At 40.2% G+C, this 144,179-nt stretch overlaps 2 protein-coding genes and 1 long non-coding RNA gene across 6 annotated transcripts; 1 reads left to right on the forward strand and 2 right to left on the reverse strand.

Annotated features, from left to right (window-relative positions):
• Positions 1–403: 403 nt before the first annotated feature.
• On the reverse strand, positions 404–70,270 carry ATAD2 (ATPase family AAA domain containing 2). 2 transcript variants are annotated; one of them, XM_030875730.2, is made up of 27 exons: positions 70,016–70,270; positions 57,751–57,899; positions 51,516–51,565; positions 49,364–49,529; positions 48,638–48,740; positions 48,296–48,383; positions 47,353–47,571; positions 39,653–39,770; positions 31,928–32,036; positions 31,575–31,690; positions 27,558–27,732; positions 26,590–26,678; positions 21,991–22,150; positions 21,031–21,121; positions 19,698–20,012; positions 19,222–19,354; positions 18,687–18,873; positions 17,430–17,615; positions 10,956–11,091; positions 9,619–9,815; positions 8,922–9,081; positions 6,825–6,947; positions 6,559–6,702; positions 4,988–5,380; positions 3,188–3,321; positions 2,224–2,352; positions 404–1,453 (listed from the first exon to the last, which is right to left on the reverse strand). In XM_030875730.2, the coding sequence occupies exons 1-27, from the start codon at positions 70,181–70,183 to the stop codon at positions 1,409–1,411; spliced, it is 4,083 nt and encodes a 1,360-aa protein (XP_030731590.1). In that variant the 5' UTR covers positions 70,184–70,270; the 3' UTR covers positions 404–1,408. The 2 variants fall into 2 exon arrangements, with proteins under 2 accessions (XP_030731590.1, XP_060143079.1); XM_060287096.1 differs by lacking the exons at positions 48,638–48,740; positions 51,516–51,565; positions 57,751–57,899; positions 70,016–70,270 and having other exon boundaries at positions 49,364–49,478.
• An 8,365-nt stretch (positions 70,271–78,635) lies between these two features.
• Positions 78,636–80,923, reverse strand: LOC115863210 (uncharacterized). The gene is made up of 2 exons (XR_004043445.2): positions 80,705–80,923; positions 78,636–80,501 (listed from the first exon to the last, which is right to left on the reverse strand). It is a non-coding gene; the product is annotated as an uncharacterized lncRNA (long non-coding RNA).
• Positions 80,924–81,271: 348 nt separating this feature from the next.
• On the forward strand, positions 81,272–109,711 carry NTAQ1 (N-terminal glutamine amidase 1). Of its 3 annotated transcripts, none has more exons than XM_030875737.3 (6): positions 81,272–81,609; positions 83,123–83,222; positions 84,013–84,063; positions 88,459–88,607; positions 89,230–89,354; positions 109,546–109,711. In XM_030875737.3, exons 1-6 carry the CDS (start codon positions 81,521–81,523, stop codon positions 109,578–109,580), a joined length of 549 nt encoding a protein of 182 aa, XP_030731597.1. In that variant the 5' UTR covers positions 81,272–81,520; the 3' UTR covers positions 109,581–109,711. The 3 variants fall into 3 exon arrangements, with proteins under 3 accessions (XP_030731597.1, XP_030731598.1, XP_030731595.1); XM_030875738.3 differs by lacking the exon at positions 109,546–109,711 and adding an exon at positions 101,143–101,527; XM_030875735.2 differs by lacking the exon at positions 109,546–109,711 and adding an exon at positions 94,402–95,104 and having other exon boundaries at positions 81,274–81,609.
• Positions 109,712–144,179: the final 34,468 nt, after the last annotated feature.

Genomic DNA, 144,179 nt, shown 5'->3' on the forward strand with positions numbered 1-144,179 from the left:
CCAGATAAAATGACAACAAAAGGCAGTTTAACTCAGAAACTGTATTAGAATCCAGAATCTCTCATATGAGATCATTATCCCCTATTCCCCTCAAAAGAAGTTTCTAACAGAAGCTATTTCACAAACTAATAGTAGAATGTCTCCTAAAAAGGAAAAACACGGGCAGAGGGGGAAGGGAGTGAATATGCATGGCAGTGAATGTTTTTATTTCTTTAAGAAAGAAATGTATTTTTGGTATCATTAATACAAAATTTATAATATTTACATAATTGTATATAAAAGGTATCTATAGAATACAACCTAAACACATTTAGGATATAAATAGTTTTCAAATATAAAAATTTCGTGCTATTAAAAAGATGTTTAACAAAGTAGTCATTAATACATTTGTTGTATATATCATAAAAGTAAACCGAAAAATATTTAAAATTTTTATTAATCCAAATGAGAATTATAAAAAATGTTTATCTAAAAAGCATTAATTTTGACCTTCAAGTACAGAATTGTGCAGCTAGAAGTTGTTCAAGGGCCCTCCTGCAAATCACTACTTGAACACTAGCTTTTAAGTGAACAGGCGAGGACGCTAAAGGCAGATGGGAGATGGGCATTGAAGAAAACAAAGATGACAAAGGATGGCAAAGAGACAATGGTTAAATAAGTTTCTAGTCTGACACAATAAACTATTTTTAGGAAGGATAAAATTAAAAGTGCTTAAAACAAAAGAATGTCAATGTCACTAATTACTCTTTTTTTTTTTTAAAGGAACAGACTGCCCTTAAATATAATAGTGTTTATTTATTTTTACTTGTTGACAGTTTGCTTTATTTATTTATTTATGGCTGTGTTGGGTCTTCGTTCCTGTGTGAGGGCTTTCTCTAGTTGTGGCAAACGGGGGCCACTCTTCATCACGGTGCGCGGGCCTCTCACTATCACCGCCTCTCTTATTGCGGAGCACAGGCTCCAGACGCACAGGCTCAGTAATTGTGGCTCACGGGCCCAGTTGCTCCGCGGCATATGGGATCTTCCCAGACCAGGGCTCGAACCCGTGTCCCCTGCATTGGCAGGCAGATTCTCAACCACTGCGCCACCAGGGAAGCCCACTAATTACTCTTAAGTGCCATAAACATTAGTTATCAAAATAACTTTATTAAGAGTTGGCCACACTTTAACTACTGATAAGCACAGGAATACTATACTACAGTGACTCAATGAAAATTCCAATATTTATCAGTTATCTCTGTAATTTATCTTACACATGTACATAAATACCAGAAAAGTTTAAATATTTTTATTTACTATTTTAATCTTTTCCTTAAAGATACAGGATTTCATCTTGCATCAGTTATGTCAGCATGACAAAGGTGAATTAAATAGGAACGGAATATAAAGAATATTTGGTACCATAACCTCATGATCTGGAACAACTGTAGTTTTCTATTTCTTGCTCCATTTTCTAGATAAAGGGTAGGAAGGAAAAATAGTAAGTTTCAATATGGAAAAAATCAAAGAAACATGACTCCATTGCTGGGGTTTTTTTTTCGCAGTAAACAACCTTAAGGATATTATTATCCATGTATATATCTGATAGTGAAACAGAAACTTTGTCCAGTGTTTATGACTATCACATAGACTGGTATCACTGATGGGACTTCATTATTTAAACCTCTTTGAAGTAAGTCTGAGATGCTTTCATCTTACATTAAATTCATACAGTTATTAATCAAGGCACTGGTGTACATATAGATATTAATACTTTATATTTTGTAGGTATTACTGTTACATATATATTATTCTGTGTAGGTACCATAGGATACTTTATTAGATATAATAAATACTATATATATTACATGCTAATAGGTATATAGTAGATACCAGTTATATATAATATAAAATACTATATAGGTATCAGCCAAACTCTATTTTTAAACATTAGTACTTGAATGCCCACTGTAAAGCAGGATTAAGTAAAGACAAATAGGTCTATGTTAAGTCTGCCTTAAAAAGGAACTATATATCTTCATCAATATACACACAAAATAGATTTTTCATAGTTTACAGATACTACAGTGTTCCATTGCTTATTAAAGAAACACAAACTAATTTAAGTGCTAGATTTAAAAAAGCACAGAACACAGTTATACCTAGAAATAATCCATAATCCACACATTAAAAAATGGTATTTAAAAATTTTTATAATGTGTTAACTTATATATATTAGTTTACCTGAATAAGTGTTGTTTTGTCATAATCCCTGCGATGCTGATAAATACACTGGCTGATTACAGCATACAAATTTTCCAACTGAGAAATATTGTATTCTTGACTTTTTCTAACAACAGTCTTCAAAAGATTCTAAAAGAAAACGTAAGTGTTACATATGTGAGAGAAATTCCCTGAGATATTTTAATTTTGAAGATGTGGGGGCATTTTTAGAATATAAGCCAGAGAGAAGGCAGGCCAAGTCATCTAATGAGACACTGCAGCCTCTGATAATGACTCTGACATTCAGCTGTAAGTTAATGTTATCAACATTCTATGACTCTGGCCTCTCATCCTAAAAACTACAGCTGAGGAGGTTGCCAATTTCAATTCTAGCCATACATCACTAGAGACAAATTTAAAAATAATCTCAAATTAGACTAACAGGAAAAAAGGCAACATTTTTGCAGAATATTTTATGGCACTATGAGTACATTATAATCAATTCTGTTATGTGAAATAAAAAGAGACAGTACATAAATGACCTCACCACGTCAGGGTTCTTTTCTTACAAAAAGGAATTTCCATCCACTCAGTGTTTTTTTGTCATGACTGAAATGGACTTACTATTGATAAATTTCTGTGATTCTTCAAGTCTGGTCTTACCTTGATATTCCATTACCTCATAGTTAACCACGGTTGCATGTTTTTGTTAAGTAAAAACCAACTAAAATGGCCATATGTAATGGTCATAAAAACAATGTATGGGATCAGTGACATAGATAAGTATGTTAAAAACAATAATATCAACATACTAGCCATCTCCAACCACTGCCTTTATGAAAGTTATTCTATACCAAGTTTATCCTTTCATAAGATCATTATTTATTACATGCCAAATTTATGCAATGTACTATTACAACCCCTCTTTTGGTGGGTTATGTTTCTAACCTGCACAATGAAAGCATTATGATTTCAATTTACATACTTTTAATTGCTTATGGTCCACAACAAGTGAGGGTGTAGGCTGAGAAAGAATTGCCAAAGCCTTTTCAACACTGATGAGCTGCTGTTGCTCTACTTGGGAACGTCTAGCTCGAGTCATTCGCAGAACACACATTTCTAGAATGAAAAAATAAATAACTATTATTTGTTTCATAGACATTTTATAATACCTAAAATAAATATTAGGCAGATTAAATAGCAGGACATATTTACTTAGACACAAACCCCTGTTCTGGTTTATTGACTCTGCTGTAAGATTAAGATGCTGCCATTTACACACTCAGAAATTAAGGACAGGGAATTCCCTGGTGGTCCAAGTGGTTAGGAGTCTGAGCTTCCACTGCAGGGGGCACAGGTTCAATCCCTGGTCGGGGAACTAAGAACCTGCATGCCGCACAGCGCGGCCAAAAAAAAAAAAAAAAAAAAAATTAAGGACATTTCAGAAATATTTTCTCAAATAAGAGTATTTCAAGGGATCCTCAACAGATTAGACTGTCTCCTACTTAGGCATAAAACTCAGAATTTAAGAGCTGGAAGGGGCTTCAGTAATCTCGAATAGGAGTTGCAAACTACTATGCATAGGCTAAATATGGATTTAATTAATCCATAATTAAAGTCTTCTTAGAACACAACCATGCCCATTTTACATATGTGTGTCAATGTGGCTTTTCTAGCAGGGTTGAATAGTTGTGACTATCTGGTCCTTTACAGATAAAGTTTGCCTATCCCTGATCTAGAACAATCTATTCACTGAGAGATGAGAAAAATGAGGCCAAAGAAAGGTGAAGACTTTTCTATGGTCAACATACCTAACTGTTCTAAGAGCCAGGACAAGAACCCAAATCTCCTGACATGGAAACAGGTACCTGTCTCACTAAATAGTGTCCTTTTAAAAAAGATAATGATAAAAGAAAAAATAAACTTCGAACCTAAACAAAACATACTAAATTATACAGCCAGAGGATTAACATTTAAAATAGACCATTCTAAGATTACTCAAACACACGAGAACTCATTTTAAGGGAGTCCTTGGAAAAGATTTATCTACAGCATATAAGCCACTGAAGAAAACCAGTCTCATTAACTTAGTCAATACTTGTTTTTGACCAAAATAAATTTTTGACCCTGTTACCCTTTTTTTGCTTTGTAAGACTAAATAATGTTTGGCTTTTCCAAAAACCAAACAAATCTAATGCCAAAGGTCCAAAAAGGTGCAGACAGGAAACAATTCTACATGAAAGACTTTGGGAGCAGGATCATTAGAATAAATATAAATAACCTTGGGCTAAACCTACAGTAGGAATAGAGGAATGATGGGGGTGGGTAACAGTTGTTCTACATCACTCAGCAAGAAATCGCAGGATAAGAAACTGCTTATCTTGCTTAAAAATGAGAGGGTATCCTGCCAGCTTTTAAAAATTGTATAGCCAAGCACTTTGCTACATGATTTAGATGAATTACTTTATTCAATCCTCAGAATATCTTATTACCCAGCAACTATCTACCCCAATTTTGCAAATGAGAAAACTGACGCTGATGGGTCAAGAATCTTGACCGAGGTCACAAGCTACTAAGCAGTAAACTACTGTTTGATGCTGTAGTGTGCTTTTAACAACAGTGATTTACTAGCTCAATAGTTATTAAAGATAATGCTATTTTCCCTAATTAACTCCTGTACTCTGAAAGACAAGGAAAAAGGAGTAAACTGAGATGGTAATTAACTATTTAAGAACTTTGAATGAAACATCTTTTAAACTTAGTAAGTTGCTTGACTGAGACTTACCTTTTGCTTCATTTTCATCAGAAGTATCTGCTATCTCAGAGCCAGAAGCATCTCCATTGCAAGTGATCTTATCTTTCCTCAATTCTGTACATGCTATAGTCTTTCCAGATTCTTCAACTTGATTTTCAAAACAAGTACTTGAATAATTATTTCCCAATTCCATTTCGCTTTCAGAGGCATTTTGCTGCTTTTCGTTTTCCTCTATTGAAGACTCCCCTATGTCTCCAGCCGCATTGTGGTCTACGCTTGTGTCTTGATTTTCCTCTGTATCATTCTCAATTTTGTCATCTACGACATTTTGGCCATCATCTTTTGCCCGTGATATCCTCCTTCGTTTTGTTATGGTGCCTAAGTACCACTTCGACTTTCTGCGGATTTTTCTCTTCAACGGAGCTTCAAATAATTTAAAGAAAAAGGGTAAGAGAACATTCAACAATTTTTTAAAGTCTAAGTGAGTGGGAGAAAAAAATACCTCCTGCGATATTAAGGGGAGAATCTGAGATATCACCATAGTACTGTATGGTTGGAATACACAAACAAAAGTAGAGAGTTCTGTGAGAAGGTAGAAAGTGGTCAATGACCTGTCATTCTAAGGAATTTGGATTTTATCTTGAATAATTTTTAAAAAAATCAAATAACTTTGAGGAGGGCAATGACATGAATTGTCTGATGCATATTTTACAAAGGTCGCTTTGGCAGTAGTATAAGGAATGAACTGAAGGAAGGGTGAGACTAAAAATAGCTTACACTTCCTGAGTGCTTACCGTATAGTAGGAACTCTTCTAAGGCCTTTATATGTACTAACTCACTGACATTCCACTTGAACCTGATCAGGTTTGCTACCATTATCGACATCATTTTACAGATGAAGAAACTACAGTATACAGAGATTCAACATTCTGCCTAGACTAGATGTAGTGTAACCACACTGCAACCTTATGTTTGGGAGACTCATCCATACTGTTGTATGTACTTGAAGTTTAATAATTTTCACTTTTGTACAATAATCTGTGTTTTTCCATATTCTGCTGTTGATCTGCATTGGGTTGCTCCCATTGAATACTGCCTCTATGAACATTCTGTTTAAAAGCATTGAGGAATTATGGCACCAAAATCTGGGAAAACAAATGAATAGCTGAGAGGCTAAGAAGCTGAGGACAGTCTGAAATTCACGGAGCTTAAAGGGCAAAAACTGGAATTAAGAGCTTGCCAAAGAAGAGAGGCCTCAGGAACCCCACAGGATTTGGGTTGGTACTCCATGGAATTATACTCTAAGAAGAAAGAGGAACAGGAAACAGACTAGGATTTATAGGAAATAAAAGTCAGTTTCAAATCAAGTCATACCACAATTAGATTGTGACCTGAGAGGTGACAGGTAAACTGGGATTGCAAGTGGTACTTTATTGCAAGCCTGGATTTATTTCAAGAATGAAAAGTTGTCTTACTGTTAATGAAATCAACATAATTCGCTGCATCAATATAGACAAAGGAAACTGATGGAAAAAGTAAACAGCATTAGAGGAGAATAAAGGCTATAGTTTCGTAAGTGAAAATTACGTAAGTGCACTTACCAGGAGTGCTGCAAGCCACAGGAGTACTGGGGGTCTTCAGCTTTTCATTTTTCTCTGGATCTGGTCTTCTTTCACCAGCAGGAGTGGAATTTTGCTTTGGCATTACATGGTAGTAAGATGGAGCATATTTGGAAGAGCTACAACCTTATAAACAGACATGTGGAATATCAAATCAAATTTCCAGATTTGAAAATTACATGAACAATTAATTAAAAGGACTCAATACATCTAAAGCATCTTTTTCTGATATCCAATCATTTTCCTACCTCTCTTCTTCCTAGATTCCTGAATTTCTTCACAAAGCCGCTCAAAGTCTTCATCAAGTTCTTCTTTAATTATTGCATAGGCAGTATCTCTTAAAGCACAGGCTCTATGTCTAATAAGACGATCTATGGAATGAATAAAGAATTTTAAAATGTTTTCCTTTTGCTAATGTAACAAAAATTAACACCATATATTGGGCTAAGATTATAGCTGTTACAATTCCTTTTTTACTTCTACCATGAATAGTAAAAGTTACTGGAATTGTGTTATTTCTGTTTTTGATGTTAATCTAATGTTCTGGACATCTGATTCAACATGGCAGACTCAACCTAATTTCATGGCCCTGTCCTATCCAGATCCCTTTGAAATACCAGAGAAATTATAAGAATCAGTAGCAAAACTAAACAACATAATGACACAAAAACAGCAAGGAAGGCTATCAGTGTCATGAGTGAACCAGGGATGTAAAACAATTTTGGAAGAGATATAGAGGATGTTATTACATTGACAGAGAAACTAAACAAAGACAATGAAACAGCAACTCTACATAGGAAACACTAGAAAAAAATCCAAAACTGAGCCTAAGCACTGTTAACTGGAAAATGCCTTGAGGCAACAGGCAGATAATAAGTGAATGTAAATTTGCTTGAACTGCTGGATCAGTCCCCCTCACAGGGCAGTAGGCTGCAAAATTCACACAATATTCAGTTTATAGGTGACAGGAACAGCTATAATAACAGAAGGGATGTTGCTGGGGGCTTTTAACATGGCCTGAAGAAAGGCCAGGCGACGTTCATTGGTTCCTGGAGTGTGGCAGCATCGGCAAAACCTTGGAATCTGTCAGAATGCACATCACTCTCAGGCCCTGCATCTACAGAATCAGAAATTGTGGAGGTGAGGCCCAGCAAGCTGCATCTTAACATGTCCTGTAGGAGATGCTGATGGTAGCTAAAGTGTGAACACCACTGCTCTAAAGTAATTTTAGGTTGTCACAGTGGACGAAAAGGGAAGCAGCGGCAGTATGACTGCAATGAAACAGAAAAAGCCCTCTTCCTCCAGGATAAATGCTTCCTTCTTTCTACAGTTAAGGGGTATTCCCAACATGGTAGGCTGTTTCCCACTGCTTACCTCCAGAACTCTGAACTACAGGATAAAGTCTAGGGAAGGTGTGGGCAGAAGACTGGCAAGGGAAGAACAGTGAGCTTTTAAATTGTTGAGGAAACGCTTAGTGGTGGAAATCAATCTAATTCATAAGGACTACAAATTTAAAAACAGAATGCCAATGTACTGGAGGAGAGAGCCAATGCAGGAAATAGAACTATTAAAAAAAATTATCCACTAAGACAGTTAAGGGCATAGCATCCATAAAGCAAGAATAGGAAGCTAGGAAAAAGCACCTGAGAAAATATTTTTTGGAAATGAACACGTTTATAACAAACATATAGATATTTGAATATATCATTATAAATATGAACAAATATATCACTTAAAAATCCCTTACTTTATACATTTTATTTAACGGACTGGGTATGTGAGGTAGAACGTGAATGCATTCTACGCATAGAAAAGATCTGGAAAGATATCCCCAAACTTAACAGTGTCCACCCTCGGAGAAAGGAAATGGGTGACTTAGTTTTTTAAGTATTACTGTTAGCAAGAATTATGCTGTATTACTTTTGTAATAAAATTTATAATGGTCTTAACTAAGAAAATCCTTTCAAACTTATTTTATTACAGAGAGCTTTAATTTTTCTACTTTGAGAAAGAACATTGATAAACAAAGGAAACAAGCTAAGTTGTTATGCAATTTTGTATTTCATTAGAGGCTATATCATATAATTGTATTGGAGTGAAAGAAACCTGCATTTGAATTCTGCCTCTGCCACTTCCTGATAGTATGACCTTGAGTAAGTTTTTTAACCTCTCTAAACTTCCATTTTTCTCATCTGTAAAATGAGGATATCGTTGTTGAGGACTGAATGGCACTGTGAATATGAAATGTTTATAATATAGCACCTAGTATGAAATCACCCACCACTAAGCATTAGCAGCCCCCATTCCACCCTCTGAGGAAGAAAAACAAAACCAGTAATGCTCACCTCCAGGATCTCTATCTGGATTGTATTCTAAAGCATTACTACAGATTAGATCGATATCACTCAAATAGTCTTTCACAGTCAGATACTTGTGGAGATCAATTTTACTGATTACAGATGAAAGGTCCATTGGTTGCTTTATTACAGTGACATAATCAGGAACCTAAAATTCAAGCAAATGACCAAATCACTAAATTAACTCTGAACGTAAAAAATTTGAGTCAAGTTTTTCTACCAGGCAAAATAAAGGAGAGAGAATAAATACATAAGATATAATGAAAATATATTAATACAAAACTGTGACTCTATTTAAGGCGAGTTTTGTTTTGTATTCATTCTTATTCTTGGTCACCTATATCTCCAGTAACATTCTAAACCTCTTTCCTCATCCAAATGCCACCCACCCTTCAATGTCAACTTAGGACCTCATTCTTAACTGTGTAGGTCACAGTAATATCATGTAGTGTTAAGACATTCTCAAATTACTTCTACAACATTTGAGTTGGGCAAAGTTAATTGTCTATGCTCTGCAGGAAAGGAAAATGCTTTACATAGCTCTTGAAGCCTCTGTGTGCTTAGGATACTACTTGGTATGTTTCCAAATACAGAAAACAAGATCACAGTATACAGAGGGAACCACATAAACTAGTCAAATAGTCTCTAATTCTGAAGCATTTTGATCCAAAGATTAAATTAATACCTCATCAGGGTCAACAGGTTTAGTAAATATTCTGAATCGCTTGTCAATAGCAAGCCTATGTGTAACATTTCTTAAAAAAATCCTTAGTTCTCTAAATGTATCTTCTTCTTGTTCTTCTAGTCGTTTCACTTCTTCTGCTGTCAATGGTCTTGGTTCAGGTGGTGGTGCTACAGGGAGTACCTCCAAGGCCTGCAAAACTTTACATGAATGGAAGATTTTAGTTACCACTCTCCCACCGTATCAAGGGTAATAAACAATTCAGTACACAAAGTAGACAAGCTCTCAGGGATTATCCTCCTTGTATTTGCCAGGAATCAGAGGATTTGGAATACTAAACAGCTATCATAATCTCGACCTCTACAACACCCCCAGCAATAATCGCTAACTTGTAATTTGGAGTGCTAATTCCTAAATCATTACCATTTTAAGATCATTTAAGAGGCTATTAAAATTTTGAAAATGCATATTTCCAAGACAAGAATATTCTAATTTTTTAAAAAGTCATTTTTACTAGTTAACTTTTAAACTAACAAAAAATTGTGGTACGTTTCAAATATAAGAAAAATTTAATTTTGTTTAAACAGATATGCACTAATAAGTAATAAGGATAAAAAAGGGAATATGAGAGTGCTGCCCCAATAAGTTGGCAATCAATTAAGGGAGTAAGAGACATAATTATAACATCACTGTAATATCATATTAGTATGAAAAAAGTACAGTGCATCATAAAGGTAATAAATTAATTTTGTCTAGATGTTAGGGAAGAAATAATAAGATATACTGGAAAGAAGTATGAACGAAATTATGAAAAGACACAATATGCTGTATATGGTTTAAAGATAGAGTGCTTTGGAAGGAAAAAGGTGGGGGAGAGAAAAGTGCCAAAGGTGCGCTTGGAAAGACAGATTGGGGCTATGCTATGAATTCTAGCCCCAATTCCACATAGATTAGGGCTACACTATGAAAGGCCTTGTATGCTTCAAGAACTTGAGTCTAGGGACTTCCCTGGTGGCCCACTGGGTAAGACTCTGAGCTCCCAATGCAGGGGGCTGGGGTTCAATCTCTGGGAACTAGATCCCGCATGCATACAGCAACTAAGAGTCTGCATGCTGCAACTAAGACCTGACGTAGCCTAAATAAACAAACAAACAAATAAATAAGTAAGAACTTTAGTCTATTTTAATGGGAAACATAGGGATTTTAAGAGGTAAGTAAGAGGTATCAACCTCAACTGAGGTTTTGAGCTTCTGATATTAGAAGATGGCAATGCCATTAACTGATATTTCATTTCCACTTTCTCAAAATTATTACATATTAACTTCGATACAAGAACTAACCTGCTTTCTTTTTTGATATAGGAGGCTTAGCAGCTTGCTTTAGAATTAAATCTTCAAAAAATTGTGTCCGTTCTTCTTTATTAGGCAACTGGACATTAAAAATTTCTCCATAATCATGGACAAATAATTCTTGTACCTTAAAAAAGAAAACAGATGCATTTTATATACATATATATGTATACACACACATTACTATGTATCAATCATTCAATGCCACAGTAGGTTACTGTACACGTTTTTAATGACAATCTAAATTGTGTAATAAAGAAATAATTTCTTAAATCTTTTACTTATATTGAACTTATTATATAAACCATGTATGCAATAGATAAGGAACTAAAAACATGGGATCTTCTTTAGAACTCAAGGCTCCAAACTATAATTCATACAATAACTGATATGGTGATATTTTACTTAATGGGTTTTGTTGAGATCAAGTAATTCACCTTCACAACCCAAAGTGAGATATGAGAATGAGTGGTTCTTCAGTAAGAATAAAGGCTGGAAAATAATAAGTATTGGTAAGGATGTGGAGAAGTTAGACCCCTTGTGCTGGTAGGAATGTAAAAGGGTGCAGCCACTGTAGAAAACAGTATGATGGTTCCTCAAAAAGTTAAACCCAAAATTATCATGTAACCCAGTATATGCAAAAAAACTGCAAGAAAAAAAAAAATAAAAGACTCAACAGATACTTGTATACCAATAATCATAGCAGAATTATTTACAGTAGGCAGGAGGTAGAGACAATCCAAATGTTCATCACCAGATGAAGAGATAAAGAAAATGTGGTATGTACTTACAATGGAATATTATTCAGCCTAAAAAGGAATGAAATTTGAACACCTGCTACAACATGGATGAACAATGAAAACATTATGCTAAGTGAAATAAGCCAGTCACAAAAGGACAGATACTTTATGTTCCACTTATATGAGGATACCTAGAATAGGTAAATTCAAAGAGACCGGAAGTTACTAGAGGTGTCCAAGGGCTGGGAGAGGAAGGAATGGGGAATAATTGTTTAATGGATACAGAGTTTCTGTTTGAGATGATGAAAAAGTTCTGGAAATGGATAGTGGTGATGGCTGCACAACATCATGAATGAACTTAAAGCAATGTACTTGATGTCACTGAACTTTACACTTAAAAATGGTTAAAATGGTAAATTAGGTATATTTTACCACCAAAAAAAGAATAAAGGCAAAACAGGTCTCAAAAGGATGTTTCTAAACAAACCTCTAGATCTTTCCAAGAATTATTAGAGGATGATAATGTTTATTCCTTGTATGATGTTTGTGTACTTTGTTCAGCCTACCTCTGATACAGAGAAATTTACATTCACAGCTTTTGCATTTTCTGCTTTGTAGGTTCTTCCATGCTCCAAACTTATGAAGACTACATACACAACATCATTTATGAAATAAGTCTCTCCTTTTGCTAATCCATTTACTAAACTACTATGTATACAAGAGTCTACTAATGAACTGTATTACATTAATTTGTCATTTCTGGCCCAAATGCACAGTTTTAATCACTAACATTGTGGTATGCTTTACCATATTTGGAGGGCTTTTTCAAAATTTTCTTGGAAATTCAAGAACTTTTTTTTAGCCATGCCACGTGGCATGCAGGATCTTAGTTCCCCAACCAGGGATTGAACCTGTGCCCTGTACAGTAGAAGCATGGAGTCTTAACCACTGGACCAGCAGCGAAGTCCCTCAAGCAGTTTCTTCTTCTACATTAAATTTTAGAATCTATTTTTTTGATATTTCTATTGCAGTTTGTACCTTTTCCCCCTTTCTGGTGGCCTGGAAGTTGTATGTTGTATTTCTATTCTTTTATTGTTACAAGTTTTAACAGACATATCTCTAAGCTTCTTTTCCTACCAAACTGTGAAGTTAATAATATCTACATATCAGATACAAATCTGAATGTGCTTTTACTTCCTCATTCTCCTTCACTATGTCCTTCCTGCCGTTTTGAGTTCAGAACCAAGATCAACTTAGATTTACAGTCCTTAAAAAAATGTTACTAGCACAGTTTTGTGACAAGTTTTACTGTTTTCTTTGCTCATTGCTTCTTATATGCAACTTCTACAAAATAAAAAAAATCCAAGAGGAGAAATAATCCCTTAATAATTATTTCAGTCACGGGTTTATGGGTAATAGTTTCTTAGCCACTGCATGTTCAAAAATATCTTTATTTTGTTCTTTCACTCAAATGCTAACTTTGCTGGGAAGAAAATTACAGGTGCAAAATTATTTTCCTTCTAACTTTGAAAATATTGCTCAGTTGCCTCCTTAGTAGCTGGTATTATACCAGTGAGAATGTAGAAGCAATTTGATTTTCAGTCCTTTCTAGTAATGTTTTATTCTCTTGGAAGATTTTTAGATTTTTCTCTATACTTTTGGAGTTCTGAAATTTTATCTAGATGTGGGCCTTTTTATACCCATCAGTTAGAACAGGGGACCTTTTAAATCTGAACATTATGGTATTCTTTAATTCTATGAAATGTTCTATTATGTGACTATTTTTCTCTTGTACATTTTTCTCCTCCCATAAATCCCATTAAACAGATGTTAGACCTGAATCTATGTCCTCTGTTTCCTTTAACTTCTTCCTCACTTTTCAAATCTTTGTCTTGTTTTTATTATTTACTATAAGAATTTCTGATCTCATGATCTTCCATCTTGCTAATTCACTCTTATCTGTGTTTGCTTCTTTTTAGCCCTGTGGGGTTTTTTATTTGGGGGGAGTTATTTCATGTATAATGTCTTCAGTGGTTATTTTCCACAACAATCTGTTGCTGATGCATGGATATGATTTTCCATGGAGCTGTCCTTCCTCAAAAGCTTACTTATAAATTTATCTTTGCCTTTGAAATCTTCAACTGTCCACAGATGCCTTTTCTGTTTATTCTAGCTTCTACTTCCAGTGATTATGAAAGAAGCTTGCCTATGTTAGACACAGAATGTGCCTGTAATTTGTCTTCTGGGCACAGGGTCTCCCTACTTCTCCCATTCAGTACCTATACATAAGTCACTGCTCTGCCACACTAGTCCTTGGGCCCACCTTTACTGCTCTAGCTGAGGACAAACAACTCAGCTGACTGCTGTCTGGCAATGGCCAGAAGTGAAGAAAGCCAAAAAATCCAGTTGTCCAAAGGCTCTTTCAATTCCCTCCTAGCACCAAACCAGAGCTAGAAACCACTCCCATCTTTCAAAGCAGTCCTTTCATGCACATGCTTTAAAATGTGGTTACCTGTATCAATCTAATCCCCACTGCTTGTCTTTCACGATTCATCAAAGTTTCTAATCCACTGATGACTTTCTTTCTCATTTTTCCATACTGCTGTGTTGTTAGGGTCCACTAGTACTCATACATATAGATACTCTGACTGCAGTTTTGAGATGGACAAACTTTAATGTAGCTAATAATGGTATACACAGTACTTCTCACATATTATAGTCCAATGCTATATAGACAATATCACTGGATCACTAAGGACTACATAGACTATATAAGGCTCAAAGCGGACTTGCTTATTTGTATCCACATAGACTATTCATTTTATAAAATGAGCAATTCCTGGTCCAGTGCCCATTCCACCCTACAGTACAGTGTGATACTGGGATACTTTACTCAGTTTACAGTGATATGCTTAGGAAATATTACCATAAGAAAACAAAAAAGCTATCTTTAAAAAAATTTTTTTTAAGTACAAAATTCCCACATTCTTTTTTTTTTTTTTTTTTTTTTTTTTGCTGTACGCGGGCCTCTCACTGTTGTGGTCTCTCCTGTTGCGGAGCACAGGCTCCGGACATGCAGGCTCAGCGGCCGTGGCTCACGGGCCCAGCTGCTCCACGGCATGTGGGATCTTCCCGGACCGGGGCACGAACCCGTGTCCCCTGCATCGGCAGGCGGACTCTCAACCACTGTGCCACCAGGGAAGCCCCAAAATTTCCACATTCTTGATAAAGTTATCCAAGATTAAACTGATGACAGCTTTTCAACCTCCCTACATCTTTATAAAGTTCAGCTAGTTTGCCTTACTTATTACCAAGAGTATAAACTTATCTTTGTTTTAAACTTTGAAATAATTAACAAAGTTTTAATTGACAGTGAGTACAATAAATCAATGGTTAATGGGGCTACTAAATAGCAATTCTTTACTCTGTTAATCAGAACATTGCTAGAGTACTTAATTCATTCTGAGTACAGCCTTTCAAAAGGAATATAAAGAGAAAGACATTCAAGAGAGTGACTAGAATTTTGAAGAAACTAAAAATATGTGTGACGTGTAGCAGAGCCTGCTATTATCACACCCCATGTTCTCTTCCTTTTGGGCACACTGCTATATCATATTTCCTGGTCTCCCTTGCAGTTAGGTACGGCTATGTGAGTTTTAGCCAATGGAATGTGAAAGGAAATGATATGTATCACTTTCAGACCAGGCACAAGAAGGCCAATCCTTTCAGCTGGGTGGAATGAAAGTAACCTGGAAAGTCACATGATGAAAATGAGAAAGCTCTCTCAGCCTGAGTGTCTGGTATGACTACATGGTGGAGGGTGGACCCGCCAACCTACTCATCTGCCTGGTATTGTTAAGTGAGCAAGAAATAAACTTTTATTGTATTTAATAGTCCTAAGGAATATATCTTATCATAGAAGAAGGAATTTTTAGTGTGAAGAAGACTGGGTCAGAGTAAGGAGATAGAAATGAACACAAAACCATATTCAAACATACAAAGAGCTTGTCATGATGAAGACAGAATAGACGGGCTCTCTATTTTATGTGGGAAACAAATGGAGATTAAGAAATGGAAGCCTCTCAAAATAAGTTGATTTTTCTAAGGAGTGAGAACTAACAAAATGAATTGTGAAGGTGTTCTATACAAAAGAAAGACTTAAGAGTCCAGAACTAGATGACTAAAGTAGAAAACTTTAAGGACTCTTCCCACCCTAAGAATCTGTAATTAATATATACTTAATGTTCATTTCCCAGTTTACTTAAGTTTTAGTTGAAGAATTAACAACTACAAAACTGCCATCAGGGACACAATCTGGTCCTTTGATAACTCCCTGACATCATTTCCTTCTACTCCGTCCTTTATTCACTCTGTTCTAGCCACTCTAGACTTTCTGCGATTTTTTCAACACACCACACTCTTCCTTCAGCGCTTTCGCACTTGCTTTTCCTCTGCCAGGAGCCTCTGTCCCTCAGATACTCAAATGGGTCACTACCTTACCTACTCCAGGTATTTGCTCAAATGTCATCTTCTTGGTGAGGCTAACCTAGTGGATTTAACACTGTGGCCCTACCACACTCTTTTGGCATTGCTTAGCTAAATTTTTCTCCATACTGGTAGCTTGGTATTATATTTTATTTTTGTTTGTCTCTCCCTCAACTAAAATGTAAGCCCTAGGAGGATACAGATTTTTCTCTATATTGTTCAATGCTATATTCCCAATGCCTATAACCATGTCTGTCACAGAATAAGTGCTCAGTAAATATATTTAAAATAAAATATTTGAATTATCTTCCTACTAATGTTCTAAAAACACACACACAAGACTACAACATGCTTATTATGTATTCTGGGGACGGAGAGGTGGAAAAATGTCCCTGATTTCACGTATTTTACATTCTGCTAGTAGAGATAGAGTCAAACAAATTAATACTTAATGTCAAGTAGTGATAAAAACAAAGCAGAGTAAGGGAGAAGACAGTGATAGGCAGAGGTGGTACTGCTGTAATTGAGAAACTGATCAGGAAGACCTCTGAGGTGATATCTAGGCAGACATCTGAGAAAAATAAAGGATCACACCTTTATTTTCTATGTATCTAGGAGAAGAGTATTACAGGCAGAAGCAGAATGAACTTTGTCACTGGTAGTTGTCTAAATTGGCACAAATTTGAAGGACAGTAATTTGGTACTATCAAAAATGTCAAATGTGCATACTCTTTGGCTAAGCTATAGTTATTCCACTTTTAGGAATACATGTTAAAAAAAATCCACATAGTAATGCTCATGTAATTTAAAACCCAAGAATGCTCACTGTAGCAGTTCAACAGGAAAAAAACTGGAAAATAACTAAAATCCTATTAATAAGGATTTGGATAAATAAATTATGGTATATCAAGAAAACAGAAAAAGCTATGCTGCTCTTAAAAGAAATAAGACTTATGTATTAAAAAACACATAAGATATATAAAGTAAGTTACAGAATAGTATGCATCATATTCCATTTAGAGAAAAAAAATTTACAATATGGTCTTACAATATACATACACATATACATATACCATCCTGCCCAACAAGCACATGTATCAAATAGCTAACAATGGTATCTTTAATAGGAAAACTTTTCCTTATAATTTTATTCACCTCTGTAGCACTTGGAATTTTTTCCATAAATTCTTATTACTTAAGTATATCTCTTTTTAAAATATAATAATTTCTCCCAAATTACCTCTTCTGGTAGAGTGGAATGGGGTTTGTCAGAAGTTGCAAGTAGTAAAACTGGAGCAAAAGAAGGAATATTCTGTAATAATGTGGTAAATGTGGCTTTAAGTGTTGGTCCAACTATTTCCCACCACAAGTGAATATGAGGAATATACACTATACTTGGTGCTGTTTTCTTAGCTTCATGAATCATCTAGTAGAGAGAGAAAAAAATTACATTCAATTAGAGAGTCAGCACATTAGTTATATGCTTTATTAATCTGGAACAATGTTTAATTTCCCGGAATTGTCATATAAAACCCTGAAGTTTTAAAAATGCTTCCCCAATCCCACAATCTTGTTTTTAAATGTTTTATAAAAGTCTCATTTTTAGGGCTTGGCTTCCCTGGTGGCGCAGTGGTTGAGAGTCTGCCTGCTGAGGCAGGGGACACGGGTTCGTGTCCCGGACCGGGAAGATCTGGCCACAACAGTGAGAGGCCCGCGTACCACACACACAAAAAAAGTCTCGTTTTTAGAAAAACATAATTGCTTCAAGCAATTAGAAAACAGCTCAAGAAATCTAGAAGACTTTTCTGTTATGGCAACCAAGGTTAAATATAAAAATACAAATATAAAACACTTTTACATTTAAAAAATTTTAATATAGCAAAAACAGAAGCAGCAAGGTTCATATGGTTTTTGGAAAGAATCAACCCCTACAGATTTTTAGGAATATTTCATACAGTATAGTTTCTACCATCATGACAACTGTAACAACAACAAATTTTCTAATATTTTAACTTTAAAAAAAAATCAATTAGCTGGCATCTTTTATCTTTTCAAACATCATTTCATTTAGTTTTAGGGAATTTACACACACACACAAAATATATATATACTAATTTTCAAGGGAAATGTACCTATTCAAATGAAGAAAATTAAAATTTTATTTTGCATAGCCGTCACTGTTTTAAGTATTTTACTCATTTCTCACAACAGCCATACAAGGTAAGGACTATTATTATCTCCATTTTGCAAATGGGGAAAATGGGGCAGAGAGATCTAATAACTTTTCTAAGTCACATAGCAAGTAAGTGGTGGAAAAGGGATTTAAACTCACGCTCTTCAATAACTAAGCACTTACGCATAGTTCTCTTTTGAAAACCTGAAGTTAGAAATCAGAAAGACAAAAAACACAGTACAAAAAGAACGAGGCAATTCTAGATTTTGTCTTTGGAAGACTACTTTGACTTACAACTTATGTGTCTGGGCAACAATGAATTACCTGGGCACATGTTTCTTCAGGAGATGTAGCACTGACTCCAAAAAGAACAGGAATGTCTAATGTGTACACTGCAAATTTTTCCAAAGCATGGATGACAGCTGGTGCTAAATGAGAACCTTGCCCAAATCCTGGTTCTCCTACTATCAATATTCTTGGTCGAAAAGACATAGGTTGATAACAAGTATTTCTGAAAGAAATGAGTAATAACCTATGATTTAGGGAAAAAAAGTTTAAATTTCCCTCCCAATTACCAACTATGAACTTTAGAAGTCAAATGTTTTGACAATATGGCCAGTCATAACATCATGGTTCATATGGTTTTTGGAAAGAATCAACCCCTACAGATTTTTAGGAATACTTCATACAGTATAGTTTCTACCATCATGACAACTGTAACAACAAAAAATTTTCTAATATTTTAACTTTTTAAAAAAGTCAATTGGCTGGCATCTTTTATCTTTTCAAACGTCATTTCATTTAGTTTTAGGGAATTTACACAAGAAAAAAAATATATTAATTTTCAAGGGAAGTGTACCTATTCAAATGAAGAAAATTAACATTTTCTTTTCCCTTATTAAAGGATTTTTGAGAAAGTCCATTTTCATATACTGAAGGAACATCGTCATCACTGTATGCCAAGTCACTTTCTAAAAGAGGACAAGAAATATCTATAAAGTAAACAAAAAAAGTGTGCATTAGTAACTTTTCTGAATTACAAAGTAAATCTTCATGTAATGCCTCAGTTAGCAAACCAAGGAACTTCAATGACATTTTTTTAAGAATCAAAAATGTTTGTGTAGATATAAATAACAAGTAAATTAAAATAATGCATTCCAAACTTAGATTAAGTCTAGGGCAATCTGTGAAGTAAATTTCTTTCAAATATCTAGGCAAAGCATGGCCAAATTCCTTTCAAGAAGCTCTTTTATAAAGAAACATTACTGTACAGGGATGTACAAAACATTTAGTTTTACAGATTATGAAAATTAAATGGTCAATCAAGTTTCATACCTGAGTCTAATGCCTTTTTAGTTCCGATTTCCACATGTGGAAATACTCTCTGCAGAGCTTCTAAGATCTTGTCAACTGTGCTTTGCAGAAGTGGTTTCACAATGGCGGACAGTGCCTGCCCAGGTGATGTCACAGCTCTTCGGGAGGCTGGTATCATCTTTTGCATAGCTACTTCGAAGTCTTTAGCTGAGATATTAATTGAAGAGAGATCCAACTGTAGTTTCTCACTGGTGGTATAGATCTGTGGGTAGCGTCGACGCAGAGCACACAGAGCAGCCTCAGAACATATTGACTTAATATCTGCACCACAGTATCCTATCCAAGGCAACCAAAAAAAATTTTTTTAAGTAAACCACCGCCCTATTAGCTTGACCATGGTTAAAAGAAAATTAAAAATCAGCCTAGCAATATAGTAGTAAAATATTTAGGAGTAATAAGGCTAAAATGTCTCTCATTCCCCCAGTGAACTTACATGGTTGATAATAACCCTTAACAAATCAATCAACTTTTGAGAGTGAAATATGCAGGCATGAAGTAGAGCACAAGGGTCAAGAGCGCGACTTTTGAAATCAATCAGGTTCAAATTCCAGTTTGTCATTTACTAGACGTGTGATCTTTAGAGATTTATGCTCTCTTTATTCATTTATGCTCTCTCAGCCATTTCTACATCTGTAAAATGGGGATAAAGCTACCTACTTCACAGGACCGATGTAAGAATTACCTGAAATAATACATGTAGAATGCTTAATAGGATAATTAGAAAAATGTGAACAGTTAGTAAAAGATCTAACTTCATTCTGATATTCCCTGACAGTCAAAATATCAATTACCTCTATATAATATCTAGGACTTTATACGAAGAAAACAGGACTTCCCTGGTGGCACAGTGGTTAAGAATCCGCCTGCCAATGCAGGGGACACGGGCTCGAGCCCCAGTCCAGGAAGATCCCACATGCCGCGGAGCAACTACGCCTGTGCGCCACAACTACTGAGCCCATGCACCACAACTACTGAAAGCCTGCACACTCGCACGCCGCAACTATTGAGCCCGCACGCCTAGAGCCCGTGCTCCGCAACAAGAGAAGCCACCGCAATGAGAAGTCCGTGCACCGCAACAAAGAGTAGCCCCAGCTCATTGCACCTAGAGAAAGACCCCGCACAGCAATGAAGACCCAACGCGGCCAAAAGAAAAAAAAAAGAAAACATGCCAGCAACTATAAATAAGAAACAAATATAATTTGCATTTCTTTAAACATAACCTTGGCAAAACTACAACTTATTCCATCTTTGAAATGCATGTAATATTTCTTTTAATGCTTAAAGCAATGTTTACCAGCACAGTTTTCCGCTAGTTCTTCTAGAAATATGTCCAGTGGTTTAGGATTCCAATCCCTTGTGTGAATCTTTAGAATTTCTTTTCGAGCCTACAAATAAAAACAGTTAAATTTTTATTATTCAGATTAATTTCAATTTAGAATAATTTATCTAAAATTTTAAAGATTTTAATACCTAATATAAACAGAAATATGAAACAGTAAAAACGAAAAAAAAAGATGTATTTGTAAGAGCTTGAGGATTTTATGTTAAACAGATCTACATTTATAGCTCAAGTTCTAGTCATCATAAATGTGAATGAGAGATATTAAGAAACTACTGGACTATTGTTTATTCTGGTACACATTAAGAACTGTTTTTAAGAGTACTGACAGCTCTACCCATATTTTCTTACTTGGTTCTCAAAATATTAGGCAGCTTTAAAATAACTGCATAGGATTATATGGTTGTATCTGTGAAAAAAGCCAAGGCTAATGAATTGGCTAAGGATTGACTGTTAGGCCACGTGTTCTGAATCAAAATAAAGCTGTATAATTAACATGCAAATGTTGTGCTCAAATTGAAAGAATTTTAAGAGTATTTCTAGGGAGGCACTATTTTATTACCAAAAAAAAAAAAGAGGGGGGTGGGGTGGGGAGTTCCCTGGCTGTCCAGTGGTTAGGACTTGGCACTCTCACTGCTGTGGCCTGGGTTCATTCCTGGTCGGGGAACTAGGATCCCACAAGCCGCGGGAACCGAAAAAAAAAAAAAAAAAAAAAAGAATAAAAATTTATCCAAGTTATTTTCTTTAAATAAAATAATGCCTCCCTAAAAATACATACATACATGTTTGAATGTTAATCATACAACTTTGCTTCAGAACATACAAAACTCAATCTTCAGTTTTTCGCTATACCAAGACTTGTTCATGATAAAGGCAATCAACTTTGTCAAAATTTGAGTGATGTTAAATTCTTACATCTTTATCAGGTAGGCTAAAAAGGAATTCTCTGTCAAAACGACCAGGCCTTCGTAAAGCAGGATCGATAGAATCCAGTCTGTTCGTAGCACCAATGATGACAATTTCTCCTCTGCTGTCCAATCCATCCATAAGAGCTAGCAGGGTGGAAACAATTGAACTAAATTTAAAAATAAGAGAGAAGAGATTAATTGTATGGAAGCTGAACACATCCTTTCTTTTTTTTGCTAAGATTTAATACATTAAATGTGTGACTGAATTTTCTCAGAGCATTCCACTACTTTCAATAAGCTTTTTAAAAAGAAAATCTGTAAAATAACATACTACATGGCACACAGACATTTAAAGTCAATGGAAAACACAGTTTTTAGAATGCTGCAAATGGATCCTGGAAGCCATTTCATAAAGCATAATTTCACATAGGAACTTTAGAGTTCTCAAACAGGGATACAACATCAAAAAAATACAAGTACTAGGCAGACAAACAGAAAGTAAAAATAATAAAATGGTTCATTGTGTACACATTATCAAAGGACCCCAAAATAAAACAGAATATACATAAAGCATAAAAACATAGGATTTGGACTTCCCTGCTGGCACAGTGGTTAAGAACCCCCCTGCCAATGCAGGGGACACAGGTTCAATCCCTGGTCCGGGAAGATCCCACATGCTGCGGAGCAACTAAGCCCGTGCGCCACAGCTACTGAGTCTGAGCTCTACAGCCCGTGAGCCACAACTACTGAGCCCACGTGCCACAGCTACTGAAGCCTGTGTGCCTAGAGCCCGTGCTCCACAAGAGAAGCCACTGCAATGAGAAGCCCGCACACCGCAACAGAGTAGCCCCCACTCGCCGCAACTAGAGAAAGCCCATGCGCAGCAATGAAGACCCAACACAGCCAAAAATAAATAAATAAATAAAATAAATAAATAAATAAATTTTTTTTAAAAAGAGTTTTAATTACATTTTAAACTTTTCATTATGGAGAGAGAATAGTAAAACAGTCTCCACATCTTCATCACTCAGTTTCAACAATTATCAGTATTCCTTTTTTGTCTTCACCCAATAGCTTTTAAAAAAACCAACCAAACAAAAAAATCTCAGGTCATTTAACCCATAAATATTTCATGTTAAGTGCTTCACATATGTATTTCTGAGGATAAGGACTTTTAAAAACTCCCACAATACTATGACACCAATGTAAATGACACTAATTCCAATTTCCCTGATCGTCTCAAAATATCTTTTTACATTTGGTTTGTTCAAGCCAAGATCTACACACATTGCACTTGGTCAAACAACCCTCAAATCCATAACAGTTCCCCATCACCCTTCCCTCACTTTTTTTTTCTTCCTCCATGCCATTTATTTTTTGAAGAAACTGGTTCATTTGTTTTGTAGAATTTCCCTCCCACATCTGGATTGAGCTGATTGCTTCCTGATAGGCTCATTTAACTTGTCCTTTAGCTTTCATATTTCCTGTAAACTGGTAGTTACATCTACAAGCTTAATAAATATACATTAAACTATTTGGGATGGCATATTTCACAGGAAGATACCATGTATTTCCTACTGTATACAGCAGGAGGCAGGCGATACCATATTTTCATTTTTAAGATCAGTAGGTTGGGTTTAGTTGAGGTGTTATCAGCTTACTCCACTCATCATAAACTTTACTCTTAACCTTTTCAACTTATCTGCTTTCATAGCAGCCACCGATAACTATTGCTTAGATTAAGGTTTCTCAGTCTTGGCACCATTGACATTTTGGGCCAGATAATTCTTTGTTGTGGAGAGCTGTCCTGTCCACTGTAGGATTTTTAACAGCATCCATGGTTTTCACCCACTTGAAGCCAGTACAGCACTCCCCCCTCCCAGTTGTGACAATCAAAAATATATCCAGACGTGTCCCCTGGGGGGCAAAATCACTCCCAGTTGAAAACCATAGTTCTTGATCCACTATTTCATAAGGGGTTGCAAAATGGTTATTTTTCTAATTCAATAATTTCCTTTGCGTTTATTAAATGTGATTTTTCTATAGAGAACAAAGTTCTCTTTATCATTATTATTAAATTACTCTGAATCATGGTTACAGGACAGGAAAAAGAAATGCTTGATTCATTCTCTTCATCAATTTTCAGAGTAATGAGTCACTGTCTTAGCAACCTTTGGAGTGACCAGTTAAGTTCTTTTTTTAAAGAGATCATTAAAAACTGATGATTTCTGTGTACTTGATACACTTCAATATACCGAGTCTCTTAAATATGTGTATACATATTTAAGAGACTCAGTATACTGGGTCTCAAACTGTCCCGTCTTTGGCCAATGGAAATCCCTTCAAACTGGCTATGTCACTCTGATGTGATCCCAGTAGTCTTTGATTGCTTCTTCACTTCCAGGAATTACAATATGTTCCAGGCTTGTCTTGCTATTTCCCATCTCAGTTCTGCCTAACACCTCCTCTACTAAAGAATCCTAGTATTTAGAGATCACACTCTGATTACTAAGGGTATGAATTGTCACTGGACTGTGATTGTTTCTAGGCCTTTTTAGTGTCCAGAGATAGGAATCATTTTTTTCTTTAAAAATAAAATTCATCATAAGTTCATACTGGTATTTCTAATTCAAGTAAAGATTTGAGGGTTTTTTTTTTTTTTTTTTTTTGCAGTACATGGGCCTCTCACTGCTGTGGCCTCTCCCGTTGCGGAGCACAGGCTCCGGACCCGCAGGCCCAGAGGCCATGGCTCACGGGCCCAGCCGCTCCGCACCATGCGGGGTCCTCCCGGACCAGGGCACGAACCCGTGTCCCCTGCATCGGCAGGCGGACTCTCAACCACTGTGCCACCAGGGAAGCCCGATTTGAGGGTTTTAATTTAATTTACTTTATATTTGTATCCTCTTTTCTTAGGCTAAAAATCTTATTTTCTAATGCATTCACATACTTACTTATTTGCATTATCCTACAATTATTACCAACAATAAGATAAAGAGGATAGTTTAATCATGTTCAATGTGCTAACTTCTAAAAAAGCTGAATTTGGACTTCCCTAGTGGTGCAGTGGTCCACCTGCCAGTGCAGGGGACATAGGTTCGAGCCCTGGTCCAGGAAGATCCCACATGCCGCGGAGCAACTAAGCCTGTGAGACACAACTACTGAAGCCCGCGCACCTAGAGCCTGTGCTCCTCAACAAGAGAAGCCGCCGCAATGAGAAGCCCACGCAACACAATGAAAAGCAGCCCCTGAGCGCCGCAACTAGAGAAAGCCCGCGCGCAGCAACGAATACCCACACAGCCAAAAATAAAAAATATAAATAAATAAATAAATTTGTAAAAAAAAAGAAAAAGATTTACTCCCTTAAAGTAAATAAATAAATAAGCTTAATTTAACAAAAATGTTTTTCTCTCAGATTTTTTAAGTCTTTGGAAAAAACAAAAAACTAAAGTTCTCTTAAAAATATATATTTGAAATGATAAGTGCTTGCTAAAATTATTCTATATTTCTTGTTAAAATTTCTCTAATCCCTTTTAGAACTGTTCCAAAATACAGTAAGTACTCAATTACTTGATTGCAAAGTGATGGTCGTATTGTTAAATATATTTTTCCCTATCAACACAATGAATACAGTATGGCTGATAATGAAATGTGTCATATATATAAAAAGCGTGTATGATTATTGGTAGGGTATGTGCACACACAACTATTTTTACCATATAGGAGTAAACATTTTAATTTACTCAGAACAAATAAAATTTTATAGTATCAAGTCAAAGAAGGGGACCAGAATATAGTAAATGTTGTTAGGTGTTAGAAAAGCCAAAACCTACCTATCACTCATAATTTTATGTCTCGTTTCTCTTTTATATTATCTACAATGAAAAACAATACTGGCATAATGAAAGCATGCAAACATTTGCTTTTGGGTACCCAAATTAATTAAATAATTACATTTAAAAAGAAGCTGTGAAAAACTGAAGATGAACTAGGACTAAAATGAATTTAGATTCAGGTTGAGTCAGTGGTACTAGTGAAAACTGCTCCCTTGGGTAAGCAATTATCACAGGGGAGATGCAACTTTGCCATTCTGAAAATCAGGAAGTTGGGCTAGTACTAGGGTAAAAAAAAAAAAAGCATCTGAATTAGTTGGCAACACCTAAAAGATATTTAACGCAAAAATCTGAATATAAAATTGAGGAAATAAAATTTATTTTTCAAGTCTGAGTCAGCTTTTGCACTTCAGTAATAGGCTGGAGCTAAAAACAATTGGCCACACTCTTCATGATTGGACACTCAGCCACATTTCCCAGACCCACCCTTATCACTGGCCTGCCTCACTCATTTTATTTGCCTTACCTCACTGGCCAATGGGCATTTAAGTCTGTATCACAAGTTAAATCTATAACCAATACTGTGCTTGAGAACACCCTACCCTTTAGAACAGGTTCACTTTTTCTTTTTCTTCTGTACTACACATTGGTTTCTACTACCAAACAACACTGGTTTATAAACTTTCTTTCATCATCTAACATTCTATCCCTCATGCAACATCAATACTGCTCAGAATATAGGAAGAAAGGCAGAAGTACCATCAAGCAAGTTTTACCTGTGAATTTGATCTTGCCTGCTTGATCGTACTGGAGCCAGACCATCGATTTCATCAAAGAAAATAATTGATGGGCGCATCTGATAGGCCTAGGAAGCAAGTCCAGTGATTGCATGTTATCATGAAAAACTTCAAATACATAGACTTAGTATAAAGCATTTTAATCCATTTTCATTCCTATTTGCTTATAAGAAGTTTTTAAAAATATAAACTCAAGAACTATGTTTTAAGGATTCAGACATAATAAATTATAAGAGCATACAACTTAAGTTTATTTGCATTTTCAGCTGGAAACATTCAATATACTCCACTGGTTATATCCCTCAGATTTCATACAGCTACAATTATTGGGACACAAAAAATATCTACTGAAGACCAACTGTCGAAACAAGACAAAGAATAGAAGACAGTGACATAGCTTTCCTCCATGTCAGGAGGAAAAAAACATTTATTTAATAAGATGCCATAGTTTAAAATCTATTTCAGTAAAGTTAAAACAAAAAAACCTCAGTGAATTCTACAAAGAGATATAAAAGCATTTGCAACAATATGCCTCAGTAGCTAAGAATGCTATTATCTCACAACTTACTGTCAATACAATTGGGATATGAAACTGAAAGCCACTCTAGGGCAGAGCTAATCTTCAGCTCGTATACTGAAACATAACTCACTACTGTCGTCTCTTTTAAGAGTGAGACTACCACTCTGTCTCTAGTCTTTAGATATGAGATCTAAGACTACAGAGAACTTAGACCCAATTATTCCTTCCTCTTTTTACTATAAAACTGTTCATCATACGTTGGTGTAATCATGACACGACAAAGGAAAATAATCTAGGAAGAGTATATATTTGGTATAATTATTATGAGTTTATTTCTATGAAAAGTGATCAAATGCAAGGTTTATCCAATCCTTATACTTAATCTACACTGATTACAGATCTATACAGGTAAATTTTAATATCATACCTGATCAAATAGCAATCGCAGCTGTCTTTCAGATTCTCCTACCCACTTACTCAGACCATCAGCACCTTTCCTCATGAAAAATGCTACTCTTTTATCCCCTTGACTGCATTCATTGGCAAGTGCTCTAGCAACCAGAGTTTTTCCAGTTCCAGGTGGACCATAAAACAAGCAACCCCTGTAAAAGAATAAGTATTATTTTAGTACTATACTGAAAAACAGACCAAACAAAAACTCAGAAACCAATTTCATGGATACATTTAATGAATAAGAATGTAATTAAGACAAGTGAAATATCATTTCAATCCACAAAGCACAACTTAAAACCTAGGAATTAATATTCATACTATAAAATTAATATTGAAACTAAATAAAACCCTTTATGTGAAACATATTTTCTTTCATTCATTCATCATGCTCATCATATTATCTTATCTTGCATAAAAGTTATGATTGAAAAGACCTGACTGTTTAATTTTATAACATATCAGGGGAAAGAACAGCAGATTTCACGTATAATCTTTGGTCTGAGCACCAGTAACATAACAGCAAAAGTTTTGCAAGAAAACAGTGGGAATGGACACAAGAGAAAATAAGATAAAAGAAGAGAGAACTTGAAGTAGTGGCTGGGTGACAGGGACTAGGACAACACAAAGAATTCAAGATAATTTTTGGTGACATCACTGCACTGTCATAGGGTAATAATGTACAGCTTTTTCACATATTTCCAAAGTTATTCATTGTTCTCAGGACAGAATTCTGAGAAAATGGGTTATATTCATAATCTTACTAGAAATGATCATCAAATAACTGCTCTTGAAAAGAAAAGTTAAGGAAGATCCCAGAAAAACAGAAATGACAAAATAAGAATGGCAAAAAAAAAAAAAAATCACAAGTGATGGATAAAATCTATTCAAAGTCAAGAAAAAAATAAAAGAAAAATAAGGGAATTCCCTGGCAGTCCAGTGTTTAGGACTTGGTGCTTGCACTGCCAGGGCGCGGGTTCAATCCCTGGTCAGGGAACTAGTATCCCACAAGCCGCGCATTGCAGCCAAAAGAAATAAAAAATAATAAGAAATGAACATAATCAAATGCAAATGGTAAAAAAACAAAGCAATTGTTAAGAAAACAATCAGACAAGTGAAATAAACCAGTGATTTCAATGTACAAAAGTCAAGACAGAAACAGATTTTTAAAAATATATCTATTTTTGGGCTTCCCTGGTGGCGCAGTGGTTGAGAGTCCGCCTGCCGATGCAGGGGACGTGGGTTCGTGCCCCGGTCCGGGAGGATCCCACATGCTGCAAGGCAGCTGGGCCCGTAAGCCATGGCCACTGAGCCTGCACGTCCGGAGCCTCTGCTCTGCAGCGGGAGAGGCCACAGTGGTGAGAGGCCCGCATACCGTAAAAAAAAAAAAAATATATATATATATATATATTTTTTTTAAATATATCTCACAGTAATCTTATTTGTAAGGTGGTATCTTAAAGAAAAAACTTAATGATTCCCATAAAGAGGAAGCAATGAGATGTTCATGATATTGACATCTGTGATAATGAAAACAGGAGAAAACAAAATAGCCAGAAATAGCAGAATCAATTAAATAAAATGTGATACATCCACAAAATGGAATATTATTCAGCCATTAAAATGGAAAGAGAACATACCATATGAAAATAGTTTAACATAGTCATATATTGATTTTTTATGAGCAGAAATGTAAGAAAGGGGAAATGTAAGGAAGGGGAAATGAAGAGAAAAAATTGAAGGAATCTGTTGTTGAATTTTCTTACTTTAATTTTTAAAATTCAAGTATAGTGGATATAAAATATTAACTAAGTTACAGGCATACAATATAGTAATTCACAATTTTTAAAGGTTATATTCCATTTATAGTAATTAGAAAATATGTGCTCTATTCCCTATATTGTACAATATATCCTTGTAGCTTATTTTATACCTAATAGTTTGTACCTCTTAATCCCCTACCCCTATATTGCCCCTCCCCAGTTCCCTCTCCCCACTGGTAAGCATTAGTTTGTCCTCCATATCTGTGAGTCTGCTTCTTTTTTCTTATATTCACTAGTGTATTGTGCTTTCGTATTCCACATATGAGTGATATCATACAGTATCTGCCTTCCTCTGTCTGACTTATTTCACTCAGCATAATGCCCTCCAAGTCCATCAGTGTTGCTGCAAATGGCAAAATTTCATTCTTTTTCTATGGCTGAGTAGTATTCCACTGAGTATATACATACCACATCTTCTTTATCCATTCATCTGCTGATGGACACTTAGGTTGCTTCCATAACTTGGCAACTGTAAATAATGCTGCTATGAACATTGGGTTGCATGTGTCTTTTTGAATTAGTGTTTTTGTTTTTTTCGGATATATACCCAGGAGTGGAATTACTGGGGCATACGGTGGTAGTTCTATCTTTAGTTTTTTGAGAAACCTCCATACTGTTTTCCACAGTAGTGCACCAATTTACACTCCCACCAACAATGTATGAGGGTTCCCTTTTCTACACATTTTCCCCACATTTGTTATTTGTGTTCTTTTTAAAATAAATTTATTTATTTATTTATTTATGGCTGTGTTGGGTCTTTGTTGCTGCATGCAGGCTTTCTCTAGTTGCGGCAAGCGGGGGCTACTCTTCGTTGTGCTGAGTGGGCTTCTCATTGCGGTGGCTTCTCTTGTTGCGGAGCACAGGCTCTAGGCGCATGGGCTTTGGTAGCTGTGGCTTGTGGGCTCTAGAGCGCAGGGTCAGTAGTTGTGGTGCACGGGCTTAGTTGCTCCATGGCGTGTGGAATCTTCCCGGACCAGGGCTCGAACCCATGTCTCTTGCATTGGCAGGTGGATTCTTAACCACTGTGCCACCAGGGAAGCTGTACTTGTGTTCTTTTTGATAACAGCCATTCTGACAGGTGTGAGGTGATATCTCATTGTGGTTTTGATTTGCATTTCCCTGATGATTAATGATGCTGAGCATCTTTTCAACTGCCTGTTGGCCATCTGCATGTCCCCTTTGGAAAAATATCTATTCAGTTCTTTTGCCCATTTTTTAATCATGTTTTTTGTTTTTTAATGTTGAGTTATATGAGCTGTTTATATATGTTGGATATTTACCCCTTATCAGTCAGTCATATCATTTGCAAATATCTTCTCCCATATGTTGTCTTTGTGTTTTGTCAATGGTTTCCTTTGCTGTGCAAAAGCTTTTAATATAACTATGTCTCATTTGTTTATTTTGCTTTTATTTCCTTTGTTTTAGGAAACAGATCCAAAAAAATTTTGCTATGATTTATGTTAAAGAGTGTTCTGCCTATGTTCTCCTCTAGGAGTTTTATGGTGGGGAGAGGAGAGATATAAAAGAGGAAATGAAGTTATATAATACATGGCTAAACTGCAAGAAATATTTACATAGTCATAAAGCAAACAGTGAAAATCAAGTTTATCTATATATAAATAAACTACTGGAAATATGGAAGGGGGAAAATGTGTATATGTGGAGGGTGGGGAAAGTAAGAGTCAAATAGTCATTGTTCACAGGAAGTCTATATATTATGTCTAAAATAGAAAAAACAGAAGGGACTACTACCATTTTTTCTTTGTAAAACTTATAGTACTATTTAACTTTTAAAATTATGTACATATAATCAACTATACTTCATTATAAAATAAAGAATATATTAAAAATTACATACATGTATTACTTTGACATAAATTCAAAACTAAATTACAAAACTGAAAGAAAAAAAGTAAAGAGTATGTATGAGAGGAATTCTACTAAATTATGAAAAGCCATGGAAAACGATTTTTTTTTTTAATGGAGAATCAATTTTGAAACCATTTTTCATGTTAAACATTAAGAAAGTAAAATATTCGAAACACCCAGGATGTTGCAGGGCAAATATAACAAATTACTGTAGACCTGAAAATTTTCAACAGAGAAGCATTATCTTTCTGGACATAGCATAGCTCATATTTTGGCTAAAATAAAATGTATAATTAAATTACCTTGGAGGTTGAATTTTGAATTTTTCAAAGACTTCTGGATAAAGTAGTGGAAACACCACCATCTCTTTTAGAGCTGCAATATGATTAGACAAGCCACCAACACTATCAAATCGCACCTGGTAATGGAAGGGAAACATTGACATTCTTAAATTTGGAATCAAAATTAAAATCTTACTCCATTCCCAAACTACCCAAGCCACACACAGTCAACTGAGTAACAGGATCTTAGTTGTGGCCTAAAGATTAAAAGAAGAAAGAAAAGAATCTATAAAGATTAAAATTTCTGATAAAACAATTGATTTCTTTTTTAACTTTGAACTGAAGCAAAAAATAACATTTCAGACTGTACTTACTGAAGAATCTACTTGCATTAGATCAACATCAGCAAGGCTTCCTCCAATTTTCATTCCATCTTTATAAATTCCTTTTAATTCATCTTTCCGAAAATTTAGTGGGAGGCACCTATTTTAAAAAGATTAAAAAAAAAACCCATTCATCAACCCCCTTTCCTTCCCCAAATTCCATGTTAGAATATATACATTTTTCTTAAGAATTAAAAAAATTTCAAATGGGGAAATCATGAGATTATGTGTTTCAAGTTCCTCATTTTCTTTAGAGGTTGAGAACTTAAGTGTTAGAAATATTTATATCTGAACCTTTATTATTAAAGATATACAATCAAATGAAAATACCAGTTTTCAAGATACCACAGCAACATAAAGTAATTCATGGTTGAGAATTCAGAAAGTATCAATATACATTATAATAATCTTGTCTGACCTACAGAGAGTTTACCATTTGTCAAACACTGTTTTAGTTTAGGTGATTTACATGTAAAATTCATTAAATCCTCACAATATTCTTATGAAGTAGGTATTATTATTTCCCCAATTTTAAAAGAAAACCGAGGCACAAAAAGGTTAACTGTAATGCCCAAGATCACGCAACTAGGAAATGGCAAATCTAGGAATCACATACAAGCAGCATGTCTCCAGATCTGCAACAACTCTGCTACTATACCTCTCAGCAAAATGCTCAGTCTACCAGCACCTGGATCCATATCAACCCTTTCAAGCAAGAATGAATCACTACTTTCCTAATTACTTTCAAAAACAGTTATGGTAGGTTACAAAAAATATACCTAGAAAAACCTGCTTGTTTTATAGCTGGAAGAATGAACACACTTATGTTAAAAGTTAAGATGCTTGTAGCAGAATGCCTAAGCAAAAAATGCCTGCTCCAACTGAACACAAGTAAAAGCACACCATGCTCACCCCAAGTGACAATTCTTGCTAGTCTCAAACTCCACGAGGAATTTATACTGTAAAGTCTAAGATGGAAAAGTTTTCAGCTGTGGCTTTTAAAAAGATATTTCTTAAACAATTCTTAATAGAACTGCATAATAATAAAAACCATAGGATTGGGACTGCCCTGGTGGTGCAGTGGATGGGACTCCGTGCTCCCAATGCAGGGGACCTGGGTCCGATCCCACACCCACATGCATGCCGCAACTAAGAGTTCGCATGTCACAACTAAGGAGCCCGTGAGCCACAACTAAGGAGCCCTGGAGCCGCAACTACGGGGCCAACGTGCTGCAACTAAGGAGCCGGGGAGCTGCAACTAAGCAGCCCACCTGCCACAGCTAAGACCCAGGGCAGCCAAAAAAAAAAAAAAAAAAGCCATAAGCTTAGATGCACATTTTTATGAAATGAAGGCAAAGTACATAACTTTTGAATGATCTCATTGCTGTCCAATAGATATGAAATGCAAGCCAAAAATGTAATTTAAAATTTTCTATTAACCACACTAAACAGAGTAAAATTAATTTTAATAATGTATTTTATATATCCCAATATATCCAAAATATTATCATTTAATCATACAAAATCAATATTTAAAAAATTAAGGTATTGGACTTCCCTGGTGGTGCAGTGGTTAAGAATCCGCCTGCCAATGCAGAGGACATGGGTTTGAGCCCTGTTCCGGAAAGATGCCACATGCCGCGGAGCAACTAAGCCCGTGCGCCACAACTACTGAGCCTGCGCTCTAGAGTCCGCGAGCCACAACCCCTGAAGCCCACGCGCCTAGAGCCTGTGATCCGCAACAAGAGAAGCCACCGCAATGAGAAGCCCACGCACCACAACGAGGAGTAGCCCCCACTCACCACAACTAGAGCAAGCCCGTGTGCAGCAACGAATACCCTACACAGCCAAAAATAAATAAATTAATTTTAAAAAAAAAAGACAAAAATAGGGCTTCCCTGGTGGCGCAGTGGTTGAGAGTCCGCCTGCGCATCCGGAGCCTGTGCTCCACAACGGGAGAGGCCGCAATAGTGAGAGGCCCGCGTACCGAAAAAAAAAAAAAAAAGATAAAAATAATCAAAATCGTAGGCTGGTTGGTAGTATCCAATACGATGCTGATATATGTGGAATCTAGAAAAATGGTACAGATGAACCTGTTTGCAAGTCAGAAATAGAGACACAGGTGTAGGGAACAAACTTATGGACACCAAGGGGGACAATGGTGGGTGGGGTGGTGGTGGTAGGATGAATTGGGAGATTGGGATTGACATATATACACTAGTATGTATAAAATAGAAACTAATAAGAACCTGCTGTATAAAAAAATAAATAAAATTCAAAACAAAAATACAATGCTGAGTGCTGCAAATACTCAAAAAGTTTTAAAATCACTTCTGCCTTTGGACAGTTGCAAAGACTCACAGAATAAAAACAGAATCTGGCTGGGAAAACCAGATTTAATCATTCTATTGGCTCAGGGTCTAGAGCATTTCCTGAGTCAGAGTACAATCATGGTTAAGTAGGTATGTCCAAAAATATAAAAGGTTCACAATCTATTATCTGAAAAATTGAGGTCCAGAATCTTATACCTAAAAAAAACCTCTGAAAACAACTTTTTCCATTATTCACTTAGCAGCAAAACATGACCTGAAATGTCATAAAGGCAATTCAAAATCTCTATTTGTCCTGCTTACTATGGTTATTCATACATTTTACTATAAAATTAATATATCTGACTATACAGTGCTGGCCCAGACACACCTACAAATGTTAATATTGCACATTATATATGTTGTATGTTTTCTTTGTAAATCCCTCCCCCAAATCTGAATTCTGAAATATAAAGCAGCCCCAGGGTTTTGATAAGGGGCTGTGGAAACAGATATAAGTAAGAAAATAATCCTTCACCATCTACCCATTCAAACACGTCCAAAGACCATATTTGTGATCTGCCTGTAAAACCACCGAGTACAAGTCTCCAGTTTTATATGCAAGACTAACTTATTTAATACTATCATTAATATTATAATAGAATCTTACTTATAATTATGTAATATACATAATTGTGTGTGAATTCAGTGGGTATTCACATAATTAAGACTAACAATTAATAAAAAGGACTAACATTTACTAAGTGTTTCTTGTACCAGGTGGTTGACGTATTATCAAACTTAATTAAAATTGGACAAGTACATATTAGTAGGCTCATTATACAGTTGGGGCCAACGTGGCTCATAGTTTAAAGAACTTGCTTAAAATATCAGAATTAGTCAATGATGGTATAATTCAAAACCTTTGTCTATTTAAAAAAAAATCCACCTTCTGTACACTACCACATTGATGATCTCCAGTTGTTTATTTCATAAACCAATAAAGTTATAAGCAAACAACAAAATCTTGTGGACTGAGAAAGTTTCCAACGTCTGATGTGCAAAGTAGGGATTATTTTTGAACATTATAGTTACAAACGCATATAGAACTTAACATATGCCAGATACTATTTTAAACATTTTATAGGTATTAACTCACCTAATTTGCACAATTCTATGAGATAGGTGCTACTGTCTCCATTCTACAGATCAAAAAACTAAAGCATGGAGAGGATAAATAACTTGGAAAAGGTCATTAATAAGTGGTAGAGCTGAACTCACAACCTAGGCAGTCCTAGTTCTTCAAAATTACACTGTAGAAAGGCCATTATTTCAGTTTTTTAAAAAAATTCTAAATACATATACCCACATTCACTTTTTCGTTTTTCCATTTTACTAATAACTTTTGAAAAATTTGGCACAGACAGCACTGAACCAGCACTTTGAACCTAACCAGAGCGTCTAGAGTTGCCAGTTCTAGTTCCTTGACAACCAGTAACGTGTACTTTGTAATACCGGTGAAGCAATTGTGCTATTTATGTTACCTTCTTGTTTAAAGGGGCTAGGCTTGTTCCAGAAACTCCAAACTGAAGCTAAAGAGTAAACTTTAGATGACTAGAGGTTAGCAATCACAAGGAAGAAAGAAAATCCTACTTAAAGGCAGCATTTCTGAAGTTCTGCTATGTAAGTACGCCAAAGACCCTTCAAAAATCCTACACTGTGGCTGCAAGTTTCACTAAGAGCAATGTTCAAACAACTCTTTGGATGTGTGCTTTCTTTCCCTGCCTAAGTAGGATATAAATGATAAACAGAAGCTGGTCTCTTCAAGAAAAAGTAAAAAGACTAATAAGCCAAATGACTACCATTAAAGTTGTTAGAAGGAATGAGATGTTAACTCCACCATGGTGAAGAAATTGAAAAAAAAAAAAAAAAGGTTTAAAGGGCTACATTCAAAAGATCAGGTAATAACAAGTGTTAGTAAAGGTGCAGAAAAACTGGAACTCTAGTACATTGCTTGTGGAAATGTAAAGTGCAGCAGCCATTTTGGAAAAACAATCTGGCAATTCCTCAAAACATTAAATATAGCTAGCATTTGATCTAGCAATTCCACTTTTAGGTATATACCCAAGAGAAATGAAAACATTTGTTCACACAAAAAGTTGTACATGAATGTTCATAATAGCATTACTCATAATAGCCAAAAAGTAGAATCAACCCAAATGTCCATCAACTAATAAAGGGATAAATGAAGTATAGTATATTTATACAATGGAATCTTATTTGGCAATAAAAAGGAATGAAGTACTAATACATCCTACAATGCGGATGAACCTGGAAAATATTATACCAAGCAAAAGAAGCCAGTCACAAAGAATTCCACTTATATGAAATACCCAGAATCTATATGGACAGAAAATAGAACAGTGGTAGGTTAGGGCTGGAAGCATTGGCGAGTGATAACTAAAGAGTACGGGGTTACATTTCTTTTTTCTTTTTTTGGTCACACCGTGCATGTATGGGATCTCAGTTCCCTGGTCAGGGATGGAACCTGTGCCCCCTACATTGGGAGAGCTGAGTCTTAACCACTGGACCACCAGGTAAGTCCCCAGGGTTACTTTTTGAGGCAAGAAAAATGTTCTAAAATTGTGGTGGTTGGGATTTCCCTGGTGGTCCAGTGGGTAAGATTCCACTCTCCCAATGCAAGGGGCCCAGGTTTGATCCCTGGTAGGTGAACTAGATCCCGCATGCATGCCGCAACTAAGAGTTTGCATGCCACAACTAAGAAGTCCACATGCTGCAACTAAAAGATTCCACATGCTGCAACAAAGATCCCGCGTGCCACAACTAAGACCTGGTGCAGCCAAAATAAATAAATAAATAAAATTAATATTAAAAAATAAAACAAAATTGTGGTGATAGTTGCACAACTCAGTGAATAAAAACCATTGAATTGTATACTTTAAATGGGCGAACTATATGGCATGTGAATTATATCACAATAAAGTTGTTATCAAAAAGAAAAAGTCTAAAGGGAATTATCAAAACCAACACCAAGGTAATTAAGCCAAATAATGTGACTCAGGGTACAGATTAAACCTCTTGGTTCATAGTTTAAATGAGTCAGAATCCTCCACTAGTCCGAGATCCAAGGGCAGGAATTCTGACTTAAGTCATTTTTATATCCATAGTGCTTGGCACATAGTAGTACTCAAACATTTGTTAAATAATAGGAGGGGGAAAAAATCCTGTACCCAAGGAGCTATGCAATGACATGAGACACTCTCCACAGAGAAAGAGTATACCCTGTGAACCAAATATGGGGACTCAAGCACCAAACAGGCAAAAAAAATTCCTCCCTACTGCAAGATATATCGTAGGTGGTGATTACAGAGGTAAGTCAATCAACAAGCATGTTAATTCCAGAAATATAAACACATTAAATATGGGAAAAGAAATTAAATTTCAAAGTAACTGCCAGGCTCTCACTTCTGTGGGATCAAACATAGGCCTGTTTTGTGAGTCAGTCAACCAAGACAGCTGCCCTGGGCCCTACTTGATGGGGACTCCAGGGAGCACTACACCTTACTCTCCTTTTCTGAAGATCATTAAATTACACTATCAAAATATTGGTCTTTAACAATATCCTATGGGGCCTATGAAAAGTACTGACAGCATGGCCTCCTTTTTTTTTTTTTAATATTTATTAACTTATTTTGGCTGCACTGGGTCTTAGTTGTGGCACACAGGATCTTTGCTGTGGCATGTGGACTTCTTAATTGCAGCACGCATGTGGGATCTAGTTCCCTGACCGGCTATCGAACCCGGGCCCCCGGAACTGGGAGCGCTGAGTCTTACCCACTGGACCATCACAAAAGTCCCTGGCCTCTTTTCTTTTTTTGTGTGTGTGTTTAACTTTTTTTTTTATTGAAGTATAGTTGATTTACAATGTTGTGTTAGTTTCAGGTGTACAGCACAGTGATTCAGTTATACATACATCTATATATAAAAATATGTATATATTCTTTTTCAGATTCTTTTTTCTTATAGGTTATTACAAGATATTGAGTATAGTTCCCTGTGCTATACAGGTCCTTGTTGGTTACCTATTTTATTTTATTATTTATTTATTTATTTTAAAATTTATTTATTATTTTTGGCTGCGTTGGGTCTTTGTTGCTGCGCGCAGGCTTTCTCTAGTTGCGGCGAGCGGGGCCTACTCTTCGTTGCAGTGCGCAGGCTTCTCACTGAGGTGGTTTCTCCTGTTGTGGAACCTGGGCTCTAGGCACGCGGGCTTCAGTAGTTGTGACTGGCCTCTTTTCAAGTGCAGTTTATCTTGGGCAGCCCTGACAGGTTGTCTTTCTGATTCTCTATGCTTCTGGGCTCTGGTTGTGTGAAAAGGGATGATGAAACAAGAAATCTAGACCGTACACTTGTGATTTTGAGACTCTGAACATCAAATTAAAAGACCCTGGGTTCATATTTGTCCTAGAAGAGAGAAATTTGTCAGTACCTATAGAGGTGTTGCCTTCCATGGCCAAAACATGATCAGATATAGTCTGCTTCTAATGAGGAGGCTTCTAAAAACTGTTCGAATAGTTGAAGTCTCATAAGACCTCAGTCTTACTTCTGAGCACATTAATAATACTAGGAAAAAAGCACCATTCCCCACATGAGTGTCATTTTTTTCTGCCTTTTTAGGCTTCACCCTATAAGCTTTCTCATTCATGAACTACTATAATGCTACTATTACCCAGAAAATTTCTAATGCATCAGAAAATCTGTTATTACTCAGGAGAATGAAGAAATAACAAGAATTACCTCTTTAGACTTAAGTATGACAGATAGGCAACAAGTGTTAGGATGGAAAAGGAAAAGAAACCCACAAATAATTTGAATAGTCATAGAAAATTAATGTTTCCCAGTATGTAAGAAGAGCAAATTTGAAAAATATATCCAAAAATGGATGGTCACAGTCATAAGTCTAGAAGCTATGTAACTTAGAATTTGTCATGGTAAGAAAATATATCTAGGACAGTATGTGAAGAGAAGACTAAACCTATACTCTAACTTAATGTGAAAATTAAATGAAACAATCTATGTAAAATGCTTAACACCAAGCCAGGAATACAGTAAACACTGAAGCAAAGGTAGCTCTCTATTATTAGTGTGGAACAATGGAACAAACTACCTTACCATGGTAGTTGTTAACAATTCCTATCAGTGGAAGCAAAACCAAAAACTAGTCAGTGGTAGTGGGGATTAGAACACTAAAGGCATAGAGCTAACTCTCCCAAATATACAATTCTAGAATTCTATCCTGATACACCTAATCCTAAGACTCTACAATCCTACCTTAACATACAGACAACTATGTTGTCATAAATCAGTCACTATTTCAGAACCAAACCTGTTCATTCGTTTACAATAAGGACTTCTTGGTCCCGCAGAAGATAATCGATATCTTGGTCTTTTGGGAGAAGCTGGGCCACTATAAAATATGTTGGGCTTTCTCTGATGACGAGGTTCTAAAAAAAAAAATTATATGTATGTGACATATAAATATGTATAAAGACAATTTTGCTCTTCACCTAAATATTTACAATGATGCTACTTTCCATCAAAATACTAGTACATATCTACTGTAGAATATTTTACTGTTCATGTTTTAAATCGTTTATGCCTGCAACGTTGCTGTTGAATATATATGTGTAGCATAAACAACAACTAACCAAAACACACACTGGCCATAAACAACCATTATGATTATACTAATGCATAATAGCTGATTATCAGCTTTGCATATATACGCTCAGATGTATTGAGGTACAACTTTAACATAAATCAAAAGCGATCCTATTTACACTAACTTATAAAATAAAGTACAGAGCTTCCGGGAAGATGGCGGAAGAGTAAAATGCGGAGATCACCTTTCTCCCCACAGATACACCAGAAATACATCTACACGTGGAACAACTCCTACAGAACACCTACTGAACGCTGGCAGAAGACCTCAGACCTCCCAAAAGGCAAGAAACCCCCAGTAACAGGGGTGCGGGGGTCAAAGAGGAGAGATTCCCGCACAGAGGATCGGTGCCGACCGGCACTCACCAGCCTGAGAGGCTTGTGTTCTCCCCCGCCGGGGCGGGCGGGGCTGGGAGCTGATGCTCCGGCTTCGGCCGGAGCGCCGGGGGCGGACTGGGGTTCGAGGCATGAACACAGCCTGCAGGGAGGGAGTCCGGGGAAAAGTCTGGACCTGCCGAAGAGGCAAGAGACTTTTTTTCCTGCTTTGTATCCTGATTCGCTAGGAGAGGGGATTAAGGATGCTCCGTAACTGAGCTCCAGAGACGGGCGTGAGCCGCGGCTAAAAGGGCCTGAAACGCTAACGCCGCTGCTGCCGTCACCAAGAAGCCTTTGTGCGATCACAGGTCTCTATCCACACGCCACTTCCGGAGAGCCTGTGCAGCCCGCCACTGCCAGGTTCCCGGTAACCAGGGACAACTCCCCCGGGAGAACGCACGGCGCGCCTCAGGCTGGTGCAACGTCACGCCGGCCTCTGCCGCCGCAGGCTCGCCCCGCACTCCGTGCCCCTCCCCCCACCCCCGGCCTGGGTGAGCCGGAGCCCCCGAATCAGCGGCTCCTTTGACCCCATCCTGTCTGAGTGAAGAACAGATGCCCTCCGGCGACCTACACGCAGAGGTGGGGCCAAATCCAAAGCTGAGCCCCTGGGAGATGTGAGAACAAAGAAGAGAAAGGGAAATCTCTCCCAGCAGCCTCAGAAGCAGCCGATTAAAGCTCCACAATCAACTTGATGTACCCTGCATCTGTGGAATACATGAATAGACAACGATCATCCCAAATTGACGAGGTGGACTTTGAGAGCAAGATTTATGATTTTTTTCCCCTTTTCCTTTTTTTGTGAGTGTGTATGTGTATGCTTCTATGTGAGATTCTGTCTGTATAGCTTTACTTCCACCATTTGTCCTAGGGCTCTATTCGTCCGTTTTTTTCTCTTAATAATTATTTTTTTATTTTAATAACTTTATTATATTTTACTTTACATTATTTTATTTTACTTTATCTTCTTTCTTTCTTTTTTCCTTCCTTCCCTCCTTCCTTCCTCCCTCCCTCCTTCCCTCCTTTCTTTCTTTCTTTCTTATTCTACTAATTCTTTCTTTCTACATTTTCTCCCTTTTATTCTGAGCCGTGTGGATGAAAGGCTCTTGGTGCTGCAACCAGGAGTCAGTGCTGTGCCTCTGAGGTGGGAGAGCCAACTTCAGGACATTGGTCCACTAGAGACCTCCCAGCTCCACATAATATCAAACGGCGAAAATCTCCCAGAGATCTCCATCTCAACACTATCACCCAGCTTCACTCAGCGACCAGCAAGCTACAGTGCTAAACATCCTATGCCAAACAACTAGCAAGACAGGAACACAACCCCATCCATTAGCAGAGAGGCTGCCTAAAATCATAATAAGTCCACAGACACCCCAAAACACACCACCAGACATGGACCTGCCCACCAGAAAGACAAGATCCAGCCTCATCCGCCAGAACACAGGCACTAGTCCCCTCCACCAGGAGGCCTACACAACCCACTGAACCAACCTTAGCCACTGGGGACAGACACGAAAAACAGCGGGAATTACGAACCTGCAGCCTGCAAAGAGGAGACCCCAAACAGTCAAGATAAGCAAAATGAGAAGAAAGACACACAGCAGATGAAGGAGCAAGATAAAAACCCACCAGACCTAACAAATGAAGAGGAAATAGGCAGTCTACCTGAAAAAGAATTCAGAATAATGATAGTAAAGATGATCCCAAATCTTGGAAATAGAATAGACAAAATGCAAGAAACATTTAACAAGGACCTAGAAGAGAAGAACTAAAGATGAAACAAACAACGATGAACAACATAATAAATGAAATGAAAAAGACTCTAGATGGGATCAATAGCAGAATAACTGAGGCAGAAGAACGGATGAGTGACCTGGAAGATAAAATAGTGGAAATAACTACTGCAGAGCAGAATAAAGAAAAAAGAATGAAACGAACTGAGGACAGTCTCAGAGACCTCTGGGACAATATTAAATGCACCAACATTCGAATTATAGGGGTTCCAGAAGAAAAAAAGAAAAAGAAAGGGACTGAGAAAATATTTGAAGAGATTATAGCTGAAAACTTCCCTAATATGGGAAAGGAAATAGTTAATCAAGTCCAGGAAGCACAGAGAGTCGCATACAGGATAAATCCAAGGAGAAATACGCCAAGACACATATTAATCCAACTGTCAAAAATTAAATACAAAGAAAACATATTAAAAGCAGCAAGGGAAAAACAACAAATAACACACAAGGGAATCCCCATAAGGTTAACAGCTGATCTTTCAGCAGAAACTCTGCAAGCCAGAAGGAACTGGCAGGACATATTTAAAGTGATGAAGGAGAAAAACCTGCAACCAAGATTACTCTACCCAGCAAGGATCTCATTCAGATTTGATGGAGAAATTAAAACCTTTACAGACAAGCAAAAGCTGAGAGAGTTCAGCACCACCAAACCAGCTTTACAACAAACACTAAAGGAACTTCTCTAGGCAGGAAACACAAGAGAAAGAAAAGACCTACAATAACAAACCCAAAACAATTAAGAAAATGGTGACAGGATCATACATATCAATAATTACCTTAAATGTAAATGGATTAAATGCTCCAACCAAAAGACATAGACTAGCCGAATGGACACAAAAACGAGACCCGTATATATGCTGTCTACAAGAGACCCACTTCAGACCTAGGGACACATACAGACTGAAAGTGAGGGGATGGAAAAAGATATTCCATGCAAATGGAAATCAAAAGAAAGCTGGACTAGCAATTCTCATATCAGACAAAATAGACTTTAAAACAAAGACTATTACAAAAGACAAAGAAGGACACTACATAATGATCAAGGGATCGATCCAAGAAGAAGATATAACAATTGTAAATATTTATGCACCCAACATAGGAGCACCTCAATACATAAGGCAAATACTAACAGCCATAAAAGGGGATATCGACAGTAACACATTCATAGTAGGGGAATTTAACACCCCACTTTCACCAATGGACAGATCATCCAAAATGAAAATAAATAAGGAAACACAAGCTTTAAATGATACATTAAATAAGATGGACTTAATTGATATTTATAGGACATTCCATCCAAAAAAACAGAATACACATTTTTCTCTAGTGCTCATGGAACATTCTCCAGGATAGATCATATCTTGGGTCACAAATCAAGCCTTGGTAAATTTAAGAAAATTGAAGTTGTATCAAGTATCTTTTCCAACCACAACGCTATGAGACTAGATATCAATTACAGGAAAAGATCTGTAAAGAATACAAACACATGGAGGCTAAACAATACACTACTTAATAACAAAGTGATCAGTGAAGAAATCAAAGAGGAAATTAAAAAATACCTAGAAACAAATGACAATGGAGACACGACAACCCAAAACCTATGGGATACAGCAAAAGCAGTTCTAAGAGGCAAGTTTACAGCAATACAAGCCTACTTTAAGAAACAGGAAACATCTCGAATAAACAACCTAACCTTGCACCTAAAGCAATTAGAGGAAGAAGAACAAAAAAACCCCAAAGTTAGCAGAAGGAAAGAAATCATAAAAATCAGATCAGAAATAAATGAAACAGAAATGAAGGAAACAACAGCAAAGATCAATAAAACTAAAAGCTGGTTCTTTGAGAAGATAAACAAAATTGATAAACCATTAGCCAGACTCATCAAGAAAAAAAGGGAGAAGACTCAAATCAATAGAATTAGAAATGAAAAAGGAGAAGTAACAACTGACACTGCAGAAATACAAAAGATCATGAGAGATTACTACAAGCAACTCTATGCCAATAAAATGGACAACCTGGAAGAAATGGACAAGTTCTTAGAAATGCACAACCTGCCAAGACTGAATCAGGAAGAAATAGAAAATATGAACAGACCAATCACAAGCACTGAAATTGAAACTGTGATTAAAAATCTTCCAACAAACAAAAGCCCAGGACCAGATGGCTTCACAGGCGAATTCTATCAAACATTTAGAGAAGAGCTAACACCTATCCTTCTCAAACTCTTCCAAAATATAGCAGAGGGAGGAACACTCCCAAACTCATTCTACGAGGCCACCATCACCCTGATACCAAAACCAGACAAGGATGTCACAAAGAAAGAAAACTATAGGCCAATATCACTGATGAACATAGATGCAAAAATCCCCAACAAAATACTAGCAAACAGAATCCAACAGCATATTAAAAGGATCATACACCATGATCAAGTGGGGTTTATTCCAGGAATGCAAGGATTCTTCAATATATGCAAATCAATCAACGTGATACACCATATTAACAAACTGAAGGAGAAAAACCATATGATCATCTCAATAGATGCAGAGAAAGCTTTCGACAAAATTCATCACCCATTTATGATAAAAACCCTGCAAAAAGTAGGCATAGAGGGAACTTTCCTCAACATAATAAAGGCCATATATGACAAACCCACAGCCAACATCGTCCTCAATGGTGAAAAACTGAAAGCATTTCCACTAAGATCAGGAACAAGACAAGGTTGCCCACTCTCACCACTCTTATTCAACATAGTTTTGGAAGTTTTAGCCACAGCAATCAGAGAAGACAAGGAAATAAAAGGAATCCAAATCGGAAAAGAAGAAGTAAAGCTGTCACTGTTTGCAGATGACATGATACTATACATAGAGAATCCTGAAGATGCTACCAGAAAACTGCTAGAGCTAATCAATGAATTTGGTAAAGTAGCAGGATACAAAATTAATGCACAGAAATCTCTGGCATTCCTATACACTAATGATGAAAAATTTGAAAGTGAAATCAAGAAAATACTCCCATTTACCACTGCAACAAAAAGAATAAAATACCTAGGAATAAACCTACCTAAGGAGACAAAAGACCTGTATGCAGAAAATTATAAGACACTGATGAAAGAAATTAAAGACGATACAAATAGATGGAGAGATACACCATGTTCTTGGATTGGAAGAATCAACATTGTGAAAATGACTCTACTACCCAAAGCAATCTACAGATTCAATGCAATCCCTATCAAACTACCACTGGCATTTTTCACAGAACTAGAACAAAAAATTTCACAATTTGTATGGAAACACAAAAGACCCCGAATAGCCAAAGCAATCTGTTTTTTTTTCAAAGCAATCTTGAGAACGAAAAACGGAGCTGGAGGAATCAGGCTCCCTGACTTCAGACTATACTACAAAGCTACAGTAATCAAGACAGTATGGTACTGGCACAAAAACAGAAAGATAGATCAATGGAACAGGATAGAAAGCCCAGAGATAAACCCACGCACATATGGACAACTTATCTTTGATAAAGGTGGCAGGAATGTACAGTGGAGAAAAGACAGCCTCTTCAATAAGTGGTGCTGGGAAACTGGACAGGTACATGTAAAAGTATGAGATTAGATCACTCCCTAACACCATACACAAAAATAAGCTCAAAATGGATTAAAGACATAAATGTAAGGCCAGAAACTATCAAACTCTTAGAGGAAAACATAGGCAGAACACTCTATGACATAAATCACAACAAGATCCTTTCTGACCCACCTCCTAGAGAAGAGGAAATAAAAACAAAAATAAACAAACAGGACCTAATGAAACTTCAAAGCTTTTGCACAGCAAAGGAAACCATAAACAAGACCAAAAGACAACCCTCAGAATGGGAGAAAATATTTGCAAATGAAGCAACTCACAAAGGATGAATCTCCAAAATTTACAAGCAGCTCATGCAGCTCAATAACAAAAAAACAGACAACCCAATCCAAAAATGGGCAGAAGACCTAAATAGACATTTCTCTAAAGAAGATATACAGACTGCCAACAAACACGTGAAAGGATGCTCAACATCATTAATCATTAGAGAAATGCAAATCAAAACTACAATGAGGTATCACCTCATACCAGTCAGAATGGCCATCATCAAAAAATCTATAAAGAATAAATCCTGGAGAGGGTGTGGAGAAAAGGGAACCCTCTTACACTGTTGGTGGGAATGTAAATTGATACAGCCACTGTGGAGAACAGTATGGAGGTTCCTTAAAAAGCTAAAAATAGAACTACCATATGACCCAGCAATCCCACTACTGGGCATATACCCTGAGAAAACCACAATTCAAAAAGAGTCATGTACCAAAATGTTCATTGCAGCTCTATTTACAATAGCCCGGAGATGGAAACAACCTAAGTGCCCATCATCGGATGAATGGATAAAGAAGATATGGCATATATATACAATGGAATATTACTCAGCCATAAAAAGAAACGAAATTGAGCTATTTGTAATGAGGTGGATAGACCTAGAGTCTGTCATACAGAGTGAAGTAAGTCAGAAAGCAAAAGACAAATACCGTATGCTAACACATATATATGGAATTTAAGAAAAAAAATGTCATGAAGAACCTAGGGGTAAGACAGGAATAAAGACACAGACCTACTGGAGAATGGACTTGAGGATATGGGGAAGGGGAAGGGTGAGCTGTGACAGGGCGGGAGAGAGGCATGGACATATATACACTAACAAACGTAAGGTAGATAGCTAGTGGGAAGCAGCCGCATGGCACAGGGAGATCGGCTCGGTGCTTTGTGACTGCCTGGAGGGGTGGGATAGGGAGGGTGGGAGGGAGGGAGACGCAAGAGGGAAGAGATATTGGAACATATGTATATATATAACTGATTCATTTTGTTGTAAAGCAATTATACTCCAATAAAGATGTTAAAAAAAATAAAGTACAAAGCTGTGAAAACTAAAATAATTAAAAACAGACATGAAATTTCAAAATAATCCAATTATTTACTTTCATCAAGGCTAACATTTAACTTTCTTTAGAAGAAATAACTTCTTGCACATCTTGGGTAAGTTATGAAAGACAACAGCCATGGGTATTCTGCAAAATGAAAACATGAAAAATAAGAATAACAGAAGAAAGGCAGTGAAGATAAAGGAAACCTGTTTACATCTTCTCCTGGAAAAAAAAAAAAAAAAAGATAGCACTTACTTTCCAATGGAGCCTGATAGTAAACAGTAGCTTTTCTCTGTCTAAGATAATATCGTTTCTGATTATCTTCTTCTCCATCCTCTTCATCTTCATCGTCATCATCTTCATCATCGTCATCATCTTCATCATCGTCATCTTCTTCATCATCATCTTCTTCATCATCATCTTCATCTTCACCATCATCTTCATCTTCCTGGTCTTCACCCTCTTCGGATGACTCTACAATTAAGAAACATTTACTTTCAGGCTTCTCACCCAAATGCTAACAATTTTTAAAATAGGGGAATAGAAAAAGACTCTCCTTTTAAAATTTATTTACTTCTAGGTTGTTCATAGAAAGAATCTGTAATTCTGCAACATCAAATGAAGATTTTTAAAAAATGAAGTAAAAAACTATAGAATTAAAAACAACTAGGGGAAGGAAAAAAGTAGTTTAAAGGCTACTACCAGTACATACCAAACTAAAGTTTATAGCGTTACTGCTAATTTCATTGATATAGTGGACTTCTGGCTGCCACTGAGTTTCATGCAGTATAACTCAAATAATCTACTTAAGATAATGTAAAACGCACGCCCTCACCAAACATTTAAAATGCATTTCGGAAAACTGATTTTTCATTCAATAAAAGTTCTAAGAAATTGCAGCAATAAGTCCTAAACAGAATAGTAAAACTCAACTTTTAACTTTTAACTCAAACAGGTAGAGAGAGATATGCTGTCTGTAGATGTATTATACAAGCAAACCAGTTTCATTTGTTTTAGCATGTTTAAGTACTTTCCCAACAAAACATATTACCCTTTTATCTCCCCTGCCTTCACTTTTTCTTTGAAACTATGATAACCCTAACTTATCATAAACTACCATAAATGTCACAGCTTCTGAATAAAAAGGCTATATTCTGCTAAATAAAACCCAAAAGACAGAACAAGAGAAAAGACTAACCCACACTGCCTTCTTGATTGTCAGTTGTTTCTTCATCAGTTCTTTGAATATCTTTTTGTTTTCCTCTTGTGTACATATTAAGATTCCCCTAAAAATATGTAAATAAAATCCATTAAAGTTTAGTATGTTTATTTAAAAGAATCCAGTAGGGCCTTCCAATCCTACTGAAAATGAAGATATTTCCAGCTATAAACTCTTAAAACTCCAGCAGTAACTAGTGACTGATCAAACAAATGCTGAACAAAATGATGAATAATTTAACCGAGAAATGGATAGGTTCTAGAGAAAAAAGGTTAAACTGGAGATTATTAAATCATCCCCTTAGTGGAAGAATATATTTACTTCTTCTGTTTCATTAAACACTCCCAAGTCTTCAAGTTCTCTCATTCGCTGTCTACGCATCTTCTTCATATCATCCATTTTTTGAAGTACAGCTTCAGCAGTGCTTTAAAAAAAATGATATAAAAATAAGCTAAAACTGTAAGAGTAGTATATTTTAGGACTTTCCTGGTGGCGTAGTGGTTAAGAATCCGCCTGCCAATGCAGGGGACAGCCCTAGTCCGGGAAGATCCCACATGCCGCGGAGCGACTAAGCCCATGCGCCACAGCTACTGAGCCTACACTCTATAGAGCCCACACTCCGCAACAAGAGAAGCCACCACAATGAGAAGCCTGTGCACCACAACGAAGAGTAGCCCTAGCTTGATGCAACTAGAGAAAGCTCGCATGCAGCAACGAAGACCCAACGCAGCCAGAAATAAAGAAATTTATTTAAAAAATAAAAGAGTAGTATATTTTTAAAAACTTCATTTTTCTTTCATTGTATTCTCTGAGTGCTGGGATTTTAAATACCCTTAATAGAAGCACTGATTTACTAATGTAAAAATATTTCATATTCTTTGTAAGAATTTAAATACACATACAGAATTATTACAAAGTCCTCTAATAATCACTCTCCTTTATACTTTACATAAACTGAATGCATTAAATACTCCTGCTAGTCAAAACTTAGTCCCCAACAAAAAGTTTTTTGCCAGCTAAATAATCTTGATCTAAATTTTTACTTACTTTGTTATAAGTTTGTCAAATAGTACAGACTGGTTCACGCTACCATAACGACTTCTAATCCTGCAACTTCGGCGAACTTCAACATCACCATTCTCTTCATGCAAGCGTTCTGTCTTTTGAACTATGTTTCTAGTCCTCAATGACCGAGTAACTGTAATTACTTTGTCTTCATAGATGTGTACATAAAAGCAAGTAGAAAGATTTGAAATAACAGCATTTATAAAACAATTCTAAAATGAACAACTGAATAGCTACACTTTCATATAACGAAATTTTAGTTTCTTGAACTTACCCTTCTCAAAAATACTAGAAAACAAAAATAAAGTTACAACATACACCTACCATAGGTCCAGCCATACCACTCTCAAGAAAAAATGAAAGCTATATATATAATACAAAGACTTGTACACAATGTTCAAAGCAGTTTTGTGACAGTCCCCAAATGGAAACAACCCAAATGTCCATCAAAAGATGAAACTGGGGGAAACAACCTAAGTGTCCATCAATAGGTGAATGGATAAAGATGTGGAATATACACACAATAGAATATTATTTAGCCATGAGAAAGGACATCCTGCTATTTGCAGTAATATGGATGGATCTTGAGGGCATTATACTAAGTGAAATAAGTCAGAGAAAGACAAATACTGAATGATATCATTTACATGTTCAATCTAGAAAAACCAAACTCATAGAAACAGAGACTAGAATGATGGTTACAAAGGACTGGGAAGTGAGAGAAAAAGGGGAGATTGTTAGTCAAAGAGTACAAATTTTCAGCCATAAAATGAGTAAGTTCTGGGGCTCTAATGTACAGCAGAGTGGCTATAGTTAGTAATACTGTATTGCAGGGGTCCCCAACCCACGAGCCTGTTAGGAACCAGACCGCACAGCAGGAGGTGAGCAGCAGGTGATCAAGCGAAGCTTCATCTGTATTTACAGTCGCTCCCCATCACTTGCATTACCGCCTGAGCTCCGCCTCCTGTCAGATCAGTGGTGGCATTAGATTCTCATAGGAGCTCAAACCCTACTGTGAACTGCGCATGCGAGGGATCTAGGTTGCACACTCCTTATGAGAACCTAATGCCCGATGATCTGAGGTGGAGTTGAGGCAGTGATGCTAGCGCTGGGGAGCAGGTGCAAATACAGATTATCATTAGCAGAGAGATTTGACTGCACAGAGACCATAATAAATCAATTGCTTGCCGACTCATACCAAAACCCTATCAGTGAGTGGCAAGTGAAAACAAGCTCAGGGCTCCCACTGATTCTGCATTATGGTGAGTTGTATAATTATTTCATTATATATTACAATGTAATAATAACAGAAATAAGGTGCACAATAAATGTAATGCTCTTGAATCATCCCCAAACCATCCCCCCAACACCCCCGCCCCCCGGTCTGTGGAAAAATTGTCTTCCATGAAATTGGTCCCTGCTGCTAAACAGGATGGAGACTGCTACCATATTGTATACTTGAAAGTTGCTGGGAGAGTGGATCTTGAGTGTTCTCAGCACAAAAAAGAAATGGTAATTATGTGACATGATGCAGGTGTTAGATAAAGCCACGGTAATTATCATTTTGCAATATATAAGTATCAAATCAACAATGCAATGTACTCCTTAAGTTAAGGCAATGTTATATGCCAATTATATTAAAATAAAGCTAAGGAAAAAAATTGTGGTATATCCACATAATGGAATACTACTCAGCAATAAAAAGCAACAACATGGATGATACTCAAAGTAATTATGCTGAGTGAAAGAAGCCAAAGAAGAATGCATGCCATATAATTCCATTAATATAAAACTCTAGACAATACAAACTCACCATACTCTACAGCACTCTGTAGAGTGCTGTCACACTCTCTACAGTGACAGCAAGCAGATTGGTGGCTGCTCAGGAATCTTGGGTCATGGAGAGGAGCTAGAGGAGCCAGGAGCGATTACAAAGGGGCCTGAGGAAATCCTGGAGGGTGATGGTTATCTTTACTACCTTATCGTGGTGATGGTTTGACGGCATGCACTTATATCAAAACCAAACAAACTGTACACTTCAAATATGGAGTTTATTGTATGTACCACAATATGCCTGTAAACAAAATACTAAATACATGCTTTAAAAAATTTAAATGCCTTTAACATTACTTACCTTCTTTGCACTCTTCTTTTTTTTTATCAGCCTGCTGTCTGGCCAACTGCCTATATGAAAAAAATATAGCAAATAATTCAAAATAATTTTAAATCCTATATTTTATAATACTACAAACTAGGACCAAAAATTAAATCAGCTTGTAGGGTAAATACTTAGTTACCTAAAAACCAGTGAAAAAATAGCGTGAGAATACCTGTGCTTATATATTGTTATGGCTAAACAAAGGCTGAGAACCCTGTTGTGTAATTCAATGATATACAGCTGTGTCTCAGTAACAGCAGGGGATTGGTTCCAGGACCCCACATGGATACCAAAATCCGAGGATGCTCAAGTCTCTTATATAAAATGGCATAGTATTTGCATATAACCTCTGCCCATCCTCTTTTATTTTTATTACTATTATTTTTTTTTTTTTTTTGCGGTACGCGGGCCTCTCACTGTTGCGGCCTCTACCGTTGCGGAGCACAGGCTCCGGATGCGCAGGCTCAGCGGCCATGGCTCACGGGCCCAGCCGCTCCGCGGCACGTGGGATCTTCCCGGACCGGGGCATGAACCCGCGTCCCCTGCATCGGCAGGCGGACTCTCAACCACTGCGCCACCAGGGAAGCCCCATCCTCTTGTATTTTTTTTTTTTAATAAATTTATTTATTTTTGGCTGCGTTGTGTCTTCCTTGCTGTGCGTGGGCTTTCTCTAGCTGCCGCAAGTGGGGGCTACTCTTCATTGAGGTGCGCAGGCTTCTCTTGTTGCAGAACACGGGCTCTAGGCACGCGGGCTTCAGTAGTTGTGGCACGTGGGCTCAGTAGTTGTGGCACATGGGCTCTAGAGCGCAGGCTCAGTAGTTGTGGCGCATGGGCTTAGGTGTTCCGCCGCATGTGGGAACCTTCCCGGACCAGGGCTCGAACTCATGTCCCCTGCGTTGGCAGGCAGATTCTTAACCACTGTGCCATCAGGGAAGCCTGTCCTCTTGTATACTTTAAATCACCTCTAGTTTACTTATAATACCTAATACAATGTAAATACTATGTAAACAGTTGTTGGTGAGTGGTAAATTCAAGTTTTGCTTTTTGGAGATTTCTGGAATTTGGGGGGAGGGGATATTTTCAATCCACTGTTGGTTGAATCTGCACATGCAGAACCAGTGGATACAGAGGGCCAACTGTATGCGTTAACTTTTAGCTAAACAGAATTAATCAGAACAAAGTATCTTACTTAAAACAAGAAATGAAATCCTTAGCCTAAGTATTTAGGTATAACTAAACTATTAAGCACTGAGTAAAAACAAGACAATGTGTTTTATACCACAGGGATATAGTGGTCCCACATCCTTGAGGACCTATAAACATGTTACAGAACTTAGTGACATGTTCATTTCCTTCTCCGAACATTTGCTGGCTACAATCTTTACATGACATGTAGAAAGAGTCACATTTGTGAATCAGATATCCCACCTACAAACTGGTATACAGAATCTGTTGAATTGCAAAGAAGACCTTCCAAAGCTTAAACAAAGTATCCTTCTCTCATCTTTTTCCCCAAATCCACTGAGCAACAAAGCAGTATGTCTCATTAACCTATTTTTAGGGGCTCAATTTTCCATACTTGGATAGGCTATATTAATCAACCTATGAATCAAGCAATATTTGCAAGTGTGCTGGTTAAACCCATGGAGTTTCAAATGGGACACTTTAAAATAAAACAAAACCATCTTATCCAGAAGAGCTAACTCATGTGTCCTCCTAACAATGTAAGTCATCATTAATTCCTTATCTCTTTTGGAACACAGGTAAGAACAAAGAACAAAATAAAAAACCTTTCAGCAATCCATCTACAGATCAAGGTCTAGTTTGTTCACAGACTCTTCTCATAGAGGAGACACTCCCTCCATACCATGCAGGTCTACACTTTTATAAACCAGACCCCCATCAGGTGCTAGGGATACAAAGACTAAAGCAGTGTTTTTTTTCTGGGTTTTCTTTTTTTTTTTGCCTGTAGGGGAAGGGAAGCACTTTTTACCCTTGCAGGGGTTGCTATACTTGTTCTTAAACAGCTAGATAATAAATATTTTTGGCTTGTCAGTTTCTGTCATAACTACTCATACAACTCTAACAGTGAAGCAGGAATGCAGCCATAGACAGAAGTAATGGGCATGGCTGTGTTCCAATGAAACTATTTACCAAAACAGGAGTCTGGACTTTTGTCAACTCCTGTGAATCTGATGAAAGCTATGGATCTTTTCTCCCTAGAAAACTGTATATACATATACAAGTTTAAACATTACTTCAGAGGTTTCATATGCCCCCTGAAAACCATGATTACTGGACCTAGTTAAGAACTCCAGGACCAGACAAATATATATCCTGCTCTCAAGGCACAGTTATTCAAATCTTTATTATTCTAACAGTCTTGGTCCCCTGGTCTTTGAGCCCCAAATAGATTTAAAACAAAGGGGTGAGGGGTAAAAAAACATAGAAAGGAAGTTAGAGATTACTATAGTCAAACTGGCAACAGCAAAAAGGGTCACCATGATAGGAAATAAGAAAACTACATAAGGCAGAATTCAAAAATACTATAGACTACTTTATATGTCTTATACAAACAGATCCTGGTGTTACTACTATATAAAATTATCGTCTTTGTAATAATGATGTGAATACAGGGAGTTTTTTTAAAGATAGCAATTCTTTTAAAGATCGGAAGAAATATAAATGGCCAGCCAATAAGCACATGAAAAAATATTCAACATCATTAACCACCAAGGAAATGCAAATGAGAACCACAATGAGATACTTCATACCCACATGGCTAAAACCAAAAGGACAGACTATGGCAAGTGTTACTGAGGATGTAGACAAATTGGAATCCTCATGCACTGCTGGTGGGAATGTAAATGGTACAGCTGCTTTGGACAATGTTAAAACAGAGTTACCGTTTAGCCCACCAATTCACTCCTAGGTATATACCCAAAAGAACCAAAACCCTATGTTCACACAAAAATTTGTACACCAATGTTCATCAACTAATGAGTGGATAAACAAAATGTAACATATTCATATAATGGAATCTTACTTGGCAATAAAAAGAATGAAGTGATGATAGATACTACAATATACATGAACCTTCAAAACATACCAAGTAAAAGAAGCCAAACATGAAAGAACATATGTCGTATGATTCCACTTGTATAAAATATCCAGAATAGGCAAATCCACAGAGATAGAAAGTAGACTTGTGGTTCCCAAGGGGCTGGGGATGGAGGGATAATGCGTATGGTGTTTCTTTTGGGGTGATGAAAATATACTGAAATTAGATAGCAGCAATACTTGTACAATACTGCAAATATTCTAAAACCACTGAATTATACACTTTAAAATCATGAATTTTAATGGTACGTGAATTGTTATTTTAAAATAATTAATAAAGATAGGAATTCAATAAATTTTAGAAGCAACCTCATTTAAAAACACCAAGTCACTCATTTTTAAAAATAATGTTATCTTAAAAAATATTTTTGTTTGTTTATTTATTTATTTATATTTTTGGCTGCGTCGGTCTTAGTTGCAGCACGCAGGATCTTCATTGTGGCGTGTGGGATCTTTGTCGCAGCACGCGGGCTTCTCTCTAGCTGTGGCATGCAGGTTTTCTCTCTCTCTAGTTGTGGCGCACGGGCTCCAGAGCACGTGGGCTTTGTAGTTTGCAGCAAGCAGGCTCTAGTTGCGGCGTGCAGGCTCAGTAGTTGCAGCGTGCGGGCTTAGTTGCCCTGCGCCATGTGGGATCTTAGTTCCCTGACCAGGGATCGAACCCGAGTCCCCTGCATTGGAAGGCGGATTCTTTACCACTGGACCACCAGGGAAGTCCCACCAAGTCACTCATCTTTAAATCAGGATTAAAAAAGTACTTATTTTAATACATTCCTTTAATACCTAACACAATGTTTCACAGACCTGAGTAACATACAGAGCCTTTTAAAGAAAAAGACTTTTGAGGATTTCCAATATTAAGTTTTTTATGATTATGTACAAGCCAAACTAGATATAAATAAATTCATTTAGGTTTTATACAAATGAAACTATAAAAACAACTACCAACAAAAATATTAACGTAATACATTGGAGGTTTTGCTGAAACAAATTAGCCATTTGCTGTGTGAATGTGGTTCAGACTGCTATGGGTTTCTCTTGAGTTTGGCATGTTATGTATTATGTTTATTGTGTAACATGATGACTCAATTCATCCATTTCTCTTTATCTGAAGTGCTCCAAATCTTCATTTGAACAGCACGTCATGACATCACATCACGTGGCTTTCTCTTGGAAGCAGATGCATCCTTTATGTATTAAGGTCAGACTCAGTTTTTTTTGTTTTTTTTTTAATTTATTCATTTTGGTTGTGCTGGGTCTTAGTTGTGGCATGTGGGACCTTTGCTGCGGCATGTGGACTTCTTGGTTGCAGCATGCAAACTTCTTGGTTGCGGTATGCGGACTGCTTAGTAGCGGCATGCATGCAGGATCTCGTTCCCCGACCAGGGATCGAGCCTGGGCCCCCTGCATTGGGAGTGCAGAGTCTTACCCACTGGACCACCACGGAAGTCCCCAGACTCAGTTCTTATCTCCAGAACCCGAGATAACTAAAGCAGTACTACTTGGTACCAAATAGTGCCTGAAATTTTATGGCTATTCTCTATGAGGTAGCAATTTAGATGATTCAGAATATTTTTTCTTCAGATCATGAAATAATCTTTAAATTCTCATAGAGAATTCACGGAACCCACCAATCCAACCCCACGCCAAGAAGACTTCAAGTTTCAGAAATACTGGGGTAGCTTAAAGTGTATTTCATTGATTCTAAAAATTGTACATTTCCCCCCCATTTTACCATCTCTGAAATTGGGATATATCTTAACTACTGATGGTATGTCATAGTTTAACTTTCAGTGTTTTTTTCTTTCTTACTGTCTCATAAAATAATGCTGTGTGTTTCAATTGTTGCTAACTTGGATTCCATGAAATACAGTAGGTATTCCATGAATAGTGGATGAAACAAGATGCAGATTTAAATATATACAATAAAAGACCAAGTATGTAATTGAAAAAAATAACAGTACCAAAAAGAAACTTAAAAGGGCACAACCTCACTTATCTGGAAAATCTGCTACACAAAATAAGAATCGAGCCAAAGCAATCTTGCTGGGGAAAAAAACAGAGCTGGAGGAATCAGGCTCCCTAGAGCCTGCACTCCGCAACAACAGAAGCCACCACAGTGGCCTGCGCACCGCAACAAAGAGTAGTGCCCACTCACTGCAACTACAGAAAGCCCTTGCGCAGCAAAGAAGATCCAACGCAGCCAAAAATAAATAAATAAATATTTTTTAAAAAAATTCTATTTGAGAGTAAGATGGTTCTAGTTTTCTACGTCATTACGAGTAAATTCTTTGTGAGAAGAATTAATGTAAAAACAATTATTTCATCAAATTTTATTATAATTGGCACCCCTCTCCCAATTCCTGTTAAGCCCACCAAAATGGGGACAAAAGTGAAGGTTTTGAGCTAATTAAAGTTAGATTTAAATTTGCCCTGGACCAAATAAACCCAATTTCCATGAAGTACATACTTCCTAATTCACTGAAATTAATTCCTTGAGTATTAAAATGTAATTCATGCCATCTACCTCAGGGTTCTTGAGAAACAAAATTTAAATATGTATAAAGCACCTAGTCAAAAAACCATTGAACCACTAAACAAGTCAAAAAACAAAAACAAAGCCATGTTCTGCCTCCTATGTGAAGCCTTAGAAGAATACCAATAGAGATATTCATCAATGACTTAGAATTGATGAAAAACTTGACAGTAAGTAATCAGAAATATAACTACTATTTTGAATAAAGGTTTTTTACAGACTATGAAGCAGAACCACATATCATAAGTTATAGTCATAAACTCTCTTTAGATTACTCAAGTACCCAGAACTCATCCTATATCAACCAACCTCTTCAGTTGCACTCACACATATCACAGATACCATCTTTGAACAAGAAAATAAAAACAAACCTGACTGGAGGACATATTAAATTTTTAATTCAATAACATTCATTTAGTGCAATTTCATCTCAAATAAATTACATTTTACAATCTGGACTCTTGATGACCAGTCAAGAACACACTTAAAAATTAAATGCAGAACTTAAATTATTACTTTAAAACTATTTTGAATTAGCATTTAAGCATCTTGTATTACCTTGTAAAATGCCTGCCATTAGTATGTTTCTCCGTTATTTCCATATTCTTATCAAAACTAGAATCTGAAGAATTCTGTGCATTTTTTCTCAAGCACCTTAAAGCACGTGTCCGGTGGTAGGTTTCGACTTCCTTAACTGAAGACCCATCCTTTAAAAAAAAATTAAGAAAGACATCTAAGTTTTTCTTCAGTCAAATCCCCAAGTTAAACTCCTAAGATCTGTCTCTGATTAAAAGTTTTAACAACTGCTTTCGGTGCACAGTATCATTTTTGCATCTCCCCAAGAAACGAAAATAATTAATCTCTAGAATAATCATTTTACAATGAACAAATATGAGCAATGTCTATGAGGCGGCTAGTATAAGATTTATTAATGTTTTATAGTTCTACTTCACAACAAGTAGTCTCCAGTGAAATTTTCTACCACTGATAAAAAGTTGTAATAGTTCATAACGGTAAGTACTCCTCTATTTTAAGGCTACAGAAATTAGAAAGATACGCATACACCATGAAACCACTGGAAACAACCCTAAAATGACTGGACTGTCAGAAGTGTAATTTGGTTTGGATGACAAAAAGGAGTTATTACTATCTCACCCAATTTCACCCACATAATGTAAAAAATGAATTTAGAGACTGTTTAGGTACATTAATTTCTTCTAAAAACCACAGAGCTCTATTTAACTTTATTTTTGCTCAAGAGACTACAGGCTCTCTAAGTTACTGGGTTGCTTTATGAGCTACAGAGGTTCTGTCATAAAGTATTCAAAATTTCATACATGCCTCTTAGAAATCATACAGAGGATACTTTTACGTTAGAAGAGAAGGCAAATGTACCTAACAACTCTATAATCCTATGTCTTACTACTCTAAAAACTTATAATTTTAGAAAAACAGGCAGTGTTTTTTTTAAAAAACAATAAAACATCAGTGCCCCCTTACCCCATGCACCTCAGGCTGGCTTTACCTGGTCATTTCCTTATATTTTATTAGGATATTTTGTCATTGAATTTTGTTTCAGGAAGAATATTTGATTGGTTCAAAGGTAAAGTAAGGATATTTACACCACAAGGATCTGTGCAAGAATTAGACAGGTTCTTAAAGGCACGAGAGGACAATTAAAAAAATTAGTTTCTTCATAAGGTATTAAGTGATACGTATGATTTGTTACTTTTATCAGTGTACCTATATTTCAGGATGTTTCAAAAAAGAATAGCTATACATTTAGGTAGGTGTATTATTTTTTAGATGAATACCTACTTACATCTTAGATGGGTGTAGTGTAACATAAGACTTTCCAAGGAAAATTGTAAGGGTATCTATTTCCACTCTCTCAACTTCCATGTGTACTTTTTTCTTAAAATGGACCTAAGGGCTTCCCTGGTGGTGCAGTGGTTGAGAGTCCGCCTGCCGATGCAGGGGACACGGGTTCATGCCCCGGTCTGGGAAGATCCCACATGCCGTGGAGCGGCTGGGCCCGTGAGCCACGGCTGCTGAGCCTGCGCGTCCGGAGCCTGTGCTCCGCAACGGGAGAGGCCACAACAGTAAGAGGCCCGTGTACCACAAAAAAAAACCCCACAAAAAACCAAAAAAAAAAAAAAACGGATCTAAGAAGGCATCTTAACACAGGCATCCTCTTTCATTTACCTTTCTCCCATTTTACAAAAGAAAGTCATAACTCTCACTCATTCTGAATCTTACTATTGTGGGCTGCTTCAAGGCATTAAAAACCTTCCTAAAGCCAAAGAAAAACACTAATGTAGGTGTTAAGCGAATGAATGACTAAGCTAGGCAACAAATCCTTTCCTTTGTTAGGTGGTTTCCAATTCTTCCGCTTTTAACAAAATTGAAAGGAGATCTAATCAAGCTAAGAGACCATTAAAAATGTTTGGCAAGTGATTTTCTGCTTATAAGCCAGAAAAACTGAGTGGCACTGCAAATATAATTCCCTTCATTACTATCTACTTATTTATATGAACAATGTTTCTCAGTGCTTACCTTTATAAAAACAATGAAACTAATGACAAAACACTCTTCAGCAATAAATAAGATTCATCCACAGGGTAGGGGGAAGGGTAAGCTGTGACAAAGCGAGAGAGGCATGGACATATATACACTACCAAGTAAGGTAGATAGCTAGTGGGAAGCAGCCGCATAGCACAGGGAGATCAGCTCGGTGCTTTGTGACCGCCTGGAGGGGTGGGAGGGAGGGAGACGCAAGAGGGAAGAGATATGGGAACATATGTATATGTATAATTAATTCACTTTGTTATAAAGCAGAAACTAACACACCATTGTAAAGCAATTATACTCCAATAAAGATGTAAAACAAAAATCAAAAAACAAAAAAACAAGAAACAAAAAAAAAGATTCATCCACAGATACTTAAACTAACTGGGTGGGCAGGGAGATTTAAACCACATGAAATCCTAATAAAAGATTACTTCCTATGTTTAATCATTTTTAATCAAAATAGATACTTTTTTGTTGTTTTGATCAATTGAATGTTAATAATGATAATTCAATACACAAAAATTTTATTTCTTGGAGCTCTGTCATCATGGAAAAGTGGAAAAAATCCAACTTTTGTTTTATAAGTATGAAAGGATAATTAATAACTGACTTTCAAGCATGAAAATATATCAAGATAAAATGCTGTGGGTTAAGTGGATTGAAAATACAAATTAAAAGAGGGAAAAAAAAGAAGGTAAAATTTCTGACTACTAAGAGAACTTGTTCATGTATTAATTTTTTTTTTTTTTTTTTTTGCGGTACGCAGGCTTCTCACTGTTGCGGCCTCTCCCGTTGCGGAGCACAGACTCCGGACGCGCAGGCTCAGCGGCCATGGCTCACGGGCCCAGCCGCTCCGCGGCACGTGGGATCTTCCCGGACCGGGGCATGAACCCGTGTCCCCTGCATCAGCAGGCGGACTCTCAACCACTGCGCCACCAGGGAAGCCCCATTTATTAATTTTTAATGTTTCAAGACAGGTATCAAATAACTATAATTTTTACATTCCAGTGGATACTTATAAAAGTGTGATGTAATAGTTTTATTTTTTAATGTCAACCTTAAAAAATGACAGAAATGATCCCTTTGTAACTACTTAAACCTATGCGGGGGGCGGGGGAGACCTTACATCTAAGGTCAGCTTAAAAATGTAAAAGCTGGTACTTCCCTGGTGGTCCAGTGGTTAAGACTTCACCTTCCAATGCAGGGGGTGCGGGTTAGATCCCTGGTCAGGAAGTTAAGATCCTACATGCCTCAGGGCCAAAAAACCAAAACATAAAACAAGCAATATTGTAACAAATTCAATAAAGACTTTTTAAAAAATGTGAAAGAGATTATAGAGCTAAAAAAATTTGGAAATGCAGGGGAAAACTTTCATGACATTGGATTTGGCAATGATTTCTTAGGACACCAAAAGCACAGATAACAAAAGAAAAAACAGATAAGTTGAACTTCATCAAAATTAAAGAACTTTTGTACAAAGGACATTATCAGTAGAGTGAAATGGAAACTCATGGAACAGGAGAACATATTTGCAAATCATGTATCTGACAATGACAAAGGACTGATATCCACAATGTATAAAGAACTCCTATACTTTTAACACCAACAACAAAAAAAGATAAAAATGGGCAAAATATTTAAATAGACATTCCTCTGAAGAATATACACAAATGGTCAATACACATGAAAAGATGCTCAGCATGAGTAGTCATAAGGAAATGCAAATCAAGCCCAATGAGATACCACTTCACACTCATTAGGATGGCTATTATCAAAAACAAAAAAAGAAAATAAGTATTGGCAAGGATGTGAAGAAACTGGAACCCTTGTGTACACTGTGGAAAATGATATGGCAATTCCTCAAAAAATTCAACATAGAATTACCATATGATCCAGCAATGTTGCTTCTGGGTATATACTCAAAAGAAGTGAAAGCAGGGACCTGAAGAGATATTTGAACGCTCATGTTTATAGCAGCATATTCACAACAGCCAAAAGGTGGAAGCAATCCCAGTGTTCATCAACAAATGAACGGATTAAAAAATATATATATGTATATATACATATATATAGTACATACAGTGAAATATTATTCAGTGTTTAAAATAAAGGAAATTTTAAACACGCTGAAATAACATGAATGAACCTTGAATACATTATGCTAAGTGAAATAAGTCAGTCACAGAAGAAGTAAGGTTCCTTTTATGAAGCTCCTTGCCAGGGGCTGGGAAGAGGGAAAATTGTGTGTGTGTGTGTGTGTGTGTGTGTGTGTGTGTGTGTGTGTGTGTGTGTGGTGTGTTGGGTTTTTTTTTGGCGGGATCTCTGTTTCCCGACTAGGGATTGAACCTGGGCCACGGCAGTGAAAGGGCTGAGTCCTAACCACTGGACTGCCAGGGAATTCCCAGGGGAGTTAGTGTTTGATAGGTACAGAGTTTCAGTTTTGCAAGATGAAAAATTCTGCACGCAGAGGGTGGTGATGGTTGCAGAACAATGAATGTACTTATTACAAAACTATACACTTAAAAATGGTTAAAATGATAATTTTATGTTATCTATATGTTATCACAATAAAAAAAGAAAGTAAATGTCACTATATTCCTGGGGATAAAAAAAAAAAAGTTTGTTTCCATAGGAAAAAAGAAAGGAGGAAGTTGCTAAATACCGGGAAAAAGATTCCTTGAGAAACTTAGAAGATTTAATCTTATAAGTGAATCTTTGATTTGCATAGTGAGTGGCTTAGTTCATCGTCCCTAAATAAGCACTAAGCATCAAGAAAGGCTCTCCTTAACAGCATGGAGAAAAAAACAAAACAGGTTTTTTTGAGAGTCACCTATATAAAGGCGCATACTGGGGAATTTAAAAATATAACTTTCAAAAATGGTTTTTATAAAAGCAATATAAAAAGCAATACGTGCCCATTATAATCAGAAAAATGAAGAAATGTACAAAGATGAAACTGTCACCCTTAATTCCAAGCTACCCACAGATAACCACAGTTAACCTTTTGGTGCATAAACCATTCTTTTCCTTTGCAAACACATTCACACTATTTTAAAATTGCGATAATATTATTTATTCTTTGTTACTTTTTTCTAGTGATACAACCATTTTCCCATGTCATAAAATCCATTCTAAAAATCTTTTTACATGAATGAATAGTATTTCAGCCATTACATGAATTTAACAAACTGCTTAATGTTTCATGTATAGGTAATCTGCAATTTTTTGTGTTATAAATACCTCTAGATGAATTATCTTTTTTTTTTTTTCCAGTACGTGGGCCTCTCACTGTTGTGGCCTCTCCCGTTGCGGCGCACAGGCTCCGGACGCGCAGGCTCAGCGGCCATGGCTCACGGGCCCAGCCGCTCCACGGCATGTGGGATCTTCCCGGACCGGGGCACGACCCTGTGTCCCCTGCATCGGCAGGCGGACTCCCAACCACTGCACCACCAGGGAAGCCCTGAATTATCTTTTGAACATCTGATTTCCTAAGGAAACTAGCACAGTTGTTAAATCAAAGTCACATTTTTTTTTTTTTTTTTTCGGTACGTGGGCCTCTCACTGTTGTGGCCTTTCCCGTTGCGGAGCACAGGCTCCGCACGCACAGGCCCAGCGGCCATGGCTCACGGGCCCAGCCGCTCCGCGGCATGTGGGATCTTCCCGGACCGGGGCATGAACCCGTGTCCCCTGCATCGGCAGGCGGACTCTCAACCACTGCGCCACCAGGGAAGCCCCGAAGTCACATTTTAATACAGCTAATCAAAATAATTCTCAAGAGGTAAGTTAAACACCAACTAGTAACAGTAATTAACACTGGATGATAGAAATGGGTACTTTCACTATCTATTTTTTACATTTTTGCAACATTATAAGAAAAAATTTTCCTAAGAAGTGAAAAGCAAAGAAAACATACTTAGTCTGAAAACTAAACCTAGTGATGTAGTGTCCTCATTTATTCTTTCGCTAAAATCCACTTTAATATTGAGAGCACTGATTGTTCTTAAAAGGAGAAAAAATATAGTTCATTAGATTTTAAGTCTGTTATAATGTTGCAGAATCAGTAAGTTAGAACAGGGAGCATGCAACAATAAGAAAAGTTTTTCCTCAAAGTGGACACAATTGAGAAACAAATATTCTGATGTTATTTTTCCACAAAAGATCAAGCTTAGTAAAGCTTTAAATTAATAAAAAATATGTATGGGAGTCATATTGGTTGAGTTAATTCAAGTTATCAATTCAACAAATGAAATTTAAACAGGATTTTTAAGATCACAGTTATATTACTGACATGAAACGTATTCATCCAGATTTGGGGCTTCTTGAAAGCCTAAAAAGCAGTGTATTCTAATGTACAATGGTATACACATTATACCCACATTACATAGTTGTGACAGCCCTCGTTAGCTTCATATTTAAACACTGGTGTGGTCAATTACTCATCATGGATCTACTCCACAAGTTCCAGCAATTTGCTTTCTAACCATACAGCTCTTCCAGTAGATCTAAATCTCCAAATAGCTAAAGCCAATGGCCTTCTCTACCTCATTCACTTCTATGATCACTCTGTTGTTTGCTTTGATCCTTTGTTTACATGATTTTTTTTTTTTTTTTTTTTGCGGTATGCGGGCCTCTCACTGTTGTGGCCTCTCCCGTTGCGGAGCACAGGCTCCAGACGCGCAGGCTCAGCGGCCATGGCTCACGGGCCCAGCCGCTCCGCAGCATGTGGGATCCTCCCAGACTGGGGCACGAACCTGCGTCCCTTGCATCGGCAGGCGGACTCTCAACCACTGCGCCACCAGGGAAGCCCATGATACTTTTTTTTTTAAACCTAATTCATCCTCTTCCCACCCTTAAAATAAAGCCATTGCTCCAGATCTTAAATATTCTTGTGTTTTGCTATGCACCTTCAAGGATTCAACTCTCAACTCTATATAGGTGACTCACAAAGAAAAATAGTCCTTACCTCTCACCGAACTCTGGCGTCATAGTCCCAAAGATGTACAGCTTACCTCTTCAGCTGGAAACAACACTGCCTTTGCTGCCTCTATCTGAACAGCTCTCAGACCCCTTGTAGTACTTTTGGACTTTTTCTCTCCGTGCCTCTTAATACCACCTTAATTTAGGCTCTGGTTTTCTCTCCTTTGGTCTGTTGTGATAATAATGTACTAATTAAGAGCCCAACCTTTTAAAGATAGACTGCCTACGATTGAACTGTATAATCTTCTCCAAGTTACATAGAGACCTTAGTTTCCATATCTGTAATGAGTATAATAATACTTTATTTGTAAACTTTTAAATTACTATACTTCAATTTAAAAATAGGGACTTTCCTGGTGGCACAGTGGTTAAGAATCTGCCTGCCAATGCAGGGGACACGGATTCGAGCCCTGGTGCAGGAAGATCCCACATGCCACGGAGCAACTAAGCCCGTGCGCCATAACTACTGAAGCCCGCGCGCCTAGAGCCTGTGCTCTGTAACAAGAGAAGCCACTATAATGAGAAGCCCGTGCACAGCAATGAAGACCCAATGCAGCCAAAATTAAAAATATAAATAAATTTATAAAAATTTAAAAATAATAATTTTGGGAAAACAAACAAAATAATAATAGTTACTTTACAGGGGAAGTATGTGTGTGCATATTAGGTACCTTGCCTGGAACACAGCAAATGCTATGTAAATGGTAGCTATCAGTATTATAATCTTTTAACTGGTCTTCCAAACTCCAGATCTGTTGACTATAATCCATCCTAAACACTATCTCATCAGATCTCTGTTCTAAAAGTTGCAACTTCTAAGCCTAAAATCAAGAACCAGCGCAACACAAACTAACAAAAATGGACAATAATGGACTATTATTGTCACAAAACAAGTACACTCTCTCAAATGCAGAGCAGCCCACTCCAGGGAGCAACAGTCATCGCCACTTGTCAAAATATCCCTCTCCATGCTTTGACATACTTCACTGAACTGTACACTTGTCATTTTTGTGTTGTGATATGCTTCAAGTTTTAAAGTATCTCCCATAGGCTGTACATATCAGTGTCGAGTTTGGGATATTTTTCCAGGGTAAATAAACATACAATTGAAAAAAAAAAACAACCAAAAACAGTACCTTCTACATACTACAGTGTTTCATTTTACCTAAAAACATACCGAAGAATAAAAACGTACATAAACACAACCCAAAAGTAACGTACAATCATCACCAAGAAAACCCCTACTACCCATCCTTAAGTATCTCTTCAGCATGAGAAACAACCCTAAATTTAATGAATCAAAGAGCCTCAGACCTGTGAAAGCACAGAAATAGGCAATGGCTAGCCTGACTCTGGAGGAAAAGGGCATCCAAACTTATAAATAGGAAGAAAATAAAAGCTTAAAAACCAAAGAAACAGATTTAAAACAACAATAAAATATTTTCAGGGAACCCATACAAGTCAGGGGGAAAACAAACCCTTAAGCGCAGTTGAGTGAGATCATATTCAAAAGGTAAAAGTAAAATGTGGTTGAAATTTCCCCAGCTGTCCAGCGGTTAAGACTCTGCACTTCCACTTCAGGGGGTGAGGGTTCGATCCCTGGTCAGGGAACTAAGATCCCACATGCCATGCAGTGCACCCAAAAACTTAAAAAAAAAAAAAGTAAAATGTGAAAATGTGGTTAATAAATAGGTAACTGTAGGTATCTTCAGAACTTGAAGGTCAGCCTCCAAGATTAGATGAAGAAAAATGCAAGTTAATGAATTAATATGAATAAATCCAACCATCTTTAAAAGGAACCTACTCTAAGAAATGCTGTCAATAAATGTGTGAATGAGACAAGGAAATACCCAAATACAATGAGGGTGGATCAAGGAGTTAAGTTTCTGAAATGCATGATTGATGTAAAAAAGCAAGCTATAATCAAATCAAATGTATTGAATGTAAAGAACCCTAATTAGGAAATATTCCAATCACAAAGGTATGTTTCATTTTTGGTATTGGTGGACTTTGTCAGCATGAATACATTACCCCTGAAGACCCAATCCCACGCTCACTAAATAACACCCTGATTACAATTTGTTCTACGGAGGATTTGAGAGAGGAGTACTATGTCTCAAAAAGATATAATCCCTACTGGAAACCCTAGTCTGGAAAAGAATCTTTTCAACCCTACAACAACCAGGTGAGTGCTAATTGCTCAACCACCACATACCACTGATACAGCAAGACAAACAACAACAAAATATTTATTATGCACCTACTATGCTCTAGGTGCTAGGAATAACAGCTGAACAAAAGGTCAAAATCCAAACCCCTATGGAGTTACATTCTGATTTGGGGAGAGATAAAAATATTTTAGAAGTAGGAAATTATAGGATATTTAGAAGGTGGTAAGTGCTGGGGACCATAAAACAGAGCAAAGGGGCCTGTCAATGAGTGGTTTGCAATGTTAAACAGGGTGGTTAGGATAAGCATCATTGAAAAGGTGAAATTTTAGCAAACACTTGAAAGAGACTGTTTCATAGGTTCTCCTAGGTAGGACTCGCAGCTCTATTGCTTACTATAATGGTGAATTGAGCAACTTATTTAAGTCTCTGTGCCTCAGTCCTCTTACCTGCAAAACAAAGATAATCGCACCTACCTTATAAGGTTATGAGGATCGAGTTAATGTTTGTAAAATTCTTGGAACACATTAAGCACTACGAGTTCTGAGGCTTTTTTTATTTTTTAATTAAAAAAAATGTAAAAGGTAAAGGAATAGCTCATGCAGATATCCAGGGAAAGAGTATTCCCAAAAGAAAGCAGAGCAACTGCAAAGGCCCTGGGATTCAAGAAGCAGCTAGGCCAGAGAGGGTAGAACAGACTGGGTTTTGCAAAAGGGAGAATGGAAGAGGATGTCATCATAAAGAGAAGGGGGCAAGGAGGTACAGGGCTGCTTCTCAACTTTTAAACTTTTACTCTTAGATAGGGATTTTTGAGCAGAGGAGTGATCAACTGTTTGACTTTTTACAAGATCACTCTGTAAGCTATACTGCGAACTGACTTTCAAGGGAGGAGGGCATTACATATAAGGGTGGTAAACAGGGAGGCTAGTCAAGAATTTATTTTAATAATCCATGGGAATTCCCTGGCGGTCCAGTGGTTAGGACTCGGAGCTTTCACTGTCAGGGCCCGGGTTCAATCCCTGGTCGGGAAACTAAGATCCCACAAGCCACAGTGCTAGATCAAAACAAACAAAACCAAAACAAACCAAAACACACACACAAAAACCAAAACACTATATTAATAATCCAGGCAAAAGATGATGGCTTGAACCAGCATGGCAACAATGGAGCAGCTGAGACGTGGTCGGATTCTGAAAAAATTCTGAAAGTAAAGCCAACAGAATCTGCTAATACGAACGGAGCGAAGAGTTATGGATGATTCTAAGGTTTTTAGCTTGAGGAACTTAAAAGATGGAGTGGCCATTAAAATCGACTGTGGTCTCAACAGCTGACAATGACTGAGTCCTAACTATCAGCCAAGTGTTCAGGTAACCTCCTTACATGCCTGATCACATTTAATTCTCACTACCCTTGTGGTGGGTATCACCCCCTTTTAAGCATAGAAACCTGCTGATATTGGTAAACTGATATTCATAACTAACAGTTGTTTTTTTAAATTAATTTTTTATTGAAGTATAGTTGATTTACAATGTTGTGTTAATTACTGCTGTACAGCAAAGTGACTCAGTTATACATACATATATGTATATATATATACACACACACATACATTCTTTTTCATATTCTTTTCCATTATGGCTTATCACAGGAAGAAGTAACAGTTGTTTTAAGCACCTATGTTTCTTAACCAGTATTCAATGCATCATTACAGTCCCAGGAACTAGCTTTGTCCTGAAGATAATAAACACTCAAATATTTACTGAAATAATTAGCTGTTTCTGAACATAGGTTAGTGAGTCGAGTGACTGAGTTTATTGAAGAAGTGTCCAGCCTCCCCAGATCTCTTAACAACTTCTGCCTGTGATTGAGAAACAGATCCTAAAAGTCAGGAAATTGTTTTTTCAATTCAGAATCACAATTTCAGAGACTGACTGGACCATTTCATTCCCCTCAGTAGAGGAACAACTCGTATAGGGCCTCTACAAAAGACACCACTAATTTCCTATCGCGATCTCTCTCTTACCTGTGGTTTGTCCCTCTCTCCCACCACAGGTTACCTCCCCTTGGCCTCTCATTCTGACTTCCCAGTTCTAACCCTCTCTCTGGTCCTAGTTTTCCCACCCCCATGACTACCCTCCCTTCAACAGAACTAGACTACTTCCTGCTGCCTTAACTTTACTAACGTTGCTTCCTCAATTTCTCTAACCTTTTGTTAGCGCTGTCTCCTCCACCTGTGTCTCTTTCAGCAGCTGGGGTGGGGAGGTGAAGGGAGGAGAAGCACTTTTTTCAGGAAGACCTGCACCTCCTTGGAAACCTACAGACCTTGCTTATAACCGTAGCATGAAATAACAGAAAGGGAAAGGTGGTGGCGGCAGAGAATCCAAGTTCCAATTTTCGATCTACCACTTACTGGTTAGCTTCTTGAGTCTGTTTTTTCATCTGTAAGAGCCATATCGTAACTATCCATTCTCATGGAGCTGTTATGAGGCTTAAGTGAAGAAGACGTACATGAAACGTTGCTCTCCATCTCTCTACATTATGCAACCTGGTATTATTCACTGCGTTCTGGTTACCGAACCCCTCTGGATCGTAAATGAAGGTCAGGGAACCTGAGTTACAACCTTTCTATCCCCCGCGGCCCCTAAAACACTTGTTATGCATACAGGAAGCGCTCAGTAAATGCGTGTGGCTCGCGATCGCTGCAAACCTAGGGCGGGAGCCCGGGCGACTGGACAGGGAGGTGTGTGAGGTCGGGGGCGGGGCAGCCCCAAACCGAGATTCGGCCTCCAGCTGCACTTCGGATGCGGAGGGCTCCGGTTTCCTCTCGAGTAAAAGTGGGTGGTAACGCACCGCTCACCCTCCCGCAGTCAGTCCATCTCTCCACCCGACCCACACCCCTCCGGGGCTCGGATCTTGAGAAGCCTTCCATTTTACTTGTCCTCGACAATACTCCTCCCAACCTACCTCCCTCTCCTTCCTCTACCCCCAGCCAACTGTCACCCGGACCGCCCGCCCACCCACCCCACCATCCTGGGCCCCACCGGGCAAAGGGCCGCCGGCCGTCCCCAGGTCCGGCCCCAAGGGGCCCGCTCCAGGCCGGTACTCACGCCCGCGGCGGCCACGGTGACGGCGGACTGCTCAGCGGCGCCGGCCGAGCGGAGCCGCCTCCGGCCGATCTGCTCCAGGCTCAGGAACTCGCTGGACAGGTCCAGAGAGTCCGTGGCCGAGGCGGCGGGGTGGCTGTGCAGCTCTAGGCTGCTGCGGAGGACCACCATCTTCTCTCCTTCCTCGCCCGGGCGTCCGCGGCGGGAGACGAACCCGGCGGCGGGAGACGAACCCGATGCCAAGCGACAGCCGCTCAGGCTCTTCCGCGCTCCGAATTCTGGCGCCACAAGCTCCGCGCCGACGGCCGCAGCGCGCGCGCCCGGAATCCCTCCGCCGCCTGTCCCTCCCACGTCGCCACCCTATCACGGCGGGCTCGAAACTTCCCTCCCATCTGTAGAGCAAAGGACTTTGGGCCGAACTTGAAGAGAATCCACACCGACAGGGTAGAGGACCCGAGCGGACAGTGACGTGAGACCACTCTCTCCTTTTTCTTAGATAGTGCCGGCTCGCAGAGCTCGGCGGAGGGAGACGGCAGGTAGTGGCGCGCGTCCCGTTTGGAATTTTGGCGCTTGGACGCCGTAGGGGGAAGGGAGGCTCCCGGACGCTGTGATTGGCTGGCGGGGCCTGGCGGCTCCTCCCCGCTGCTCCCGACACCTGCCTTCGGCTTCCCGCCACGCGGGATTTAAATGCGAATTGCAGAGTCCTTAACTGGAGTGGGAGAAAGCACTTGGCTTTTGACAGGTCTTGACTTTGATTCTTAAGAGCTTAACCCAAACAAGTTAAGAAAAAGAGAGATAAAAGAGAGCGGGCAGAGTATTATAGTTAAAGCGCAGGTTCTGTACCTAGAGCCAACAGATCCCGCGATCTTGAGCAAATGATTCACCTCGCCGGGTCTTAATTTCCTAATCTGTGTATTAACTCTAATTACAATACCTGAGGTTCTAAGATTTTATTATACCTTAGAACCGTGTCTACACATAAATGTTTGCCAACATTACAGAATTACAGAAGATGGCTTCTCTAAAAAATTAAAACAGTTAACGTGACTACTTTGAAAGAGATAGCAACATGCTGAATGATCAGAATGTGAGAGGAGCCCTACTGAAACAAACAAAAGCTATTTATTGATTTGGATAACCACATTTCCTTAATTCGACATGATTGAGCATCAGTTATGTGCCAGGCAGTATTCTAAGCACTGGGGATGCAGCTGTGAACAAAGAGAGCAAAAATGCCCTCAGAGAACTTAAATTCTGGTAAAAGGAGAAAGACAACAAACTAAATGATACGTTTGTTAAAAGTTAGTAAGTGTTAACAGAGAAATATAGAGTAGGGAAGGTGAAGGGAAGCGTGCAGTTTTAAACGGCGATTAGGGAAGGTCTCACGAAGTGTAAACAAAGACCTAAAGCAGGTTAGGTATATCTGGGAGAAGAGAGATGCATGCAGAGGGAAGGAGAGGACAGTGGGCCTACGAGATCAAAGAGGAAAAAGCTGCTAGGAGCCGATCCTGCAAGGCCTCAGCTTTCAGGCTTTTGCTTTTTATTATGAGATGAAAAGACATCACAGGGTTTTGAACAGAGGAGTGACTTATTCTGACTTTTTGAAAGAATCCGTCTGGCTGCTGCATGGAGAATGTAATATTGGGGACAAACTTATGCTTAAAAAAAATTGTTGTTAATCTGAAATTCAACTTTAACTGGTTGTCCTGTATTTTTATTTGCTAAATCTGGCAACTCTAGTTAGGAGGCCACTACAATTATCCAGGCAAGCGATGACGTGACACAGACCAGTATGAGAGCTGTGGAGGTAATGAGAAATGGTCAAATACTAGGTATTTTTGGAAGAAAGAGCACATAAATTTGCTAATTAATTGGATTTAGGCATGAGGGAAAGAGAAGAGTCAAAGATGACTCCAATATTTGGTTGCTTGTTTGTTTGCTCGAGCTAATGGCAAGATGGAGCTGTACCTAACTTAGAGAAGGCTCTGGCTAAAGCAAGTTTGGAGGGAATATCAGGAATTCCTTTCCATGCACATTTAAGATACAGAAGTTACTATATATTCACCACTTAAAATTTGGTCTTTTAAGAGTTTAAAAAAATTATATTTACCACAGCATTATTTATAATGTCAAAAAGCTGAAAACAACTTGAATGTCCTTCAGTGGGACCTTAAGAAGAATAGTCATTAAAAATTATGATGCAACTCTGTGTTAATTTAATTATATAGAAAGTTGTGCATAGTGCATTGTAACTTGTTAAGAATGTACAAAGAAATAGATACCATACAGTTATATCTTTGTTTAAAAAAAAGTATATGTGTATACTTGCATCGGAAAAACCCCCAAAGAAACTACAACAAAATGTTAATGTTTAATTTATAGATGGTAATAGTATGGTTGTTGTGTAGTTTCTCTGTACTTTTCTCAATTTTTCTGTTTTTTTTTTTGCACTAAATATGTATTACTTTTACAATAGGGAAAAGAAAGCTTTAAGATGATTGTTTAGGGGGATGGTGGTGGTGGGATGAATTGGGAGATTGGGACTGACATATATGCACCAATATGTATAAAATTGATAACTAATAAGAACCTGCTGTATAAAAAATAAATAAAATAAAATTCAAAAAAAAAGAAGTATATGTGTATACTTGCATCGGAAAAGCCCCCAAAGAAACTACAACAAAGTGTTAATGGTTAATTTCTGGATGGTAATAGTATGGTTGTTGTGTAGTTTCTCTGTACTTTTCTCAATTTTTCTGATTTTTTTTTTTTGCATTGAATATGTATTACTTTTACAATAGGGAAAAGAAAGCTTTAAGATGATTGCTTAGGGGGATGGTAGTGGTGGGATGAATTGGGAGATTGGGACTGACATATATGCACCAATATGTATAAAATTGATAAATAATAAGAAACTGCTATATAAAAAAAATAAAATTCAAATATATATATAAAAAGATTGTTTACCCAATATAAATGAAAGCAGAAAGAACAATATTTAAAGTAGCATAGTGGGCTTCCCTGGTGGTGCAGTGGTTGAGAGTCCGCCTGCCGATGCAGGGGACACTGGTTCGTGCCCCAGTCCAGGAAGATCCCACATGCCGCGGAGCAGCTGGGCCCGTGAGCCATGGCCGCTGAGCCTGCGCATCCGGAGCCTGTGCTCCGCAACGGGAAAGGCTACAACAGTGACAGGCCCGCGTACTGCAAAAAAAATAAAAATAAAATAAAGTAACATAGTCTACCATTATGGTATGTCCACTTTTCTTTATGCATCTTATACATCGACAAACATTTATGGAAAGAACTTCCACCCAAAAGGCATATACATTTGTGATTTTGTTATATATTACCAAATTGACCTCCACAGAAGTTATAGCTGTCATTCTAGTTTTTAGGGGTTTTTTTTTTAGGGTATTAGAAATATAATATCTTTTTTTTAAACATCTTTATTGGAGTATAATTGCTGTACAATGGTGTGTTCGTTTCTGCTTTATAACAAAGTGAATCAGTTACACATATATATATGTTCCCATATAGTTTTTTTTTAATAAGCAAAGAAATAGAAATTTCAGAACACCAAGAGATGGAGCCAGCCAAATGGTTTTCTTTGTTCCTTTACTCTCTCTCCAACAACATTAAGAATTACCATACTTGCTTCAGCCTTTAGTTGATGTAGTGGGTTGATCTGTGTACCCCAACAGGATACATCCAAGTCCTAAACTCTGGTGTCTGTAAACATGACCTAATTTGAAATAGGGCCTTTGCAGATGTAATTAGGGTCTTGAAATGATATCATCCTGGATATACGGTGGACCCTAAATCCAAGTCTGGTGTCATAAGAGAAAGGAGAGGAAGATCTGACACACAGACTCACAGAGAAGAAGGTCATGTGAAGATGGAGGCAGAAATTGGAGTGATGCATCTGTAAGCCAAGGACCACCAAGGATTGCCAGCAACCACTAGAAGCTCGGAGAGAAGTATGGAACATTCTCCCTCAGAACCTCCAGAAGGAACCAGCCCTGCTGACACCTTGATTTCAGGCTTCTGGCCTCCTGAACTGTGAGAGAATAAATTTCTGTGTGCGTGTGTGTGTGTGTGCACGTGCACGCATGTGTGTGTGGCGGGGGGGGGGAGGTTTAAGCCACCCAATTTGTGGTAATTTGTTACAGCAGCCTTAGGAACTTATAGAATTGGTCTGGAATTGGTCTTTGGCAGGTCATTTCTTTCTTTTGCTGAAGCCTTAGCTATTGTCGACAGGAATGTCTTGATGTAGGAAAAGAGGGGCAGTGGAAACTGAAGTTCTTTCCCGTACTCCCTGACTTCCTAAAGAGGGTCAAGTGTTCTTACCTCACATGTGACAGAAAAGAGGCCTGAAGTAAGAGCTAATCATAATTCATTATCTCATTTGAGATGAGGTCATAGGTGGGTCCCTTTCTGTTTAGTAACAAAAATAGAAAGTAAACATCAGTTTGAACAGGGATTTCTTTCAAGAATGTGGTATATCTGACCTTACTTAAATTTGATAGCTAATCTCATTGATTTCACATGAAAGAGGAGAAAATCATTAATCCCATGGAGGTGGGGGTCATAGTCGACATTTTCCATTTTTTAGCTACTCCAAATTTAAACAGACACCTCTCCTACCTGAGAGATTTTCTCTTTGAGTGGGTTTGGGTTAGGCAGGGCCCACCTCCTTCAGTGGAAATCCAACAGGGACGGATACTTCATTTCCCTGTTAATCTGGCAACTAGGGCTCAGGCATGTTACCTCATCTCAATCAGTAGGTTGCTCCCACCTGGGACGTGCATTACGTCTTAAAGAAGTGACCCAAAGATGCAGGGGCAGAGATTATTCTTGGTGGCAGCAGCAGAGGGTACAGAGGCAGGGGCATTTAATGGTGGCATTCTCACCATCTGATTTTTGGATTGTTGGAGCATTTTATCAGTGTGACCTGGCTGTGCTTCCTCCCCTCCAAGTCCTACCCAGCCTCCCTCATCCCCATTCTTCTAGTAAATTTGACTTCCTGTTTAAGTTAGCCAGAGATGGTTTCTGTTTTTTTTTTTGCGGTATGCGGGCCTCTCACTGTTGTGGCCTCTCCCGTTGCGGAGCACAGGCTCCGGACGGGCAGGCTCAGCGGCCACGGCTCACGGGCCTAGCCGCTCCACGGCATATGGGATCTTCCCAGACCGGGGCACGAACCCATGGCCCCTGCATCGGCAAGGCGGACTCTCAACCACTGCGCCACCAGGGAAGCCCGGTTTCTGTTGTTTACAGTCAAGAACTCTATCTGGTATAGAGGCTTCAGGTCAGAAAAGGGAATTGTACCAGTGGTTTCCTTTTTTGTTTATTTTGTTTTGGTAGCATGCGGGATCTTAGTTCCCTGACAAGGGATCAAACATGTGCCCCTGGCAGTTGAGGTGGGGAATCTTAACCACTGGACCAGAGGTCCCTTACCAGTGGTTTCCTATAATGGACACTGCCATGTCAGACAGATACCCCTATCAGATTTGGAGGATGGAGGACCAGAAGAGGGGGTATGTTGGCACAGGAAGTGAGCCAAGAAGACACATCACAATTTTATGTTGTGGTTTTCAGAGTTTCCCTCTTTTTCAGCCTCCCCTGAATATACTTCAATTTCTCAATTTTCCCATGTAAGGTGTGGTGCACAGCCCTCAGTCTAATACCACAGGCATGGGCCCTGGGACTATTGCCTCCCTCCCACTGCATTCTAAGTAAGATTAGTAATAATCGTATTGCGCTCCAACCCAGCCCAACTCCCCACCCTCAATGATGAGGTGCTTCCCCCGCCCACCCCGCCCCAGAGCTCACATAGCACATTGCTGCCTTAGCATTTACTGCTTTATGTTGAAGTTATCCCTTTAACACGGGAAAGTAGTAATCAGATAAGTGCAAAATAAAATAACAATGGGAATGCCAGGTTTTTTGCCTATATTTTTGTTTTTTAATAACAATGTGATATTGAGGTATACGCTTGTTTCTTAAAAGCAGTATAGCAACATGTATCAAGAGAACTGGAAAATATTTAAAACCTTAGGCCCAGGAATTCCACTTCTAGGACTCCCTCCAAACATAAATAATTAGAGGCATGGACCAAGATTTATGTACAAAGATGTTGACTGCAGCTTTATTTATAATAGTAGGATCTGAAAACAAACTAAATGTACAACAGTAGGGGAAAAGTTAAGTGAGCAATAGTCTGTCCATGTAGCTTTTTATACTGATGTTGATAAACTTGACTTTTTAGAAATGTTTTATTAAAAAATTTGTTATTAGAAAGTAACCCATGTGAAAAATTCAAGCAGTACAGAAATGTAAAAAATAAAGGTACAAGTCACTCTGTGTGATTGCCATGAGGAAAAAGAAGTTTTCTCTTTCTGCTAGGGTTGTCAAGCCTGGAAAGTACGAAATGGGGCTGCCAGCAGCCATCCTCCCACAGCAAGAAGTGAAGTGACCTCAGAATGAAGCCAAGCACTGAGAAGCAGACAGAGGGGAGAGCAAGAATGCCTGGGGAAGTGAGTTCTGCTTCTGGTCCCTTGAGACCCTGGTTTCTGCAGCTCATCCTTTAACTGTGAGGGCCACTTCAGTGTCCTTCCTGTTCAATGGGCTAGTAAACAGCCTCTCTTCCCTTGACTTTTAACTGATTGAGTCATGACTAGTATAACTGGGACAGCTGCTTTGTGGGAATCAAATTATACTGTTTGTGCTATAATCCTATTCTAACGATCAAATAATTCTTCCAGCAGCATGAAATGAGGTCCATTTGGCATGAAGTGGGCTTGGCAAACCAGTAGAAGCCTCTAAATAATCACCTTTTTTTCATGGTCACAAATCATCCTGGGACTAGACCTCAAGTTCATCAGGGTATACTGTCTGGAATATATGTATTTTTCCTTTTATGAAACTGAAGACAGCAACTATTCATATTTAGTCTTATGTTATCTCTTCCAACATATTTTCTCAAAGATCCTTAAGAAAGGCTTTGGGGTCATAATCTAAAGCACTATCCGTATGCTAGAATGTAACTCATTTGAGTCTAAAGATTTTTAACCCATTTAAGGCAACTTGGTGATTTCTACCACCGCACCTATCTTGGCTTTTAATTTCTTCTTACTGCTATTTTCTTTGTTCTTTACAGCTTGAGGATCATTTTCTTTGATAGAAAATGTAAGCAAAATAGACAGACATTGGGTATTTGTGTTCTTTCAGTTGTCTGATCATTATCGTATCATGTGGTCTCAAGCAGTGGGAATATCTTTTTCTTCTAGCTCTTGATATTGAGCATAAAATACCCCCTCCCCCAATAAAAAATAAAAGCCCTTTTTGCTATTAAACCTGACTGTATTGTGTGCTATAGACTTCCTGAATCTCCCCTTTCACATCCATGGCCCTTTTTAATATTTTCCTTTGTTATGTGTTCCTCCTCCAAACCCCTGCCCTTTAACATCCTGATTTCACTGGGTGTTGGCTGTGTGAGTACATCTCTTATTTCTTCCACAGCCAGATCACTGGGATTTGTAGGTCAGAATCTGGGTCTATGCACCTCCTACTCCTCTGAAACCATATCCTTTTTTATAGCCTTTACCATGAAATTGTATGTATTTAAAAAATATGATCTATTTTTTCCAATTTAAAGAGTAATTCCTGCTTATGAGACAAAGTTTAGAAGCATAAAGAAAGCACATTATGGCAGAGACTGCTGGCTCTCTCAATATTCATTCCCTCCTTCTGCTTGACATACTCAGATGTTAGCTGGGCTGCCCAAAATAAACCCTACATTTCCTGATCTCCCTTGCACCTGGGTGTGACCTTGTGGCTATCTTTTAGGCAGTGGAATGTGAGCAGAAGTGATGTGTACAACTTGTGGATTTTGTTCTTAAACCTTCCGCTCCTGCTTTTTCCTGATTTTGCTGGCCAGCATGCAATTATAGCAGATATGGTGGTGAGCATTCTTGAAATATGTGGACCAGGGCAACACCCTAGATATGGCTTTCCATCCAAATCTCAGGAGCCTAGGTAACAGACACTGTGGAGACACTACATCAGCTCTGGAATGTAAATGTTCAGGGTGTTATATGAGAAATGCATTTGTATCTCATTTAAACCACTACATTTTTGAGTTTCTTTGTGACAGTAACTTCACCTGTATCCTAATAAAATAAAGTCATTAATTCAACAAGGATTTATCCCAGTCACAGTGCTTATACTCTGTTCACAGAGAAATATAATAATAATCATAACTGCAAAACTCTGTAGTTGTTTACTACATAGGGTACTTCTGTTGTGCCAGGTACTATGCTTTTTGCACAGATTAGTTTATTTAATGCTCGCTACAGCTTCATTAGGTAGACACTCGACTTTTATTACTCTCATTTTACAAAGAAACTGACACACAGAAAGGTTGGTGACTTGTCCAAGGTCATACAGGATAGTAAGTAGCTGAGAAAGGATTTGAGCTAGAGTCTCTGACTCTGGAGCTATTATTTTGTCTCACCAAGACAAGACTGTGTCATGGAACTGCTCATGGCAGAGGTAGAGTCAAGTTGAGTTACTTAAGATGATAATAGTATTGAAGACATATGACTAAAAAGTCATGACAAAACAGAAAAAAAAAAAAGCTGTGCAAAAATGGAAGGCAGCAATGAATTTTCCCTGGGAAAAGCTGCAAGTAAGGAAAGTGAAAGAGCACACATTAGATAGAAGATATGTGTACCTTTTGCAAAGTTTTAGTGTGTCTGAGGAGTAGTAAGACACTCAGTGACAGAAGTATATGGTATATTGGAGATAATGGAGTGAAATTATACCATAAATTGTTGTTGCTAACATTTTTTTTTTAATTAAAAAAAAACCTATTTATTTGACTGTGCCGGGTCTTAGTTGCAGCAGGCGGGCTCCTTAGTTGCGGCATGAGAACTCTTAGTTGCAGCATGCATGTGGGATCTAGTTCCCTGACCAGGGATCGAACCCGGGCCCCCTGCATTGGGAACGCGGAGTCTTGACCACTGCGCCACCAGGGAAGTCCCAGCTAACATTTATTATTATGTGTCAGCACATATTCTAACTGCTTTATATACATAAATTTAGTCAACCCTCATAACAACCCTATGAGGTAGGTGTTATTATCATTAACTTCATTTTAGATGAAGAAATTGAGGCATAAAGAGGTGAAGTAATTTTGCCCAAGGTCACACAAATAGTAAGTAGTAGAACCTACCTAGTTTGGCTTCAAAGTCCTGCAGTAGTCTGGGTCCAATAAGAAGAAACCACATGGTAGGTTAAACAAGAGAATTTGAATGTCAAGAATTAACTATGATAAAAGTGAACTGTAAGATAAAAGGAAACTATATGGTAACTAGGGCTGAGGGAGAGTATGCAAGGACAAATTTGAGAGGGGTCTGGATCTCGTTGGAGAAAGCAAGGGTTGGCTACCAGACAGCAGAGAAGTTTGCTGGTTTAGCCAGGCTGCAGGCAGTCTGGAGTTGCTAGGCAGACGGCAGAGAAGCGGGTGGAGGCGAGCAATCACCAACTGGCCCTGTGGGGAACCACGGGAATCTGGGAGCCAGCAGGGACAGAAGGCCTTCAAGAGGCCTGGGGGGAATACTGGGGTGGGGGGCGGAAGGACTGCTCAGTGTGTGACCCTGACCCCCAAAAGTCTTGCTGAAGGACAATGGGCAGGTGGTTGCCTGCAGGCCTCGCAGGGCTCTGGTTTCTGTGTCAAGAGGGCTGCATACAGGTTATTGCCAGGCTGAAGCTGCAAGGTTGCAGAAGGACCGAGTTTGGGTCTGTGGCTGGAGCGGACCCCACTGGATGTTTTCATGACCACACTCCTACCTCTGGTCCGGTCTCTCCTAACCACACTCCTAACTCTGGTCAGGTCCCAGAAACTGCAGGAAGCTTCTTCCTCCAGCGAACTTAACTGAGAAGGCTTAACATCATGCTCACTTTAAAGAAGAAATGCTTAAAGGAATTCAGTTTTTTATCACAGAGCCTATGTTGAAGTATGTATTTGGACCTGAGAGGCAATACACTGATAACTGACACAATGACTTATGTTCAAAGTCTTTAGGACTTTTGGGCTTTACAATTCATGAGACTGAGAGAATCTAAAAACCAATAAAATAAACTAAAAATTTAAGTTTTCATAATGGGAAATACCCTGATCAGCTATATATGTCACTTGCAAATTTAAACATTCAGAGGATATAAATCTAAAGTGAAAGTCCTCCATACCACTCATTAACCAGAGATAAACACTTTTTAAAAAAAAGTTTTTTCTTATTGGCTGGGTTGGGTCTTCATCGCAGCACACGTGTTTTCTGTAGTTGTGGTGCGCGGGCTTCTCACTGCAGTGGCTTCTCTTGCTGCAAAGCGCGGGATCTAGGCGCGCTCACGGGCTCTAGAGCGCAGGCTCAGGAATTGTGGCGCATGCAACGATAAACACTTGCAACAATCTGCTGTCTTTCCTTCCAGACTGCCAGCAAATAAACAAATATATGATTAACACAAAAAGGATATCATGAGGACCCTCTCAAGACTGTTCTTACTATGTTAAAAAAATCAACATACCTTTCTGAGCCAATATATTTGTAATTAACCCCCCTCATCATCCTCTCCGCTACCCCTCCCCACCAGACTCAAACTAAACCTTTGTTTTTCACACAGAGGTCCTCTTACTTCACTTGCACACGTGGAGTCTTCCGAGTCTCATCTGCCACAGCCGGCAACAGGTTACAGGGTCTCGGACTCCTCGGAGACTCATGAAGCACCGTTCACCAACTCCAAGCCCTCCCCTGACTCGTGTCTCAAGCGGCCAGCCGGTGACCCCCTTTTCCCCCACGCTGACTGCAACCCCGCTGTTCCCAAAACCTCCAGCAAGCCTGGCGCCGCAGCCGCTCTAGGACCACGTGCCGCCCCGCCCCGCCCCTGGCCCACCCCGCCCCGCCCCTGGCCCCACCCAACTGGGGTCTCGCCCACCAGAAACCACGCAGTCCTCCTCGCCCTGGGCTCCGCCCACTGTGAACTCACGCCGCTCACCCAACCCCGGATCCGCCTACGTTGCCCTGGCTCCACCTTCACGGGACCAGCACTGCGCGCCTCGAGCTCCGCCCACCTCGTCCCAAGCTTCGCACGCCGGGAGATTGCGTCGCTCGCCCCGCCCAGGCTCCGCCCAACAGGACATGCCCCACCAACCCAGGGCAGCGCTCGTCCGCCCACTGACCACACCCCCTCCCCCTCCCGCCCCGACTCCACCCTTCCGGAATCTGCAACGCGCGTCTCAAACTTCTTGCGCGGGGATCCTTCGCGCCCGCTCGCCCAGGCTCCGCCTACCCTGCCCCAGGCCCCACCACCCGGGGACGCCACCAGCGGCCTCGAGCTCCGCCCACTCCGCCCCGCGAACCCACGTTGCGCTTAGTGCGCCGACGCCTTCGCTGAAGCCCGCCCGCGGGGCTCTTCCAGTCGGTTCGCCTCAGGCCTGTGCCGAGGCCCGCCATGGAAGGGGACGTCTCCGCCGCCGCAGCCGCCCACTACCAGCCGGCCAGTCCCCCGCGGGACGCCTGTGTCTACAACAGCTGCTACTGGTGAGGGGGAGCGGGGTCGGCTCCCGGCGTCTCCCTGGCCCGCTCGGCCGCGGCGTCGTAGCCGAGCCCCGCCTCTTCCCGGCCCCTCCCCGGGGCCGCTCTGGGCCTTGGCGGGCGAGTGTTCCGGTTTGAGGGGAGGAGGGAGCGGGGAGCGGGAGTGGCAGCCCTTGTTCCTTGAGTCGAGCGTGGGCGTTTGGGTGTGGAGGGGGCGGTATTCGCCAGGAGTGGTAGGGTCGGTGGTGCGTTACTTCTGCCCGGCTTCTTTCGCTTGGACGTTTGTCAGCAGATCTCAGGGCTTGGGCGGCCAGGAAGGGGGTTGGAGGCGGAGGGTGGACCGCAGAGAGCATTTGGAAATTATTCTGCTGAAGCCTGCGTGGTTTCACACTGATGTGAAGGTCATCTTAATTTTGGAAGAGAATGAAAGCGCAGAGATCCTACAGTAACATTACCAAGATCACCCAGCTAATAGCAGCCCGGAATCCAATTCAGTCCCTTTTGTACCAGAAACCAGGATCTGAACCGCCGTGTCGTCATTATAATAGTGGTTACATTTACACGTAGCACTTGATATATGCCAAGAATTGTTCTGAGACGTTTATGTCAACGTAATTTGCCTAAGGCCACATAGCTTGTGAGTGAAGGAATGGGGATTTACACGCAGAGTTCGGCTCTGGAGTCCACACACTGCACCCCTGTCCTAGGCCACCTCTGTGGCTGAATCACCACTCTTATCTTGGTCCTTTTCATACCCACACCTGCCTTTCCCTTGCTTGAATAATGACTTCTAACCCCACTTTCCAGTCCCTGCACAAAAAACCTTAGGGTCCTCTATAACTTACCTTTCCCTCCTTCAGATGGTCACCAAACCGATGCTGTGGAGCTCACCATTTGTTCAGCTCTGACTGCATGTCAGGCCTAGTGCCAAGTACTTCCATCCATGCTTAGGAGATAGGTCTTTTGTTATCATTCTCCTCATGAAAAGACTGAGCCACAGAGAGGCCTGTTGTTTGCCCAGGGTCACACATCTAGCCAGTGGTGGTGCTGAACCTGGAACCTCTGTAAGGGTGGAGCCATGCTGCTTCTGCCCTGTCTCCCACCTCAGTCCTGTTAGTTCTTGTCCCTCACATCCATCAGTTGTTGTTGTTTTTTTGTGGTACGTGGGCTTCTCACTGTTGTGGCCTCTCCCGTTGTGGAGTACAGGCCGTGGACGTGCAGGCTCAGCGGCCATGGCTCACGGGCCCAGCCGCTTCGCGGCATGTGGGATCTTCTCGGACCGGGGATTGAACCCGTGTCCCCTGCATTGGCAGGCGGATTCTTAACCACTGTGCCACCAGCAAAGTCCCTTGCTGGGGATGTTTTTGAGAAGGTTCAACTGTTAGCCAGTTGTTGGATGAGATGGTATTTCAGGTCTCTACCAATTTTTTTAAATGTCATTATCAGTCTTTTGGGCAAATTTGAAAGACATAGAGTGTTCTTGTTTAATTATATTGATTAAACAATTACTTTATTTCAGTGAAGAAAATATTTGGAAGCTCTGTGAATACATCAAAAACCATGACCAGTATCCTTTAGAAGAGTGTTACGCTGTCTTCATATCTAATGAGAGGAAGATGGTAAGTTGGGGAGTGATTGTGGAAATTTAGGATTACATTAGAAGCTAAATAGACCATGGGTTTAGCACTGTTCTAAAATGTGCCTTATAAAATACAGCAACATTTTAAAGTTTGTTTTTGAATGAGATTTTTTCCCTACCAGGACATGGTTGAGTTAGTAGAGCTTAGTCCCTTACTTGCAGGTAAGGAAATATGTGATGGTATGTTTATGCCAATAAAATCCCCTTTCTTCAGGTATTAAGTTAGAGCTTTTAAAATTAAACTTAATTTTTAAATTAAGTTAGAGGCACATATTCTCAGGTTTGAAGTAAAGGTTTCTTTGTTTCTGGAGTTTTAATGGAACTGTAGTAAACTTCTATGAAGTATTAAGAAAAGTAAGCCCTTAATATTTTGTAAAGCACTTTTGTGAACATCATCTTGTTTGACCCCAGTGGAAACCCTGTGAAGTAGACAAGGTCCAGACAGCTGTCTCTGTTTTATAGATGAGGAAATAGAGACTCAGGGAGGTCCCATGAATAATTAAGTGGGAAAGCAAGATTTGAACTTGCCAGGAATTCCAGTTCCTAGTTTAGGTCTCTTTCTACTCTCCAGAAAACATCTTGTAATTAATTATTGCTTCTTCATTGTTAAGGACACTTGGAAGGATTTGGATTTCTTCTTATCCATTCATTCTTTCACCTTGATTGTTGGTTGCCTAGAAATATTTTATTTTTCATGTATGTATTGCTTTAAAGAATTTAGTAGTGGTTTAACTGAAGTTGTGGCTTAGGAGAGTTATTGTATTTTGTAGATACCTATCTGGAAACAACAGGCAAGACCTGGAGATGGACCTGTGATCTGGGTAAGGTGGTCAACACAGACAGCTTCTGATGCAATAGTACTTGTAATCCATGAGTGGTCTTTATGTTTTGGTAGAGCAGAAATAATGGGGCAGTAGAGAAAGACTATGATAATTATTAATAATTTGACTTCTTGACGATAGATGTTATTTGGTCTAAGGTAGAAGCACTTACGGGCATGTTTTCTTTTAATTTTGAAATTATTATAGGAATGATTTTAAATGGCTGATGTAGCAGATATATTTGTTATCTAGACTCTTGTCTATTTAGCACTGGAAGGAACTTGAGCATTATCTAGTCCAGCTGCACAGTAGAATTATCCAGAGATTGTTAAAAATACAGGTTTCTGGGAATTCCCTGGCAGTCCAGTGCTTAGGACTCAGGGCTTTCACTGGCAGGGGCCTGGGTTCAATCCCTGTTCGGGGAGCTAAGATCCTGCAAGATGTGCGACATGGCAGAAAAAAAAAGAAAAAAGAAAAAAAAATACAGGTTTTTGATCTAGTCGATCTAGAGGTTCAGGAATTAGTGTTCTTAGTAGACTTCTGAGTGAACATGACTGGCATTTGGAAAACATGGATCTGCGCCAACCCCTTCATTTTTCAGGTGAAGAAAGAAGCCAAGAAAGGCAGAGTGAATAGCTCAGGGTCATTAAGCTGATCATTGGCAGGACTGGGTCCTTTCCAGTACACATCCATATGTCACCTTAAACTGGTCCCCTGAAGAATGGAATTGTTTATGCTAAGAAACATGAAGATAAAGTAAAACTCCATTCATGATAATGCAACAAACATCAGGTTTCTGATGCTTATTTAGAATAAGATATCATTTGAATTGGCTTCATTCATTTACTTAACATATATTTATTGAGTGCCTCTTATATGCCAGGCACAAATAGACTGAAATCCTTGGCCTCATGCTCTTGCTTCCTTCACCAGCAGGGGATCCTCTGCTCTAACATTGAAGCCCAAATCCAGCAGTGTTGGGTTAGGAGTGCAGGCTGAGTTGGACACATGGGGGTTAAACCCCAGTCCTCCCATTGGTGGGCTGTGTGAGCTGGACAGGTTATTTACGCTCTTTCTTCGGTGTCTTCCTCTGGTCACTGGAGGCTTTAGTGAAATAATGCATTTGAAGCATTGTCCTGGTATCTGGTACCAGTGCTCCAGAAGAGTTAGCTATTATTGTTAGCAGAGCTACAATAACCCCAGTTGCGGACTGTCCATCTGCCCTAGCAATCATGCCCATTGCTGAAGTGCTCAGCTGATTTTGAGTCACGGTCTTGCTTCCTGTCTTCAGGAAACTCGTAGGGAAAGGACCTGTCCCCCTTTACACAGCAGCTCATGGCGGCTCAGTGTGGGGAACCTTGTTTCAGGAAGTCTCCCCACAGATTTTCTATGTGGAGCAAGTCTCTGGCAGATTGATCTGGGCCTCACTGCTGTTCTGTTGCAGGGAATGGGTAGGCTTCCCTAAGTGGGTAGAGGCACGATCCCCAGAGAAACAGATCACTTTCTAAGTGGACATCCCTGCCTCTAGCCCCACTGGGTCTTTACCAGGCATTTGGACAAGCTCTGTACCCAACTCAGAGAGTGAGGCTATTGCTGGAATCTGCATTCCTTGGTTCCGCATCTCTGCCGTGAAGGTGACTCCTAGTTGAGGCCTGCTTTCCCTCTCGAGTTCACCAGCCATCTGTTATGTAGGAATATGGACCCGAGCTAACCAGAAGGGTATTCCTTGTTTATGCCTTTTCCTCTCTTTTTTTTTTGGGCTGCGCCTCGTTCCCTGGTCTTAGTTCCCTGACCAAGGGATGAACACACGTTCCCTGCAGTGGAAGTGTGGCGTCTTAAACACTGGACCGCCAGGGAAGTCCCTGTTTGTGCTTTTCCACAAGTTGTGTCCTCCTTCTGGGAAGCTCTCCCCTTCAGGCAAGAGGCAGTGACGGCAGCCTTTCCTCAGTGAAATGCTCCTTAGCAGTTGCCTGCCTTTTCCTCCCCGCCCACACACCCCTTGCCTTGGTTGGCTTTTTTTTTTTTGTGGTACGCGGGCCTCTCACTGCTGTGGCCTCTCCCTTTGCGGAGCACAGGCTCCGGACGCGCAGGCTCAGCGGCCATGGCTCACGGGCCCAGCTGCTCCGCGGCATGTGGGATCTTCCCGGACCGGGGCACGAACCCGCATCCCCTGCATCGGCAGGTGGACTCTCAACCACTGCGCCACCAGGGAAGCCCTTGGTTGGCTTTTTATAAGGCTGATTATTTACATAGTAGTCTCATTAATTCTCTCAGTAATACTGTGAGGTAGACACCACAGTTATCTCCGTCTTGTAGAGGAGGAAGCTGGCTAGTGGTGGGGCTGAGGCTGAGCCAGGTGACCCTGCTTCAGGCGCCTGTGCCTGCACGCTCTCCCACCTCTGCTGAATTACCTCATCATCTCACTGTTCTGCAGCAGTTGACCTGTGTTTCCCCCTCGCTTCTCTAGGAACTCCTTGAGGGTAAGGACCTATCTTTCTCATCTTCGTATCTGTATTTTAATAGCATGGTTTCCCACAAAAAAATAAGGAGTACATATTTAAAAAAAAACTGTAATATAGGGTAGAAGATGTCAAGAGAGAAACAAATTTTGGATACGGCGGAGACTGCTTCTGGCAGGGGTGGGAAAAGATGAAAGATGGGCTCATGGGGAAGAAAGCATTTGAGTTGGAGCTTGAGTGACAGATGTGGGGAGAGCGGAGGAGAAGGTGGTGCAGATGGGGCCGAGTAACGTGAGCAAGCCTGGGGGAAGGGAGTCGTGGACTGTTACCGGGGGAGCAGCGCTTAGTTCATGTATCTGGAGGGTAGGATGCATTAAGGGGAGGACAGGGAATAAGCTTTCATTTCTGATGCTATTCTGATTTCTAAGATAGAACTGGAGCCAAAGGAAGCACTTTCAGCTCTGATGGTACAACATCTCCAGTCTCAATTATGTTCCCCACCTCACAGGGTCAAATGAAACATTGTTTGAGAAAGTGCTTTGTAAGCTCTGAAGTACTAGAAATATCAGATGGTATTTCTAACATTGTATTGATGTGATTGAACTTTTTATCTCGCAGTGCTGTTCTCTGTGAGAGCATTTTTCTTCTGAGGAGCTCTAAGCATCACACTGCCCTCATGTCCATTGATAAACCTCCCTGACGTCCCTTCCAGCCCTTAGCTGGTTTGGGCAGTGCCCCGTGTCCGGGAGTGAGAGTGAGAATTCACCTGTGCGCTGGGACCCAGCTGTGCAGGAGAAGCTCTCTGTATTCTTCTTCCTTAATGGCTACATATTAGGGCTTGGCTGACTTAAAACCAATAACAACCGCATTTTAAAGTCCTTCCCCTCTCCAGGCTCACCTCAAGCTGTCCCGTTTGTTAATGGTTTGGAGGATATCCTTGTAGACTTTTTTCTCTGTACTCATATGCATGCATGTGTACTTCTGAATGCACATGTCTGTCTTTATATACACATAAATTAAAAAAATAATAAAATAATATACATAATCTGCAATTTGCTTTTTCCATCCAACTGTGTAACATGGACTTAGTCCAATTTCCACAAAAATTTACCTACTTCTCTTTAGCAGCTGCGTAGGACTCCATCTTATGACTGCATCGTGGTTTGTTAACCATTCCCCTCTTGGTGGACTTCTGGTTGTTTCTGAATTTTCAGTGTTATAAACAGTGCTGCAGAGATTTGCTTTGTTTATATACCTTTACATGCATGTGGCCATTTTTCTATAGGCTGGATCCCTAATGGTAAAATTGCTGGATCGAAAGGTGAACATTTAATGTACATGAACATTTCCACTATTTGACTGTTCCCTGTCGCTGGACATTTGGTCTGTTTTCAGGGTTTTGTGTTTGCTTTATTTTGCTATTATAAGGAGGACTGTCTTAGTCTTGTATATGGTTTTTTGTTTGTTTTTAAGCCTTCAACTTTTTTTTTTTAAGATTTATTATTTATTTTATTTATTTTTGGCTGTGTCGGGTCTTAGTTGCGGTACGTGGTATCTTCGTTGAGGCATGTGGGATCTTTTGTTGGGGCATGCGGGCTGCTCTCTAGTTATGGTGTGCGGGTTTTCTCTCTCTAGCTGTGGCGCACAGGTTCCAGAGCACATGGGCTCTGTAGTTTGTGGCGTGCAGGCTCTCTAATTGGGGCGTGCGAGCTCAGTAGTTGTGGCGCACGGGCTTAGTTGCCCTGCAGCATGTGGGATCTTAGTTCCCTGACCAGGGATTGAACCCATGTCCCCTGCATTGTAAGGATTCTTTACCACTGGACCACCAGGGAAGTCCCTTGTATCTGTTTTTGATGATATATATGCATTATTACTATAACCTTGGAATACACCATCATAAGGTAACCTGGTTAACTTCAGCAACTTTTACTTCTAGGATTACCATGTTGTCTTGCTTCATGTTTCAAGTGGAGGACAGAGCTTCATTTATGATCTTGACACTGTCCTGCCATTTCCCTGCCCCTTTGATACTTATGTGGAAGATGCCTTTAAGTCTGATGAGGACATCCATCCACAGTTCAGAAGGTGAGGAAATTCAGGGTGGATTTACCTTACTTTCTGAAGTTGGACCTTGACAATTAGACAGTTACTTTGGGTGTTTGTTTTTGCATTGGTTTTGTAAAGATCACTTGTCTTCACCATTGAGTTGATGTTTGAGAATCATGTGCTCTACAGAAGATTCAAAATGTTTTAAAGTTTTAAAGGTTGTCCGTTGTATAAAAGGTTGGCAGTCTTTAAAAATTTGTGTGATGAGATCCAGAACATTTTCCAACAGTCGTTTTGGGCATTTCTCTCATACTCTTCGTTTTGGGTGGGTGGTTGGTTGGTGGCGGAGCTGGATGCCTGGCGATGACAGAAGTCAGAGGGCTGTGACGGCAGCACCCGGACATTATGCCCTCTGCCCCTCGTACATAACACTGAGCAAGTAAAGGCAACCGGCTGTACTTCCATGCCTTTGTAGTTTGGGATATCAGCTGATCATTTCTCATGGCGTCTTTAACAGGTATTAAAGCTATATATATATTTGTGTGTCACTAATAGTACAGAAATGCCTGTCTAGTTTTGTGCATGTCATAGAAAATGAGTCTATATGAGAATTGAGTTAGAATTTCAACTGTGATATAAATGAATGTTGGTTTATGTACAGGAAATTTAGAGTGATCCGCGCAGATTCATATTTGAAGAACTTTGCTTCTGACCGATCTCACATGAAAGACTCCAGTGGGAACTGGAGAGAACCTCCTCCATCATATCCCTGCATTGAGACTGGAGGTGAGCCAAGGACGCCCTCTCAGAGGGGTTTCCCATCACTGTGCAGATGAGCGTGTTCCCTTAACCAAGGACAAGAAGTGCATTGTTCTTTGGGTAAGACTCCCTGAGTGGTAAGAGGTAAGAGGGAGTATAGTTCTTATATTTATCAGATTCAGAAATTAAGGCACAGAGAGCAGCACCGGAAGGCACCAGAACTCATGGGAGAGGCAAAGCATGAGGGAGCCGAACCACGACCCCGTTGCTGGAATGTTGGGTGTACCTGCTGCTCGCGCCCTGGACGTGGGGAGATCTGCGTGTTTGTGCCGCTTAACGGGGGGACTAGTAGCGCCTTGCCGTGGTGGGTGTCATGTGATGGTGAAGGAAGTCCCCATTGCATCTTTGGGATATGTGAAATGTCGTTTCACTGACTCTGTGACAAAATCTGCATTAGAAGGAGGTGAGAGCTAGCAGGTTTTACTGCCCCACTCGTCTCATTTCTGTGCTTTCAGGCATCAGTCCAGTTACGAATTTCTTGAGACTTAAGTAGGTAAAGGATTCTTCACCGTGTTACTATTGTTTGGCATTCACCTGAGTTGGAAACATTATTTATGGTGAGAATTAATTTGCAACGTTGCCACTTATTGGTGAAACATCCTCTGAGTCAAAATGCTCTGTAAGCCGTGAAGGATGCCAGAAAAATAGGACATTAGTATTCAGAGTTCAGCAGGGGAGAAAGTAAAAAATATATTTGGTGTATTTGAAGTGAGTGAACACTGAAAGAGGATTCCAGCTCTGATTTTTGAGGCTCTCTGTGAAAAGCTCTCAATGATTTTTAAAGTTTATATTGGAGTTTCTTTGGGTTCACCAACCTGGTTCCCAGCTTCAGCATTAGAATTGGGATAGCTCAGGTCAGGAAAAGGCATCATGGGTCTTGCTTTCAGTCTCACACATCCTGCTGCACGGCGTGGTCTGGACAATGCTTGCATGGCTCCCTGTTTCTCTTTTACATGTGAGCACTAACACAGAGCCTGACATGTCGTGGACCTTCAGTAAACACCTTGTCAGCCCCGGTCGTTCCTTTGGGTTTTAATGACTACTTCCCAAGAGGTGCCTGGCAAAGGTGCCAGGCTTTGTGCCAACCCCTTCTATGTAACTAGCTCATCAGGGGCCTCCTGAGGTTGATATTGGAACTCAAAGGAATCTGCTCTGAATGTGGGGTAAACATACTGGTTTCTCGTGTAGTAATTTAACCACATGTTCATGTTCTCTCGTGTGGTAAATCCATTACTTCAAGCCCTGTGTTTATCAAAGGAACGTATTTGAAGTTAGGAGACAGAGGAATTACCTTTAGCTAATTAGTATTGCTTTATATATAAAAAAAAAAAGCTTAAAAAAGAAAAAAAATGGTTCAAGAAGACATCAAACTTTAAACTGATGCAGCTTTGTTTTTTTCATAGCAGTTTTCCTTGGTCCCCTGCATTTAGTTATGGAATTGGCCTTTAGGGCTTAAAATTTAGTACATTTGATGTGTTGCACATTACAATAAAGCCTATACATTTAATAATTTTGGTGGTCATGTGTCTGCAGGCTCACTATTTTCAATTCAGCATTTAGTGTATTTTAAATAAAGGAACTCTTTTTTTTTTTTTCTCCCCTCCCTGAAAAAAGAAGGAAACGGAGAGTCACAGTCTTGCAGCCTTGCTCTGAAGGCTCAGTTCCAGTACCAGCTACAGATGGTTCAGTTCTTAAGGACGTTTCCCAAGTCTTGGGCTGAGTTATAGGGTCTACCATATTTGTCCTGTTCTCTTTCTGAGCCCTTTGCTGCCTTTTGTCCGCATTTACCTCTCATATCCTTGTCTCAGATGACGTGTTATAGTAACACTGGCTAATTTGAGCCCAGCTGGAGGACCAGTGTTATGTAAACAGAAATGTTGTAGTGCCTCTTGGGGAGATTATAGGCAAGTGCTGATTTGTTATACATTTATCTTTAAAAATTAAAAAAATTCTTATTTTATTTTTATATGTTATTAGGTAATGAATGCTTGCAGATCGTAATCCTCTTTTATTTACTTACATTAAAAAGCCCTAGAAAATGAATACAGTTGTATTTCAGAAGTTGAGGTTTCCTTTAGCCATTTCTTAAAGATTTTAGCTGACTTACATGGAGTCTGGCATCTACCCCAGGTAAGCAAGAACTTTTGCCCCATCTCTCCTGGGAGGCGCCTGTTTTTACTTTATTTTGGATTCCTTGGTCATCGTGCATCCCTGGCCCTCTGATGACTTCAACAGAAGTCCTGCTTTTGCTGATTATCTAGCTTTTCTTGTTGTAAGGGTGGGAATGACTCTGTTTCTAGTTTTCTGTATCCTAAGTGCTTACCTTCACATTTGAAAGATATATTTGTTGGGTAATGTATGCTAGTTTTACATGTTTTTTCTTTCCGTTTTTTAAAGGTGTCTCGCTTGTTGAGTTTCTGATCAAGGAGCATGCCGTTGTTCTTGTGTTTGCTTCTCTAAATGCAGTGTGCTCTGGCTGCTTTTTAAGGTTTTCTCTCTATCTCTCGATTTCAGGGATTTGGTTGTGATGGACTGTAGCATAGTTTGCTTTAGGCTTATTCAGCTTGAGGTTTGTTAAGATTCTTAGATTGCGGGATTTATAGTTTTCATCGAATTTGGAAACATTTGGCCAGTACCTCTTCAAATATTTTTTCTGACCTCTCCCCCTTTTTAAAAAAAATTCTTGTCCTTCCCCTACACGTATGTTAGATGGCTTGTTACTTCTCTTAGGTCAATGATGTTCATTTTTTTTCAGACTTTTTCTGTATGTGCTTCATTTTGAATAATTATTTTGTCTGTAAATTTATTGATCTTTTCTTCTTCATTAACTCATTTGCTGTTAACCCCATCCAGTGCTTTTTTTTTTTCATTGTACATATTTTATTTTTTCATCTCTAGACATTCCATTTGGGGCTGATTTAATATCTTCCATTTCCTTCTTTGTCATGCTCATGTTTTACTCTACCCTTTTGAGTATACAGAGCATGTTTATAATAGCTGGTCCTTGTCTGCTGATTCTGTTATCTCTGTCGTTTCTGTCTGTGAATGTTGATTGAGTTTTCTCCTGGCGTTGAGTCATATTTTCCTGTTTCTTTGTGTGATTCGTAATACTTGGTTGGGTGCCGGGCTTTGTGAATTTGAGGTACTTTTAAAAACAGTGTTGGATTTGGTTCTGTCATGCACTTAAATTCCTGGGGGTCAGCTGGATCCTTTCAGGGCTTGGTTTTAGGCTTTTTTAGTGCAGGTTTGAAGCAGCCTTTCACCCAGGGCTAATTTAGCCCCACTGCTTTGGTGTGACCCTTCTGAGGATTCTACCAAATGCCCAGGTGTTGTGAGTTCTCTCTACCCTGGCTGGTGGGGACCATGGAAGTTCTGGGAGTTATTAGACTGACTGCTTTACGGTGCTTCTTTCCTGGCCTTATGAGATTAGTCCTTAACCAAAGACTTAGGGGTAGAGGAGTGAGTTCCCTCTGCAGAAATCCGGGACACTCTCTGCGTAGTCCTCTCCTCTCCCACACTATGTCCCTCACATGTAGCTGCCAGGCCCTCCTGAACTTAGAGCTCTGTCTTCCCATTGGCGGGAAAAACTCCCATGCTGTTTGTGTCCCTGCCTCCGTGCTGTGGTCTGGAAACAGCCCTCCGGGCAGTGAGCTGGAGGGATCCTACAGCTCCTGCCCTTGTTTCTCTTTTCTTAGCCGTCAGTCGTGTGTTGCCCATTGTCTGGTGTCTGGAAACAGTTGCTAAATATATTTTGTCCACTTTTCTGGCAGTTTATGGTGGAAGTGCAGTTCCCATAACAGTTCTTTGATGAGTAGAAGCATCCCTGTATACACTTAAAAATTTGTAGTATGGAAAATTTTAATCATATACAAAACTAGGCAGAACAGTAGACTTTCAGCAGTTATCAGTTCATGGCTGATATCCCATCCACTTATATCCCATCTACTTTCCCCCTTCTTGTATTATGTTGAAGCAAATTCCAGATATTATATCCTTTCAACTCTAAATATTTCAGTATGGATCTCTAAAATATAAGGATTAATTTAAAAAATACGTGACCACAATGCCATTATTACATCTAAAAAAATTAACAATAATTCTTTAAAATCAACATATATCTCTGTAGTCAGTGTTGAGATTATCACAGTTATCTCATGAAGTCATAATCTTTTTTCATGTAGTTTGTTCATGTGAATCAAGGTCCAGATAAAGCCCCCCCCGTCGTGCTTGGTTGGTATGTGTCTCTTTAGGGTCTTTTTTAATATGTAGAGATTCCTAGTCCCACTCTTTTTTTTTTTTTTCTTGTAATTTATTTGTTGAAGAAATGAATCTGGGAGAAATGGTCTGGATTTTGCTGATTGTATCCTTTTGTATCCTCTGTATTTCCTGTAAATTGGCAGCTGTATCCAGTAAACTGGCAGTTTGCTTATTTATGCATTTTTTCATTTAACTTTTTATTTTGGAATAACTTTAGATTGCTAGGGAATTGGTTAAAACAGTACAGAGAGCTCCTATATACCCCTTACTCAGATTCCAGGGGGATCTGAGAAAAACCATAGTGTAATTATCTAAATCAAGAAAATAATAAATCAGTAGGAAAATATTGACACAGTACTGTTAACGTATAGACCTTACTTAAATTTTGTAACTTTTCCTCCTATTTCTGTTTTCTGGTCCAGAATCTAACTCAGGATATTACATGTAGTTGTCATGTCTCCTCATCTCATTCTCTTTCAGTCTGTGACAATTTTTTTTTTTTCTTCCTTACAACTTTTACCCTTTTGAAGGGTACTGGTCATTGACTATGAATAGTGTCCCTCAGTTTGGGTTTGTGTGATGTTTTGTCATGATTAGATTGATGTCATACATTTGAGACAAGAATACCAGAGAAGTGATATTGACCCCTTATGAAACATTTGAATAATTTTCCCTACTTTTGGTCTTCTGGGTTGTTTTATTGCTGTTAAGCCAGAATTGTGCTTTCAGTGGACATTTCTTTCATGTATTTTTGTAGATTCCAAAATGAACCTGAATGATTTTATCAGTATGGATCCTGAGGTGGGATGGGGAGCCGTCTACTCACTGTCTGAATTTGTACATCGGTTTGGCAGTCAGAACTACTGAACTTGACCTCTGGATGTAGTGCCATGGAGAAATTCTAGGACGTGAACAATCCACCCCTTCATCTGAGACAGCAAATGTTATGATGGTACATTTGGCTTGGAATTATGCTTTCCTCTTTTAATTCAATTGAGTTGAAGCATAAGTGAACAAAAGAATAGATAGAAAATTTTTTTTTGGTATGTCAGGTTGAAACTTGATGTAGTTGCTCAGATATTCCTACTGCTCCTTTGTTAAAAAATGTGAAGACTTATGCCAGTAATTGCTTTTGTTATGATAAATGTGTGGACTTTGTGTCTGTTTTGGATGGTTCATGTCTCTCCAGCTATACTGTAAGCTCCTTGAGGGTAGGGCTGTAGCCCGTTGCTCTGTGAATCTCTAATGCCCATAAAAGGTGCCCGTAAAATGTTTGCTAGTGACTGTGCTGCTGCCTGAAGAGGGCTGACGTTGTGAGCCCAATCAGCAATAAGTATTAGTCTTTCTGGACCATTCATTCTGTTCTTAGCAAAGATTGCAGCCCTCTCAGGCTTAAGTGTTGCTTGGCCTATTTATATATGTTTTTAAATAAAATTGACCTAAATTAATTTTGTTTTGAAGATTTTGTGTCCCTCTTTGATAATCTGGGATACCCAAGAATGTCTCAATTATAGATGGGAACCATTGCTTTAAAATACTTTGATCAGTCTTCCTTCCTGAAGATGTTTTGGAAATTTGGCTTTCATCATATAATTCCAGATAAAAGATGTTTGGCATTAAACCAGCATATAGCACTAGCTCTCATTCACGTCCTCCATGGTTCTGTTGTAAAAATGAGCAGGTTTCTTATAACAGGGCTGTGCAAACTTTTGCTCTTAGATGAGTCTTCTGCTTACTCTGGAACTTCCATTCAAATCCTCTGCCTTGTGCTCTGGAGGGACACCTGCAATCATTTCCTCAGGAGTCAGTCAGTTAGTCAGTCTAAGGAAAGACCATATATCCATTTGGCTTGGCTGACCTGGAAGATGCTGGGAGAAAGTGAATCAACTTTGGTAAGAGGAATACAAATACAACCTAAATTATTTTTATAATTTAGAGTTAAATACAGACCCTAAACTTAGATAACTTTGTTGAGTTTTAGATGGTCATTTAAAAAGTATGTGACTACACTAAAGAAGATAGATCTTGGCAGGTTGTACCACAGAAATACTTTGCCCTGAGCAAAAGGAATTCAGAGACCCCAAAGGATTGTGATCTGATTTACAAATTGCATTTTTTGGAGCTTTGTTTTTGTTTTTTTTCCCCTGTCAATTTATGAGCAGTTCCCAATCTGGTATTCAAAATTATGTCTAGTGCAGACCAGTCAGACAATCTTGTGTGTGTAAGTTTGAACTTTGCAGCCACCTTGCCTTGAAATTGAAAACCCCCTGCTTCTAACCAGTGTGATGAGCAAGGTTTATAGTTATGTTAACATATCCAGTGGCTGTTGTCATGACTTGTTAGAAGCAATAGAGGACATCTGTTATTTCTACCTACCACTCCTACAGTACACTTTGGGGAACTCTTCTTTGTGTAGGTCATATATTGTATATAATCCTAGTGGCCCATAAATAGAGGCATGTAGCCTAAACCGGGCCAGGCTTAGACCCCACCCCTGGACAAGTCTAGGAATAGCCTGTCACAGTGTTCTCTGGAATTGCTGTATTGACATTAAGAGAGGATAATTCTCTGTCCATCAGGACTGCTGGGCTAGGGCCACTGGGAGTTTGGGGCTGCTGGTGGGTATCTTGACTGCCACAGAAGAAAGGCCTGCTTGCATAATGCACCCGAGCAGAGCGGGAGCCCCAAGGACATTTCTGAGAGCCTGGATCTTTCTTTGCTTCCAACCAACCCCAATTTCGAACTTGCCAGTTATACAAACCAGTGGGTTCCTTTTTCTCTTCAGTTTGTGTGAGTTGGGTCGCTGTCATTTTTAACTGAAATGTAAGCTCCCTTGCAAGATTTTTCATCAGAATTGTTGATTTTATCAGGAACTGTTTCTTTTGTCTCTCTGTGCTTAATTTTTCTCTGAGGTCAGGTTTGCCTCTCTTTATACTCAGTATGTGTGAGAGAACTGAATAAATACTGATAAATGCTGTTTGGAAAGAGGAACTTTCAAGAAAAGCAGGGGACTAAAATAGAATTTGTAGTTGACTATGAAAATAAGAGAAATAAGGTATCTCTGAGAATCTGACGGGAAAGCAAATACACAATATAAAATGGCTCCCAGGTCAATAGAACTGACCGTACCTGATTGTGGGTATTACCGTGGCTTTTACAAGTGATTGTGTTTTTCAGAGGAAGGGTTTGTTAGCAGTGGAAGTAAAGACAAACGCTTTTTTGTGTGTGGTTTTTCTCAGTTTAATTTTTAATTATTTAAAAATAGATGGCACATGCATATTGTACAAACGCAAAAGATATAAAAAGGTATATAGTGAAAAGTACTCTTTCCTCCCGTTCTTACCTTCAGTTTTCTGATTTCCCTACCCAGAAACCTGTTTTCAGTTTCTTTTCTATCCTTACAGGAATTTTTTTATGCCCATGGAAGCATATAGCATTATGTATGTATTAAATTTTGGGGGTTTTTTCTTCCCACAAATGGTAACACTCTAAAAGTATTGTTCTGCATTTTACTTTTTTTTTTTTTTTAATTTATTTATTTTTGACTGTGTTGGGTCTTCATTTCTGTGCAAGGGCTTTCTCTAGTTGCAGCGAGCGGGGGCCCCTCTTAATCGCGGTGCGCGGGCCTCTCACTGTGGCGGCCTCTCTTGTTGCAGAGCACAAGCTCCAGACACGCAGGCTCAGTAGTTGTGGCTCACAGGCCTAGTTGCTCCGTGGTATGTGGGATCTTCCCAGACCAGGGCTCGAACCCGTGTCCCCTGCATTGGCAGGCAGATTCTCAACCACTGCGCCACCAGGGAAGCCCCTGCATTTTACTTTTTAAAGTTAATATATTTGGATATTTTCCAATCAGTACATGTTGAATTTCCTCTCTCCTTTTAAGGGGGGATACACTGTAGTTTGTGGTGTGCATGGTCCATAATTGAGCAGTCCTGAAGTTGTTGTAGTCTTTTGGTATGACCCCCCCCCCCCAAAAAAAAAGGTTCCAGGAGTATTTTTGGCCATGTGTCTTTATAGCAATTTCTGAGATAAATTTTGGAGGTATAGACTGCTAATTGTCTCACCGAATCCATTCTCCTTTTTTTCTAGAAAAAGGGATACAAATGTTTTCTATAAAGGGCCAAACAGTAAATATTTTAGGCTTTGCAGGCTATAAGGTCTCTGCTGTAGCTGCTCAACTTGGACCTTGTAGCTGGTAAACAGCCATGGACGATATGTAAATGAATGGATGCAGCTGGGCTCCAGGAAAACTTTGATGTGGGGGCTTGATGATTTGACCCCTGGGCTACAGTTTGCTGTCCCTTGTTTCAGAGTCACAGAGGTGCAGCTGGCCTTGTGGCTGCTCTGCCAGGGACTACATTTCCCAGTGTCCTTTGCAGCTAGGTATAGCCATGTGACCAGGTTCTCACCGTAGGAATGTAAGGGGAGGGGTGTGTGTCACTTACAGGGCTGACTTGTGGGACGTTGCCCACCCACTCCTTCACACCTCTCCCCCCTTTCCTGCTGGGTGGTATGATGGTGACTAGAATGACCTTTGGAAGCCACCCACTGAAGATGGCAGAGCCACCATCAACCTGGGTTCCTGAATGACCCCATGGAGCCGAGCTGCAGGCCTGCCTGAAAAGTATATTGTAGAACTGTTCCATAAGAGACACACTTGTGTATTTTTTTTTAAGTCACAGAGCCATTGGTGAGTCTTTAGCCCTCCCCAGTTAATACAGTGCCCATTCAGGACTTGTCACAGGGTATTTCCACTGGGTTGGAAATGAGACTTTGTGATGTTCCATGTGGAGTTGATCCGTGGTGTTTTCGTGCAAGCTGCCCCTTAAGTGTCCTGGAGTGTTTGTGGGATTATTGCCCTTTGCAGAATGTTCAGGAACACCGAATGCAGATATCCATCCATACCTCTTATTTTGCATGAGGTTCGAGAGCCTTGTGGGAAAGAAGCCAAATGAATCCTGTCCTCATTTACAGTTCAGACATGTGTGGGCCTGTCTGATGGACTAGGGGTCCTCAGAGCTATCCTAGCTAGAGGAGAGGAAAACAGATTCCTGAGGGAAAATCACTCTTAAGTGAGGAAGACACCTGGGTGAGTGGACCAGACCTGGCAACGAGGCCTGGTGGTTAGAGGGACCACTGGTGGAAGGTACAGTGCGAGGTGTGCTTCCTCATTGCTCACCCTTCGTGCGGTGCACCCCTTTACTTGCTCTCTCACCCTCTTGAAAGCCCTGTCCTCTGGGAATGAAGGGAAAGAACTGTGTCACTAGGGCCCCAACACGGCTCTATGGGAACCTTGCAAGTAGCTGGTCTTGGGCATCAAAGGAGAACAGTGGAGGCCAGTGGCCTGAGAGGTTGGAATTCTGGTGGTTGAGTGGTTGGCTCAGAGCAATGGAGCAGAAGCATGATAAAGCCTGAAGGCTGTGGCTCTGATTTTCTGTGAATCCCCATTTCATCAGGACTGTTTTTTGGTTGCTGTTCAATTCAAATAAACACTTATTGAGCCTATGTTAAATGGGGGCATGGTTAAGAGAGGCACCTCTTCTGTCTGTGTACAATTCCTGCCACTCTGTTTATCCTCATATGTCTCACTATTCTTGTACAGTTATTCAAACTCCTATAATGGAATGGTAACCTTGTTCAGAAGCTCAGAATCTTCTTAGAAAGTTGTTAGTAGAGTGATGGTCACAGCTAGTGGAGAATCTGCTTCATTTTCTGAAAAAAACAAAACACTGAGCTGGACTTGTTGCTTCCCATGAAGATGCTGGGCTCATCTGGGGCTTCAGTCATAGGCTCTTTAGAAAAACCAGCAATGACGTCTTCTTTACTCCGAAGTTCTTTACTCCAATCTTTACTCCAAAAGTTCTCTGTGGGAAGAGAGTGATAATCAGCGGTGGCCTCAGTGACTTCTTCCTCAGAGCTCAGGGTGTGTAATTTCACCTCAGTAGATAAAGCGAAAGTCTGCACATTCTCCAAATACAAGTCAGTGGTAGTTTCTTCATCTTCAGTGAAGCCTGCCTTGATCAGTGGTCAAGGCTGGTCGGTCAGTGGTCGACTCTAGGTGTGTGATGAATTCCGGGAGTCGTGTGGGGTTGGGCACAGCCAGGGTGAACCCGGCAGAGGGGAGGAGGGCCTTCCTGAGAAGGATGCTGATACCAGCGGGGAGCACGGGGGCTTGTGAAGGCGAGGAGACTGAGCGTGTCTCCATCTCATCAGGACTTCGAAGTAGAAAATGACCTTATATAGGATTCACAAGCTAGTGGGGGGCTTGCGTACATTCAGTTTATAATAGCAAGCACCCCTGACAATTCATAGAAGTTCTTGGTGAAGAATGCTTATTAAAAAGCTGGACTTAATTTTGGTGAATATGTGCTTAAATCATGAAGAGTTGGGATTACTGTAAAAGTGAAAAGTTTGTACTCACTGGTGGTTGGAAGCCTGGGACATACCAGGTACTTACCATTCGGGGAAGGGGAAGTCATAGTCATTTGCCTTGAATATATTTGGAGAACAGAGTTAGAAGTTACAGGCAGGTTCCCTCCCTCCCTCACTCCCTCTATCCACCCACCCAGCATGTATTACATGCCTGCTATTTGCAAAGTTTGGCCCTGATGAATGAGGCAGAACTGTCCTAAGAGGAGACATGCAGAGTGCTCTGGTTCAAGGGACAGAACCTCTGTCCTTTATTAGTATGTCTTTTATTACCTCACTTTCATTAGCATGTAAAGCAGAGGGCCAGCCTTTGAGGAGCCTGTTGTATAGAAATCTTTTGGTAAAGACTTGGTACTTAAAGATTGCACTTTGAACAAATGTATAAACCAAAATGAAGGACTTTTCTGTAATTATTTAAAAGGATCTTGAAGGAAGAAGTGATTATTCCAGTACAGAACCAGAAAATTTGGGAACACATGAGCATTCCTAGGACCAAGAAGACAAATCCAGCCTGAACTAGAATTATTCACTTAGTTCCCCTAGTTAGGGGTTACCATCAGCTCTTCAGTGAGCAAGAGCTGGAGACTTATGTTGGCACTATTGCCTCTTCTGTGTAGTAGTTAGTTGTAGGTGTATATCAGTAATAGATAGTTGAGTCTATAGTACTCATTCTGGAGGCTAGTGACAGTTTCTCTGAGCAAGTCCTTTTGCCACCTTCATAGGACACTGAGTGAAAGAAGCTGTCTAGTTATAACTGCAGTGAGGTGTTCAGGCTGAGTGCTGTAAATATTATAGACCAGCTTCTGATACTCAGTGTGGGCAAAAGGTGCTAAGTAGTCCCCCATATTGCATTATCTTTCAGCATGTGGCACACAGTAGATGCTCAATAAACATTTGCTACATGAACGAATATATATTTATGAGGTTCTCTCAGTGTGTTTCCATTAGCGCTGCTAGTTATAAAATCGATGAAATGATGTGTAGTTGTGCACATAAAACAGCTGCAGTCAGTCGATTAGGTTGAATTTGGTTGTGAGACAACTATTACCACCGTTTTTTCTCTTGGCAGAGAAATGACAGAAATGCGCTGTGGGAGGGCTTCTCTCTCAGCCTATTCTTTTGCCCTTTGTCCCACTGTGCTCCCTCCCAATCCTGTTTGGACATTATTTGTGCCGTTTCTAAGAAGAGGATTCAGAAGTGTCCCAACTAATGAGAACATTTTGTCAGGGTATCTACTTCCCTGTGGGCCATGACTGAAGAAACAGAGGGAAGGAACGATACACCATACCCCTGTATTTCACCATGGTGAACTGCAGAGTAAATTTAGCCCCTTGTAATATAGCAAGGGTGCTATGGCTTGAATATTTGTATCCCCCCACCCCACTCCCCGAATTCATATGGTGTAATCCTAACCCCCAGAGGTGGTGGTATTAGGAGGTGGTGTGTGTGTGTGTGTGTGTGTGTGTGTGTGTGTGTGTGTGTGTGTGTGTGTGAGTGATTAGATTAGATTAGGAGGGTGGGGCCCTCATGAATGGGGTTAGTGGTGCTAGAAAAGAGATCCCCCGAAGCTCCTTCTGCTCTGTGAGGACACAACAAGAAGTCTGCGACCTGTGATTTTACCCAACCATGCTGGCACCCTGATTGGACTTGCAGCCTCCAGAACTGTGAGCAATAAATTTCTGTTGCTTATAAGCTACCCAGTCTGTGGTATTTTGTTATAGCAGCCCAAATGGACTAAGACAAAGGGTTCCTAACCTGGAGTCCTAACACACATTGAGTGTGTATATGAGTATATTTTCCTGGAGAGAGGACACATAGCTTGTATTACCTATTTATTCATTTAACAATATTTATTATTATTTTTATCTATTGAGGGCCTACTCTGTAACCTTAGGCTCCAGGTTAGATGCTGGTAACTGAAACCAGAATAGCTTTTGCTCTCTTGTAGCTTATAGGCTGATGATGGAGACTGACATCAATCAAAGAATCACACACAGATGGCTGTACAATTGCAACTGTGAAAGTGCTGTCAAGGAATGGTACCAGTTCTATGAGAACATGTAATGGGGGAAATTAGCTGGTTAAAGGGGGTTGGGAGGCTTCTTGAGGAAGTGTTTTATCCTTTCAAACAAATAGCTCCTACTAGGTGCCAAGCACTGTTCCTGCCCTGGTGATTGAGCAGTGAAGAAAACAAGCCCCTGCACTCATAGAGCTCACATTCTGGTGGAGAAGACAGACAATGGACACATACTGTGTGTGGAAGAATGGTTGCTGTTTACCGAATTGGAGAAGATGGTGGGTGGACCGCTTCTGGGGAGGAAGGTCAGGAGTTTTATTTTGGACAATCTTAAATTTGAGATGCCAGTTCGATGTCTAAGAGGAGATGTCAGATAGGAGTTGGATAAAGGAGACTGGGATTCAGGGCAGATGTTCAGGCTGGGAGTATGAAATGGGGAGACCTCAGTTAATAGACGGTATTTAAAGGCACAGGACTCAGAAGATCACTGAGAGAATGAGTGTAGACAGAAAAGAAGTAGGGGGACATAGCCCTGGGAGCTTTTACATTTAGAGGTCAGGAGATGAAGGGACACCAGAAGGAGGACAGAGGGAGGGGTTGGTCAGGGAGGGAAGAGAAGACAAGGAAAGCTCAGAGAAGAAAGTGATTCAGCAGGGACAGAGGGCTCTGACACATCAGATGTTGATGATCAGTTGAGTAAGCTGAGGACTGAGATGACCGTTGGCTTCGGCAATGTCTTCAGAGCAAGTTCAGAGGAGTGATGGGGATGAAAGCCTACTTGGAATGGTTCAGGAGGGAAAGGGAAGAAGGAGGCAGAGTGGTATGGTAAAAGGAACAGAGAAGTGGGGCAGTACTGGAGGGGGACATGGGTCAAGGGGGACAGCTCTGAACCTGGCCGTCACCCAGTTCTGCCTTTATAATGAACAAATTTACCATTTCTAGCCCTCCAGAGAGACTTCTAGGGACATCAGAGACCTGTCCTCTAGGCCTGTTGTTCTCATGCAGGGCAGACACTGCTCTGTTCTTGACTAGATCCATCCCTTGGTTCATGCAGCCTTCCTCAGCATTAAGATGGAGGAAAGAAAGCTGGATACCCCCAGAGGTATAGTCATCTCTTGGTACCTGTGGGGGATTGTTTCCAGGATCCCCCACGGATACCACGCTCCATGGTTGCTCCCTCATGTAAAATGGCACAATACAGTCGGCCCTCCATGGGTTCCACATCAGTGGACTCAACCAACCGTGGGTGGAAAGCTGCAGATTGAAATCCACAAATGCGGAACCTGTGGATAGCGGGCCGGCTGTATTTCATCAATGCAATTCCTATCAAATTACCAATAGTATTCTTCACAGAACTAAAACCAAAAAAAATCTTAAAATTTGTATGGAGACATAGAAGACCCTGAATAGCCAAAGCAATCTTGAGGGAAAAAAATGGAGCTGGAGGGATCAGGCTCCATTACTTCAGACTGTACTACAGAGCTACCGTAATCAAGACAGTATGGTACTGGCACAAAAACAGAAATATAGATCAATGGAACAAGATAGAAAGCCCAGAGATAAACCCACGCACCTGTGGTCAACTAATCTATGACAAAGGAGGCAAGAATATACAATGGAGAAAAGACAGCCTCTTCAATAAGTGGTGCTGGGAAAACTGGACAGCTATATGTAAAAGAATGAAATTAGAACACTCCCTAACACCATACACAAAAATAAACTCAAAATGGATTAAAGACCTAAATGTAAGGCCAGACACTATCAAACTCTTAGAGGAAAACAGGAAGAACCCTCTCTGACATAAATTACAGCGAGATCTTTTTTGACCCATCTTCTAGAGTAATGGAAATAAAAATAAGCAAATGGGACCTAATGAAACTTAAAAGCTTTTCCACAGCAAAGGAAACCATAAGATGAAAAGACAACCCTCAGAATGGGAGAAAATATTTGTGAATGAATCAACGGACAAAGGATTAATCTCCAAAATTTACAAGCAGCTCATGCAGCTCAATATCAAAAAAACAACCCAATCCAAAAATGGGCAGAAGACCTAAATAGACATTTCTCCAAAGAAGATATACAGGTGGCCAACAAACGCATGAAAGGATGCTCAACATCACTAATCATTAGAGAAATGCAAATCAAAACTACAATGAGATATCACCTCACACTGGTCAGAATGGCCATCATCAAAAAATCTACAAACAGCAAATGCTGGAGAGGGTGTGGAGAAAAGGGAACCCTCTTGCACTGTTGGTGGGAATGTAAATTGATACAGCTACTAGGGAGAACAGTATGGAGGTTCCTTAAAAAACTAAAAATAGAATTACCATATGACCCAGCAATCCCACTACTGGGCATATATCCAGAGAAAACCATAACTTAAAAAGACACATGTGGGCTTCCCTGGTGGCGCAGTGGTTGAGAGTCTGCCTGCTGATGAAGGGACACGGGTTCGTGCCCCGGTCTGGGAAGATGCTGCGTGCCGTGGAGCGGCTGGGCCCGTGAGCCATGGCCGCTGAGCCTGCGCATCTGGAGCCTGTGCTCCACAACGGGAGAGGCCACAACAGAGAGAGGCCCGTGTACCAAAAAAAAAAAAAAAAAAAAAAAAAAAGACATGCACCCCAGTGTTCATTGCAGCACTATTTACGATAGCCATGTCATGGAAGCAACCTAAATGCCCATTGACAGGCAAATGGATAAAGAAGATGTGGTACATATATACAATGGAATATTACTCAGCCATAAAAAGTGGGTCATTTGTAGAGACACAGATGAACCTAGAGGCTGTCATACAGAGTGAAGTAAGTCAGAGAAAAACATATCGTCTATTAATGCATATATGTGGAATTTAGAAAAATGGTACAGGTGAACCTGTTTGCAAGGCAGAAATAGAGACACAGATGTAGAGAACAAATGCATGGACACCAAGGGCGGAAAAGGTAGCGGGATGAATTGGGAGGTTGGGATTGACATATATACACTAGTATGAATAAAATAGATGACTAATGAGAATCTGCTGTATAGCACAGGGAACTCCACTTCGCTGTATGGTGGAAACTAACACAACATTGTAAAACAACTATACCCCAATTAAAAAAATAAATAAAAATAAGGAAAAAAAAAAGTGCACAGATGTGGAACCGGTGGAGAGCGGGCCGGCTGTGTTTCATCCGGGTCGTGGAGAAGCCTTGCCACCACCACTCATAGGTTCCCTCCTTTTTTCCTTGTCCCCTTCCCACCTTTCAGTGTTTTTTGCACAAAGCAGCCAGAGTGATCTTTTAAAAATATAAACCAGATCATCTCACTTCCCTTCTTTAAAACCACCAGCATCACCACTTCACACTGGCTTCAACATGTACTTAAGGTAAAATCCACTGTTCTTACTCTGGCCCACAAGGCCCTGCGGGGTCTGATTGGCTGCCTCTGTGATTCCAGCTCCACCACTCCCAGCCATTCCCCGTCCTGCCTCCCCTGTGACGTTTCTGTCTCCGAGCAGGATGAACTCATTCCTTCCTTAGGGACCTCACATTCCATTTGCTCTGATTTGACCCTTTCGCCCCGTATTTTCTCTTGGCTGTTAGCTCCCTGACAGGTCAACTAATCCTTCCCTGGTCATGTGTCGGAAGCTGCCTGCCCCAGTCAGTGTCAGGCTACTTCACCACTTTTTTCCTTCATAGCAATTATCACTATCTGAAATGATTTTGTGTATTTATTTGTGTAAAGTCTGTTTTCTATTTCTTTTCACTAGCCTGTGAGCTCTCTCTGCCTTGCCTAGTACAGTGTCTGCCACAGTGTAGGCACGCAACAAACGTGCCTCAAGTATTTAATGAAGGAACAACTCCTGTTACTGCAGGGGTCTGGAAGGTCAGGTCTCCTCCCATCCCCTGCAGGATCTCTGGGTAATGCTGGTAAAGTGCTGCTAAATTCTTGCTCTTTGCATTTTTCCCTTTGACTGGATTTTGTTCTTTTTTCAGATTATACCTGTCCTTTTGCAAACAGTACTGTTTAGAAAAGGTATATAATTCTCGTTTAGGTTGTACTGTCCTTTTTCTTTAGCAGTCTCGCAAGCCTCCACTCTAAGCCTTACTATTCTTTCACCTTTTGGTCTAGAAAGCACATTACAGATGACTTCCAGAGATAGCAGAGATTATCACGAGTTGATTGAATCATTGTCACTGTCACATTCTTGGTGGGTTCCTCACTCTGGTCACCTGTTGCAAACATATATTGAAAGCACCTTGTCCTGTGTGTCTGGTCGTGACAGTTGGGGATTACATTACTTTTTCCTTCCTTCTAAGCTGACCACATAGCCTGGCATCAGAGAAGTAACTATTTCTTTCACCCTCTCAGTCGAAGGAGAGCATGGCTTTCACCATGAGCTACGGCAGGCGTCTGTTAGAGCCAGGCTTTTAATAACATCCATTTGTTATCAAGGGAGCAGTCGTAGCAGAATTTCACTTAGAGTCAGTAGGCAATCTTTCCTGTGGTTTCCATGGGGATCTGGTATTTTAGAGCCATTTCTGGGAAGAACATTGAAAAGAAATTGAGGGGCAAAATGTTACTAACATCACTGTTCTGGCACACACCGTTTCTAGAACCATGGGCAATGGATGAGTCACTTCCCACCCAAGGCCCACAGGGTGCAGAGCTGTGTGTGACCTCCTCAGGGCCAGGTGTGGAGGAGACCTAGTGCCTGCACTCAGAATACAGGAAAAATCAGATTTGAGTCCTCAGTCCCCATTGTAGCTGTGCTTTGTTAGTCACTTGCTGTGTGACCTTGAGGAAGTCACTTAACCTCTCTGGCCCTTCATTGCTTCACTTAAGAAAGAGTTATTTTGAGGCTCAGATGAGATTGTGTGTGTGTGTCTGAGAGAGAGAGAGGGAATTTTTCATAACTCTGAAAGGTAACGTGTTTTGAATAGCTAACACTTAACTGTGTGCCTAGTAGGTGCTAGATAGCCCTTCTAAGTCCTATATGTGTATTAACCCATTTAATCCTTAAAACAACAATGTAAGGTAGATAACTGTTACTCTCCCCATGTTGCAGATAGGGAAACCAAAGCACAGTGAGTTAAAGTAACTTACCCAAAGCCACATAGCTAGTGAGTGGCAGAGGCAAGGTTTGAATACAGATAATCCCACGTTAGGACCAGGCTGCCATCATCTTTACCCAGTTCCCAGTTCATCTCCACATTCTGTAAGCAAATTCCAGTTGCTAGAGAGGTGCTCTCTATCGTGGGGCAGGAATGGGGCATCCAGTTTCCCCGTGGCCTGGGCAAAGTGTCTTTCAAAGCTATCTACCTGAATTAACCAACTTTGTAGTTACTGCAAACAATGTTTATCAATTGATTTCAAACTTTTTTAGCTTAAGATTTGTTGGAGAGGTTGTTAAAAAAAAAAAAAAGGCAGATGCTCAGAACCCTCCCTGAGGGATGCTGATTCAGTAAGCATACCAGTCAGGCTTCAGTTGCAGGTAACAGAAGTCACTCTTGTTGCTTGAAGCCGAAAAGGATTTGATTCCAAGTCACAGAGAAGGGAAGCAAACATTTGGAGAGCAGGGTCATTGGGTGTAGCAGCCAGAGATGCTTCACTACTCTCCCTTGGTGCCTGGACCCATGAATTCTGGCAGCACCGTCATGGCTTACTGCATTCTTTAGGACAGGACCTCAGTATCACCAGGTGGTGTCTCCCAGCTGGTACTGTGCCTCAGCCTTCAATAGGTCATTTATTCTACCATCCAGAAGATCAGCTACTTCTGGGTTATGGGGAGCATTGTAAAACCAGAGAATCCTGGGGGCGCCACTTCATTGACTTACTTCTTTTGCTGTAAGTGGATTCGTGATTAGAAGTAATGTTGGCTTTGAGTAAGTCACTTTAACTCACTGTACTTATTTACATGAATCGCCAATGCCAAATTCCATTTCATAGCTTCCTATAATCTGACAGTGGTTGTACTTCCAGATAAACACTTTAGTTAATAGTCATCCTGCTTGTTCCTGATGCTATTGAATGTCAAGAGAACTTACATATAACAGGGATTTTTATTTCAAAACTTGGAATGCAAGATGTACTTCTTAAATATCTTAGGCATTAGGCCTTTTTTTTTTAATTTAAAAAAAAATTTTATTTTTGACTGTCTTGGGTCTTCGTTGCTGCCCGCGGGCCTTCTCTAGTTGCATCAAGCGGGGGCTACTCTTCATTGAGGTGCACAGGCTTCTCGTTGCTATGGCTTCTCTTGTGGAGCACAGGCTCCAGGTGTGAGGGCTTCAGTAGTTGTGGGTGGCGGGCTTTAGAGCACAGGCTCAGTAGTTCTGGCGCCCGGGCTGAGTTGCTCCGTGGCATGTGGGATCTTCCCAGACCAGGGCTCAAACCCATGTACCCTGCATCGTCAGGCAGATTCTTAACTACTACGCCACCAGGGAAGCCCTGCATTAGGCATTTTTAAGTAAACAAAATTACAAAGAAGTGTTGCTGAACTTGATTACATAATTACCTCATTACGGGAAATAATTATTTTGGTCAGTTCTGAACAATATCAATCCTTACAGGAATTAAACCAGAATAAAGTATATACTTGGACTCTTTACTGAGTATTGAAGGAGAAGCCAGGGCTTGTTTTGTATGATTACCTCAGGGTGAAACAGAAAAGATATTTAGTGCATCCTTTAAAAAACAATGTCACTTTAAAGTGACCCTTTCGCTTTCCCATCCTCTTAGCTCTGTCAATTAAATGATGTTGCCACTTATTAAACTTCTAGGCATCTTGGAAATTTTCAAAAATAAAAAAATCAATTTGTTTCAAACTCTGTGGAAGGCAATCCAGATAATTTATTTGTAAAAAATGACCTATGCGCATACCTTTGGCTTAGTAATTCCCCTTCTAGGAATTTATCTTACAGATATACTGCACATATGTAAGATGATGGATAAACAAGGTTACTCAGTGTAACAACAAAACATTGGAAACCACCTACCGGCTCACCCACTGGGGACTGATGAAATGAGTTATGATATAGCTATGGAAGAAAGCATTATGAAGCTATGAAAACAAATGAGGAAGGTTATGTTTCTTATGCTGAGTAGTGGTGTTTTTATTCTTTATCTTAAGCTTATGTTATATTCTTTTGCATGTATTAGATATTTAGTAAAATTAAATTTAAAAAGCAAGTGAAAAAGTGCATTAAAAGAGAAAAAATATGTATTTGTGTGGAATATCTGAAAGAATATCCAACATCCAAAACAAACTGGTAATGTTAGTGGCCTCTGGACAGGAGAACTGGGTGGCTGGTGTCAGAGGAGGGAGGGAAACTTCATCGTATATCCCTTTGTGTTTTTAAGAGTCGTGAGTCCCGTGAACATATTACTCATTAAAAATAAAAAATGTATAAACCACACCTTCTCTCACTCAAACATTTACCCACATGACTTTTTTTTTTTAATAAACAAACACAGCTTTTAACAGGTACAGCCTCAGATGTTGTCTGTAGTGAAAGCTGCATTGACCAGCAGCACAAAAAACCGGGATGTGTGGCGCACACTTACAGAGATTGCTGGCAGTGTTCACGTGACAAGAGACTGAGGAACGAGGAAGAATTCCCCAAATTGTTTTTCTATTATACTGCTCTTAGCCTTTTGTCCAGCTGTTCTAACCTTTGATTTGACTGCTGTGAATAAAGGTGAGACCTTTAAATGACTGGCTGACGAGCTGTTTGTGCACTGGTGAAGGGTGTTTCGGTGCCTTATATGGCTTTGAGCTGCAGTTTGGGTGCAGGAAGGCTCAGGAAGCATGAGCTCATGCAGAGAGAAAACCTTCTTAGTAGATGTCTCTAGATTTCTCTTAAGAATCTTAAAATTACCCCTTGCGGGAACCCATAGTGATAGCCAACATTTATTGGGCACTCATTTTGTAGCAGGCACTGGTCAAAGCTACTGATTGTGTATAAAATGATTAATCCTTGGACTTCTCTGGTGGCGCACTGGTTAAGAATCCGCCTGCCAATGCAGGCGACATGGGTTTGAGCCCTGGTCTGGGAAGATCCCACATGCCGCGGAGCAACTAGGCCCGTGCGCCAGAACTACTGAGCCTGTGCTCTAGAGCCCGCGAGCCAGAACTACTGAAGCCCGTGCACCTAGAGCCCGTGCTCCGCAACAAGAGAAGCCACCGCGATGAGAAGCCTGCGCGCCACAACAGTAACCCCCGCTCCCTGCAACTAGAGAAAGCCCGCGTGCAGCAACGAAGACCCAATGCAGCCAAAATTAAATAAATAAATAAATTTATTTTAAAAAAAGAAAAGATTAATCCTTACAACAGCCTTATGAAGTAGAGATTATTATTATCTCTGTTTCCCAGATGAGGAAACACGTGTGGACAATGTTTCCAAAGGAGCACAGTTACTACTCAAACGAACGTGATCTGAACCTGGGTATGACTCCAGAATTACTAGCCCCTAAGATGACAGTACAGTCACATTGGAATAAATCCAAAGGCGAAATTAGGGCACTGCTTCTCAAGCTGGTCTCGGGGCTGAGATGCTGGGTGGATTATAAAAGTGAGAGCCTAGGGAAGTAATGGGGTGGCCTGTCTTTGGAATGTGGGGTGTCTTTACTGCATGAGAGCCTCAAACCTCAAGATGAGATTCAGGGCTTAATCTTGTAGGAAAAAAAGGGGCCGGGGGGCAAGCTCTTAAACAGGGGAGAGATGTAGGGAAACTAGCATCTTGTAGGGTGTCCTTGAGCTGTGATTGTCAGGTGGGGGCTGGCAGAGGGGAGACCAGAGAGAAGAGGCCTCCGCATGCAAACAGATGGGGGTCAGGACTATGGAGACCGTCATGGAAATGGGAGGAAGGATGGATCTGGGAGATTTTGTTTTGAGGATTTGGTTGGGCTCACACCAGTTGAAGGTTGATGAGGAAACAAGGAGATAAGAGCATGCTTAAGATGCTCTATCATGCAGGGGTGCATAGAGGAGATGCTTCATCACACTTTTACGTTCGGGTGCGTTTAATGCATCCGCCACATACTCTGCTCAGGGCTTCCCGAGTCTCACATTTGTCCGCCAAAACAGTTCTTCTAGAAGGTGTAGCAGATGCTGTCAATCCCTCCCTCCCCTGTAGTGCCCATCTCCCCTTACTCTTCCTCACCTGAGTGAAGCCCTTGTGCGTCCGTGAAGGGCTTTCCCTGGTCCTAATGCACTTGGCCCTGGCTCAGGCAGGCTGGAAGCAGGGAGGACTTAACACGCCCAGAGCAGCCTTCAGCTGCTGATGTGCTGGAGCTGGTGGGTAAATGCTTCTGCTTTTTTTCTCCTCAAAGGGTAGAGCTTTGAGTGGGGTGCTGCACCCTCTCCCAGGCGTCCCCAGCAGGGTCGAGCCCCCGCTAGCCACTCAACACCTGCTCAGCAACCTGCTTTCTTGCCTCTCCTGACTCACTTCCCCACTCCTTGCTGTGCTTCCTGGGATCCCCCGTCTCAAGGTCTGCTTTCCCAGCCTAAGGCAGTTGACAGATGATACTAGCTAGGCCCAGAGAGGTTATTTCACTTCTTCAAGCTTACAAATCCAGTGTGTAGGAAATCTAGGATTTTAATTCAGCTCTTCTAAACCCAGTGGGCTCCTGAGGTTATTTTCTGCTAACCATGTTTTGTATCTGCTGTAACAACTCCCTGAGTCTTTTTACATGTCTGGCTTTCCTACTAGAGTCTGGCCAGTTAGACTCCAGTATAAACTAATAAACGGCAGAAACTATGATCCCGATCATTTTGTAACCAAGATCAACAAGAACAGTGACTTTCACAGACAGATGCTCAGTGAGGATTTGTTGAAAGGAAGAGACGGAGCAAGAGGAAGGCGGAGGCAAAGGCAGACAGGTGCACGACATTGGAGCTAGGACGAGAGTCTCCAGACATCCTGGCCTGGGCCCTGAGGGCGACTTGCCTCAAAGGAGACCATGGTGAGAGGGTCAAAAGCAGAAGACCCAGAGGAGGCACAGCGGCGAGCAGAAAAATTGGTGGAGAACTAAAATACTTTTTCTGGAAATCACTTATGAGGAAAGATAAACCTAACGAAATAGTCCTTTTCAGTGCATGTAAGGGGAGTTTTTTTTTTAATTTATTTTTTGTTTTTAATATGAGTAATCTTAGCTTTGTAGGAAAAACATAAGATGGGTTCTCACCCAAGAGTAAGCTCTACAAATCAGATACTCCAGGGCAGTATTTTTCAAACTGTGCTTTACAAGGCAGTAGGACTTCTAAGGATCTCTCAAGAATAGGTTAGTAGATCATAAAAATTGATTAATACTTACTGAACTTTAATTAGACCATGGGGCTAATCACCCAGCTAGTAAGTGAACCAGGTGGGATTTAGCCCCCGGGTTATTTGACTCTGGAGCCCATGACCTTCACAGGCAAGGCTGTAGGTACCCTCCTCCCCACCCCTTGGCCAACCACACTCTCCCTCCACCAGAACTGAAGCTCAGGTTTTGACACGTGGACAGCAAGCTGGGGAATGGGAACTACACTGTTGGTCAGGGGTTTGGAGAGAGTGCATTAAAATGTGCCACACTTTGCCTTCTCTAGAAGTCTTGGAGCTTTGCTTTCCCACTGTGCAGGGGAGTTTTTAAAATGCATTTTGATGAATGCATTCTGCTCTCTTGGTACACAAGGGGGAGCATTGAGCCCAGGAATGGGAATAACATTGCTACAGGGCATGAGTTCTTGCTCTTTACCGGAAAGAGTTTCTCTCTCTTTCTCTTTCTCTCTCAATAGGATTTCCTAAGAACAAAACCAGTTTTCTGCCTAATCACAATACTATTATCATCATGTCCAAGAAGTTAATATTGATGAAACCGTATTATCTAATACATTGTCTATATTCAGATTTCCCCGAATATTGCCAAGATGTCCTTTATTGCTTTTTCTTTTTCTTTTATTTTGATCCAGAATCAATTTTGTATTCTCTTAATATTAGATCATGGTCATTTTTCTGAAATATTTTGGTACAAAATGTTCATAATTTTTACTGGCTATTTACTATCCCGTGAAGCTGATTTTTCATGATTTATTAATTTCTCTTTGGTTATTCCTGTTATAAGCATAACATGGTGTTAGGCGGGGCTTTTCCTTTCTCAATTTTGACTCAGGCACCAATTCAATAGATACCAGATTGCAAAGTGAGAGTGAGACTGATAATCATGTATGGCACTCACCAAGTGTCACAGGTCAGGTTCCTCGGAAAAGCCTCCTGATGGAGATTTTTGTACAGGAGGTTTATTGAAGAGTGTTTGGGGATCAACACCTATGGAGGAATAAAGGAAGTAGCGCTGGAAGAAGGAATAGTTGAACTTTGATGCAGTCACTACAAAGGCCTCAGCTGGCCCTCTACTAGCTCTGGAGATGGTCTTGCAGAATTGTTCCCTATTGGGGCAAGGAGATTGGGTCTTTTTACCAGTCATTGGATGCAGATTGCCCCTGGGAAGTGGCCATGACCTTGGGTAAGATAGCTAGTTTAGACCAATTTTCAAAGAGACTCAGGGTGGCAGTGAGGGCCTCAGTCCTGTGGGGAGATCTGGGCAGAGACCACAGCATCCACTACACCAGGGGAATTCTCATGGACCTGTCGTCTAAGTCCTGGATCCCTGCAGCCAGACTGAATACACAAGTGGGCGTGTGGAAATGGACGGAGGGTGGAGAGATGCTATTGGAGAGAGCATTGCATGTTGGGACTCCTCCCTCCCTCCCCAGGGGAAAGGCCTGGATGCTACCTCCTTACCTGAAAGTGTGTGATGGGGGCTTCCTCAGGACCACATATTGAGCTTGAGATTTTTTTTTCTACTGTTGGGGGAAAAGAGAAGTGGCTAGACTTGCCTGTGGCAGCAGGACACAGAGGGTGGTGTTTGGTTTTGCCCTCCCAGGGTTTGTTGGGGCAAAGGATGAGAGAGTGTTTCCTAGGACTCAAATGTGAGTCACTTGGGAGAGAGAGTACTAGGCTAGAGCTATTTTTAAAAATATATTTTAAAAAAGTCCTCTAAGACTCACAAGAAGTTGCAAAAATAAAACAGAGAGTTCCCGTGTGCCCTTCACCCAGCTTTCCCCAATGATAACATCTTATATAACCATAGTGCATTTTCAAAACTAGGGAATTGACATTGACATTGGTACAGTGTCTTGGTTTTTATCATTTTTTACATTCACGTGTGTATGTATTACTATGAAATTTTATCACATGTATAGATTTGTAGATTTATGTAATTACCACCATAGTCAGGATACATAGTTGTCCTATAACTAGGAAGAAACTCCCTCACATTCCGTCTTTGCAGTCAGACCCTCCAGTGGACCCTATTCCCTGGCAATGACTAATCTCTTCTCCATCACTATAATTTTATCGTTTTCAAGAGTGTTACATAGTAGAATCATGCAGTGTGTAACCTTTTGAGATTGGCTTTTTTCACTCAGCAGAAATAACAGCTTTGAGTTCCAGCCATGCTGTTGCATGTATCAATAGTTCATTCTTTTTTATAGCTTAGTAGTATTTAATCGTATACCTATATACAGTTTATCCAGTCCCAGTGGGAGTCATTTTAAGTCCTGCCCAGCATACTTTCTGGGAGGGTGAGAGGAAATCAAATGATGAAGTCTGAATGGAGAGGATTGCCAGGGAGCCTGGGGTAGAGGGGGTGGTGGCAGCTGAGAGGGAATGCTTCTCCTTTGTCCTGAGAATTAAAACTGGAGCGGTTCCCAGAGATGGGGATCTCCAGAGATCCCATGAAAAGTGCACAAGCAAGAAAAGTGCACAAGTGCACAAGGCAGTTTTTTATAGCTTCGAAGCCCAGAGAGCACGAAGTTGGCTTACGATGGTGCCAGTCACAAGCCAATTAAAGTATTTCCAGGCATAACCATTTCCGTCTACACCATTGGTACTTTGACATGGGATCCAGAACAGCAGCTAGTGAGTGGGGGAGGGAATGTGAAAGAGTCGTGGAAGGGAGCAGAAATTGCATATGAGACTCCCTTCCCCCACCCCGACACCTCTCACTGAACAACTGGCTCTAGCTGGGAAGGGGGGGGAAAGCGTTGGGATGAAACTGAATTGTTGATTAATATAATGACCTGACACATGGAATTACTCTATTAAGACTATGTTTGTGACTTGATGTGACATCAGACTGTCATTACTTGGAAGTGACCAGAGCAGGCAGGGTCCTGCAATAGTTGTCATCTGGAGTCAAGGACAAGCCCCTTTTTTCCTCCTAATGGCACTCCCCCTCAAATGAATAAATTTTTGGAGGGATGGTGGGAGAAAAACAAAGTATGTTTTGATTATGTCCACCAGCAGTTACATAAATAACTTGGAAATAAACATCTTTTATACATAAGCCTTTTTTTTCTCTTATAGTATACTTCGAGCAGATTCCTGGAAATGGGGTTAATAGGTTAAAGGGCATGGATATTTCTGTGATTCTCAAAACATATTGCCAAGTTACTTTTCTAAAGGTTTGTACCAATTTACCTTCCCACCAGATAATGCGTGGAAGTTAATATCATAAGATTGTTAGTATAATGGGGTTTAAATGCTATTTCATGTTTGGAATAATTTTTAAAGTGCTTTTGTAATATGACACTTTTTGCATTAGGTGTTTTATCAATCTCTTTAAACTCGACATTAATATCTTGAATGCAGAATATTGTTAAGCGTCTGATTTAATAAGTTGATTACTGGCTATTCACATTCAGCTTCCAGGGGATTCCCTGGCGTACTTAGAAGAAGACCAAATCTTGTAGGATTTGTGGGCAAGAAAGAAAGGGAGAGGTGAAGGCCACATGATCAGTGAATACAAGAGACAGGTTCAGCAGCCATGAGTGAGAGGTAAACAAATGAAGCGAGGGACCAGGAGCAAGGAGATGGCCATGAGGTCAAGAGGTGATGTGGAAATGGACCTTGGGAGACAAAGATTCTAGCACAGGCCCCAAACAAGGAAATACGCCTTCCCCCCAACCCCCAAATATCAATGAATTCAAAATTTATTTTTTTAAAAAACCATAACATTTACTATCTTAACCATTTTAAGTATACAGTTCAGTAGTGTTCAGTATATTCATACTGATGTGAAATAGATTTGTAGAACCTTTTCATCTTGCAAAATGGACATTTTTACCCATTGAAGAAAAACACCCTTTTCCTTTCTCTCCCCAGCCCCTGGTAGCCACCATTTATTTATTGTTTCTACGAGTTTGACTACTTCAGATACCTGATATAAGTGGAATCATGCTGTATTTGTCTTCTTTTGTGACTGGCTTATTTCACTTAGCATAGTGCCCTTGAGGTTCATCCATGTTGTATAGCACTTGACAGGATCTCCCTCCTTTTTAAGGCTGAATAATATTCCATTGTATGTATATACCACATTTTGTTCATCCATTCATCTATCAATTGATATTTGGGTTGCTTCCATCTTTGGCTATTGTGAATAGTGCTAAAGCATGGGTGTGCAAATACCTCTTCAAGAACCTGATTTCAATTCTTTTTTTTAAAATTTCAATTCTTTTGAATATATATCCAGATGTAGGTTGCTGGGTCACATGGTAGTTCTATTTTTAATTTTTTGAGGACCTGCCGTAACTGTTTTTTATGGTGTTTTACATGTTTTTTACCATTTACAATCCCACCAACAGTGCACAAGTGTTCCAGTTTCTCCTTATTCTCACCAACACTTGTTATTTTCTGTTTTTTTTTTTTTAATAGTAGCCATCCTAATGGGTGTGAGGTGGTACCTCTGTATGATTTTGACTTGCATTTCCCTTAAGATTAGTGATGTTAAGCATCTTTTCATATGCTTGTTGGCTGTTGGCATATCATCTTTGGAGAAATGTTTATTCAAGTCCTTTGCTCATTTTAAAATCAGGTTATTTGATTTTTTGTTGTTGAGTTGTAGGAGTTCTTTATATATTCTGGATATTAACTCCTTATCAGATTCATGATTTGCAAACATTTTCTCTCATTCCATAGGTTGGCTTTTAACTCTGTTAATTGTGTCTTTTCATGCACAAAATTTTAAAGTTTGATGTAATCCCATTTGTCTACTTTTGCTTTTGTTGCCTGTGCTTTTGCTGTCATATCCAAGAAATCATTGCCAAGTCCAATGTCATAAAGCTTTTTCCCTGTGTTTTCTCCTAGGAGTTTTACAGTTTTAGATTTTTAAGTCTTTAATCCATTTTTAGTTAGTTTTTGTGTATGATGTAAGATAAGGTTCTAACTTCATTCTTTTCCCCTTGGATATCTAGTTTTCCCAACACCATTTATTGAAGAGACTATTCTTTCCCCTTTGATATTAGCAACCTTGTCAAAAATCATCAATTGTTATTATTTTTTAATCAATGGAAAAATAATAACAAGATCACGGAATTCTTCTTTTGTGACGTATATTTGGGACATATAGTGACTATTTGAATGAGGTGGAGAGGTCCAAATAAAAAACATAAAAATGTGAATAAAACTTTGAGACTGTTGGATGGGGACCTTGTAACACCTTTTCTTAAGATGTCATCAGTGCCAATGGGCAGCAGTTGATTGATAAACTAATTAATTCACCAAATAAGTGATTATTGAGTGCCTACTATACAGACACTAACCAGGCCAAGGGAATACAGGTGTATATAGGAGACAAGTCCCTGCTGTGTGTGTTTCTGTGTAGGATCTCATTTTCTGTTAGCAGCATCAACAAAAATGTGTGTGCTGGCCCTACCTCTGCAAGGAATTTGGAGAGGTAAAAGAGACTGTGAGATGCTGTCCATGCTGTGAAGGGCCCGTGTGAGCTTATTCTTACCGTGGCCCCAGGTACCCTTCATGTCCACTGCTCTTTGCTAAGGGTTAATACCTGATGAGATGGACCCATTTTGTAGCTTGGAGAATGAAAAGGATGAGGGCTTAAAGGCTGGGTCTTACGTCCAGATGTCTGAAGGAGTCTGTGTTCCATCTGAAGCTGCTCTCCATGGGACTATTTCTCAGGGTCTCCCCAGACGTATCCCACTCTGGTTGAAACCAAAGGTTCATTTCAATAACCTAAGTGCTCCATTCAAGAAACACAGAAAATAGGGTAATGTCCCTTTTCTGTTCTACAGTTCAGTTTAGGATACCACGACATTGAATTAGTTGTTGTGCCTCCTGTAGTCTGTGACAGTTTCTCAATCTTTCTTTGTTTTTCATGACCTTGGCAGTTTTGAGGAGAACTGGGCATGTATTTTGTAGAGTGTTGGGCCCAGTCACTTTTAAAAACAAATTTTATTGGCGTATAGTTGATTTACAATGTTATAATCATTTTTAATGCATTATTTTGTGGTCTTCGTAGAGCCCAGAGTTAAAGCAGTTCTCGAGTTATTCATAAAGGTAGTTTTCTAGGTTGGATAGACCTGAATGGACCCTTGTAACTCATACAATAATTTAAAAAATCCATTGCCTAGAAGGGAAAACTGCAGGTATGAGTCACCCTGACAGAGTCCAGCATTGGCCAGGTTTATATCTGTTTGGTTTTACATTATAGCCGATCTGTTAGTCAGGGTCTTGGAAGGAAAATCTAAGATACACTCAGCCAGGATTTTGAAGACAATTTAATGAAGGGACTGTTAACCCAGGTGAGTCAGTGTCTTAGCTTGAGCTTCTATAAAAATATCATAGATTAAGTGGCTGAAAGTACAGATGTTTATTTCTCACAGTTCTGGAGGCTGGGAAGTCTAAGACCAGCCTTGGTGAGGGCTCTTTTCCTGGCTTGCAGATGACTGCCCTCTTTCTCCTCGCATGGAGGTGGACGAAAGCTCTGGTCTCCCTCTCGCTCTTTTTTAAAAAAATTTATTTATTTTGGTCGTGCCGGGTCTTAGTTGCGGCACATGGGATCTTTGTTGAGGCATGCGGTATCTTTTAGTTGCAGCATGCAGACTTCTTAGTTGCGGCATGCAGACTCTTAGTTGCAGCATGCATGTGGGATCTAGTTCCCTGACCAGGGATCAAACCCAGACCCCCTGCATTGGGAGCGCAGAGTCTTACCCACTGGACCACCAGGTAAGTCCCTCTGGTCTTTCTTTCTCTGCTTAAAAGGGCACTTATCCCACTATGGGGACCCCACCCTCATGACCTAATGTACACCTAATTACCTCCCAAATGTCCCACCTCCAAATACCATCACATTGTGGGTTAGAGCTTCAACATATGAAATTCGGGGGGTGGGGGGACAGAAGCAAGCAGCCCATAATAGGCAGGGATAAAAGGAACCAATAGGGGTGTTGAGGCTCTCAGGGACTGTCAGCAGAGGGAAGCTGTTCCACACGAAGGCCTGAAGGAGCAGGGGAGGAAATTGTATCATGGATCTCAGAGCTGCAGATGGCAGTTGTGAGTTGGGCAGGGGGCCCAGCAGGAGCTGCAGTAGTAGAGATATGAAAACATTGCCAGAACATTGAGGCAGGAGAGAGCAGGAAATATCCAACCTTCCATGTCCTCTCTTCCAGTTCCCAGTTGTTGTCACCCTTTGGCCAAACTCAACCAGAAGCTAAGGGCAAAGGAGCCTGGACATTGCAGTCCTTCATAATCAGCCCCTCCAGGCCACACAGAAGGGTAGGGAATGGAGGAGAGTGTGTGTAAATGGTGAATAGCCAGCACAGATACTTAAAAGTGTACCTATGTTGACTCTATCCATTTATTTAGTAATGCAAACTTTCGGAGGGCAGAAACACGACCTTTTTGTAAACTAAGCAATTGTATACATTTCCTAGGGCTGCATGCATAACAAAGTATCACAAACTCTGTGGCTTAAAATAACAGACACAAATTCTAACAGTTCTGGAAGCTCGAAGTCTGAAATCAAGGTGTCATCAGGGCCATGCTCCCTCTGAAACCGGCAGGGGAGAGTCCTTTCTTGGCTTTTCTAGCTTCTGATGGTTACATTCCTTGGCTTGTAGATGCATCATTCTAGTCTCTGTCTCCAAGGTCACATTGTCCTCTCCCTGTGTGTTTCTGCTTCCTCTTCTTCTAAGGAGACTAGCCATATTGGGTTAAGGGCCACCCTACTCCAGTATGACCTCATCTTTTAAAAAAAAAATTTTTTTTAATAGTTTATGATGAGCAAATCTTACTGTTTTCTTTGTTGTTTTTTTTAAAATTAATTTTTATTGGAGTATAGTTGCTTTACAATGTTGTGTTAGTTTATGCTGTACAGCAAAGTGAATCAGTTACACGTATACGTATATCCCCTCTTTTTTGGATTTTCTTCCCATTTAGGTCACCACAGAGCACTGAGTAGAGTTCCCTGTGCTATATAGTAGGTTCTCATTAGTTATCTATTTTATACATAGTAGTGTATATATGTCAATCCCAATCTCACAGTTAATCCCCCCCACCCCCAGTATCCATAAGTTTGTTCTCTACATCTGTGTTTCTATTTCTGCTTTGCAAATAAGTTCATCTGTACCATTTTTCTAGATTCCACATATAAGCAATATTATACGATATTTGTTTTTCTCTTTGTGACTTACTTCACTCTGTATGACAGTCTCTGGGTCTCTCCATGACTCTGCAAATGTCGCCATTTTGTTCCTTTTTATGGCTGAGTACTATTCCATTGTATATATGTACCACATCTTCTTTATCCATTCTTCTGTTGATGGACATTTAGGTTGCTTCCATGTCCTGGGTATTGTAAATAGTGCTGCAATGAACATTGGGGTGCATGTATCTTTTTGAATTATGATTTTCTCTGGGTATATGCCCAGGAGTGGGATTGTTGGGTCATATGGTAGTTCTATTTTTAGTTTTTTGAGGAACCTCCAAGTATGACCTCATCTTTTTTTTTTTTTAATTTTAATTTTATTTTGACCTCATCTTAAATAAACTAGTTACATCTTAAGTGACTCTATTTCCAAGCAAGGTCAAATTCTGAAGTTGTGAATGGACATGAGTTCAGGGGGACACCCCACTACACTACTGAAATTCTTTTTTTTTTTTCAGTTGAGGAGAAGGAGGCAGAACAAGTAACTTGTCTAGGTCACAGAAAATGGTTGAGCTGAGTTTAGAAGCATATTTTTAACTATTAATTAGCCAAAATGTCTTCCTCCTTCCCATCTGCCTGCCCCCTTGCCAGCCACCAACCCCGTACTTTCATTACTTATTTTCTCATTCAAGGACAACTTGGATGTTAGTTGACCTTAATTTCAGTGGACAAAAATGACTGGGTTTGTTGGCTATTGGGTGGAGGGATGTGTGAGGAAAAGAAAAATCTCTCAGCCTCCTTGAGATTTACTTTTCTTTTTGTTTGTAAAATAACAAAAATGAAACCTATCTCATTTAGTGGTTGTGAGCATTAAATAAAATTTATGAGAAAGTGCTTGGCAGAGTCTTCCAAAGCATGCATGCAACCCTGAGGAATTTTATAGACAAAATTTCAGAGAGTAAAGAGGACATTATTCATGCATGGTGTTAATTAATTTATATTCTTGAATTTCTGCATTGTTGACATGCCTTCAAGTCTTAGACAAATGAACAAGAAACAGAAGTAGTGTAGCACAGATCTTCAGCATTGCCTATAAGTTTAGGTTGCTATTTAGCCTCTTTCAAACAGTAAGTAATTTACTTTCATCCTCTCTGCTAGGTTATAGCAAAAGTTGATGTCATATCTCTTGCTATTTACCAGCAAAATTACTTTGGTCATGTTGCTTAGCTTTATGATCTTGTGTTGTAAAGGTTAAAAGGAAACACACACACACAGAGGAAGGAACACATACAAGGTCCTACTACAACTCCTGGTACATTAAAAGTGATCAGAAATTGAAAGTTAAAAATTTTTTTTATCACATTATTATTACCATTAGTGTTATTAATATCATTGATATGCACAGGAATCGAGTTATAGATACTTGGCTAATGAACTTTTTTTTAACTTTTAAAAATTTTGAACTAATTTTAGACTTAAAGAAAAGTTACAAAAATAGTACAGAGAATTCCTGTATATGCTTCACTAGCTTTCCCTAATGTTAACATCTTAACTAACCACAGTATGATGATCAAAACCAGGAAATTAAGATTGTTACAATACGATTAAGTAAATTACAGATCTTACTTGAAATTGCTTGTTTTCCTGTTTAACTTTCCAATTTCCTATAGCGATCCAGTGAATTTATGAGACGAGACTAGCTTAGTCATCTCTAATGTAGTTTTTTATTGTGTTTCATGATCTCGACACTTTTGAAAAGAACTTACCGGTTACTTTGTGGAATGTCCTTCAATTTGGGTTTGTGTTTTCTTTGATTAAACTGAGGTAATGCAGTTACGGCAAGGATACCTCAGAAGTAATGTTACATCTTCCACCACGTACCATATCAGGAGGTACATGATGCCAATATATTTTATAACTGGTGTTGCTAACCTTGACCTCTTGGTTAAAGTGGTACTTGTCAGGTTTCTCCATTTTAAGTTACTGTTTTACCTTTTATAGCTAACAAATATCTTGGGGAGATACTTTGAGACTATGAATATATCCTGTTTCTCATACTTTTGCACACTCGTTCTAGCATCTATGGAGGATTCTTGCCAGCAGCAGTTACTAATGTGGTATTTGCTTACTGGAGATTTTCTATTTCCTTCATGCCTATGTTTATTAATTGGAATTCCTCTCTAGGGAAGAGTTGTTCCTTCTCCCTCACTTATTTATATTAGAATGAGCTTGTACACATTTTATTTTATGGGTTATAATCTGATACTGTCATTATTAATTTTGTTGCTCAGATTGTTCCAGCTTTGGCCATTAGGAGCATAGTCAGGCTGGCTCCCGTACCCTTTCAACACGCTCTATCATTTGTTTGTACCTCCTCACGTTATGGCACTTCCTTCTTTTTCTAAGCTCATCTTGCATTTTCCTTGCCCCAACCCTGGAATCAACCTTTTTTCCAAAAAGCACTAGTTCCTTCTATTGGAGGATGAATTTAGAAACCATGATCTTGGTGGTGGGTGTGCTCATTGCTACTGGGGTGTCATTGTTTCTAGGTCCTCTCAGTGGACAGAGCTAGGAAATATGTATATGTATACTAAACACACACACGTCTACATTTATTTCAGTATGAATCTGTGTAAATATGAAAAGCCATAATGAATATTTTCATTCTAAAGTAAATGCATGAGTATGTGTAAGGTACGCTTCAATTCGTCTCCCCCAAATAAGGAGAACATTACAGTATTGCTTGTTTACTTGAAATAAACGGTCAGTAGTACTTGTTTACTTTAAGTTTTGAATTTTTTTTTTTCTTTTTTTGCGGTATGTGGGCCTCTCACTGCTGCGGCCTCTCCCGTTGAGGAGCACAGGCTCCGGACGCGCAGGCTCAGCGGCCATGGCTCACGGGCCCAGCTGCTCCGCGGCACGTGGGATCCTCCCGGACTGGGGCACGAACCCGCGCCCCCTGCATCGGCAGGCAGACTCTCAACCACTGCGCCACCAGGGAAGCCCTACTTTCAGTTTTATGTTATGATTCACATAGCTGAGGTTATTAGAGAAGAGACCTAACCTCAGAGAATTCCGAAAACAGAAAAAAAAAATCATAGAGGTATCCAATTCGTGTTTCCTAAACTGGTATTCCATGGGGTACTGTTTTGGGAGGTGTTAATAGGCTCATCAGGATAAAAGGGCTCTGTGGCCCAGTGAATTTGGGAAACTTGTCACGGTAGATCCCCCCCCCCCCACTTGTGTAACACTGCTCAGGGATTATTAAAGGAGTTTTTTAAAAAAATGTTTTTCAGAAAACTTATATTTTATAAACAAAATATCACACAAACTTTATAGAAGCAGAGATATAAAAGAAGAAAACGTCAAATTTATATGCAATTTTTGTTGTATAAATTTATTTGAGACTAAATGTTGGTCTGCACAATAACGTGAAATTTTTAAAGTAAGTGTGACCACATTCCTTGTTAAGAGAAGCTGCTATAAGGTATGTCTTCAGATGGCTTTTAAAATCTATGGGGAAAATGACATTTGCTTCAACAGGGGCAGATATATTCTTTAGAAAAAAGGTGTTCTCCACTCCTGCTTATGGAAATACAGCTTAACAGAACTTATGGGAAAACTAACAACAAAGACAAAATATCCTGTTTCAAAGTAGTCATTTTGCGGATGAAGGTAGAAACCTACAATCTTTCCCCCCAAGAGCATTTCATATTTAAACCTTCTATTTTTAACCTGATGGTGGGATTCATGGCTAATGCTTATGAGATCTGTGTCTAGACAGTTGAGAAAAACAGGAAATGAGTTACATTGTTGTAGCTTAAGATAATTTAACCTTTTGTCTTCTAGCTCCAAGCTGTGCCTGCTTTTAAAAAAAAAAAAAAGAACATTCCTTCTCTCCTGAGAATTTCAGGGCATTTAGGGAACTATAATAATCCAAGGCCTCTTCAGGGAGCAGAGATAGCTATTTTGGTGGAAAAGGAAATGAGAACATGGTTTACTGGGCTTGGCCTATGAAATGAACACAGCCATTTGGAGGAACATGTTGCTCTCTTCTGAATTCTGAGCGTGTGCTCACAGCTGTCTCGGATGGTGTGCTTCTAAAGGGCAGGAACTCAGCCTGGCTAACCCAGTCTCCCTGTGTGCTGGTTGCATCGTGTGATGCTGTAGTACATACAGTGTCCCCCAGAAGAGCAAGTTAAGAAGCAGAAGCTGGCATCCATAGAATGCTTTCTATGTGCCAGGCACTGAACTAAGCACATTCACATACATGATCTTGTTTAATTCTCTCAACGACCCTAACAAGGTGTGGCTATTACCATTACCCCCATTTTACCCATGAAGAAATGGAAGCACAGAGAAGTTAAGGAACTTTGCAAGAGTAGCAAACCTGGCATTTGAACCCAAATCAATATGATTCTAGAACCTATGTTCTTAGTTGGTATGCTATACTGTAGTAGGGCTGTTTTGAAGATTAAATGAGATGATGTATATAATAAATTTATCATGGTTTCTGGCCCATAATAGGCATGGTAACTAATTCCTGCTATTATTTACACGTATAAGTAAAATAATACTATTCTTCTTTACAAGTAGATGATGACAGGGGACTTCCCTGGTGGTCCAGTGGTTAAGACTCCATGCTTCCAATGCAGCGGGTGCGTGTTCGATCCCTGGTCAGGGAACTAAGATCATGCATGCCCCTTGGCGCGGCCAGAAAAACAACAGCAGCGACAACAACAAAACAACAGGGCTCGCTGCACTGAGAGGCAGGAACCGGAGCCTCGTGGCCATGAGTCCATTTGGCAGTTCGGAATTCTTTAATAGAAGAAATGTAAAATAACTCGATGTTGGAGAAGATGAGCACTCTGTTTTGTGGCCATTAAGTCCACAGATGCGCACTGGTTGATAGCAGAGGAGAGGCACCAAGTTACACTTGACCTTAAAGCAACAGGGTGGTCGGAATTAAGTGAGAGAGATGCCATCTAAAAAGAGTTCTCTTTCAAAAATTTTCATCAGGGAACACAGCACTTATCTCCTTATGCTGGTCATCGAGTCACACAGTGGGTCACACACATCACTGGTCCACCCCCTTCCTCCCGTGTGAGGAAGCCAAGTCTGAGAAGAAGTAACTATCGAAGGCATTTGGCTTTATGTCCTGAGTTGCCCTACAAACAGAGAAGATGAATCATCACCTGGAGTGGTTCAATGTGTACAACAAGGTCCAGATAACTCTCACATCACATGACTGTGGTTGACTGACCAAAAGAGATGTGAAACTGGCCAAGTTTTTATTGAAAAAGGCAGCTGCTTCTGTGTGATTTCTTCCAAAACACATGTAAAATCTTATATACGCATCTAGCTCCAATATATTTTGAAGGCAATTTACATGAACAAATTAAGCTGTAAATTTAGTTCACCTTTTGAACTATCACATTTTGTAAAATCAGTGCTTAAATAAAAATTATTTAAACTTGAAAAAAAAAACCCAACAAAAAACAAGTAGATGATGACACTCACCCTCACCCTTCTCCTTGTAAGATGCACAGTGCATAGTGCTTCTAAGTAGCTGTTGAATCGAGTGAATTGAATAGTGATTTTATTGAATGTATTTATTACCTGCAACATTATAGTGGGGCTGGAGATACAATGATGGCATCAGCTGGTCAGGTTAGAGAGTCTGTAAACAAGTAAAGGAAACTGGCTCACACAGCAATAAAGTCTACAATTGGCTTTATTAACCATTGCTTCTCAGAGTCTAAGAAATGGCCATATACCACACACAACAAATATTACATTAAGGGTCTGCTTTGTCACACTCAAAGATATTAGGGATACAGTATTAGGTAAGACATAATCCTTGTGCTCATGGATTTACAATCTAGTAGAGAATACATGAAAAGACAAACAGGGACTTCCCCGGTGGTCCAGTGGTTAAGACTCCACACTCCCAATGCAGGGGGCCCGGGTTCAATCTCTGCTCAGGGAACTAGATCCCGCATGCTGCAACTAAAGAGCCTGCATGCCAGAACGAAGATCCCACACGTGGCAGTGGAGATCCTGCGTGCTGCAACTAAGACCCGGCCCAGCCAGATAAATAAATAAATATTAAAAAAAAGACAAGCAAGTGAAATCATTACAAATTGTAATAGGCACCACCAAGGAAATAATCGAAGGGTTGAAATATAGAATAATGGAGTTGGGCTGGGGGGAAGGTCAGACCCTACTTTGCATGGGGAACTAAAGGAAGGCTTCCTTGAGTAGGTGACATTTAAGCCCTGCTGATAAGAAAGAGCCTAGGAAGAAGAAACAATACAAAGGCTTTCAGGTGGGGAAATAACTTGACAAGTTCAAGGGCTTGACGGAGAGTGAGTGTGGCTGGAGTATAACAAGGAGAGTGGGATGAGATGAGGCTAGAAAGATAGGTGGGACAGATCATGGAGGGCCTTACCAGCCCTTGGTAAGAAATTAGGTTTTATTCTAAGTGTAGCGGAAACCCACCAAAGGGTGCTAAATAGACAAGTGACATGATCTGATTCGCTGCTGCGTGGAGAGTGAGCTAGACAGGATGAGAGTGCCGTTGGGACCAAGCATCCCTTCTAGGGTGGAGGATGGACACTCAGAGACAGAAAAAGAAGTGCGACGGTGGAAGCAGAGGTCAAGGAGATGTGGGGCTAAGAGCCTAGGAAAGCAGGCAGCCTCTGGAAACTGGAAAAGGCAAAGGAGTGGATTCTCCCTTAGAGTCTCCAGGAGGGACCAGTGCTGCCAACCCATTCTAGACTTGTGACCTACCGAACTGTAAAATAATAATTTGTGTTGCTTTACGACTCTAGGGTTGTGGTAATTAGTTACAACAGGGAGGTGTTGGCAGGAATAAATAATCCGCCTTCCACCCTGCCTCTGCCTCCAGATCTCTGTCTTCCTTCCATTGGCCGGATCTAACTAGAAGCCACAGGCAAGGGATTCACAGATGCCGTTCGCACGGGTCAGCCTTTCAGGTGACAAAGAGGATGGAGAGGAGTGGGGAGTGGATTTGGAGCAGCAAATGGAAAATATCCAGCCCAGTGCAGGTTGTCAAGCTGAGTGGTTTGCTCCTAATCTGGAGCTTATAATGAAGTAGGACGTTTGGCATGCTGCCCTTGCTTATCTCAGCCCTCTCTTTTTTGAGTTCTCTCTGGCGTAGCCTTCAAAAACTTCTTTGGTTTTGCCTCATATCTTTATAGTGCAGATAGATGATGTCAATGCACCTGTTTCTAATATCTGATTCGCCCCTCAGTGGGATGCAGCAAGTTTCCAAAGCAAATGATGTGAATTAAAAGTTAGTCCAGGGCTTCCCTGGTGGCGCAGTGGTTAAGAATCCGCCTGCCTATGCAGGGCACACGGGTTCGAGCCCTGGTCCGGGAAGATCCCACATGCCGCGGAGCAACTAAGCCCATGCGCCACAACTACTGAGCCTGTGCTCTAGAGACTGCGAGCCACAACTCCTGAGCCCATGTGCCACAACTACTGAAGCCTATGCGCCTAGAGCCCGTGCTCCGCAATGAGAAGCCACTGCAATGAGAAGCCCGTGCACCGCAAGGAAGAGTAGCCCCCCCTCGCCACAGCTAGAGAAAGCCCGTGCGCAGCAACGAAGACCCAACGTAGCCAAAAATAAATAAATGAATAATAAATAAATTTATTTTTTTTAAAAAAAGAGTGAAAGTCCCCTTTCACTGCTCTCTTCTGGGTCCATCGAAATCACGCTCCCCCACTCCCGTTCCCCCCATCCTGAGGTAGCCATTGTTAATAGTCTGGGTGATGCATTACAAATTTTATTATATATGTTTTCAAACCTACTGCTATGGGCTGAATTGTGTCCCCCCCTGAAATTCACATGTTGAAGCCCTAACCCCCAACAAGACTGTATTCGGAGATAGGGTCTTTAGGAGGAAACTAAGATTAAATGAGGTCAAGTGTCTGTCATCCGAGGCCACAGTGAGAAGATGGGTGTCTGCAAGTCTGGAAGAGAGCACTTACCAGAAACTGGACCCTACCAGACCTTGATCTCGGACCTTCCAGGCTCTGGAAATGTGAACAAATTAATTTCTGTTGTTAAAGGCCCCAGACTGTGTTATTTTGTTATGGCAGCCTGAGACTAAGACACCTACCTAAAATCAGAAGAAGTGGCAAAAAGAATCTTCATTTACCTATTATTCAGATTCAACAATTATCTATTGAATGATTATAAACAGGGAAGTGCTATGATTAGATAATGTGTTCTAGAAAGATCTCTTGGGCAGCAAAGTAGATATGTTGGAGGGGTTCAGGCTGGAGATGGGGAGAGAAGTTAAGCACCTCTTGTAAATTTCCAGGCAAACGATGCTGAGGGCCCTAGTCAGGGGGAAGGCAGTGCAGAAGGAGAGGAGGGGCTGACCAGGGAGAGATTTAAAAGTAGACTTGATGGGCTACATGTGTTTCAATCATGAGTCTGTGTTTCATTATATCTAAGATGCAGTGGATTGTAAGATGCAGCCTGAATTCAAAGATATGAAAAATGTTAATCTTAGGATTGATGAAATGCAGTAGAATTGAAAGCTGGGACCACCAACCCCCCATGGGAACAGTGAACACAAGCTCACAATTTAGTGTGTAAAAGAGAAATCCTGATGCATAGTGTGGATTAATGAACTTTTTTTTTAATACTTCTCCAGTTGAACTCTTTTCTTGCTGTTCTTGATTAAAGAACATGTTTGAGGGGTGGGTTTTGTGGCTAGGAACTTTATAGGAGCCTCTCAATTTTAACAAAATGCTCCCCAGATGAGATGATGTCATTTACGATGCTACAGCCGTGCTCAGTTTTGGGGCAGCCAAATTCTGTTTATTTAATAAAAAAGGATGTTTTGAATGGTGGTGCTATTTCATGGAGCTTTCTTAGGCTTCCAGACAGAGTTTGGATCCCACAGGCAGATGGAGCTATAACCCATGTTTTCTCTCCACAGTGACAGGCCTGCAAGCCTGTAATTACAGAGTACCAGCATCTCTTGTTTTTGGAGCTGGGATGATTATATAAACATGGAGAGCAAGCCTAGCTTGTCCAGGCTGCGTTTTGAGGACCTGAAATTCCCCTTTGGAGGGCTTGGCACCCAAATCCCAACAGGCACCTGGCCGAGGGGCAGCATGCAGCTTTCTGCAGCGGAGCCAGAGGCAGTGTTGACAGGTCAGCATGCCAGGAGGGGCCCCAGCCATATCGACCAGCAAACTCATGTCTGCATTCACAGGACCCCATGATAATTTTTGCCTTTTCAAATTTAAAATTGGATTAAAAATTTGTGCGAATGTTTTTAAAGAGTCCAGAGCCAGACTTTTTTCATTGCAAGTTATTTTAGGACTACATTTTATCGGTTGCTGTTTTGGAAAAAGTACTTTCGCCTTTGCATTCTTGGAAGTGCCCAGCAAAATCGACCAGTCTTAACTCCTATGTTACACAGTGAGTGCGGGTTCTGAATTTAGATAGCCTAGGTTTGAATTCCAGTTCCACTGTGTGTACTTGGGCAAGCTGCTCATCCTCCTTTGCCTCAGTTCTCTCTATAAAATGGGAATAATAAGTAGTACCTGTTTCATAGAATTGTTGAGATTAATCAACCATTTAGCACGCTTAGGACAGTGCCTTGCTATTCAGTATAAAAGTAACAATAATAACTACAGTATTGACTACTAACAAGTGTTCAACTTACTCTGTGCCAGGCACTTTTCTACATACAATAGCTCATTTAATCCAACCAACCATCCTATGAGGTAGGTGCTGTCACTGTTCCTGTTTTATAGATGAGGAAATTGAAACACAGAAAAGTCTATTCAATATAAATATTCTTGTGTCTCTGCTGAACCTCATGTATACCTGGTTGTAGAATATTAAAATTATTGGTTTGTATGCCGGCTCTCCCCCATAAGTATGTGGGCTCCTCAAATACGATGACCCTAGCTGTCTTTTTTGACTCAACAGACCTAGTACTAGGCATACAGTAGGCGATAATATTGAATACATTGGAAGTAGTTTAATGGGAAGTGTCCCTTTGGGGCATCAACATGAAAATACATATTCTTTCAGTATTGGCTCCCAACTGTTTTATGTGGCTCTTTCTGAGGCTTCATGGGAACAGCTTCCTTGATGACCTTTAGGGCAAATTCTGCAGCTTTTCAGTTCCTGCTGGTTATTAGCAGTTTCCGTCCAGTCCTGAGCCTCAGCCTGGTTTATGTGATAACGTCTCTCTCAGACTCCCTCCGTAGCTCCCCTCCCCTCCCTGCCAGTGCAGGCGAGGCTGTGGCTGCAGCGGCTGCTTGTTTCCTCGTGGCTGTTTCTCCTCCTGGAGCTTAGGTGGGGGGTAGGAGGGTGGAAATGGGGAGTAGACAGAGATTTCACCTTACTTAGCAGTCCAAGACGAGGTTTCCATCCTCTCTCCACCGGTTGTTGCTGTATCTCCAGCTGATTTGCGGCTGGTCCTCTCTGGGGCAGGTGCCCAAAGCTGGGGCTCCCGTGGCGTGTGATGCAGAGGAGATGGCTCAAGCCCAGCTACCTTCGTAGTGTCCACTCCACCCAGGGGAAACTTGCACACCCTTGTATGCTGCTGGGGACATGGCAAGGTGCCTCGCTGCCCTTTCATCTCCCAGGCCAGCGTTCTCTCCAAGTCTCCCTCTCCCTGCCCAGTTAACAGTTGCAAGCCTGTTGCCCAAGCAGCAAGGCACTGTCCTAAGCGTGCTAAGGGGAATGAAACGCCAGTCTTCCAGATCACTGGAACTCCTGGGCTTTGTGAATGATTCTCCTGGAGTCCCTGCTGTGATGTAGGGGAGGGGATAGGCTCTTTCCATGAACACTGTCCTCCCTTCTCTTCACTCCTCCTATTACACTGATTCAGAGGGTGGAGGGAGTCGAGTTGATTTTGGCCTCTCCATAAGCCCTTCAGGTTGGTGGCTGGCTCCCGCTCTTGAACTTAGAATGTCAGGGTACTTGGCACCATTTGTCCTCTGCACTGGGTTTTATCCCAGGTTCTGGGACTTCACTACAGGATTGTTCACAATAGCCAAGACACGGAAGCAGACTAAGTGTCCATCAACATATGAATGGATAAAGAATATGTGATATATAAATATATACATATACAATATATATTACATATGAAATATACATTTTAATATAATATATTAAAAATATGTAATGGAATATTATTCAGCCACGAAAAAGAAGGAAATCTTGCCATTGGTGACAACATGGATGGACCTTGAGGGCATTATGCTAAGTAAAATAAGTAGACAGAGAAAGACAAATGCTCTATGATCTCACTTATGTGGAATCTAAAAAAGCCAAACTCATAGAAACAGACAGGGGCTGGGAGGTGGAGGAAATGGGGAGCTGTTGGTCAAAGGGTACAAACTTTCAGTTATAAGATGAATAAGTTCTGGGGGTCTAATTACAGCCTCGTGACTCTAGTTAACAATGTATTATATACTTGAAAGTTGCTCGGAGAGTAGATCTTAAATGTTTTCACCACAGACACCAAAAAATGGTAATTAAGTGAGATGATTAACTTAATTGTGGTATCATTTAGCAATATATGTGTGTATCAATTCATCATGTTGTTTTACCTTAACCTTACATGATGTTATATGTTAATTATATCTCAAAAAAGCTGGGAAAAAAACAAAACAAAAGTAGGGGCATTTCCAACTTAAAAAAAATCTTCCAGGGATAATATAGGAGACACAACACTTTATGTCATTAGTGATTCTGTGAAATAGACCACAAAGTTTAATGTGTTTCTTTAACGTATGTCCCTTCACACCTGTACCTATGACTCTGTGAACTGTGTTCAGAAATTAAAGAGTGACTAGAGTTTTTTCCTCAGTTATATGCCCAGGCAACTGCTCTTTGAGTTAAGGAATGTGGCCCCTGTGAGAAGTACTTGAAAAAAACAGTTGTCCCGTGAACTAGGAAGTGAGGTAACCTGTGATAGTTAAACTAGTTAAAATTAACTCATAATGGGAAAAAAAACCCACAACAAAGTTCTGGGACAAGAGATACTCAACATCCTGTTACTATAATTAGCAAATTACAGAGTAGGGTCCTGTTTTCAGCAGATGATTAGCATTTCTAACCCTTAGTTGTCTCATCTGTAAATGGGGGGATACGCCTTAGGAAGGTGGTAGAAGTGGGACCAGATCACATCTTGAGATCTCTGTTATGTTTAATGTCCTTAAATCTATGAAGTTTGTGCTTTTAGGGTTGCCTGAATTCAGGGTTTCTCCCGTCTCTGTTTTTTTCAAGTTAAAATTATATTAATTAGGCACAAAAAATAATGAAATAATGCCATTTGCAGCAACATGGATGGACCTAGAGATTATCATACTAAGTGAAGTAAGTCAGAAAGAGAAAGACAGATATCATATAATATCACTTTTGATAATACAACTGAACTTATTTACAAAACAGAAACAGACTCACAGACATAGAAAATAAGCTTATGGTTACCAAAGAAGCAGCAGTGGGGAAGTATAAATTAGGAGTATGGGATTAACAGATGCACACCACTATACATAAAATAGATAAACCACAAGGATTTACTGTACAGCACAGGGAACTATATATTCAATATCTTGTAATAACCTATAATAGAAAAGAACCTGAAAAAGAATATATATATATTTATATGCATAACTGAATCACTTTGCTGTACACCTGAAACTAACACAATATTGCAAATCAATTATAGTTCAAAAAAAAAATTGCACTCATGTCGAAGCACTTCAGAGTTGTGAAATGCCCGACCTAGATAGAGGGGCGCATCCTAACTGGGAGAGGGGAAGAGGGGGCTGTGTTCGTACATAGGAGGGAAACAGATGCAGGGCTGTGCTCTGTATATAATCTCTTCCCGTCTACTAGGGGCAGGGCTATGAACACAAGCCAAGAAGTCTTTCAGTTATTTGCTGGCAAGTCTTCCTCTAAAAGAAAGACCATTTGGATGGCAAGGCTAATGAGGGTTTGGCCTGGAGACCCCGGGGCACCTGGTGCAGGAAATAAGTTTTTCACAAAGACTCTTCACAAGATATCGTACTAGCTGCTGTGTGGGAAAGACAGCTGTAGAGTCATAAAAGGGCACCAGGTTTAGGATCAGATCTGAGCTTAAAACCTACCTCTGTGGTTTAGTAACTGTGTGTCGAGAGTGTGTGATAGTAAATGTTTAAAAATCAGCTCTCTCTCAAAAAAAGAAAAAGCTCTGATTTGTAGCTCTTGCTGATTTCTGAGGTATAAATATCCCCACTATGGCTGATTTTAAGTTACCAACATGCCACTGAATGTGAGATTGGAAAAAGATGAATCCATTCAGCTCAGCTGTCATGAGCCAGCTCCAGCCTGCTGCACTGTGTGATACTGAACACATCATATAATTTCTCTGAGCATCCCCAGTTTCCACATTTGTAAAGTGATGATAATACTTGTATCTACCTTACAGGGTTGCTATGGCAGTTAAAAATGTATTTGAAAGCATTTGGGAAAGAGTAGGATTCAATTTATTATTGATGTTGCATCTGGGCTTCCTTTATTTCTTATTACCTTGGAGTTTATAAAATTTAAAGGACTTTCACCCAAGAAAAATTCTAACTGATGGAGAGTGTATGTGGGAGTTGGGAGGGGATGGAGAGAGTGTTGAAGAAAAAAAAAACAAGAAATAAAACAAAAAGACAAAATAACATAGTTTCCTCTGAACTATTATATGATTTCCTAAAATCACAAAAGGCTATATGAGCTAAAAGGGACCTAGAGACTAGCTAATCCAACCCACTTGCCTGTTAAAGATGAGGAAACTGAGTCAGAGAACAGAAGTGACTTCCCTGAGGTTCAGCCCTGCTGTGACAGCCCTGAGTAGAAGCTGAGTCTGCTGACCGGCTGTCCAGGGCTCATCTTGTGAGCCCACCTCTTTTCAGCCTGCATTTGTTGGCTTGAGCAAAGAGTGATGGGAATCTAAGGCTTCCATTCACACTGGTCAGGAAAAGTGATTTGGCTCAATCATCAGAATAGCTCTTTAAACCAGTCGTCTCCAAAGTGAGGTGCTGGAAGGAAAAAAAACTTTCATTGATCTCTCTATTAAAGAGTAAGAAGTAAAGAAATCATCTATGAGGCTTCTGGCAGGAAATAATCTTGTGTAGTTCCATTGAAGGGACTACTCAGACAGGTGTGGGAGGGGTTAAGGGAACACAAAAGATGCTGAGGCCCCCAGAGATGAGCAACAAGGAAAATTACTTCTCCCAGATTTGGGGAGGAGCCTCGTGATGGCTGGAGCCGTAAGGAGGGTTTATGTGGAGGAGGGCTGCAGCTTCTGCCAGAGACCAGGGGCCAGTCAGGAGAGAGCAGGCAAGAAGGACCCTGAACTCTTTCTCTTTCTGCTCTGGTCTCTGTCAGCACCTCCCATTGGACAAACCCAACCAGATGCCAACTGGCAAGAGAGTCTGGGGGACGCAGCCATTTGTGGTCAGCCTTCTAGGGCGCTGAGCTAGGCAGAGAAGTGGAGAATGGATCTTCGGGGACAAGCAGAGAACAACCAGCACAAAAGCTTTACAAACGTTTAATGTCTGGATTGACAGTGTCCTTTCTGTCCATCCATCAGATGTCAGTCAGTACCCAAGGCACCTTGGCCTCAGTGGGGAGCGGAGGCCAGTGGTACCCAAAGTTGATCGTTTGTTTTCAGTGTACTGTGACATATTGTAACTTCTGTATGCCTGATTAAATGGACTTATGGATTACAGTATCTAGTTTTAAATAAACAAAACCTCACAAAATGGACAAATGCTTTAAGAAGTTTCCTAGTTTCTCCCAAAGAAACAGCAGAATGACGATACTACTATTGCAGATGCAAAGGAACAGAAAAATGTGAGCACTAATATGGCTCTTCGCTGGCTGCATCAGCTTAACGATAAGCTAATGAGATCTGACTGAAAATTGGCCAGAAAGTTCATAATGATCACAACTATTTGAAATATCGATTTATGTCCATTATTACTAATGATGACTGTCCTATGTGTGCATTATGCTTCGAAGTATTAGTTAATCATAGTAGTGCCTGCCAATACTTCATAGATAGATAAGTAAATACATATATATTGGGTTTATGCTTAAAAAATGTTTATTGATGGGATGGTTGGAGACCACTGGTTTTAAACAATAAGCAAAGGCTAGAATTGTGGGGGTCATTGATTTAGTTATTATGTTTCTCTTTAGAGGCAGTGAAGGCTACATGGTTTTTCTGCCTAGAGCACATAATGCAAAAAGAAAAAAAAAAGATAGTGGGCTTGTGAATAATAATAACAAATGTTTATGTAAAGCTTATTATGTGTTAAGCACTGCTCTAACCACACAAAAGTTATTAATCATGTAAAATGCAGCAACTCAGGGGCTTCCCTGGTGGCGCAGTGGTTGAGAGTCCGCTTGCCGATACAAGGGACACGGGTCGTGCCCTGGTCCGGGAGGATCCCACATGCCGCGGAGCGGCTGGGCCCACAAGCCGTGGCCGCTGAGCCTGCGTGTCTGGAGCCTGTGCTCCGCAATGGGAGAGGCCACAACAGTGAGAGGTCCGCGTATCGCCAATAAAAAAAAAAAAAAATGCTGCAACTCAATTACTCCTCACAACAATTCCATGATGTAGGTACTGTCATTATCCCCATTTTACAGATAAGGGGACTGAGGCAGGTCAAGGTTTAGTACAGTGCCCGGTACAGCCAGGAAGAGGCAGGGCAGGGTTCAAACTCAGGCAGGTTGGCTTCAGATTCTTTGCTCACTATGCCTTGCTGCCTCTCTGAAGGAAGTAGGGGCTCCTTGGAGTAATTTTGAAATTAAGAAAAAATGAAATTGCAAAGTAAAATTAAAACAATTGAATACAAGTTTAAAAAGTACAAAGAAAGGGGAGTCACTCAAGTACTCTTATGTGGGTTAAGAGTGACTGTTTCCTTGCACTCTTTGGCACCTGCCAAATGTTATTTCTCAGGATGTGGTAGCTGGCTAACTGCCTCTTGTAGCCACTAGATTCCGCTCTCCCTCTGGTTTTTCTCCCTTGCCCTCTGAAGCCTTCCTCTAGACTTTCCTTGCCTTTGTTCTCTTTCTAGGAGCTTGTATTTATTAGTCAGGGTTCTCCAGAGGCATAGAACCAATAGGATGTCTCTCTCTCTCGCTCTCCATCTCTGTAAAGATATATATAGTACCCCCCTCCCCCAGATATAGATATATAGATGTTGCAGGAAAGGGACCCCTTCCAGGCCCCGAGAGTGGGCTCTTGTCTGACACTCGGAAATGAATTGTCTGAGGAGACACATGTGCTGACAAAGCAAGAGACTTTGTTGGGAAGGGGCGCCCGGGCGGAGAGCAGGAGGGTAAGGGAACCCAGGAGGACTGCTCTGCCACGTGGCTCACAGTCTCGGGTTTTATGGGAATGGGGTTAGTTTCCAGGTTGTCTCTGGCCAGTCATTCTGACTCAGGGTCCTTCGTGGTGGCGCTTGCATCACTCAGCCAAGATGGATTCCACGAGGAGGATTCTGGGAGGTTGGGAGGACATGTGGACTGGTGTCTCCTCTCTCCTTGAGACCTTTCCCGAATTCTTCCCGTTGATGGTAGCTTGTTAGTTCTGCGTTCCTTACCAGGATCTCCTGTTGTAAGATGACTTATGCAAGTGGCTACTATCTTGCCTGGCCAGGGCGGGCGGCTTCGGTCAGTGTTTCCCCTAACATAGAGATAGATTTTATTCTTTAAAATAAAATATTTTGTTCTTTAGAATCTGTCTGTCTATAGAATTTATTTATTTTAAGGAATTGGCTCATGCAATCCTGGTGGCGTTGGCAAGTCCACAATATGCAGGGCAGGCCGGCAGGCTGGAGACGGAGAGAAGAGCTGATGCTGCAGTTTCGAGTCTGGAGGCAGGATTCCTTCCTTGGGGGCATAGGGGGGGCACGTGTAGGCTTTTCCTCTTGAGGCCTTCAACTGATTGGATGAGGCCCATCCACATGGTAGAGGGTGATTTTCTTTACTCAGGGTCTACTGATTTAAATGTTAATCATGGGCTTCCCTGGTGGCGCAGTGGTTGAGAGTCCGCCTGCCGATGCAGGGGACACGGGTTCGTGCCCCGGTCTGGGAGGATCCCACATGCCGCGTGAGCGGCTGGGCCCGTGAGCCATGGCCACTGAGCCTGCGCGTCAGGAGCCTGTGCTCCGCAACGGGAGAGGCCACAACAGTGAGAGGCCCGCGTACTGCAAAAAAAAAAAAAAAAATGTTAATCACATCTAAAAATTACCTTCACAGCAATATCTAGATTGGTGTTTGACCAAACAAATGAGCACCATGGCCTTGCCAGGTTGATACAGAAAATTCCCACTACAGGGCTCCTTGAAGAGATCTGGGGTACATTTGGGCTTCTGTTAGTTTTCTAGAACACTGGTGAGACTCAGGCACTGGGACCGTAGGGGATACAGAGCTTTAGTTCTCTCCAAAAGGGAAATCTGCCCAAACTTCAGTGTTTTGTGTTTTGTTTTCAAGAAACCATTTGAAACCACCAAATGGGCTTGGGTGGTAAGTCTTGGTCTCTGGTTCTTAAGCCACAGTCCCTGGCTCCCAGATTTCAAAGGAGGAGCCCCTGTTCATACTGATTCAGGAAGAGCATATAGTAAGCTTGTGTCTGATGCTGCACTGTTCTCTTTCTCAGAAGCACGAACTCAGTTCTTCCTCTCTGAATTCCTCTGGTACTTTGTCCCTCACTAGGGCACCCGGAACTTTGGATCGTATGTTGTGGTTGACGTCCACTCTCTTGCCCGCCTGGGGACCAGGTCGATAAAGTTATCTGAGAGCAAGTGCTGAGTTCACACTTCTGAATGGCTGTTCCGGTGCCCAGGACATTGCTGCTTCATAAACATGCCTTAAACATTGGCGAGAATTTGAAATGCCGATTCTCTGTGATGCTTCTTGGGTACAAACATGATTGGCGTCAGCCTCAATGAAGCCCATGTAGAATAGGAGGGAGGCAACTTTACACCTGTCCCTGACAGGCAGAGCGCTCCTGTCCAGTTTTTGCAGGTCCGCGTATCAGGGCGGCCAAGATAACTTGCTGCTGATTTAGGCTGTGGCTTTTATTTGCAGACAGATCGTCACTCAGCGTGGGATGGGGGACACGCAGCAGAAGGATCAGAGGGAATTTGTCTGAAGGGGCAGAGCTAGAGTGTCTGTCTGATGCACTGTCCTGGCTTCCTGTATGGCTGTAACAAGTTACCACAAATTTAGTGGCTTAATACAAATTCATTAGAAGGTCAGAAGTCTGGCACAGGTCTCACTGGGCCAAGGTCAAGGTGTCAGCAGGGCAAGGTTCCCTTCTGTAGGCTCTAGGGGTTGATGGTTTCCTTGCCTTTTCCACATTATAGACTTCGATATCATTCCTTGTCTCTTTGGGGAACCATTATTCTGCCCACCATAGCAGCCTTATGATTTCCATTTTAAAATAAGGTATTAGTGTAAGATATGATTTTTTTTTTTTTTTTTTTTTTGGTGGTACGCGGGCCTCTCACTGTTGTGGCCTCTCCTGTTGCGGAGCACAGGCTCCGGACGCACAGGCTCAGCGGCCATGGCTCATGGGCCCAGCAGCTCCGTGGCATGTGGGATCCTCCCGGACCGGGGCACGAACCCACGTCCCCTGCATCAGCAGGCGGACTCTCAACCACTGCGCCACCAGGGAAGCCCCTAAGATATGATTTTTAATGGAAAGGTATAAAAATTTCACTAACTTTAACAATCTTAATTCTTTTTACAGAATTTGAGATATATTTATGTTTACTAAATTTATAAGTTATTAATTTACTTGGGAATGTTTTGCTTATTAGGGTTGAAGCTTCTTTGAGCAGGTATTTGAAGTGCTTATTTTTTAAAAAAGCAAATGCATTAGAGTTATAATTGCAGCTTTAAAACGTTTAAAGGAACTTTTATTGTTTGTAAAAGGGACTTGTTTAGTCTGTCCAATGTGAGTTTATCAAACAGTAATAAAAGACCCTCTTATTTCGTATGAAAATTTACTAGACTTGTAAAGATTTAGTTGAACTTAAAAGAAACTTTAATGAACACGAGGTTTCCACATTTGTTACTTTTTCAACTACCATTAATTTTTAACCAAGACGCTATAAATAGTTGTATGCATGTAAGCTCAGGCTGATTCTTATTCTAGTCCAGGGTAAGTTTGTGGTCCTGAGACTTTCAAAAGCATTTTATGAATCTGTGTGTGGGTTTATTCATTGATTCAGCCCAGGCATTGTGCTAGGTACAAATAAGATTACAGTGTAACAAAGTCCATATGCAAAAAAGTGATACAGAAGATGAGATTTTCTCAGTTGGAGGGAGCTTCAGCCAGGAGGTGGTCCTGAGGAGCAATAGATGCTTATCAGACAGAGGGGCTGGGAAAAGCGTTCTAGGCAGGTGGAACGGCCTGCGCAAAGAATGCATGGGATGTGTAGGGAATGGTGAGATTTTGTGATCCTGTTGGGAGTTAAAAAAAAAAATCTCTAATTATCCTCAGGTGCCTTTTATGTCATTTTCTGATGGAGAGTTAGTGGCAGGATCAGGGCAGGTTCCAGAGTAAATGTGCTGGGGAAGTCTGTCATCCATGGGTTAGTCACTTGAGCATATTATACCCAACTAGGAATGCAGTGCAATTCCTAACCCGATTCTCTTGCTGCTCAGGAAATCATAATTATTAACATTTACTGAGCTCACATTTTATGTGCCTGGCTCCTAGCACTTTACATATATTAGCTCACTTAACCCTCACAGCCACAGCAATAGATTTATTATCAACAGAGTCGAGGAAACGGACACAGAGAAGGGTGTTAAGTAAGGTGACAAAAGTTACACTGCAGGTAAGTGACAGGACCATGATCTGAACCTTGCACAAGCCGTTTCCTCTTTCTGGCATGCTCGTGTCCTCATCTTCTGAGGCTGGCTCCTTCTCACCTTTCAACATCACTTCCTCAGAGAGCTCCCCCTACCCCCAACCCACCTTGTTATTCTGCATCTCAGTCCCTTGTTTATTCCCTTCATAGCACTTATTACAAATTAAATTCATCCCCTACTTGTTTTTTTCTTTCCCACTAGAATCTAAATTCCATTAGGATAGAGACCCCGTCTGTCTTGTTCACCATCCTATACCCAGTGCCTTGCACAGTGTAGCATATAGTAGCTGTTCAATAAATGTCTGTTGATGAGTAAATTAATACTGACTTTAAAGTTCATTATTCCCAAAGCATTCTATTATATGAATAGTAAGTGGAAATACCCCATTTGAGCATAATACTGTATTTCTGATTCAGGTTGGTACTCAGCAGCAAGCTTAGTTTTCTATGTATTCCTAGAAAATTTTACAACGATGATAAGTTTCTAGGAGAAGGAATATAACTTTCACTCAGCAAAAGATAAACATACTCAGTTCGATTAAAAAACCAACTTGAATTGACATGCACCAAAAATGCACCAGTGTGTGTTGTTGGAAAAACATTTATTGCAATTCAGTGTCAAAAAATTTTTACAAAAATACGCCACCGTCTGGTACAAACAACTATAAAAAAAGAAATCAGTTCATCATGCAAGAAAAGAGTGCAAATAATTTATACAGAAAGACTCAGCTCACACAATATTAAATAAACATCTTTGCATGTAATTGGTCTAACCTTAAACTTTTAGTTAAAATGTTCAATCCCCTATTGTATTTTTAATTAAAAAAGTACTTTAAAGCTTCTAAAGCTTAGGATATGGACTTTAATAGACACCCCCTCTGGCTAGGGTGATTGGCACTTGGTAGGATAAAGATGGCGCCAAGTGTTCTCAAGTGTAGAGCACTGTTGGAGCCTTCTGTTTAACAGACTTGTGTATCATTAATTAAACAAACATTTCTATACTCAGAGACAGAAGAAGTCATGTTCAAACTCCAGAAGTAATGTTGTAGCAGATGGAGTTTCAAGAAGTTCAGAGTTTTGAAGCAGCCATCCATTTTTGGCCAGACGGAGCAGGGCCTGAGTTTTGAGAGATCTCTCAGAAAGCTTTGTTTGCTGAGTTCAAGGACACTTTGAAAAATGTCTAGCAGACAAAGTCATGAATATCGTGGTCCCTTGCTCCTTGCTGCCTCATGGAACAACCCCCCTTTGCTTGTGAGGTTTAGCAGAGAGTGATCTTCCACTGGGTGGAAGCTTATTGGATCTCACAGCAGGTACCAGGGAGATGGAAGGGATGGATCAAATGTACCTTTTAGTCTAAGGGGAGAGGGAATACCTGCTTGGTTACCATCAGAACCTCAGTTTCTAGAAAGCAAGCCAGCTGCTCAGCCATTAGGTGTCTCAGGGGCCACCTTTATAATTAAAATCTAATTATCCAGGGAAAAATAAACTTGTCAAAATATGCTGCTTACTTTGTGGCAAGCAGGCTGTACTCACTAGTATGCCGTACTCACAGCAGAGTCAGAGTCAGTAACAATGTTAAGCAACCCCTTAACTTCTCCAGGAAGAATCAGGGACTTAAAATGTCTTTAACAGTTAACGGCCGGACACCGAACACTGGACACGAACGTGCCTTCCACAGCGAACGACTTGAGAAGAATCAGCTTAGGTGTCACGTGTGTCCAGCCACAACAAAAGGTGCTGGGGCAGGGGTTACAAAGTCAAGGCCTCAGAAAGTCCCAAGTTTACGCTCAGGTCCACTGTTGAGCGCCAGGTGGGTTGAGGCATGTCACCTGAATATTCTGGACCCACTACCTCATTTTGAAAGGCAGAAGGAATGCCAGACTCCAGCGTTTCTAACGTCCCTCCCAGCGCTCAAGTCTGGGGGAGGAGTTTCCTTCCTTTGGAAAACCACGAGGGTTGACTCTCCTTAACAAAACGGAGAAGAAAGCATCTACAGTAAACATTGAGTTTAAAGGAATTACGATCTTGTTTGTTGAAGACATCAGGGGCCAGAGATATATCAAAGAGCCCCATCTCTGCGATTGCCTAGAGGTTGAGGGTGTTTCTGAGGTCTGTTTAAACACTAATAGGATTTTAGGCCAGCATCCAGTCAGAGGATGGTTCACAGACTCGGAGAGTTGGAAACAGATTAAAACAAAAAAACACGAAAAACAACAGATGCCAACATAGAAAATGATGATAGAGTTTAGTTTAAAAAAAATTCACACATAAAATTATTACAGTTAAAAAAATTCACACGTAAAATAGCGTGTTTGCATAGCAAGACATAATTGCCCTTCAGCCTGGCAGGAATATATAAACTCAGGTGCCTATTTTATGATAAACATTGTATTGAACACTAAGAATGATACACATTTGAAATGACTGAACTTCTTGTAAATCACACCACTTGCTTAGACAAATGAAATTCCAAGCTTTCTCTTCTCCCTTATAAAAACAATGGAAACAAGGAGGCTCTGTTAATTGCAAGCTCCCAAACAGTTTATGAAGAGAGAACTGTGGCAATAAGGCAATACACACTCATTACCTTCCTTCACCATTGCCAAGTAAAGCCTGTTCTTGCCTTGACAGTTTTGCAGCCCATCTAAAATATCAATATCTCCTCTGAGCCACTTCAATATAAAATGGATCATCACTAAACATAGGTCATCTTACAGCTGACCCTTTTGATCTCAAAACTGGGGATGTTTTCACGTTGTAGTTTCTGCTACAATCCTCCCATGTGACTGGTCCATCCACTAAAAGTAACAGCATTGAGTAATAACACCATCTAGTTTAAAATGTCTGGATCTTGTTATAAGTTGAGCCCTCCTAAGCTTCGCATATTCTCCTTTCCTCAAATGCTGTGCCTTCTTCTCAAGACTCTAGGATCGTTGCTCGGAAACCTGTGTGTTGAACCAAAGCATAACACCCCTGTGGCTCGGCTTCCACCGTCCTGGACAAAACTCTTTCCTTCTCTGGAAGTCCAGGCTACTTTCATATTTGACATCAATTTTAAATTCTCCTTTACAGAGTTGGGGTGGGGGTAGGTAGGTACAGCAAAGACAGTAGAGCATTCTGTCTCTTCCAGCACTTTCCATTGTCATGTCCCTTCTGGCTTTTAGAACAGCGGTTCTGAGACAGAGATTCTTTGTTTTTGTTTTTTAGGTCACTTTGTCCTGGGAGGGTTTGCCAATAGAAATTCTATAGACAATTAGTGCCCAGGGAACAAGCATTTTCTTTTTAACTCACTTTACTTATACGTGAGGCTCTGGCCATGCTTCACAGCCACCCAGTGGCACCAACACAGGTGCTCACACCTGCTGTGCTCTTTTTCCCCACTGCCCTCCCACAAACCACAGCATCAAAGACACGCCACTTCTATTCCTTCCCCTCTCCCTCTCCACCTGCCATTTCCTTCCTCATTCTCCTCTTCCAGTGAAAGGGAACCACAAATGTTGGTTTCTTCTTTTCTTTTCCTTAAAAATTTTCCTTGACTCTGTCACACACCACCTCCAATTATGCCAGAGGAGATGGGGAGAGCCCCGAGTCACCATCTGGGTAGACATTTCAGAAAACCGTTAAGCCTATCCCTTGTGGTAGGGTCGTTCTGCACAGATGCTCCTGCTGCCTGGGGCACGCTATGC

This window comes from Globicephala melas, chromosome 17 (assembly GCF_963455315.2).
Source record: "Globicephala melas chromosome 17, mGloMel1.2, whole genome shotgun sequence".
NCBI classification, from domain to species: domain Eukaryota; kingdom Metazoa; phylum Chordata; class Mammalia; order Artiodactyla; family Delphinidae; genus Globicephala; species Globicephala melas.

Bases quoted from the DNA above. Each gene is read 5' to 3' on its own strand.
- ATAD2 (XM_030875730.2), bottom strand. From the start codon at position 70,183: ATGGTGGTCCTCCGCAGCAGCCTAGAGCTGCACAGCCACCCCGCCGCC. The intron at 51,566-57,750 runs GTAATACAAGAT...TTTTTCATATAG, and splicing joins AATGGCAGGCATTTTACAAG to GCAGTTGGCCAGACAGCAGG. The intron at 21,122-21,990 runs GTAAGAATTTAA...TTTTATTTGTAG, and splicing joins TTAGCCTACCTGATAAAGAT to GCTCGAAAAGAAATTCTAAA.
- NTAQ1 (XM_030875735.2), top strand. From the start codon at position 81,521: ATGGAAGGGGACGTCTCCGCCGCCGCAGCCGCCCACTACCAGCCGGCC. The intron at 81,610-83,122 runs GTGAGGGGGAGC...ACTTTATTTCAG, and splicing joins GTCTACAACAGCTGCTACTG to TGAAGAAAATATTTGGAAGC. The intron at 84,064-88,458 runs GTAAGGTGGTCA...TTTTACTTCTAG, and splicing joins GAGATGGACCTGTGATCTGG to GATTACCATGTTGTCTTGCT.